At 33.8% G+C, this 119,655-nt stretch overlaps 9 protein-coding genes and 1 non-coding gene across 10 annotated transcripts; 5 read left to right on the top strand and 5 right to left on the bottom strand.

Moving 5' to 3' along the window:
• Positions 1-7,679: 7,679 nt before the first annotated feature.
• LOC134238029 (leucine-rich repeat protein SHOC-2-like) lies at positions 7,680-22,551 on the bottom strand. The gene is made up of 17 exons (XM_062720166.1): positions 21,431-22,551; positions 19,043-19,159; positions 18,524-18,592; positions 18,217-18,246; positions 17,840-18,025; positions 17,559-17,654; positions 17,029-17,149; positions 16,413-16,521; positions 15,776-15,869; positions 15,371-15,475; positions 15,132-15,246; positions 14,701-14,825; positions 14,427-14,514; positions 14,050-14,119; positions 13,617-13,684; positions 9,314-9,483; positions 7,680-9,044 (listed from the first exon to the last, which is right to left on the bottom strand). The coding sequence occupies exons 1-17, from the start codon at positions 21,626-21,628 to the stop codon at positions 9,009-9,011; spliced, it is 1,797 nt and encodes a 598-aa protein (XP_062576150.1). The 5' UTR covers positions 21,629-22,551; the 3' UTR covers positions 7,680-9,008.
• A 1,820-nt stretch (positions 22,552-24,371) lies between these two features.
• LOC134238040 (large ribosomal subunit protein eL32-like) lies at positions 24,372-27,462 on the top strand. The gene is made up of 3 exons (XM_062720175.1): positions 24,372-24,489; positions 24,647-24,799; positions 27,280-27,462. Exons 1-3 carry the CDS (start codon positions 24,397-24,399, stop codon positions 27,436-27,438), a joined length of 405 nt encoding a protein of 134 aa, XP_062576159.1. The 5' UTR covers positions 24,372-24,396; the 3' UTR covers positions 27,439-27,462.
• A 3,605-nt stretch (positions 27,463-31,067) lies between these two features.
• On the bottom strand, positions 31,068-47,004 carry LOC134238025 (syntaxin-7-like). Its single transcript, XM_062720158.1, has 11 exons — positions 46,905-47,004; positions 46,476-46,562; positions 46,018-46,089; positions 43,796-43,865; positions 42,371-42,458; positions 41,654-41,728; positions 41,269-41,349; positions 40,953-41,081; positions 34,863-34,935; positions 34,307-34,389; positions 31,068-33,495 (listed from the first exon to the last, which is right to left on the bottom strand). The coding sequence occupies exons 2-11, from the start codon at positions 46,540-46,542 to the stop codon at positions 33,400-33,402; spliced, it is 834 nt and encodes a 277-aa protein (XP_062576142.1). The 5' UTR covers positions 46,543-46,562; positions 46,905-47,004; the 3' UTR covers positions 31,068-33,399.
• A 184-nt stretch (positions 47,005-47,188) lies between these two features.
• LOC134238030 (lipopolysaccharide-induced tumor necrosis factor-alpha factor homolog) lies at positions 47,189-51,069 on the top strand. Its single transcript, XM_062720167.1, has 4 exons — positions 47,189-47,334; positions 47,615-47,763; positions 47,868-48,060; positions 49,586-51,069. Exons 2-4 carry the CDS (start codon positions 47,625-47,627, stop codon positions 49,692-49,694), a joined length of 441 nt encoding a protein of 146 aa, XP_062576151.1. The 5' UTR covers positions 47,189-47,334; positions 47,615-47,624; the 3' UTR covers positions 49,695-51,069.
• A 958-nt stretch (positions 51,070-52,027) lies between these two features.
• LOC134238045 (trafficking protein particle complex subunit 9-like) lies at positions 52,028-70,895 on the bottom strand. Its single transcript, XM_062720179.1, has 23 exons — positions 70,680-70,895; positions 65,350-65,463; positions 63,620-64,526; positions 63,158-63,303; positions 62,671-62,939; positions 62,440-62,508; positions 62,011-62,082; positions 61,321-61,522; positions 61,006-61,099; positions 60,572-60,748; positions 60,114-60,259; positions 59,767-59,852; positions 59,432-59,558; positions 58,933-59,143; positions 58,484-58,530; positions 58,241-58,392; positions 57,752-57,894; positions 57,429-57,539; positions 57,155-57,293; positions 56,866-56,959; positions 56,610-56,774; positions 53,210-53,229; positions 52,028-52,904 (listed from the first exon to the last, which is right to left on the bottom strand). Exons 1-23 carry the CDS (start codon positions 70,726-70,728, stop codon positions 52,746-52,748), a joined length of 3,699 nt encoding a protein of 1,232 aa, XP_062576163.1. The 5' UTR covers positions 70,729-70,895; the 3' UTR covers positions 52,028-52,745.
• On the top strand, positions 65,062-65,133 carry Trnam-cau (transfer RNA methionine (anticodon CAU)). Its single transcript has one exon. It is a non-coding gene; the product is annotated as a tRNA-Met (tRNA).
• A 7,579-nt stretch (positions 70,896-78,474) lies between the features above and the next one.
• Positions 78,475-97,302, bottom strand: LOC134238024 (alpha-tocopherol transfer protein-like). Its single transcript, XM_062720157.1, has 8 exons — positions 97,224-97,302; positions 87,680-87,838; positions 87,150-87,383; positions 86,883-86,959; positions 82,616-82,732; positions 82,129-82,239; positions 81,718-81,819; positions 78,475-81,100 (listed from the first exon to the last, which is right to left on the bottom strand). The coding sequence occupies exons 2-8, from the start codon at positions 87,831-87,833 to the stop codon at positions 80,951-80,953; spliced, it is 945 nt and encodes a 314-aa protein (XP_062576141.1). The 5' UTR covers positions 87,834-87,838; positions 97,224-97,302; the 3' UTR covers positions 78,475-80,950.
• Positions 97,303-97,468: 166 nt separating this feature from the next.
• LOC134238023 (clavesin-2-like) lies at positions 97,469-106,873 on the top strand. The gene is made up of 6 exons (XM_062720156.1): positions 97,469-97,551; positions 98,090-98,239; positions 98,550-98,980; positions 99,407-99,517; positions 102,628-102,812; positions 104,389-106,873. The coding sequence occupies exons 2-6, from the start codon at positions 98,107-98,109 to the stop codon at positions 104,498-104,500; spliced, it is 972 nt and encodes a 323-aa protein (XP_062576140.1). The 5' UTR covers positions 97,469-97,551; positions 98,090-98,106; the 3' UTR covers positions 104,501-106,873.
• An 84-nt stretch (positions 106,874-106,957) lies between these two features.
• LOC134238039 (uncharacterized) lies at positions 106,958-108,116 on the bottom strand. The gene is made up of 3 exons (XM_062720174.1): positions 108,028-108,116; positions 107,601-107,665; positions 106,958-107,512 (listed from the first exon to the last, which is right to left on the bottom strand). The coding sequence occupies exons 1-3, from the start codon at positions 108,083-108,085 to the stop codon at positions 107,297-107,299; spliced, it is 339 nt and encodes a 112-aa protein (XP_062576158.1). The 5' UTR covers positions 108,086-108,116; the 3' UTR covers positions 106,958-107,296.
• Positions 108,117-110,387: 2,271 nt separating this feature from the next.
• Positions 110,388-116,581, top strand: LOC134238028 (uncharacterized). The gene is made up of 5 exons (XM_062720165.1): positions 110,388-110,582; positions 110,718-111,445; positions 111,548-111,749; positions 112,749-112,976; positions 115,293-116,581. Exons 2-5 carry the CDS (start codon positions 110,720-110,722, stop codon positions 115,982-115,984), a joined length of 1,848 nt encoding a protein of 615 aa, XP_062576149.1. The 5' UTR covers positions 110,388-110,582; positions 110,718-110,719; the 3' UTR covers positions 115,985-116,581.
• The last annotated feature ends 3,074 nt before the right edge of the window (positions 116,582-119,655 follow it).

Genomic DNA, 119,655 nt, shown 5'->3' with positions numbered 1-119,655 from the left:
CGTTTTCAAAAACTTCTAACATCAAATTGATTTGTCTAATACACATGGCAGTCTACTGAGGGTATTTCAACCCAACCCTTATTAGAATTTATGGTATGGTTCTGCTTCTCAGAGGTAAGCCTTATTTGCGTTTGTTTTTATTATTTTATAAAGTTGTAAATATCTTAAAACACCCAGACACGGAATTTCTAACATATGCAACTTTAAGCTATTCCATTTCATATTTTTAAGTTATTTATAGTTACATTGTATTCGAAACGGTTTGAGTCTTAATTGTACGGTGGATTGTTTGTGTCTTTATTTGTCGATTCGATGTTCTGTAATAACTGTTGTGAAGTATAGCAATTATTGCATTGTACATATTGCACTGTACCATTTCACAGCGTAAATTATATGTCTATATTATTCTGTGTATGCTATTTAACAGGTCTCATAGATCATTCCTGTAAAGTTGTGTATCAATAGATTTTCCCGTCTATTTTTAGATCACATCTCATAGTCTTGAACGCAAGACGGACGTGTAACCTCCTCGGCACAGGAGAGGGGGAGTGTAATCTCGTCGCACTGGAGAGGGGTGTCTGAGCCTCCTTAGCGGCAAGAGACAGTAGTGTATCCCAAACACCGTTTGGAACCATAGTACCGACTTTCAAGGGACACGGACGACCACACACCAAAGCAGTTTATGTTGTATAATATTTTGTTAATTAAAATGTAAAGTTTAAACGTAGAAAAGATTTTCTGTTATTTATCAAAGAGGAGTTTGGATCACTATTCTCTACGCAAGGTCATTATTTGACAACTGGAGTAGTAAATTAACATTTTAATTTTTTGAATTAACTTGAATCTATAAGCTTTGTTCGTCCATGTTTTTTTTGTGTATGAATAACTCTTCAAGACAATAGATTAAATTTAATAAAATAGACCAAGATTGTTATAAGCTCATTTTTCCACTATGTTCTCCCGAGATCTTATACAATTATTGCTGTTTTTTGAGGTCAATACAATGATTTAGCCATCTGAGGAGTACAATATTCACCAAACCCGAAGGGCGGGGTGAATATTGTACTTCGAAGATGGCTAAATCATTGTATTGACCTCAAAAACAGCAATAACTGTTTTACTATATGATTCACTGATAAAATTATACAGCTCCTTACTTGTTTGCATTTAATTAAGTCCTAGCCAAATACAAGTGAGAAGTCGAATTAAAATGTAAATAAACCTTACCAGTCGTATCAATTTAAAATGTTTTTTTATCAATTTTAGTTGCCATGAAAAAAAAATATATAATGCCAGTCTTTTTTTATAGGATAGATTTTGAAAGGAAAGTAAAAATTGTTGTTCAGTAAAAGTGTTGGAGGGGGGTCCCTGCATCCCCTCTTACCACCCTCACCCGAAAATATATATTCGCTTATGTTTTGTTCACATGAAAAAAGTCATAGTCGTTTAAATAGCCTTCCAAAACAATTTGTATCAATTTAGATTTTCCCGATCTATTTTTAGATCAATGTACAGGAAATAAATCCTTGTATTCACCTGGAACGTCACGTGCAGGTCAATACAACGTAGTATTTTTCTAATATACTCCAAGTAGTTGGATCTCAGCCAATCTGAGAGATGGAAATTATTTAATCATATAATAGAATAAGTTAGTATTCCGATGCAGTTAAATTGCAAAACATCACAGTAGCGCAGTCAATAGGAATGGCACTGAGTATCGAGTAAAGTCCCTCACAAATATATATGCGTGGAACATTCCCGAACGGGACATAAAACAACATTTTACAATCAATCAATCAATTGTTGCCCGCGTGGTTGGAGCGTCTGCTGTTATGTAGAGTCGCAGAGTGAGGAGTTGATCCTTATGTTGCAGTTTGGAATCCCACTAAGGGACGCGGAGACTGGTCCATATAATTATATAAACCTTGGTCTCGTGTTGCAGTAGATGCTGATACGAAAAAAAAAAACACTGCTCAGGGGCCACAAGTGTCGGATGCAGGTCTAAATTTGTAATCCTCCACAATAGGTGTCTCAATATGAATGATACAAGTTCTCGGAAGGACGTTAAAAAACCAAATCAACTTCAAACCAAACCCTTACGGTAACAATACAAAAGGCAGGGGATAGTTATGAGGCAGAAAGTCCAAAACCAGACCAAATATGCATGAAAATGTTTTAAAACACAAAATAGCAATTAAACGTAAACCAAGTACAGAACTATCAATGTCGTTTTTGAATTGTCAGTAAAAACCTAAATCATAAAGTGCAAGTCTTCAGAAAATGTTTAACTATCGTGAGAATTAACTCTTACCATCAAAAACTAATAAATTTCTATGGCCAATATTGGTTCCTATGTTTATTTACGATCGAATAAAGAGTATTCTCTTTACTTTATTCTTTAGACAAATATGCAAAATAACACTCACGCCTTGCTATATCCCCTCCAATTCCATTGCGAGGGGATAAGGAAAGTGCTTGACGTATGGTCAGGTGATTGTTATCAAAAGACCAAAACTCACACCGTCGATCTGTCAATCAAACCAGTACTTTGATTGTTCTAGTGTGATTGACAAGCCGTAAATCATTCCTCTTGACGAAGGTAGACTATAAGGAAGTTGACGTACGATAAGGAAGTAAACGCTGAATTTCATTGAATCTATCAAAAATTACTACTTTATATAATTCATTAGCTTTTGTAATCTTGAAGTATAGATTTTAAGTTACACAAGAAGCATTCAGCTATCTACTAAAGAGCAATTATCTTTACAAACTGAAAGCACAAAGAACTGTTTCATAGATTTTGTGTCCTTTGGTTAGGAAAAATAAAGAGGATAAAGGAAAACTAGAGAAATATACATGCAGATGGAGAGAGAAACAAGACTCTAACAGAAACAAGATGTGTTTGTGAAACACTGATGCCCCCGTATGGCACCATAGCAAAGATTAAACTTTTCTTAAATGCAAATTTAATACATTGGTGCCAAAAGTAGGGTATTCTCCCTGGAAATACAATTGTGAAATATGAAAGTAGGCCAAGGTTAAAGTTTTTTCATAAGCACAAAAATCTCCAAGACCAAGGTCATTGGTATCCAATGAAAGGTCTTGCCAAAAAAAACACATATGTAAAGTATGGAAGCCCTAGCCCGAACGGTTCAGAAGTTATGGTCAAAGTTAATTTTTTTCAAAAAGTAGGTCAAATTCCAAGGTCAAGATTAAAAAGGTCTTGCTATCAAATAAAAGGTCTTGTCACAAGGATTAAATATGTAAAGTATGAAAGCACTAATCCTAACCTTTAAAAGTAATGGTCAAGGTTTGCTTTTTAAAAGTAGGTCAAGCTTCAAGGTCAAGGTCAAAGATCTTGGTATCCAATGAAGGGTTACAAAAGTATGAAAGCACTAGCCCTTGTCGTTCAAAAGTTATGGCCAAGGTTAACGTTTTTTCATAAGTACTACAAGCAAATTCAAAGAATTGTGGTCCCCACTTTTGGTGTCTTTGTGGGTGAGATGTTATTTTTTTTTATGACATATTGTGTCTAATATGAACACCCTATCATATGTCATTTATTTAGAAATTATCATTGAATTTGAATTTTTTTTTAATACGGTCAATCATGAAAGTCAAGGTCAAGAGGTAAGAAATCGTAGCATGCTCGGAATTATCTTGTCACAGGTAATGCACAAGTCAAATATGAAAGCCCTATCTCTTCTCAATATAAGGAACAAGATGTGTTAGTGAAATACTGATGACCCCGTATGGCAAAATAACAAAGATTATACTTTTCTTAAATGCAAATTAAATATATTATTACCCAAAGTAGGGTTTTTCTCACAAGAAATACGATTGTGAAATACAAAATCCCTAGCATCACCTGTTCAAAAGTTATAAGTGAGGATAAATTTTTGAAAGGTAGGTAAAACTCCAAGGGTGAAAGGGTCTGAGTTGTTGGTTTCTGAAGAAAGGTCTTGTCACAAGTAATACATATGTGAACGATGAAAACCCTAACTCTAACCATTTAAAAGTTATGGCCAAGGTTAAAGTTTTTTAAAAGTAGGTCAACTCCAAAGTCAAGGTCAAAGGGTTAAAGTTCTTGGTATCCAATGAAAGGTCTTCTCACAAGGATTACATATGTGAAGTATAAAAGCCCTAGCCCTTACCATTCAAAAGTTATCGTCAAGGTTAAAGTTTTTTAATAAGTATGTAAATCTTCAAGGTCAAAAGGTCAAAGTTGTTGGTATTCAATGAAAGGTCTTGCTACAAAGAATATATATGTGAAATAAGAAAGTCCTAGTATTTACCATTCAAAAGTTGTGGCCAAGGTCAAAGTTTTTGTAAAGAAGGTTAAACTCCGAGGTCAAGGTCAAAGTTCTTGATATCCAATGAAAGGTCTTCTCATAAGAATTACATATGTGAAGTACCAAAGCCCTAGCCCTTACCGTTCAAAAGTTATGGGCAAGTTTCAAGTTTTTTCATAAGTACGTTAATCTCAAAGGTCAAAAGGTCAAGTTGTTAGTATCCAATGAAAGGTCTTGCCTCAAAGAATACATGTGTTAAATATGAAGTCCTGGTATCAACCGTTGAAAAGTTGTGACCAAGGTTAAAGTTTTCAAAAAGTAGTTAAAACTCCAAGGTCAAGGTCAAACGGTCAAAGTTCTTGATATCCAATGAAAGGTCTTTTCACAAGGATCACATACGTGAAGTATGAAAGCCCTATCCCTTAGCATTCAAAAGTTTTGGTCAAGGTTAAAGTTTTTTCCTAAGTACATAAATCTCAAAGGTCAAGGTCAAAGTTGTTGGCATCCAATTAAAGGTTTTGCTACAAAAAATACATGTGTGAAATATGAAAGTCCTAGTACCTACCATTCAAAAGTTATGGCCAAAGTAAAAGTTTGGAATTTTTGTGTAAAAGAGGGTCAAACTCCAAGGTCAAGGTCAAATTTGGTGGTACCCAAAGAAAGGTCTAGTCACAAAGAATACACATGTGAAATATGAAAGTCATAGCTCCACTAAATCAAAAGTTATGGGCAAGGTTTTTGTGACGGACGGACAGCTAGACAGACTGATGGAAAGACGGACAGACAAATGAGATTTAATGTCCCCTCGCTTTCATGAAAGTGGGGGACAAAAATCTCTAGGGTCAAGGTAATTGGTATCCAATGAAAGGTCTTGCCACATAGAATACATATGTAAAGTATGGATCCCTAGCCCTAACTGTTCAAAAGTTACAGCCAAGGTTAAAAATTTTAAAAAGAGGCAAAACTCCAAAGTCATGGTCAAAGGGTCAAAGGTCTTGCTATCAAATGAAAGGTCTTGTCACAAGGATTGCGTATCTTAAGCCCTAACCCTTTTAAAGTTATGACAAAACTATATACCCCCGAAACTTCATTTACGGAGGCATATTTAAACTAAAATTATCTCCCGAATACTACCGGGTATATAAGAAATGTACATTTCTGACCTCCACCTTTAACATTTTGACCTCAAAGTGAGTATTTTTATTAGCATATGAATCTATTTAATTCTTTTGCAAAATCCCAAACTTTAGTAACTCAAACAGAACATAAAGATAGGCTATGACCCCTTTTTTTGCCCTCCTGATTTGTGGTGTCTTTTAGAACGATGCAACACTTTATCAATAAAAACCTGTTGTCATCCCTGCCACAAAATGAGTATTGGTTCTAAGTTTTGGAATACACAGATGTCTCAGAGAAGTCAGAAAATAGGTCAATTTTCAAATAGTCTTTCTTTTATGTAAATTTTCATCTATTTTACAGCACATTTGCCCCTAAATTTATATATTTTTTACATTAGTACAGATGCAGTTTATGTGTAAAAATCTCAGATAGGCAAGCTTGTACTCTATATTTCCCGAAGAGAAAAGTATCACAATTATGAAATTCAACCAGAGTTGAAGAAATTCAGGAAAATGTCCTACTTCTGCACCCTCTAGTGACCTCCATGTAAGCCTTGAATCCAAATCATTGCTGGTTTTAAAGGAAGCATCATTTAAAGTTCTTAACTACAAACTATCACAATTTTACCAGTGTTCTGATTTTTAGTCATCAAATGAGGGGCCAAATTTGGCTGTTACCCTACCTTGTCCTTTCATATAAAATTCTAACCTTTGACCTAAAGATCAAAAGGGGTCTTTTTATGTCAAAGGGAGTTAAAATATTAAATTTTATTAGAACAAGATGTGCTTGTAAAAATGGATGACCTTCTGTTGCAGCATAGGGTGAAGGTTATGGTTTCTCAAATGCAAGTCAAACTCCAATGTGAAAGTCAAAAGATCAAAATTTTTGTTACCCCAAGAAATGTCTCAATGAATATGCCTGTGAAATACCTGTATAATATGAAAGCCCATGCATCAACCGTTCAAAAGTTACCGGGTATGACCAAAATTAAAGGTTTTAAAAGGAGGTCAAACAGTACCTCTAGTTTTAAGCTGGTGTGAATGTGATAGTAAGCATTCTATGATGCATCATTCATGAAAGTTTAGTAAGAATTAACTTGCCCCAAAAACCACTGTAGTGTATGAACAGTTACGAAGAGTTCCATTTATGGCAGTTTTCTCCCTTTTTGTGGACTTAAATCATCCCATTTCCACTGCCTCAATATTCATGAAATACTCTCAATACATTGCCTCAATTTTTACGGATTATCACTTGGCAGTAGAGGATTAAAATTTAGACCAATTTTAAAGAATTACTCTCAACACTGCCTCAATTTTAAAACACCCCCAAAATGCTATTACTCTTAACACAGTCTCAATTTTTAAGGATTACCGGTAACCCAGAGAGGCACCAATTTCTAAGAATTACTCTGAATATTGCCTCAATTTAATGTCATTTCAGAGATTCAAAAAGGAATAAGACTAAATGTGGACAGGCAAGTTTTTTTTTTTTAAACAAATCACATACAACATTTCCATATAACCGCATCAAGTAAGCTTTCCCAAAAAAATCAAGCTCAAGGTTTCAAAAAGGTTTATATTAAGACTGTGAGGAAAGAACACATTTTTCTTAGCAACAGAATTATAACCAAATGCTATTTGTATCATTTGAAGGCTTTGTTGACATGATATACACTTAAATAAACAACCAGTCTTCAAGGTGGGCTTATATAAGAATTTTCTACTTCTTTGGAGATTATTAAAAAATGTAGATAAAATGCACCAAATTCAGCCCAATTTCCTTTTTTTGTTGCACATAAGCAGTATTTATATTCAGTTCTAAACATACTACACTCATACAACTTCATCTAAGCACAGAGAATTCACACCAATACAATGTTTAGACAGACATCTTAAATTAAAACTGAAATGAAAAGGTAAATATATAGATATAATTACATCATGGACAAGACTATACTGCATATGAAAAAAATCTGAGTCCTTTGCAGATCCTAATTCACATTCTTTCCATACATTTCCTAAACTAATCTTGACTTCAAATATTGAAGATAAGACAAAGGTAGATAACTCTCTCTTAACGTCTTTTAAAAAAAAAAACATAAAAAAAGGAACATAAAACAGTTTAATGTATACATGAAGTGACAAATCTGAAAGAACTTTAGTTTTTCTAAGAGGACCTATGCCCTCACCCTCCCATCTCTTTGCAGGGTATTAGAATGTCAGCTTTGAAATCCTGCAAGGAAGAAAGCATAGTGATGAGCAGTTTTGAATTATTATTATTGTAATGCATCAGGAGCACATCAAGAAGATCAGGTTTAAAAGATACTTAAATGAGTTAATTTCCAAAAGCCTTCAACAACAATCTATCATACATGAACTACACAATTTTTGTTACATTTTCAACATTTTAGAAAATAGTTGGTATTGCTGCAACCTCAGGATGAAAACGACAGATCTCAAGGATATTTTTTAATCAATCAAGCATTAAATGTAAATAAAATTAAAGGTACAATTCACATCCCAATCAAACATGACTGACAACCAAAATAAGCTTCTTTGTTAAGGCTTCTGGGAAAATACAGATATTCCTACAACATTTTCTTTTTTGGACTGCCATTTGCAAACAACTTAAATCTTCTTTGACAAGTTTTGGGTGCAAATAATCCAGTCCCGGAATAAATGTGTATATCTGAAATTTTCAAATTATTTATCAATCATTTAGTTTAATCAGAATCACTGAAACATAGATGTTAGGTCAAATTCTGAAGCCACTCTAGATAATACACTATATGTGCAAGTTTGGTTTAAAGATAAGCTGGGGAAAAAATACAGACAGATTGATGGTCATGAACTAAGAGCCCTGGTGATTCCAGAATACCCAAAATACAACTTTGTTGTGGGGGGTACATGTCTTAAAATAGGAAGAAGTTACTGCTATGTATGACATTCTTCATGATCTTGTCTAAAGAACATAAACTTTGAATGACTAAATCTGTAAAATATTCAAATACAATGTATTCAGTGACACAAGCTACAGACAAGAATATAAACTTGTAATGTTCTCCTTTAACATAGCTTAATTTATCACAGTAATATGAACATGATTCTAGAACACACACTAAAAAACATTCTGTAGTGACAAAAATTAATATATAGATATATATATATATATGTCCAATGGCATTCAATGTGTACAAAAATTTATTATGCCTAAACAAACAAAATGACATAAAATTGTAAGGAAATGCTGAATTGCTCTTGTATTGACATGGAATCAGGCAAAAATGATTTGATTACTTCTATACTGGGTATGCCAGAATGACTTGGAAGCATTCTCATATGAATCAAAAGCAAGAACAAAAACCAGTCAATTGAATTTTTCCTGTACATCTCCACTGACATATTTGTCTTTTTAACACTTCGGTCATTAAGCGGAAACATCTCAAAAGAATTGACATCCGTCGTGATTGTCAGCTGGATTTCCATCGTCAACACGTGACTAAAACGACCAATCTCCCACTTCCGTCCCCATGAAGATGAAGCCGACACCTCCTGTTTATTACTGAATGATGACAAAACAAGGGACATGTCTCGGTCGTCATATTGGACAAAATGGACTTTGAATTCGTAAATACTGAAATTAAATAATAGCATATCAAGATTCAAATCCTTTGTGGCATTAACAAAGTAAAAAAATATTCGTAGTTGCCAACCAAAAAAAAATCTGAAAATATTTTCCCCTAAAAATATATAAGATTAATGTTTGAAAATTTTATTTCCTTTGACTGGGAAGCATTATTGGAATCTTATAATTTAAATATAATTGACCATTAACATGAACGTTGTGGTGGTAATGGATTTTCTTGAAAGAGATTATTAGCTAAATAGATATAAGATGGTCACCTGGATAACAAGAGAGGGTCCTTTGGCGACAATTTCTGGTGGAATCTGACTAAGAGGGCAGTTTTCTATGCTCATGATCTGTAAGTTGCTGCAGAGAACCAGTTCATAGGGAAGGCTGTGGAGCTCCTGATTGTCGTTGATGTACAGAGATTCCAGATTCTCCAACGTCCCTAAAACAGTATTGTACAGTCAATACATATACAGTACAGAGACTCCAGATTCTCCAACATCCCTAAAACATAGTATTGTACAATCAATACAAATATTGTACAGAGATTCCAGATTCTCCAATGTCCCTAAAACATGGTATTGTACAGTCAATACATATACAGTACAGAGATTCCAGATTCTCTAGCATCCCTAAAACATAGTACAGTCAATACATATACAGTACAGAGATTCCAGATTCTCCAACGTCCCTAAAACAGTATTGTACAGTCAATACATATACAGTACAGAGACTCCAGATTCTCCAACGTCCCTAAAACATGGTATTGTACAGTCAATACATATACAGTACAGAGATTCCAGATTCTCTAGCATCCCTAAAACATAGTATTGTACAGTCAATACATATACAGTACAGAGACTCCAGATTCTCCAACGTCCCTAAAACATAGTATTGTACAGTCAATGCATATACAGTACAGAGATTCCAGATTCTCCAACGTCCCTAAAACATAGTATTGTACGGTCAATGCATATACAGTACAGAGATTCCAGATTCTCCAACGTCCCTAAAACATAGTATTGTACAGTCAATACATATACAGTACAGAGACTCCAGATACTCCAACGTCCCTAAAACATAGTATTGTACAGTCAATGCATATACAGTACAGAGATTCCAGATTCTCCAACGTCCCTAAAACATAGTATTGTACAGAGATTCCAGATTCTCCAATGTTTCTAAAACACAGAGTATTACAAACAAGAGGCCCAAGGGCCTTGAATCGCTCTTCTCATAAATTGTACAATCTATCACTTCTATTAGAAGCCTTCAACTCTATTAGTATCATAAGACCCAAAATGCATCAACTTACAAAGTATGATAATATTTAGCCAGTTAAGACTGAAGATATCATAATATAATTATAAAATACCATAAGTAGGTCACAGTGACCTACCTTTTGATTGGAATTTTCTGAGGACTCGAGATACATTAATTGACAAAGTTTGATGATTCAAAGATTCAAACCCAATATGTACCTGAGATTCCAAAGAAGGTCACTATGACCTACTTTTTGGTCAACATTCTCTGAAAACCCAAGCTGCATCTACTGACAAAGTTTGACAATTCTAAGCCAATTAGTTCCAGAGATAATTAAATATAGCCATCAAATGTCAAAAGTAGGTCACGGTGACGTACTTTTTGGTCGATGTTATCCAAACACCCAAGATGCCTAAACTGAGAAAATTTGCTGATTCTAAGCCAATAAGTACCTGAGATATTTAAATATAGCGATATTTCAAAAGTAGGTCACTGTGACCTACTTCTTGTTGGACATTCAATGAAACCGTAAGATGCCTCAACTGACAAAGTTTGATGATTCCGAGCCAATAAGTACCAGATATAATTAAATAAAGCCATAAAATGTCAAAAGTAGGTCACAGTGACCTACTTTTTGGTTGACGTTCTCCGAAAACCCAAGGTGCCTAAACTGACAAAGTTTGATTATTCTAAGCTAATACGTACCTGAGATATTCAAAAGTAGGTCACTGTGACCTACTTTTTGGTCGAATTCTCCGAAAACCCAAGATGCATCAACTGACAAAGTTTGATGATTTTAGGTCAATAAGTACAAGAGATACTTAATTATAGCCACAAAATGTAAAAGTAGGTCACCATGACCTACTTTTTGGTTCACTCTCCGCCCAAGATGCATCAACTCACAAAGTTTGATGATTCTAAGCCAATAAGTACCGGAGATACTTAAATAAAGCCATAAAATGTCAAAAGTACGTCACCATGACCTACTTTTTGGTCGTCACTCTCCGAAAACTAAATATGCATCCACTCACAAAGTTTGATGATTCTAAGCCAATAAATACCTAAGATACTGAAATATAGCCATAAAATGTCGAAAGTAGGTCATCGTGACCTACATTTTGGTCGACATTTTTCAATTAATGCATCTACTGACCAAGTTTGATGATCGTAGGTCTGAAGGTAATCAAAATATGCATTTTAAACAATTTGAAAATAAATGTTGGCAAAATTCAAAAAGTAGGTCACAGTGACCTACTTTTTCATAAATATGTTTTAAGGTTCCTAGATGCATCAAAGTACAAGATTTGATGATTCTAAACCTCCCGGTGTCTGAAATAATGGGATTTAATGTTTTTAAATGGATAAGTCATAAAGTTCAAAAAGTAGGTCACGGTGACCTACTTTTAAGTTGTCATTGTTCAAGGACCCAAGATGCATCAACTGACAAAGTTTGATGATCATAGGCCTTAAAGTGTCCAAAATATGCCTTCAAATCAATTTGAAAACAAATCCCCACAAAATTTAAAAAGTAGGTCACTGTGACCTACTTTTGAGTTAACATGATGTGAAGTCGTAAGATGTATCAACTTACAAGATTTGATGATCCTAGTCCTTATAGTAAGAAAAATATACACGTTTTTATTAATTGTAAATTTAGGTCAACTTTGAAGTGACCTTGAGACCACGCCCTTTGCCCCAGGGTCATGCCTTGAACAATTTTTAATCTTCAACATATCCTAATCCTTGTATGTAAGTTTGGTAAAAATCTGCCGGGTGGTTCTGGAGAAGAAGATTTTTTAGCAACCAGTACTTTTGGTTTTGTTTTCCTGATTATCTCCCCTTGTTTTAGGGTTCCAACCCTTATTTTAGTATAAAGGGTAGCCCTTGGGCCAAGGATACCCTGTGACAAATTTGGTACTGTTTGGCCAAGGGGTGTGAGTTATGGCCCATATTCTAAAAAGTTAACGCACACCGCACACCGCACAAATGGCCATAGCATTAGCTCTTTGAGCCTTTGGCTCAGAAGAGCTAAAAATAGATGGACTGTATAGAGATTCCAGGTTCTCCAACGTCCCTAAAACATAGTATTGTACAATCAATACAAATATTGTACAGAGATTTCAGATTCTCTAGCATCTCTAAAACATAGTATTGTACAGTCAATACATATACAGTACAGAGATTCCAGATTCTCCAACGTCCCTAAAACATAGTATTGTACAGTCAATACATATACAGTACAGAGATTCCAGATTCTCCAACGTCCCTAAAACATAGTATTGTACAGTCAATGCATATACAGTACAGAGATTCCAGATTCTCTAGCGTCCCTAAAACATAGTATTGTACAGTCAATACATATACAGTACAGAGATTCCAGATTCTCTAGCATCCCTAAAACATAGTATTGTACAGTCAATACATATACAGTACAGAGATTCCAGATTCTCTAGCGTCCCTAAAACATAGTAATGTACAGTCAATACATATACAGTACAGAGACTCCAGATTCTCCAACGTCCCTAAAACATAGTATTGTACAGTTAATACATATACAGTTCAGAGATTCCAGATTCTCTAGCATCCCTAAAACATAGTATTGTACAGTCAATACATATACAGTACAGAGATTCCAGATTCTCTAGCGTCCCTAAAACATAGTAATGTACAGTCAATACATATACAGTACAGAGATTCCAGATTCTCCAACGTCCCTAAAACATAGTATTGTACAGTCAATACATATACAGTACAGAGATTCCAGATTCTCCAACATCCCTAAAAATCAATATATGTATTGTACAGAGATCCAAAATTCTCCAACGTCCCTAAAACATAGTATGGTACAGTCAATGCATATACAGTACAGAGATTCCAGATTCTCCGTCCCTAAAACATAGTATTGTACAGTCAATACATATACAGTACAGAGATTCCAGATTCTCCAACGTCCCTAAAACATAGTATTGTACAATCAATACAAATATTGTACAGAGATTCCAGATTCTCCAACGTCCATAAAACATAGTATTGTACAGTCAATGCATATACAGTACAGAGATTCCAGATTCTCCAACGTCCATAAAACATAGAACACAAACTGTATAGAGACGCTCCTTCAAAATAATGATCATACAACTAGAGTGTGAAGATGCCTGGACTTCAATTCTACTTATTCTAGCACTGAACTCATTTATAACATAATCTTCAATCACTTGGTCAAACAAATAATTGTCAGGATATCAATTAAGATTTTCAATCATCTTCAAATGAGTACAGTAGAGTTACAAGTATATATAAAACAATGTATACCTATTTCAGCAGGAAGAGATGTCAAGTTATTTTCCCCAGCACCAAGGTATTCTAGTTTGGACAGGCATCTAAAATATTTCATGAGAAATATTCATCTAAATGAACATGTGTCATACATTTCTTTATCGAAATCACACCAAAACATACAGATTAATAAATAAATTAGAAAAAAATAAAATTATTTGCAGAGTGTATCTTGACAAGTTGAACACATCAACCAGGATTTTCTTGAAATAATAATAGAATTCTTGGATGGTTATTAAGTATAAAAAAACTTCAATGTTGATTAAGTATAGAAGACAATGCTGAAACGTTTATCAAGTATAGAATAAAAAAACTTCAATGTTGAGTAAGTATGGAAGACAATGCTGAAATGTTTATCAAGTATAGAATAAAAACACATCAATGTTGAGTAAGTAAAGAAGAGTGTTACCCGATGGCACGAGGCAGACTGGTCAGCTGATTAGACTGGACAACAAGTCGTGTCAGCTCCTGTAACTGTCCTGTAAATAAACAGAACATACAGAGTAGATGTCAGATTTTGAAGTACATGTTCACTGTAAACCAACTATTTGTTGCTTTTTTTTTATTCGCAAATTATCACTTTGAAATCAACCCATGATGATTTATTTTCAAAATTGAGGAAATGTTCTCTACAAATACAAAGCAAAATAAATGGTTCGCGGAGATTAACATTTAGCAGGTGAGGTAGGTCGAAACTAGCAGACCCTTCATAGATGAATAAAAGTTGGTTTACAGTATTTCTGCAACTTGAGTATCTCAGATATTCATGTGTAGTTGAGAAATTACCTATTTCTTGAGGTAGTGATTCTAGTTTGTTTTCTTCCAAATCAAGAACTCGAAGTTTCTTTAGATTACCAATGCTGGATGGTAGACGCTGCAGAAATCAAGTATACAAATTAAAGACAAGCACCAACGTATCACTGCATGACGGGGGTCACAGTGTGTGATCTGTATTAAATGTTGATTGTTCATGCAGTATTTAATTCAGTAATTAATTCGTATGTCGAAAAAAACAAAGCAATAAAATAATATAGATGTATTTGTTCACATGTCTACATACCTTTAATAAGTTATTACTAAGAATAAGGACCTCTAATTTTTCTAAATTTTGTATATCTTCTGGAACTCTAGTCAGCTGATTTGTTCCCAAGTTTAATTCTGTCATATTGGACCAGCTACCAATATCTGTTTATAAAACACCCAAAAGTCAACTATGAGAAATTACTTTCAAATTAGATTTAGAATAATCAATAATTAAATTTAGAATATCTTAATGTGTATTCCATGATCATACCCTGCATCACAAATGTTTCATAATATTTGTCACTTGAAACCAATGTAAAAAGAAGATATCAAAACCACATAAAAGAGAAACCATTATCTGAAAAGTTACGTTGAACCTCTGACACAAGAGTATAACTATAAATATTAATTCTTACTTTTAAAATATTGCCACAAAAACTGAATGACCTTATAATTTGTGTGACTTACCTAATGGCAAGAATGTCAGCTGATTATCTTTCATGTTAAGCTTTGTCAGACTCGAAGCTCGGGAGAAGATCCCCAGTGGAATTTTATTGATCTGATTGTGTTCCATGTTGAGATTCTACATAATAAAAAAAAAATAGCCATATAATCAATCATCATTAAATTATCTGTTTGTTCATGTGAGGTTATATAATAATCAAACCCATTATTTCTGTATATATAATAGTACATGTATATCTTACATAAACAGAACAGAATTGTGCTGGGCCTCCACTTGGGTACGACTGAAATGCATTTCTGGACAGTGTAATGTAGCGTAGGCCAGTCAAACTCGATAAGAGTCCCTCCTATAACAGGAAAACAGAGACCGATATACATATATTCAAATATAATGAATTACGTTAAATTGTATTGCTTGCAATTACTATTATTATTTCATTAATTTATAAAGCGCAAAATCACATATAGTTTCTATACGTTACGATATTTCTTTTTTTTTTGTTGTCTGTCACTTTTGATTTCTTATTATGACTGAATACCAACATGGTGATGTCAATAAATTGAATTTAACTGAAGTAAATGTACTTTTCTATCATATGACACTCCAAAATTTTGGTGAATAAAATGTATTACAATCCTGTACTTACGGGAAGTTGTCCAATATTATTTCCCTCCACGTTGAACTCCTCCATGATGACACAGTTAGCCAGGCTCTTTGGGATGCTTGTTAACCTGTTATACCTGTCAACGGAGTGCCGTTTTTAGTACCATGTTTAAAACACAGAAATCTCTGACAACAGAATGCTAACTTAAAACATATCACAGAGGATAAACTATTGTGCATGTACCTACTAATAGTATTATCTTTTAGCCATTTCAATAAAAATAGAAAAAAAATACACTTATTACATATAACACTCATACTGGGTGATCTACTTCATTTTCTTTGGCCAGTATTGTCAATAGAAAAAGCATGCCACTTTTATAATGAGGTCTTGATACAATCATAAATTGTTCAATATGATTCAGGGGTTTCGAAAAAACTGAAAATTTTAAAGTTAACAGGCAATGGACTTTGTGTCATTACATGCAAATTGGCATTAACAGCTTGAATGTCTGTCAGAGATTGTATACTCCTGGCCCTGGGATCATGAAACATCTAAGCTTAAAGTCAAAAATCTTTATGTTGTACTCTGATTTTGTTGAAGTCAAGCAAATCAAAAGTGAAAGTCTAAATCTGCTTCATGATCCTGGGGTCTGTACTTAGTTATTTTCGTCTCCTACCTCAGCCCCAGTCTGGAGAGTGACTTGAGATTGCCAATAGATTCTGGTATGTCTAAGAGTTCATTGTGCTGTAGATCTAAGGAATTAAGCATCACACAGTTTCCAATCTCTGGAAAAAAAAACATTCAATGGTCATCAATGATCATACTCCACTTATTTAACAAACTAAATTACCAAGTACACAAGACTTAAAACACACTAACTCACAAATCATTAAGTATATACGACTTAAGGACAGATGATAAGACCAAAAAATATACATGCTTGTATTGGTTTATATTTTTTTTTTTATCTATTTTGGTTGTAAATGGTGTGACATATATTTCAAAAGATATTGAGAATGTTTAAACTTTCTGTGATGTTCAAAATTCAACCTTTCTGCAAAAATTCATATTAATCTATTCCATTTTAATGTCACTTAAAACTCCATTATTGTGAAACTTTGAATGAAAAATCAAAATTTATACAGTTAAATGTATTCATATTACTCATATAGCCAAGGTTGTAATTTGCAGAATTTTTGATAAAAGTTATCATCTGTCCTTAACACACACAAAAAAAATCTGAAATTAGAACATCTTTATTTCAGAAGCAATTTTTTTTTTAAATGTCTAACCTTCAGGTAAGTGCTCCAGATGATTGTGGGAAATGTCGAACGTGAGCAAATTCACCAGCTGGCCGATACCTTGTGGCAGTTTAGATATCTTATTTTCTCGCAAGCTAAATATGGTAAGTTTCTACAAAATTCATGAAAATAATTTTTTGTAAAAAAAAAAATCATCTTCCTTTGTTCTTTCAATAAACGTTCAAAACTTGTCCAGATGCAAACAATGATTAAGTTTTCAAAAAAACTTTTTCAACAGGGTTCCTTTAAATAATAATTTTTCCCTTTTATTCAAATTCATTTTTATTTATCTATTAAATTATTAATTTATTAATTCATCAAATTATTAATATAATTTGCTACAGCTGTCCAATACTTACATGTATGATTTTTTTTTTTTTAATACAAAATGATTTGGATTTTTACAAGGTTTTAAAATTTCTTTTGTGTCAATCTTTACATATACCAATTTTTTAAGCCAATATGTTTCCTGACAATTCATTTCAGATGAAGAATGAATTGAAACTTGCAGAATAACTTACTGTTAAATTTCTAATAGCTTCTTCCACATGCTTGATTCGATTAAATCGAAGGAAAAGTGTTGTTAAGGATCTAAGATTATACACCACTTCTGGAATCTGTGAGAAATTCATCCATGAAAAAAAATTCAATTTTTTTAAATAAATAATATTATAAAGAGAGCAATTTTATAAAATTTGCTTAAAATGCACATATGGTTTGTTCAAACCATTATTTCACACAATAGTTTTTTGAGATCTTTTTTTCATTTCAAAAAGTTATTAATACAAATGGAAAATCTGACCTCATTGAGTCTGTTGTGTCGTAAGTCTAGCACGCGGAGATGCTTGAGACATTGAAGAGATTCTGGAAGGGTCGTTAAGGAGTTTTCACTTAGTCCCAGCTTCGTCAAGTTTGTCAAAGCTCCAATCTCCGGGGGCAATGTGGCCAGCTTATTCCCATACAGGTAAAATTCTTGTAACTGTGACAACTACAGGTTATACAGAAAAAAAGATCATTTAATGCAAGCACATAGTATGAATGCATGGATATAACAATTCATTTGAATGAACAAATAGCTTATCTTCACTTTTGAATTCTGTTTAGTATTATGAAGAATTGTGATACGAGGGCCATTTAATGAAAACTTTATTTTTTACTTAAAGGAAATAAGTCACTCACGTCTTTAACTGTATTTGGTATCACAGTAATCTAAAAGAAAAAATTTCGTACTAGATTTATTGAAGTACATACAGTAAAACACACTTAGAGCGAACACGCTTAAAATGAATTAATGCTTACAGCTAAGAAATTTTCATTCCCAATGACTAATATATAACTAATTAACTGACAGAGTTGTAAATATCAAACATTAGCAGTATATGTGATTTGAAAATATTTCATTAGATTACAAAAACATAAATGATTTGGCAGCAGGTATTGCCTAAATAAACCCTCTTTATTATTATCTTTATATATAAAATGTTACCTGGGATTTGCTAAGATCCAAACGAGTTGCTTCCTCTTCTTTGCACTTTTTGAATTCTTTAGCCACATCCTACAATATATTAAACAGTTGGTCACTGAATCCTATAAGCCTTGCCTACATTTCCCTTCTTGGTGTCAAAAGTTTCTAACAGTGAATCTCTAGTATGGTTGAGAAATCCATTGTAGTAAAACTTGGTAAGGCCATCCTTAAAAAAAAATTGTGTGCCCTCTCCCTACCGACTAAAATTTGCCCGTTTTATAACTTTTTTCACCACCAGAAAACAATTCTTTATGTTTAATTTATTTATAAGTATTTAGCTTCACATTTGCAGGTGATTTTAAATACAAAAAAATTAGACCCAACCTATATTCCCATGCTTTATCCTCAATCAGGCAACATGGCCTTAATGTATATTACTTTTCATTTGTGACAACTTTATTTCTCATTTTCTGGGTAATTAGGTGAGACTGCTTGCTCATGGTAATTAAATTCTCCAGATTAAAGTGGTGTACCACTCACCAGTTCCGGTTTGTGTTGGCGTTGTTTGGGTTTGCGGGGCTTGTGTTGTTCCCCCTTGTCCTGGATTACCACCCCTTTCCTCTGATCTGCAATCATTGCAGTACTACCTTTCTTTTCCTGAAATAGAACACAAACAACATATAGTTAAAAATTAGGACATGCTGAACAAATGGGATATGTTATGTCACTCAACTAAACACTTGTATTTTAGCTATTTAAGTAAATTATCATTAAAACAGCTTAAACTCACACACACACAAACACACAATTACATTGTTACAATGAAAAAAATCTTCCATGGATTATGATGGATAAAGAGACACAGTAGTAATGATGATATTTTGAATTTTTGGGGAGGATCCAAAGTGTCAGACCCCCTGTAAATTACAAATCACATAAATGTGATGCAACCTTCTTGTCTCTGCAATATGTTATAAATTATATCATGACTTATCTCCAATGTTCTAGTTTCATGATAATTGACCAATATTTCAGGCTACATTTCAATAATTCTAATAGAGGACAGCATCTGGTCTACACTTTACTGACATACATATAAATATTATTATATTGGTTGACTGATTGTGATGTCTGTTAAACATTCCCCTCTCTCAGATCAAGGGCTAATAGCTTAGTCAATAAGTGCACTCAAATAAACATGTTTTCAATAAAATTAAATTTCAATGTGAATTTAAAAGCCTCAAAGTAGAGAATCATTTCAAATCTATTTTCCCACACAGTTCCTTGTTATGATGTCATGTTATATCATTGTGATATGTTTGTATTGTTATGACAAACAAAATGCAAGATTTTATGAGGGCTTACATTAGAAAAACAACTAGCGATTGTATATATATATCTTTTTTTTTTTTCACATATCGGACCACTGCCTTACTTTTTCAGGGTTTTCGGTCTGTCAGACTCTGTCCACCTTTACTTTGGTTTTCTGTCAAAGTTTTTTTTTGTACTACATTTCATAACTTTGGACCTTTAAGCTTCAAGTATTTTTAATTGAAGCATTGCTTAATAAAACATAATCATTTTAATAATTTGTAGTATATGACACCTAAATTAATCTCAAAGTTCAAGGTCATTAAACTGGAGGTTAGGAAAAACATCTGTTTTGATCCAAAAATTAATAATAAGTAAAATATCATGAATTAAATCTAGTTGTTGCTTCAAATTGACATATATATATTTCAACATACTGGTAGTGTATAACGTTTATGATATTCTCATTTAAAAAATTCAATTACGAAATTGAGAATTTTTGTAGACTTTTTTTTTTCCATGTTACAAAGTAACCCATGCATTCCAATCATCCACAAATCTTATTGAGTTTTTTTTTTTAACTTTTCAACATTTAACAACTACATATTTCCTTAAATAAAAAAAAGCCATGATTCAAAGTTTCTTCCTCAAGACACAAAAATTTGACTCCACAAGACGTTTTCTGTCAATAATGAAAGTAATGCATTTTATAATTAAAAAAAAAATATTGTAGTAAAACTGAAGAATGCACATGTGTGTAGTTCCTATTGTACTTCTAATGAAAGTGCCTTTTACACTGGATGTATAAAATATTTCCTACATGACACAACAAAGCACTTATATTTTTAATCACTGCAAGTAATACAAGTATCTGGTTTGGTTGTAGCAAAGCACAATTGTGAAGTGATTTTAATAGTCAACATAGTCACACGTTAAACAAGAAATCAAAGAATACAAAGCTCACCTCAAAAAATGTTACCTATATAAGTAAGGCGAAGTCTTTTAATTTAACTAAATGTACAATTATAAAACATTTTCAATAACAAATTTCACTTAAACTAGATGATAACACACATTTTATGTTTGTGTCATACTTTCATATAGGATGGTCAAAGATAAACATATGCCATACTTTTCAACTGCTAAAAAGTTGCCGGTGTGGGGCAGTGGTGACCATGTGACCATGAATAAAAATAGTTATTAAATTGAACTTTGGTATGTTTGGTGTCTCTAATACTATGAATATGTCAAACTCAAAGGAAGTCTCAATTCAAATACTTTATATCCTTGGAATATTTGATCTCCTTTTGGTCCCATGGAGTTTTAGACAGTGAGGTTTGACATTAGTCTATCTATTCTCAGAGTATATTATCATAAATATGTTTCAAACTAAGATTTTATTTTCAATTGTAAATTATATACACACATCACAATACGCATACCAAGAAGTGAGAATGAAGATTGCATAACTCAATTTTAATCAACAAACCTCCAAAATTTTCACTTAGTCTTATGGATTATTTATATCGAGTCATTCGAGAGTCAAGAATTTCAAAGGATTAACTGGCAACATTTTCTAATTTCTGAGAAAGATGATAAAACTGATAAAATACTCACATGCTTGCTTCCCTCTTTTGGATCACTTAATGAAACATTGTCATCAATACAAGTCTCTAGCATGTTTCCCGCCAAAAAGTCATCTGATTCAACATTTGTAGCACCCCCTGCTCCTAAATATGGAGGATTTTCCATTAAATCATGATTTGCCATTCTTGCTGCAGCTGAAGAGTTCCCTTGTTTTGGTCTACGCGACATACTTTATCCCAAAACTTTGAGAGAGTGTACATCTACACATTAACAGTTTGTGTTTCTCAATCCATGCAACCAGAGTAAAAAGAACCATTTTAGTCTCTTGTCAATGTTACTTATAGATAAGTATATGGTGCAATAGGCTGAGCCGGTCTATTAATTCATGTCACAAGAAACTTCGCAAATATGACATTTGTCCTCCTTGTGTAGCTTGGGGAACTAAATAGTCAGGAAATTCCCAAGGATTTTGTTGCTGTTTTTTTTTTCAAAATAGTAAAAATTGCAGTTTTTCTATGCTAAAAATTCACAAAATTCTTGACAAAACATTAATTCATGCTAGTGACATTGCTATGCTTTCTCTGACATACAGGAATCAACAGATTTCAACAATCAAATGATATAAGTGATTTGTCATTATCATCAACTCTAACTTTTCATCTTCACAGTTTTGTCTTCATCATCAAGATGATGATCAGAGGAACTGGTTTTTCTCTCTTTTGATCGTTCTGTAAATGATGTGTTTGTAATAAGGCAATGTTTGACTCGATTGTCAAAATCGCTGAAATAAATCAGTTCCGTTATAATGAGAACAATTATCAGGTGGAATTCCAAACAAAACAATTATTTCCTGAAAAACTGCACATGATCTCTTCTTATATGAAGTCATCCATTGATAACGAAAGCGAGGCTTGACACACTTTCGTCTTGGCTGACAGAAAATGAAAACAGAAATGTTATATATTGTTATGAAAGCTTATTCCGTGCTTATGCAGTCGTCTTTAGAATTGAGCAAATGTAAATAAGCTTGTTGGTGTTCGGCAAATAAAACTCTCCTTGCATATAGTGCATTATAAATTAATACTTCTCATAATTACGAATAGATTTTAGACCCTTGTTTGTAGCAGCAAAAACAGTACACAGTTCCAGATGCGCGAAGCAGGTGCGCGGAAATTGAAGTGAGAGCACTAAGTAATGGGATGGAATATTTTTATCCGTCTTTACAAAATCATGAAAATCTACGCACTGTTTCATGAAAGTTTATACCCAATACTAATGTCTGTGAATATATTGCAAATTTGAAAATAAATTTCTTACTTGTCTGACATCTTTTACCAGGGGGATTTTTAATTGTTATTATTATGACAAGTTTTCAACATTTTTAGAGACTTGAATTTATGGAGTTTATAAGCTTAAATTGATAAAATGCAATTTTGTTTAAAAATATATTTTAAGTATTCAGTTTAGATATACAAAATCAAGATAAGCTTTGAGATTTATATTTCCAAACCCCAAACTAATTATCTTTCTCTCTTTCCAGTAACTAGCCTTACCTTCGAAACTTCCTTTTTCCGGTCAAATCTCATAGCGAAGGTGCATATTTATTTATGTTTTATAAATCCTCAATAATCCCCACATTGATGTATAAGCACCGCATAACATTTACACATTAATAACGAGAATAGCAAGTAAACTTCAAAAATCGAAGATATTGATAATCATCATCTCTGTTGATCTGTTTTACCTCGTTGACAGTAGGAAGTAGGTAGAACGAGATCATCCCTTTAGGTACAATTCAAACAAGAATTATTTACATTGAAAATAGCTGTTGTTGTTGCTAACATGCATATTGTTACAGTATATCTATCAGGATCCCTGAATTAAACAGGCCTGCCAAAATATGAAGTCTTATTGTAAGTAAAACTCGTGGTTGAAATTGGAGAAAATTCGGGTTATTGTTTTCATAGTTTGTAATGAAAATATTGTCATTGCTATACAATGTGCGCTTCATTATATGATAAGCTACTGTTATTGGAGTGACAAAGACTACAGTATTTGGAAGGTTCACTTGCCATAACAAATAATTTAAACGTTTTTAAACATCCGTACAGAAAAAGGGGGGGAGGGGCTTGGTACAGAATCAAAAGTCTGGAGTCAAAAATGTTTTCACTTATTTGGAGTCCCAAGTAAATGTATGTTGATACAAAGCGTCAAGTCAGCTGCAATTTTTTCACATGCTGATCATGATAATTTAGGGGTACAATGTAAACCACAATTGGTGAAAACAACACTTCAAAAATTAGCAAAGTGTTCCAAAGGCCTTGTTCTGGATTTAGCATGTCTCTTCTAGGCCTGGGTATTGCAAGCTACCTAACGAAACGATACATATAACAATATGGTCATGCGATACAACATGTCTAATCATGATACAGCCGTCAACAATTAAATTAACTGATATCTTTACATATTCTTGCTTGCTAAACTGTACAGTTGTTGAAAATATAAAAAGAATGTCTTGAGATCCCTAACCGAAGTTATTTATAGGTGGACTTATAGACTGATCATTATATTTTTTCATGGCTACCTTGTTTTTAATTTTGTAACATTAAAATTTCTTAGTTTGCATGTAGAATTTTCAAATAGACAACAAAAATTAAAATGTACTGTATTACGATACATACATGGCGATATGATATGTGTATTATGAGACCTTGCAATCAATGTAATCGATGTATTGCTGTATTGTTATACCTCTAGTCTCTTTCATGTCAGCAAACTGAAATTTACCCAAACTATCTGTAAAAGCTGTGATGCAAGGTCATTTGCCTCTGGAGAGAAAAGCAACAAAATAAGTTTGGACAATTCATAGTATTGGCCCTTTGATTTTATCCCTAAATTAAAAAAATGGCTATATGATAAAGTTTGAAGTATTTCTCTTTGAGCTTGTTTACTAATACCCTGACAATGTATTCATTTTCTATTTCAGGTAGTCAAAAATGGCTATCCGACCCCTTGTAAAACAGACATGTGTCAAGAAGAGGACAAAGAAATTTATCAGGCATCAGTCTGATAGATACCTCAGAGTAAAGGTGTGTATATCTGCTCCCAATGATCAAGCCATCTTTGGTTATTAACAGGTTTTCCAAAAGATCTGCAACTCTCTAGTTTGTCTCTGGTAAGAGAGGTTCAGTTCTGCAGCTGATCCCTCAGTAGACTGGAGTCATTTAACTTTCAATTGATTTTCAGCCAAGCTGGAGGAAACCCAAGGGTATTGACAACAGAGTCCGCCGCAGGTTTAAGGGCCAGTACAAGATGCCCAACATTGGTTATGGATCCAACAAAAAGACCAGACACGTCATGCCAGACGGATTCAAGAAATTCCTCATTCATAATGTTAAGGTATGATTTAATAGAATATTTTATTGTTATGCCCCCCTTTAAAGAAGGGAGGGCCTATTGCTTTGCTGCTGTCAGTTTGTCGGTCTGTTATTCGGTCAACCATCAGTTTCCATTCATTTTCTTTGCAGGGGTTGCACATATTGAAATGAAATTTGGTATACAGATTACTCATAAAAATATGTAGGGCAGGTTTTGCTTTGGGTACGATCGAACCATTCTGAACAGAGTTATGCCCCTTGGACTTAGAAAAATTTCAATTATTTTCAGTTTCCATTCATTTTCTTTGTAGAGGTTGTACATATTGGAATGAAATTTGATATAGCGATTTATCATAACACTATCTAGGTCAAGTTCTGTTTTGGGTACGATCAGAACACTTTGGACAGAGTTATGCCCCTTGGACTCAATAAAATTCCAATTATTTGCAATTTCAGTTCATTTTCTTTGCAGAGGTTGCACATATTGAAATGAAATTTGGTATAGAGATTTATCAAATGAACATCTTAGTCAAGTTCTGTTCTGGGTACGACCGAGCCATTTTTGACATAGTAATGTCCCTTGGACTTAGTAAAATTCCCTTTATTTGAGGGAGGGGGGCATAAGTGTTTTACAAAATCTCTTGTTACATTTGATGTTTTTAGCTCACCTCAACAAAGGTAGGGGGAGCTTATGTAATACCCTTGATATCAGCGTCCCAGGTTAAAATATTTTAGTGAGCTCAGTGCTCACAGTACCTCAAGGGTTTTTTGAGCATTCATTATCACTTGGTAATTCATCTATTTCCAAGTGATATTAATCGCTTCCTTCAATAAATTTGCATGACTGATTCATCTAGGGATGAAAGCTATCAGTCTTGCTTCAGATTTTGAGCTGACCTTCATTTTCTGGATTAGTAACCAGGTTGAGGTTTTTAGACAAGGTTCATTCCAAGATTTTTTTAAGACCAAACTTCCTTGGATCATGTGGATGATGCATCAAGGAATGTACACTACCAGACTTAGTTTGGATGCCGAATCTTACTTTCATTTTCCCATGTTTGAACAGAATTGTTTTGGAAGCAAGTCCATTCTTAAGGAAGGCCCACACTTTTACGGATCCGGTTCTAATTTTACACATATAAAATAAAATATAAAAAAAATTATGATTTTCACTTTTCTATTGATATAAATCTTTTTGATTGATTGAGAATGATTTAGCAAGTAAATATTTGTTTATTATAGTGTTATTGTGCATATGAAGCATATAATATACATTATTTATGGAAATTAAAACTTTTCATTTGCAGAGGTTGCATATGTCATTTAGAAATTATCCAGACACAAAATTCTTAATTGCTTTTAAAGACCTAAATCTTTTTAATTTTCTTTTAAGCAAACTAACCTGAGATCTATTTTTATTGATTAAGAGCCTATATCATCCATTTAATTTTTATTATTTAAAAATTTTACATTGAATAATTGAAAAAATTGATATTTCAAAAATGGGGGGTTTATCAAAAGACTGTTTTGTTAAAATTCTCTGGTCAATCATAATAAAGTAGATGTTTTTGTTAACATTAGATATAATTCTCAATAGTTTTAAAGAAAAAATGGCATCTAAACATATTGGATTTTAAGAATTATAAAAAATAAAGATATTTTGAGATTTTTTTCTGAAAGGCATGGACAGATTCAACACCGATTTGTTAATGTTTTGCAGTAAAAATTTCAAATTTTCTGACATAGGTAAATGAATATTTTTGATCTTCATAAGTTTTAACATAAATTTGATGTGATTTGGTGCATAACTGAGAAATATGATATCACACTTTTTTATGTGCAATTTTGGCTGTTGAGTTTTTAGAGGTATGTGTGCTGAGACATGTTGTATGAAAATCAATCTGCAAAGATATGTCTTTTAAGGGTGTTTTAGTGAGTTTAAGACTTGTTCAAAGTATTCAAATTGAAAAACTATCAGTTTGACAGAAAATTCTGAAAGTACGGACCTACCTTAAGTAACAAAATCTTCCTAGACCAATCTGTTATGTGTGGCTTACATAAAGATAAAATTTGTTAAGCTTTGATTACCCAATATTTATTGAATTGAGCTTTGTAAGCTTTGATAAGCAAGATTCATGATTCCAATAGATGTACAGTGGACCTTCAGATATCCGGACGCCAGATATCCGGATGCTTCAGTATCCGGACAACTTTTTATTGGAACAGAATTTTAAAACGTAATATCTTGTTTATCTGGTGATTCAGGTACACAAAGACGCTTTGTTACATATCCGGACAAATTGACTGGGAACCAAAGCGTCCGGATAAATGAGGGTCCACTGTACATGTATGTGGGCTTGAATTGCTAGTGAATCTTGCATACATTTAACACCAAATTATCTATACTGTAAATGATATTGACATATAGGTAAAAATTTTACCCAAAGAAAAAATTCAAGAAATAATGCACCAAAAATTAAATGTCATATATTTTATTTCCAGGAACTTGAAGTACTTCTGATGCAGAACAGAACTTTTGCTGCAGAAATTGCACACAACGTTTCCAGCAAGAAAAGGAAAGACATTGTGGAACGTGCCCAGCAGCTCTCCATAAAGTTAACTAATCCTAATGCCCGTTTACGCTCTGAAGATGATGAATAGGCATAAATAAAGGGGAAAAGCAAATATTGTGTTTTCTGTTTTGATTTTTAGGCTTAGGTTTTCTTACACCTTGCAGTGTGGTCTTGTGAAGATGTACCGATATGAGTTGTAGAATGAGACTTCTCTGCTAAGGGAGACTCCTGCTCAAGCCCCCCCCCCCCCCCCCCCCAAGGAAGAAGACAAAATCTAAAAAAAAAACACCCCTACTTTCCTACATGTACAGAGCCACTTCCTCCAGGTGCCAACTCCCTCCTCCTATGATAAATGCTCTAAGGTGTGGACTGCATTAAGAGGGAACTGGGTTCACTATAGATCGAAGAGGAGAGTCCTCTAAAACAAAAAAAAATGTGCTTCTCACTTTTGAAGATAACAAAAATCCTGTCCCACTCATGAAATACTACAAAAATATTCAAATTTTCTGTTTATGTTTTGATTTTCACTGTCTTTTTGCAACAGTGACATAACCAGTGATGTTTAGACATCATAGCTTTAATAGCAATTGGCAAATGCAAGGTTGAAAACATAAACATTTTGACAACATATTTGGAGATTGAAGAGGAAACTCCCTTGTTCAATAGAGTAAATAAACCATGACTGAAAGTGCCAGTCTCGCAATTGCTACCCACTTTAATTGTCTCAACCACTCGGTTAAGAAATCACAGGCTCTGACACTGTGACAAAAAGACAGAGGCAAAGTGAAAAGGATGTAAGGAAAATCTTGTAACCTGAGGATGGGTTATGACCTTAGCCTTGCAAATTAGTACAGTGGAGAAAATGTTAGAAATTCCTATCCTGTTCATACTTCATAACTAGTCAGAAAAGAAAAAAAGGTTAATTCATATCCATTCAAATTCTTAACTAGTCAAATATTTGATGTTGATAATTCATAGATCACTTTAACTAGATATAGGATATGTCATAAATTAAGTCCATCTAAGCAAGTTCTTGGTCACTTGAAGAAAAAGTAAAACCCGGTACACGTATTTATGTCATAATTTTCTAATGGAGAAATATTGAAGTGCAAACTTCACACACACACAAATTATACTTGTGATTAAAGAATTTATCAAGGTCATCTGGGCAAGTTCAAGGTAACTTGGAGGATAGAGTTCTTGCACATTGTAATTACTTGGTAAATTCAAGCATGGGCTGCATTTTTTTAGGTCACCTGAGTAACTCAGGTGACCTATTGCTATTTTTCGTCCGTCGTGCGTCGTGTGTTAACATTCGAACATTTTCAGCTTCTTCTCTAAAACCACTGAACCAATTTCAACCAAATTTGGTATACAGCATCTATGGGTGAAGGGGAACAAAAATTGTGAATTTCATGGTCCCCGCCCCCAGGGGCCTGAGGGGTGGGGCCAAAACCACTAAAATTAATGAAAACTTTAAAAATCTTCTTCTTTACTCCTGGACATCAAGCAGGCAAACTGTTGGCATGAATGTAATGAGCATTGAGTCCTCTACCAAAATTGTGAAATTCATGGCCCCAGGGTCAGGGGTTCTAGTGCTAGGGCGGGGCTCTATAGATTATATAGTGAAAATGCATTATTTCTTTGAAAATCTTCTTCTCTGCTCCTAGATATTAAATAAACCAACTAAGTACATAGTTATGATGAGCAAGAGTGCTTCTGCCAAAATTGTGAATTTTATGGCCCCAGGGTGAGGGGTTCTGGTGTTAGGGCGGGGCTCTATTGATTAAATAGTGAAAATACATTAATTCTTTGAAAATCTTCTTCTCTGCTCCTGGGTATTGAATAAACCAACTAAGTACATAGTTATGATGAGCAAAATTGTGTATTTTATGGCCCCAGGGTCAGGGGTTCTTGTTTTAGGGTAGGGCTCTATTTGATTATATAGTGAAATGCATGAATTCTTTGAACATATTATCCTTTGCTCCTGGTTAACATGCTAATGATCTAATTACATATTTAAGGTCAGGATTTATTTTATTTTCTGTTTTACAAACCCTCCGCTCAAGGTTTTGAATTTTCAGAAAAAAATTTTAAAAAAATTCTTTCCGATGTCAAACTTGAGTCGGGATCAAGATTTCAAATTTATGAACTCGCACTTCCGGTTTTACGATGAAACGGCGGGTAAATAAAGCTAGATCTGAGAAGATAGCTTGGTTTAGTGTAAAATTCATCGATAAGAGTGCCATTCAAAACGTTTCACCCGTTCAAAGGACAAATAAAATGCTGAAGACTTTGTTGCACAATGACATGCTGGTGAGATAATTATGTATTCGTTTCAAAAGTTATTTTCCTCCCCCAGGCTTTAAACTGCCCGTGGTAGCTATTGCATATTGCCAGCGACATTGTTTAGGTCTCTGTTATAGCTTACAGTCTAAGCATCATTCTTCAGAAAAGGGTTGCTTATGCATCAGATGTAATGAATAAAACTATGGGAGAAGTTAAGTCCATTTGAGGAAGAAATAAACAATAACCTGAAGAAATAAAAAAAAATTCAACTATTAAAAGGCAAGAATATACAAATATATACAGGCATGTAGTATCATTTGTATCAGCCAGAAAAATTATTTCACACTTAATTGAAAAAATTTTCACCCTATTCCCCAATATATGTCTGTTTTATGATAGGAATTATAATTTTAGGCATCAAGTAAATTTTAGAGCAATGTCTACACATTCACCTAACACATATTAAAAAAATGAAGATAATTGAAAGACTTAAAGAATTGATTTTTTTAAAATATATTTTGATCAACATCACAAAATTTATATAACTGGCCCAAACTTAGTTAGAATAATCTAACTGTGTCTCGGTACAAGCCCTCACACGTTAAACCGGGTCCGTAGGACAATATCATTTTAACGATAGAACATTCTATCTAGCCCAAACTGGCAGATGATGAAATAAGCAATTAAATGTTCTACTTTCCTGTTTGTAAGCATTATGTGTCCAGTGGTAAGGAGCCTATTAGGATAGCATAAAAAAAGAATGTACAAATGTTAATAATTGATTTATCAATTTTTTTTTTTTATTTCCTTCTCCTTCGGGACTTTTTTATTCTCTTGTTCATAACTAAACCTAAACATAAAAAAAATGCTGGCCTTACAATGAAGAAAGGGGCCTCTTTTAAAATAGATAATTTCAGGGCCGCTGGGTCAGGGGTACCAGGGGGGTACTTTGACTAGAAATAAATTAATGCTTTGAAATATGCCCTTTGATAAGCAATGGTGCAAAATTTGTGAATTTCATGGCTTTTGGATTAAAACAGGAACCAAATACAATAGCTGGAAAGTTGTTACGATACTCAGGTGACCTATAAGGCCCGTGGGCCTCTTGTTTTTATTGTTTCCGAGTTTTTCACAGTACGTCATAGATTACAAATATGCAAGTACCAAAAGCATCACATGTTCATTTCAAATGTCTTGGTTAATTGATTTTGCACTTCTTCCACATATTTTTTTTCTAATTTAGTGTTGCACATAACGCCATATTCACATTCACCAAATTGGACATTAAAATGTTCGATTAATGGTACAGTGACGCATGCAAAACAGTACATGTATTTCAAATCACTCCAAATAGTCATCCTCATTTCCCCACTGTACATCTGCATATACGGTTGTTCAGTTTCAAAACGATAAAAAGAACTACAAATATGTATTTTAATTTTTATTGCACAGAAATCTTGAAGGAATGTCAACAAAAAATTATTTTTTTCCCACAAATTTTAAAACCTCCTCATACCAATACAAAGACTTGATAAAAACCTCTGTTTGTTCAGAAAAACTGTGTACAAGAATTTGGTTAAGTAATACGTACCTATACAAGTTTATCACATAACACTTTTTTTTTAATTAAAAAAAAAGCATCTGAATATAACTATTCAACTGTACATAGAGTAAAACTCATTTAGTACGAACACAGATATTGCGAATTCACGGATATAGCGAAGTTATCATGGATCCCCAGCTATATAATTTTAACTAATTTCTTATACGGATACACGTATTACGAAGTAATTTCATTAGTCCCAGTGACTTCACTATAACCGAGTTTTACTGAAAAAGGTACCAAGATAATTAAACATGGCATAAACTGGTTTAAAAGAGTAATAGGAATTTATAATAATTCATCTGGGCATCTTAAATTAAATTCAAAGGTTGCAAAACAAAAATTGATGAAGTTTAATGCCATTAGCAGAACAGATCTAAGGATAATTATTAAAAGATACCGGTATTGTGAGAAAAAATTTGTATACATGTATACAATGCTGAATTGTTTCAAGTGTATGATCATCATTTAATATTATAGTTTTACTACAAATATTACCTCACGGTGGTGAGCTAGAGACAACAAGTACTGAACAACAAGCCAGATGGTAAATTGTTAGCAGAGGCATGTTTGATATTTTCAAAGTTTGAGATTATTGGAATTTTATACAGGAATTACAATAATGGAATTTCATCAAGGAAGGAAATGTCATGGGTCATGGAAAAACAGACTGAATAATTTGAAAATAGTTTTCAATTTTTCCAAATAATATTGAACTAAGCTCATTTTTAAAATCATTTAAAAAGCATTTACAGCTTGTACCTTGATTAATCAAATGATTATCAAATCTGGATGGTATGATGAAATTAAGCAAGATGGGAGTCATTTTCAGGATACTTGCAATAAGGACAAATTAGATTTTTGTACAGATATACGTGTGAAAACCATTGGATGTCTATTGTTAGACCATAAAAAATTAATCAGTAGCATATAAATTTAGCATCTGTGCTCTTCCATAGCATACATGTAACTGTTATAATCTACAAGAGACAGAAGAATAGTTCACCAAAAGGAAAGATAACTCCCTCAATCATGGTTAGTGAATCCATTGACCATTTGACATAAATAATATGTGTACATATTATTGTACATCATAACATTTTATTCATGAACAGGCTAGAACTTTAATATGTCAGCTCTTTCAAAGCACTGAAAAAGCCCAACAGGTAAATTAGATTAGACTATGAAGGGATTGATCATTCTATCTATATACATGTAATATTTAGTTGTGTGTTACATACATGCTGTTCATATGTTTCTGTTACAGACAACATATCCATTGTAAATATTTCTTTAATGTGTTTCAATCTCCAATATACAATATCTAACATCTCTTGAGACCTAATTCTCATCCCATTAGACTATATGAATGATCTGCCATGGTAATCTACATTTTATGACGATGCTTGACCCACTAGACAATTCAAAACCCACTAATTCTTTGAATAATTTTGTTTGCAAATATACATGCTTGTGTAAAAGTCTTAACCCCCAGTTGTGGATCAAAAAATAAAAAAAAAAATTCCATGGGTATAAAAGACTGATTGATTGTCTAACTAACAGCATCAAATATGTAGCCCTAGTGCCTGCCTGTCTGTCTGTCTAGTACCAATGATTTTTCAAAAAGATGTTAATTTCTCCTACATCAAGTGTAAAACTGGAACCCTATCAATTGCCTGTCTTGGCCTAGGGACCAAGATTTAAACAGTTTTGAGTCATCACATGAAGGAATTCACCAGTCAATTCTTGACATTGGTTATAGAGAAGACCACATATCATATATGACATTATCTTCCATATTTCTTGATTTTCTCCCTTTGCACTGTGACATTTTCCTAATTCTAAACAATCTAGGAACATCCTCCTTATGCCCAATGCGTTGCATATTTGGTCATTTTTGCCCCATAACTTTAAATTAAGAATTTAAAATGTTCAAAATTAATGCATATGATAAGCAGACAGAGACATAGCAGGGAATGGACATTTGACTGATCTGGATGACCTTAAATTACCTTGTACATCCTGAATATTAAAAATAAAAATTATAACAAAATAAAGTTCATGAAAAGTAACTTTTTTCACTGCCTGAAATACCACTTGGTTCATCATCAATCACTTCATTGCTATCCTTTAATTGTCTAACATTGTAAAAAATCTTCAGGATTTCACAGATGCCACGATTATTATAGTCACAACCGCTGCTATAATCACCAAGATCACTACTAAAATACACATCTTCTTCCGAGACTTTCTCTGAAAAACAAAAACATTCACCGTTTGCAAAGAACGTTAGAAATAACTAGAAGAATCAAAGGCAACAATGTTCATCACATAAACTTCATTGTGCGGTATAATCAAGCAATATAGCAACTCTTAACTATAGTTAATGATTGTAAATTATAGTTTAAAGATGTGAATCTATGTTTATCAACAAAATCTATTGTTAACGTTTTATTCCAGACAGATAAACGTAGACTAGAATTCGTAAACTACAATTAACAACCATTAAATATAGTTTCACAGATGAAAACTATAGTTAACGAATTGTTAACTATAGTTCACGATTTGTAGACAATAGTTTACAGACGATAAATCTAGTTTATCGACTGTGAAACTATGTTTAGCTAATGTTTGTGAATTTGGCGTGCCATATGTACTGTATTTTCTGCATTTAAACAATATTAATTTTGAACTCTGAAAAAGATTGGACAATAAGATTGGACAAGAAGATGTATAGCTACCTATTGAAGTCTCTTTTACATTTTCAATGTACAGTTTATTTTCAACTTACTCCAATTCTGGAGTTAATCCTTAGAGAAATATGAATCTCATAATTCTCATAGGGAAATAATTGTGGTATATCTAAATAGTTTGTCTCAAAGCTGTCCCAAGGGTAAGCACTATTAAATGATCTACTGCATTTTAACTTTTCTGCTCCCCACCCTGTGCTGAACCCTAACATATCCTTTGGATTATAAAATCAAAGACTCACTCAGCCAAGCAAGAACCAGCTACACATGTGTACCATAAAAATTTAGAAAAACCCTTCTCAAAGCTGACTTACTTGGTATTCAGCTGCTTTAGAGAGTTGTGAGGTTCCCGACTCAACATTTGTGTAGGCTTTGTCGACATTAGCTTCTATGGAATCTGTAAAGAAGGTTAAAGTCATTATTACATTTGTGTATTACTTTAAAATAACTAGTTTAAAATTTTTTAATTAGTTACTTTTCCACGTATAGAGCATGTTCATTCTGCCCTCGGGCTGATACAGGATGTGATATATAAGAAGGGTATTATCATTCTTTATGTTCTTGTAATTGAGTGATTCATTTTCTTTTAAGCTTGTGGAGCAAAATCTGTGATGCCTTTAAATTTAAAGAAAACAAGCAAATTCATACATGTAAATATAGTTCCTTGAAATGAAAATGTCACAATTGAAATGATATGAAACATAAAATACTTGTTTCTCTCATTCTAGATTTACAACCAATTAAGGTTAAAGATTTGTGAACACTGACAGAATAATGAAAAAGATTAATGTCCCCATGTTTTTTTTTCAAAATCAGGGGATAAAGGTACAATTTTACCATATTTAAAAGTAGAGGTAATGAATACTTTACCTATAGTTTCTCCTTGTTCATTGACCAGTGTGGCTAAATCCTTGAATATCTCATTAACATCCAGAATGTCCGACTAAAAGAGGCAAAAACAACCTATTTTTATTAATGCATGTACCACAAACACTTATGTTACTTTAATACTTATATTTATAAAGATTAAACTAAGTTGGTTAAATTAAAAAAAAAAAAAAAAAAGGATTTAGGTTGCAAAAATAACTGATAACAACTGCCATTCACTTTGTAGGATTTTTAAAAATATTATACATTCCAAAATATTTATAACAAAGCCATGCAAACACACAGAATGACATCAATCATATTTGGCATCAGCTGTGGACAGATTCAACTTCTAATACAGTTATAAAATACTCTACTCTTTGAATCAGCAGCAATAATTTCAGGAGTAGTATGTACCAGGGTTGTCCGTAAATTTCGTGGACAAGCAAAGAATTTAATAAAAGTTGTGTTAATGATATTTATTATTAGCATATTCCTAATCCTTTACTAAATATGAATTGAAAAATGTTAAAATTTTATTCAATTTCAAATGTTTAATTACAATTATGACTTCATAATTAGACTTGGAATGGAGACCCGAACACTGCAAAATTTTAATTAAAAAATTATTTATCACTTTATAAATTTCATTTGTATTTTATAAAATTCTGCGGAAATCTGGATGACGTTTACATTATAAATTTGACAGAAGTTATCACATCAAACCTGCAAAATTTGAACGTTCAAAGTTGTAAAATGGCTGAGCAATCAAAGTTAGAACATATTAAGACGGATCGGAATTGTTAAAAAAAGGGATGTTTTGGGAATAGGTGGTGCAGTGAGCAGTGATAAAATTCTGCGCAGACATTGGATAAACACCTACAGAGACCAATACATTTGTATTTCTGTAAACAATCATGAAAACATAGTTAAAGAAGCCGTTCATTAGTATTTAAGTCACATATAATATTTTTCGGACGGAAGGAACAGTTTACAGGATGACGTGTGAAGGAAAACCATTATTTCGAGATTGCAGTGCTGTAAAAAATGAATTTTGTAAACCTGACTTTTCCATATTTCTGTAAATAAAATCGTTTTTACACGGACAGAGGTTGAATGATTACAGGATATGAGACAGGTACTGTTAAATATTATTTTAGGTATGAAACCTGAACGTTTTGTGCACATTTTTACAATGTATGACTGATTAAAGTGACATGAGAAATGTATTAAGTTAAACGATGGCTATGTTGAGAAAAGTTACATGTACTCGTATTAAGCTTTTAATGTCAGGTAGTGTCAAAAATTTTCGTTTTAGCGCTCCGGGTATAGGTGTGTGTCTTTTTTGTATCTGATAAAAATTTAACTATATGTGCTTTGTGTAATGTTCATATCTTAAAATAGTCATTCAGATTTAATGTTTTCCCACGTTTAGGAATTTGCTATACCAGCAGAATGTTATATGTTAAATACAAATTCAGTAATTGATGTTGACAGTTTCAGCCACGCCGATTTGTGTAATCATTTAGTTATGTAGTTTAGAATTAAAGCGTTAAAGCGAACAGACGTGTTTCTGTTATAAGTGTCTAGAACACGGACAGTACATTGGCGACGAGGAAAAACAATAATGGCAAAGGCATTGCAGTTACCTGCACTTAATCCCTTTGATGTAAATGGTGACCAGACAAGCGTTTCCCAAAGGTGGGATAAGTGGAAGAAAACTTTTGAATTTTACATAAATAACGGATAAAGCACAAAAAAGGGCTTTGTTTCTACATTCCGCGGGAAGTGAAGTCCAAGAAATATTTGATACCCTTGGGGAGTCTGGAGATGACTTGGACGGTGCCAAAAAGAAATTAGATGAGTACTTCCAACCAAAACGGAACATAGCATTTGAGCGCCATTTGTTCAGGAATGCGGCACAAGGTGAAACAGAAAAAATTGACAGTTTTGTGACTAGGCTGCGTAAACTGGCCGTAACCTGTGAATTTGAGAAGCCAGACGACAACATTCGAGATCAAATTGTTGAAAAGTGTAGATCGTCAAAATTAAGAAAAAGACTCCTAAAGGAAAAGGAATTAACTTTAAAAAGTGCAATGGATATAGCCCGAGCTGGCGAAATTGTAAACGAGCAAGCAGACAGATTCAAGGGCAGTGAAACATTTTCAAGCACCGATGTAAACACTGTTAGGCCGTCGGTAAGTCACAGGAAACAATATGTGTCTGAGAAAAGTTCGCAGAAAGATGCCACGTGTTTTCGGTGCGGGCGGAAGGGCCACATTGCAAGGAACTGTACAATTACTAAGGACAAAACGTGTAATAAGTGCGGGAAAAAGGGCCATTTCGCAAAAGTGTGTAAGACTAAATCGGATACCCCGCGCACTAGACCAGGTAAGGACCGCAGTACAAAGCATGTTCATTTAGTGCAGAGCGAGTCCTCAGATGACGAGTTCGCATTTGCTGTCTACAAAAAAGATACAAATGGCATGATAGACGTTAGCGTGGGCGGAGCTAAGATACAGATGCTAATCGACTCTGGCGCAAGCTGCAATATCGTGAACCACAATGTATGGAGCGCCATTAGCGCTAACGATGAAACAATGTCCCTATCGAGAAGCACAAAAAGATTGTTTTCTTACGGATCAAAGGAACCATTACAAATACTAGGAACATTTCGGGCAGTCACCAAGCATGGACTGCGTGAAACATATGCAGAGTTTGCTGTCGTTGAAGGCGATTATATTTCCTTACTAGGAAAAGACACAGCGGTAGAGCTAGGAGTTTTACGCATAGGGACCGATGAGCCGAACCTATGCTCCGTTAGAAATGAACTTGATAGGATTATTGCCTCAAGAAATTCTGTTTTCAATGGAGTAGGGAAACTGGAAAATTTTCAACTGAAAATTCATATCGACATGACCCCTGTAGCACAACCGTTACGTTACCATTTAATGTGAGGAAAAGCGTGAACAAAAAGCTTGGAGAAGATGGACATAATTGAGAAGGTAAACAGCCCAACGGCCTGGGTGTCGCCACTTGTCGTTGTGCCTAAGAAAAACGGGGAAATTCGAATCTGTGTCGATATGAGACGGGTCAACACTGCTGTTCAACGCGAGCGATACCCGATCCCGACAGTGGATGAAATGCTAGAGGATATGAACGGCAGCACAGTGTTCTCAAAACTTGATTTACGTTGGGGATACCACCAAATAGAGCTAGACGAGGAATTAACCACATTTGTGACACACGAGGGCCTTTATCGCTATAAGCGCCTCATGTTCGGAATTTCCTCAGCATCTGAGATCTACCAAAGAGTAATTGGACAAGTTATTCAAGGTATCAAAGGAGTGAGGAATTTGTCTGATGACATCATAGTTTACGGGACGGACCAGGCGGATCATAACAAGAAACTTACGAAAGTGCTTGACAGACTAGCTGAGAAAGGGCTTACCCTTAACAGAGAAAAATGCGAATTCGGTCTATCTAAAATTGTTTTCCTCGGACATGTGATTTCATCAGAGGGGGTTAAACCTGACCAGGAAAAGATCAAAGCAGTATCGGAGACCAGGACGCCGAGCAACAGTTCCGAAATAAGGAGCTTCCTGGGGCTAGCAAATTACTGCGGCCGTTTTATACCGAATTTTTCAACGATAGCTGCCCCTTTACGAGAGCTTACAAGGAAGAACACACACTGGAGTTGGACGAAAAGACACCAGGATGCGTTTGACATGCTAAAAAGAGCGCTCGTAAGTGCCGAAGCACTAGCATACTACAATCCAAAAGCCGAGACCAGGATAATCGTGGATGCGAGTCCCGTTGGACTTGGGGCCATTCTAGCACAGAAACAACCGGACGGATTGTTTAAACCAATTGCATATTCAAGTCGAACTCTAACCGACGTTGAGCAAAGATACTCGCAGACCGAGCGCGAGGCTTTAGGTGTCGTGTTTGGTTGTGAAAAGTTTCACATGTATATATACGGGCTGGAGTTCGAAATCTGGACGGATCATAAGCCGTTGACCTACATATTCTCTCCAAAGTCGAAACCACCAGCTAGAATCGAGCGATGGATGTTGCGACTTCAACCGTATAAGTATAAGATTGCCTATATACCTGGACCAAAGAATGCTGCTGATGCTCTATCCAGATTGAGTCAGAATCAGGCTTGCCGAATACGCCACATTGCAGACGAGTATGCGCATTTCATTGCAGATAATGCTGTACCGAAAGCACTCACTATTCAAGAAGTTCGTCAAAAACATCGGAGGACCGAGAACTCGTCGAGATTATGAGGAGGATCGAAACAGGGCATGGCCGTCTGGATCCTAAAATTCGTACTGTGGAAACGGAACTTTCAGTCGTCGACGGAATAGTATTACGTGGATCGCGCATCATACTGCCTAAATGCCTGAGGAGACAAACAATACAGCTGGCCCACGAAGGACACCAGGGCATTGTCCGCACGAAACAAAGACTAAGAGAAAAGGTATGGTGGCCAGGCATAGATACAGAAGCTGAGCGATTTGTTAAACATGTCAACAATGCCAACTTTTGTCGAACAACAATAGGCCCGAACCAGTTCGAACAACGGTATTACCCGACGGGCCATGGCAGGATCTGGCTATAGATCTTATGGGACCGTTTCCTTCTGGGGAATATCTACTAGTCGTTATAGACTATTTTTCCCGATTTCAAGAAGTAGCCATTATGAAAAAGATAACCAGTGAGAAGATCATTCTTCAACTTGAGAGTATGTTCGCGAGGCACGGCTTACCTTACAGTATGCGAAGCGACAACGGACCACAGTTTGTGTCAGAGGAGTTTAAGGGATACCTGAATTCAAATGGTATCAAACACATTCGGACTACACCATACTGGCCACAAGGAAATGGGGAGGTAGAAAGGCAAAACCGAACACTACTCAAAGCCATTAAAGCAGCAAACGCAGAAGGCAAGGATTGGAGACAAGAACTACCCAAGTTCTTACTTGCGTACCGTGCGACCCCACATTCTACAACCGGAAAAAGCCCTGCAGAGTTATTATATAATCGGAAAATTCATACCAAGTTACCAGAGATCAGTGCAAGAATCGATCGCAAAGAAGTAAGAGAAACGGACGCAAGACGGAAAGAGGATTTTAAAATAAGAGCGGATGAGAAGCGCCGCGCCGTACCGTGTGAAATTGAGATCGGTGACACTGTTGTACAACGTTAAGCGCGATAAGTTATCAACCGAGTTCGCGCCTGATTCATCGTGAGGGAGAAATGCAAAAATGCAGCGACTCTCGAGGATGAAAATGGATCGTTGATTAAGCGAAACTGCGCAGCTATAAAGAAATTTATATCGAGCGACGAAAACGAAACAGAATCGCATGACCCCGAAATTAGCGCAGATGAAACAGGAGACGAATCGGACAAGAACCGTTCTGTCACAGATACCGGTAGACCAACCCGGGAACGTAAACCACCCGCCTATCTAAAAGACTATGTGACCACCTGAGAAAAAAAAAAAGGATTGACTTTTTTGTTATTTGACTGTAACTTTATTCTCTATTTGTACAAAGATTAGTTATTGGCATTACAGGCTGTCATTTCAGAAATTATGTAAAGATTGTTTTTTCTGTCTAAGGTGAAGAGGGATGTAATGTTCATATCTTAAAATAGTCATTCAGATTTAATGTTTTCCCACGTTTAGGAATTTGCTATACCAGCAGAATGTTATATGTTAAATACAAATTCAGTAATTGATGTTGACAGTTTCAGCCACGCCGATTTGTGTAATCATTTAGTTATGTAGTTTAGAATTAAAGCGTTAAAGCGAACAGACGTGTTTCTGTTATAAGTGTCTAGAACACGGACAGTACACTTTGTTTTTGTTGAAAACTTGCATATTAATGAAATGAAACATGAATTTAATGAAAATATTAGTTTCATATATTTTATCAATGTTTGTCAGTAATTATCAATGTTGTCCACGAACTTAATGGACAACCCTCGTATGGTATAATTGAAGGCATAAAAATCTTTCTCCCTTCACTGTGGGTAATCACATGAATATACACTTCAGTATCAAGACAAAGTAAACATTAATTACCTCTAATTGTCGGATCCTCTCCTCACGATCTCTGATCAGAGCTAGATCATCTTCAATAATTTGGTCCTGTATTTGTTGTTCTTCTCTTTTCCTTTCTTGTTCCAGGAATTTAACTTCATCATCCTCATCCTAACACAGAGATAAAATATAACTGGTGTTTGAGATAACCAAATTTCATTGTACTTCTCAGAAGAACAAATCCTTATTATTTTTTTTAAAAATATGAACAGCATTATTAAAAGTCTATCACAACATTCGTATTTTAAATAATACCACGCAACATGTAGACTGGTGTGTGTCATAAAATACTACTCACATCCATCCAACCTCCACTAGACTTTGGTTTGGGTTTCTGACTTGATAACTTAACTGTTTTCTTTACTTGTTCTGCAGCTCTCTGAAAAGCCAAGTCAAAATGAAATTGCATAGATCTATTCTCTAATCCTAGATACATGTAGGTGTGAGAAATCATTGAAAAAATCTGTGACAGGTGTATGAAATTAATTTCTATCTTCTATTAAATTGATTCTCCAATAATCACTATTTCCTATCCAGCAATTTTAATCAGTACATGTACCTTAAACTATTTACAAATACACTTATATTGTTATAAATGCATTCCAAAGAAAAAATGTCTTTTCTAGTTCATTTTCTATTGATTGAATTTAATGCTACCTGTATACAGCCAGCAAAGAAAGTACCTTTTGTAAAGAAGTGAATCTTGTGACGGAGTCCTGGAAATCATTCTTTAATCGATCAACTTGAAACTTTTGTTGCTGAAAGTAAATTTTGAAAATTGCATTTAAAATAAATGATACTGTCTTTCACTTAACAAAGTTTAAATCATTTCTAGATTAGATTATGCTCTTTTAATAGAAAGAGAAAAACAGTAAGAAGCCAAAGTTTATCTAAATCATATTTTTATAATTTTCTAACAGATGAAAATTGTTTGAAGCTCGCCCTAAACTCAACCAAAGGTAGTGATATAAAGAAGAAGCCCATGTGCCAAAATGATCACTTGAATCTCTATGGATCCCTTTTGTTCTCCATCAGCAGATCTGACGTGTGATGCTTATTAAAGATGAAAATTTTTGAAAGATACTTAATTATTTCCCCCTGAAAGAGTGTAGCCCATAATTTCAACAAACTTCAATCTCTTATTCACAACAAATACTTTGTCAGACAAACAGTTTTGGAGAGAAAAAAATAGAAATGTGAAAAGTTAATAGACAAACAGTTGACAAACTTTGAACAGAAAAGCTCACTAGAACCTTCAGCTTATGTGAGAAATATTGATGTTACATACATGAGCATTGAACATGAATATATCCATGTAGGCAAAGCAATAAACATTCGTACGTCCTTCAGACGAACTTTGAAAAGTGTATCATCTCAATTCTTTGTCGAGTATGACTTACCCTTTCTAGTCCCGTCATTGCAGCAATGGTTCTCATTTGCCTTGTTGTTTCTTGAACTATCTTGTTTGTCTTTGTTGAAACTTCATGGCTACATAATAAAGGGGTTTCAATGAATTGCTCTTTCCTAATTTTCATTCACTAAACTGATAAATGTGGATCCATTAAGTTGCACCCTTCCATCCATATGTTCATCTCTAAGAATTTTGTCCTCAAACTTTCCTTTTTAAACAATATCTCTGAGATACATTGTTATACATAAAAGTTTTTTTAAATTGAAAGGACAACCATTAATTTTTTTTTAAGGTGGCCTGGATTTTTCTCTCTATTATTGGGAGAAGTAAGTCTCATAAACTTTTCAAAAATGACAGACATCCTTAAATATAATTAGGTCTTTCCACCTTTCCGTGGAAAGACCTATTGAAATTGTTCTGTTTATTATTATTTTTCTTTATTATTTTTCCGCCAAATGGTTTTTTGTTTCACAAGTTATCGAAAAAATTTATAGTTTATAAGAATGTACTCCTTTAATGATTTTTTCGTTTGAATATGAACTCCCCCTTTGGTTATCGCTGCTTGTTATCGCTACTCCTCCGAAACCGTAAAACGTAGAGGAATGAAACCTTCACCAATATCTTTAACTAATTGAGAGAACCTTAAATCCTTCTTTGCAAAAATATTCATGACCCCTTCAATAAGTTACTGCCCCTGAAAGTTCTTGAATTTTACAAATAATTAAAAATTTTCAAAACAACAAGTCGTAATTTAATATTTATTGACCTTTGACCTTAAAATTCATATAAAGGTCAAAGGTCAAGGTCATTCCAAAACTGAGAAATTTACCATTTTTTATCTCTCTTTTGTCTTGGAACATATACTTAATGTCTATGCATCATTAATATGTACTCTTAAAACTGTTTCAAAGATTTCATTCTTGTCCCCTAACATTAACCCTTTTAAAAGTTATTGCCCCTTGTGCTAAAAACCTTGTTATTGCTACTCTTCCGAAACCGTAGACCGTAGAGACACCAAACTTTCACTAATGTCTTCAGGGTCTTTAGGCCTAATTCCACTGCATAGTTGTAAAAGGATCTGATGACCCCTTATATGAGTTATTGCCCTTTAACTTCTTTGTACTTAATATTAAACCTTATAACTTGTATTCTATAAGTCGTAGAAGCATGGGGTCAATTGCATTGTGACCCTTGACCTTTGACCTTGAATATTTTTTTAAGGTCAAAGGTCAAGGTCATTCTTTTTTGTTTTTTAATTTCATTTTTTCCCATGCTTTAAGAGAGTTTTGGTTTCTTTTTCATGGAATTTAATTTTAAGGAGTCAGATATAAAACAAATTTGAAATTCAAAGAAGGTGGAAAGACCTCTTATTGTTCTGTGAACAATAAGTCTCCTAGTTTTCTTTGGTTCTTACATTCTGTCTCTTGTTTCCAGACTGTCTCTGTCTGTTCCAATAATTTTCATTAATTTGTCCACTGAGTTTGCTGAAAAAATTTAAAACAAAGTAAGCTTTAGTTTCTAGGAAATGATTGTTATTTTGCAAGTTAAAATTACAGCAGAATACAATTAAAATCACATTCTAATGGGAATGTTGTTGAACAAATTCTTTGGTATTGATACACCATTGGAAAATCAAAACTTAGAAGCTCATGTCATAACCCACAATTAACTCCTATTCTGTCTGTGTTTACTGCAATAACATAGCCTCTCGGATATACGTGTATTTTTATCTGATGTTTTCTCTCATTTCTCGACATTATGTCAACTAGATACACATTTTCTTTATTCATACTTCTTCATGTATTAATTTTTGTTGATTGATTTGGGAATTCCAATCACAATGTTCTTTAAATATACTCACCGTCAATAGAAACGCAACACCCAATTTAAGGGGTGAACATTCTGTACGGGATATAACTATGTACCAAAAAAGTTAGGACATCTTTTACTTTGCCAAATCAGTTATTTAACGGTTGAATGATTTTCATTCCATTACTGGAAGTTGTTTTTTAGCCCCCTGACCAAAAATAAAAAATTAGCATTTTTAATAAAATTATTGACAATATTTTGGGTTTTCAAGGTTTTGTACCTGTTAATCATAAGTCTTGTACTAAAATTCCGTAAAAAATATCCTTCTTTCTTTTCCGGATGTGATGCCTGTATTTCCTCAAAGTAACTGAAAGCACGCATTTTCATTGCTAATGTTGGAAATTCTCATAGATATAGATGCAAATATACATTACATAACGACTTTTCGGGCTCATGTGTTTCAAAAGTATGAATGACAGTTCCTTGACCGGAAGTCCAAGGGTTACTACACTACGCCAAGTTACGACCTAGTATCTGAAAAACAGGTATTTAAAGATGCACAAGAATATTTATTTTGCTCAGGTTATATAAACCTACTGCATGGTAGAATTCGGGCTGTGTTTGTTGTACATGGCGGACTAGGACGTTTTAATTGAATGGTAGGATGGGGGGATGTTTTAAAAGCTATGTGTTACTTTCTAAGGTCTAAAGATAACACTTAAATGAAGTATCATTGTTTTGTAAATTTACTTTTTACATTTATGTATTCATTCTTAATCTTATCTTTAAACCTTATAAAGAAACACATAACTCTAAAACATCCCCCCCCTTCTGACCATTCAATCAAAACGCGCTAGTCCGCCATGTACAACATAAGCAGCCCGAATTCTACCATGCATTAAGTTTATCAATGTCTTAATCTGAGCGAAATAAATATTCTTGTCCGTTTTTAAATGCCTGTTTTTCAGATACTGTGAATTTTCTCTAACTTGGCGTAGTGTAGTAACCCTTGGACTTCCGATCAAGGAACTGTCATTCATGCTTTTGAAACATGAGCCCGAAAATTCGTTATGTAATGTATATTTGCATCTATAGCTCTCTCTTTTCTCTGTTTTGAGAATTTCCAATATTAAAAATGAAAATGCGTGCTTTCAGTTACTTTGAGGAAATACAGGCATCACATCCGGAAAAGAAAGAAGGATATTTTTTTTCCGGAGTTTTAGTACAAGACTTATGATTAACAGGTACAAAACCTTGAAAACCCAAAATATTGTCAATAATTTTATTAAAAATGCTAATTTTTTATTTTTGGTCAGAGGGCTAAAAATAACAACTTCCGGTAATGGAATGAAAATCATTCAACCGTTAAATAACTGATTTGGCAAAGTAAAAGATGTCCTAACTTTTTTGGTACATAATTATATCCCGTACATAATTTTTACCCCTTAAATTAGGGTGTTGCGTTTCTATTGACGGTGAGTATATTTTACCCTTGATACATATCCAGTGCGAGACTATACTGTGAATTAGAATATGTAACAAATCCTACATTTTCATGATGATACAACTTGTGGTATTGCACTTCTCCATGTCAGACCTAATTACTAAGTCATATTACGTTATACATCTATAATATTCAATTGTATTCAGTGTAATCATATTGAAATAAATTGTTCATGCCCCCTGAGGGCCCTTGATTGGTGAATAAACATATTATTATATCTTGAATCTTGAGATATATCTTATCATTCTTTCTTGGTTCCACTGAGCTTGAGATAACAAAGTTTGATTGTAGATGTAAATCATTTCTATTAAAAAATAACTTACCACCGACATTTATGTTGGAGATATTAGCCTTGATCTCATTGCATATCTTGGAGAATTTCATGTTAGCTGATCCTGAAAACAAAGTTTAAAATACATGTATATGTATAATGTTCAATATCATCAAAGGATATGTAGATCAAATATCATCTTGCTAATCCAAAATCTTTGACTGAATCAATATACTACCACCATCTGCTTTTTTTCTCCTTCTAAATTTTAGTTTTCCTGAGTTAGTTTCTGACTCTTCAGACTTGCAAACAAATTTGCCCCATTCATCAAGACATGTTGACTTTGTCCAGAAATTATGCTGCTTTTCTTGAAATTGTCCCAATTTTAATTAACCCATTTACAAGAAAGTTGAAAGATGCAAAAATAAGGGGGGGGTCTCTCTTTACTATATAACTCAATTCTTCTTCACACTAGTTTACAGAAATCGGTATCATTCAATTCAAACTCACCATGATATGGATCATCATGGTACTCTCGCACTGCCCCATATTCAGGAAATTCTGATCGTCTTGCCATTCTTATTTTTAATGCCAGATCTATAAGAAAAAGTAAAGACAACCTGAACATTTGAACCTATATGAAACTGTGTTCAATCATGTTTTGATAACATTCTTTATCATAAATTCAACTATAATTGCAAAAATACTCCATGGAACAAAGGAAACAAGAGAATTTTTTTCAAATCTTCAATGATAAGGAAAATCGTTTGAGTAAATCATTCGCACTGCCTTTTTTGCAGTGTTACAAAATTTCTAAATATAAGATTTGGCAGTTAATGAATGAGTTATGGAAGGATGATCATCCACACATGAAAATCTACAGTCGTTGTGTCTCATTCGTTATGTCTTATAGCAGTTTCATTCTAATGTTTCTTTTACCTTGAAAAGGATCATTGATTTAGTAAGACATCACCGGAATGGATCTTGTATTGTTGATGTTTTCCTCCAGTCATGTGACAGTCATAGAGTTATCCTCCCTGAACAACGCGGAATAATTTGGATTTTCAATGTTTAATTATTCTCCCTGTAAAAAAGATTTTATTTATATATTTGAATTTATTTTCTTATAAATATTTCTAAATATTAATCTTAAAAGATTCAGATAACAATAAAAACCTCTACGATCAATTTTGCTTCGGATTATACTCTGCTACTCTTCGCCGGATGTAAACTTGTCAAATCGAAAGTTGACGTCAGAGTCGTGTGACATCCTTGCTAATTTACAGGTGTTGAATTGTTCAGGAAAAACCCGTAAAACGTAGGGATTAGCGTTGTTTGGCCTATTTTTAAAAGGTGTATTTCCGTAAAAGTAAGTCAGTATTTAATCAAAGTGATGTCATAGCTGGTAACTTGTAGAATAAAGTACAAAAAATAAGAAACTTGATTATCTTGGCAAGAAGATGTACAGAAATTTTTGACAGGATGTTATCTTACTAATTGTCATGCCATGATTTATTCATCAAGAATATTTTGTGAAATTGTTTGAAAATGATATTCCTTTAATTTGTGGCAATTCTGTTACGACTTTTTCTTTGGTATAATCTAAAAGTCTAACTGGAATACAATTATCTATTTTTTTTATTTTCTAGACAGAAGAGAATGGAGACTAAACTAAATCCCTCTAATGACCCACCAGCTTATCAAACTTTTCCCCAGCCCGGACAACAGGCTCCAGCTGGATCCTACCCCGCAGAAGCCCCACCTAAGTATGAACCTGGGCCTACAGCATATCAACAGAGTAAGACCAGTAAATAAATTGTAGTGCAGAGCAGAAGAAATTTAATGTTAGTCTAGGCTGGTCTATGTCATGTATATTCTCCATTTTTGCTTTTCTAAATATAGACCCAGCTGGTTCATACCAACAGGGGACTACAGTGATAACTTCACAGCCAGTTGTGTATCTTCAGGACCAATCTTTTAACACCTTCAGTAAGCCAATGGTGTGTCCATATTGTAACAGCCAGATTTCCACTTCAGTGGAATATGAGGCAGGTGCTCTTACCTGGCTTTCAGCAGGCATACTCTGTATCTTTGGGTAAGTTCACTGAAGGTTTACTCTGTATCTTTGGGTAAGTTCTCTCGGTTTACTTTGTATCTTTGGATAGTTTTCTGTATGCATACTTTGTATTTTTAGGTAAGTTTTCTATCGGTATACAATACTTTGTATGCCAAAATTTGTAAGGGATCAAAGTATTAAAGCAATATGAACTGCACTTTTGAGAATTTTATTTTGCTGTTAAAATGTGCTATTACAATAAATTTGTATGTAATTTAAACTTTTATGATGAGTTAGACTAAAAGAAAGTGTTAAATTGAGGTAAAAAAATAATATCTGTGCAGTGGAGTGTATAGTTTTATATAAGAAATAAATATTGTACAGGACGACAATAATGTAGTTTTGCTTCAATCTAAGCACATAAATAGTTCTTCTATCGCAAATATGCAAGACAGAAGTTTATAAATGTTCTTATTTTCTATTACTAAAATAGTTTATAACAATTTTTCAACAAAAATTTCCAACATCAAGGTTGCAGCTCATATTGCTTTAAGCTTCATGTTTACTTCTTCTAAATTGAGTCTGAAAAAAAAAAAAATGTTAAAAATCTTCTCAAAACAGCACTGTTAGGAGGTTGCTCAGGTGAGCTTTGCTGCTCATGTGTCTTATTTAAAATGCTGCTCCAGCAATTGATATAACATTCTGCTTCTTGTGTGTGTTTTAAATGAAAAGTGTCGGTTGATTTTGAATCATTTTTTAGGCTATTTGTAGTCTAAGCCAGTAGAGCTACAGTCTTTGTTGAGGTACCTGGTTAATAGCAAAGCCATAGGTTGTGTTAGGTGCACATACTTTTTTTTTTATTACTTCAGAAAATAATTCTTATATATCAATATTTTTGTTAAAAACTTGCTTTATGAGGAATGTTGTTATTATAATTCAATTTAATTATCAAATTTGATAATTTATGGTTATGTAAAAAGAGTTTACATTGTGGCCCAGCCTGGAGTGTTTGTATATATGACCCCGTCATGATTTTCCGGATAACAATGATGAGGTAATACGCATAGCGATAAAATTTTTAGAAGATTTTCAACTACCAGTAAAAGTTATTCTACATTTGCTCTACATGTACATCTTCAAACGACACAAAGATATTTTTTTTTACATTTTGCACCACGGATTGCAGCATATGTAGCCTACTCTGCATGCAGAAATACATTGTATGTCATGTGAAAATGGTATCACCACGTGGTTCATTTTGACAGGCCAACATCTTCGTTATATCAATAATTTCTTGTCATTCATCTGTGTGTATTTTTTTACATCGATCAAATTTATTGCGGTAAAAATAATTATCTATTTACATGTATTTAATTCTTTAAATTTTTTTTTCATTTTTTTTTTTTTTTTTTTTTGCTTTGAAGACAGTCTAAAATAACCTTTGAATATCTTGACGTGCTTTCCTTGCATGTGAAAGGATTTATTTTAAATGCTAAATTTTGTTTGCGGCCGATTTGATGCTTTGCATCAATTTTACTTGTAGTAATACTGTTGTACATTTTAGATGCTGGCTTGGATGCTGTTTGATCCCGTTCTGTATGCCGGATCTACAGGATGCCAAACACACTTGTCCTAACTGCAGCAAAGTTGTTGGTGTTTACCGGAGGATCTGAATACTATGGTGGAATGGGTACAGTCCTTGTTCAATTTTTTTTTCAGAATTTCAATTATGGTGAAGTGTTTTTGATACATTGTTAAGAGTATAAACAGTAATTTTGGAGAGAAGAATTTAATTTGTTGAGTTTTGCTTAATTTTCTAAAGATCATCATGGATTTTGTCAGATTTTGTTAACCATGGCTGACAGGCTCTAATTTTATACTTTGGCAAGCATTAGGAGTAAACTGAAATCATTGATGGAGGAGTTTTGGTTTACTGTAAAAAAAAAAAAGAATTATTTCATCATATTAAATTTCTTTTTTTATGTGCCTTTAATGAAAAAAAAAAACAAACAACAAAAATGTTTTAGTAAATTTAAGAAAAGGGAGAAAACAATTACTGATATGTAGATGTAATTACTGGAGGTTGTACTGTACTTGTAATGATATTTTTTAAAAAAAAATTGTAAATACAGTTGAGCATTGTTAATCCATACATTTGTGTTTCTGTGCAATTGCCTAGTTAATGATTAAGAAGAATCCAGAATACTGAAACTCACTTGTTAATTATAAATTGTTCCTTGCAAATTTCACCCTGAAGCTGAAGAGTTCAGATTATTAACATCCAGATTAACTAGGCTACACTGTATTTCTGATATTAAAACTACACATACCAGTATATATTGCAACTTAATTACAAATTCTAGACATTTAGTGGTAACCAGACACAAGCTGATTTACAGGTAATTTTAAGGTCCATGTATAAATAGGAAATGTTGCATTTTAAAAAAAATTGTTGCAGTTTATTGTGAGTGTATTCGTTTACCTGTATTTATTAATGTCTTTGACAAGTCTTCTTTTTCAACACTTTTAGTAATTTGTGCCTCATTGTTGTTATACTGATGTAAAACAGTTGTTATCTGTTTCCTTTGTTTTAATATTTTACAGAGTATATTCTTATGTTATTTGTTGTATGAATCACTTACATCTATAAATGCTTTTCATCTTTCAAACAATTGCACAATACAGTGTAAATTTATATCCAAGAGCGTAGATATTCCATCACTGTTGAAATTGTTATTTGATACTGTTGAACTTTGGTATCTCGAACATGGATGTCTCAAATACTGGGAGTATTTTGAAGTGAATTGGAAGTTCCTACCAATATTTATTAAAGTACATGTATTTTACCCTCAATATCCTGAGGCATTGGGTATCAATTCATGAATTTTTTTAAGTCCCTTCAAGTTCAAGATAACAAAGTTTGACTGACCAAAGGCTCGAGTGCTTTTTCTGCTCTAATTCTGTTATAATCAAAAAATGCATAATAAAAAATTCCTTTCTTGATATATTTTTTTCCAGCTTTAAAACAATAAAATAATATAATAATTAGTCTCTGTTCATGTTTTATATACACATGATTGGCCAAAGTCATGTGGAAGGTTTTTTTTTTTCAATTTGGATTTTTGGAGCAAAGTTATTATTGTTGAGAGGATTGATATCCAACAAAACTTTTTTGTGGAAAATTTCTCAGCAAAAGCTACTCTATTGTTTAAAAAAAAATAGTCTAACAGTTTTCCTAGGGATTTGAAACTAAGCAAATAAAAGCAAGTACAATTTAACCCAGCCCTCTTCTTCATTTAGTTTATACCTTTAAATCTTGTTCCTGATATGACTCTGGACTTCAAATGCTGTATAGAGGTAAATTTTATTCTGTTGTAATTTTGCCCTTATCACACTGGTCTCAAGAGGGCAAAGGTCAGAGATGGAATCAGGTGCCAAGGAGGAGTAAGTAACCCCTGTTGAATGGTCATACCCGACATGAGCCCTTTGTGTTGTTCAGGTAGATGGAACTTCCCTTAGTCAGTTTAGTGTAAAAACAAAAGGCCTAACAATTGGTATGAAACAAATCAGTCAAAATACAACCCAATGACAGGGTGTATTTGCTAACAAGGTCATTATAAAGATGTTTACATAAAATTTACAAAATGCCAACATTAAACAAGGTTGTTGATATCCCTGTAAAATCAACTTGTATGTGAGTAGCATGCCTCTCATTGAATATTGATTGTACTCCGAGAAAGCTCTAGAGTAGCAAATAAGTTGGGAGAGATAAACACCATTAACAGGTGATTAGTGGATATTACTTCATAAGGAAAGTTTGCCATCCCAGGTGTTTGTTTTACAGTACATGACTTTCTACACATGTATACATGCTGCTTGCTCAGCCTTAACTAAAATGGAACCAACTCTCTCTAAAAGCATCATTGTTAATGGATATACTTTCCCTTATAAATTTTTCTAGAATCCTTGGAACATAAAACATTTACAAAACAAGCCAAAATATATGTTTTGGTGTATTATTTATTAGATAAATAACAAGCAATAATTGCTAAATATAACAACACATTTGCATGACTGAGGATAAAATGCCTTTTATAATCACAGCCAACTGTAAAACATTGCCCACAATTAAAGTGAAAAAATGAGCTTACAATAATGATTTAAAAATGTTTGAGCACCAAATTATGAAAAAAAAATGAAATATCCAGTACTGTCTCAAATGAATTAACTTGCCAATGTCAGTGATCAATTCATGGCATAATGCTTAAAAAACCAAGTCTCTGGAGAAACTGTTGCTCTATTGACTAGAGGATGCAGTCAGATTTGTGATGCATATGTTTTTCTTCTCTGAAAACATTTTAAGTTTTAGGCTTAATTTACAAAAAATCAGCAATGATATCATAGTTTTCTTAAATAGAAATGAAGATTTTTTTTTAGACAAGTCGTGAAATCACATTACCATTTAAGAAAGAGTAACATTCATAAAAAATTATTACAGAGAGACAGACTGGCAATATTGAAAGGACAGCAAACATTTTACCAATGAATATTGCTCTTCTAGTATTGGACTTGTAGAGCTAAAACAACAAATTCAATTAAAATTAATTTTACATCTGTTGAAAATACTAACCTCTCACAACATTCTTGGTTTAATAATTTTCCTGAGAGAAATTTTAAATAAACCCTCTGAATTAAATAATGAATGAAATCATATTTTGGAATATTCAAGGTGTCACATCAAGTTGTACTGGATGATAATGAAATGTTTGTTCTGGGTTTTCCTCAGCAGATGATATCACTATACATTTAATGTCTACTGTGTATTTTCCTTCACAGTGAATAAGGAAAGAGGGATTAATCAACAAGTCTTGGCCGTCCTTCACCTAAGTAAATGTAAAAAAGCAAATAGATTATCGATTATACAGTAAATTTAAAAAAAATAATTTTAAAAGGTATTGCTGTGTCTGCAGATTTTCTAGAAGCATGTTGAAATGAGGCCCATGGGTCTTATTAGTCACTTGAGTGCAATGAACCAAACTTTTTGACACTCATCTTCTTTGCCCTTGGCCTGAGGCAACATTTTCAATTTCAGGTCAAACATATTGTATGTTGCCCTCATACCCAGTCAATAACTGTGTGTTTTGAGATATTACATGAAGGTTTAAGGCCCCTTAAACATAATATTTACCGTTTCATAGAAGGCAATGCCTATGTACTCCCTCCACAGTAACATTGGTCACAGATCAAATTAGTGGGACATAATACATAACATTCTGTTATAATCAATAAAATTATAATGAAAAATAAAATTTTACAATCAAAAATCAATATTATTATTCAAAAAAATGACAACCCCCTAACATGCATAACATTTACCTGAGTCTAATACAAATATTTGAAAAAAAAATTATGCATTTAATAGAATATTTAATATAAGGCCATATAAAATTAATCTTTAGAAATGTGTCCACTCAAAATGACTGTCCCGCCCCGATGTTTTTTATTTTGATTTTTGGGTATTTTCATGTATTTTAGACTGTAATGTTACCATTTGTACAGTACTGTCTCGTAAATCCAGGGGAACAATTTATTCAGTAAGAATTTGGGTCAAACTGTCACTATATGCCATACATTTATATTAAGTATGCGTGTCGCTATTTATAGCAAAAACGCCATGTGAAGACATTGCGAAAAATAAATAACAGCAGTTTAAATGTGTAAAAAAGATAATTTGTCAGTATATTAATAATGCAACAAAAAATAATTTGTATGAAACACATATAGAATACCATCACTGCCAAAAGTGATGCAGAGAGATTCCTTACTATAAGTATGTAAAACATAAGACGAAAAATTATGACAAATGGTTTCAAGTGATATATAACGAATTACACTGTGTGATTTGATAAATTGAGGTCAATCTCAAATCGTAGACAGGTCAAGAGAAGGTAAAAAATTTTCAGTAGAATAATTATTAGAACATTTTTATAGATTCTGCAAAATAAGAAGTCACGCATACACAATTTATTGTGATCCCCACCTCAAAGTTCAAAGTGTGCCGTAAATGTGTACTTGATAATTTGTTAATTAACAATAAATATCTAACTTTTAAAGCAAAAATTTTCTTTAAATATTTAAAAGAATTTGATAAGAAGTAAATCTAGGTCATATTTGCATTAAGGTAATGAAAAATGTTGATGCAGTTGAACTGCTTCATCATTGTTTTGCATATGAAATACTTAGGCCTATATATAAATTAACAATTATAAAAAAGGTCAGACATGTTGATGCATTTTTTAGCAAATTAGCTCTCGATTAATTTTACCTGGCCTAACAGTGTCCCTAATTTAGTCTTTTAGAAGATTTAATAAATTCTTGTACATATGAAAATATTTTACAATTTGTTTGATAAGGTCAAAGGAAAGATCAAGGTCAAAATTGTTGATTTTTTTACCAATATGTTCTCTTTCAACATTATCACATATGGGCAGTTGATAAAATAATGTTGAAGGGTATCTTTAAAACTGAAATCCACACTTTTGACAAGTGATTGAATATCTGATAAAAAATGATTTTTTAAATGTCTCTTAAGATGTATCAGCATTGTTTCAACTGACAATGCAAGGTATCTTTAAAACTGAGCTAAACAAAGTTAAAGAAAAGGTTTATTAGGTCAAGGCAAAGGCTTTAAAGATCAAGGTCAAAAATGGAGAGTTTTTTAGCTCTCATCAGTATGTATCAACATGTTAAGTTTGATAAAACTATCTTGAATTGTTTTACAAACTGGTATACACTAATTTATTAAAAGTGAGGTCAAGGTCAAAGGTGAACAGGAAAACAAGGTTGAAAAAATCATACAAATAATCAGGTGCAGAACCATTAATCATTTTATACATCAATTGAAGTTTGTGTTTTTCTCTTGGATAGTTTCTTTCCCACTGAGCTTCACCAGACAAACACAAAGTGTGAAGGAAGGACAACGGAAGCCCAGTAAAATTCTGGAAGACGGACATGACAAACACTATATGCCTCGGCCATATTCATGGCGGGGCATACAACATCAGGATATTCTCAAATTGATTTATAAAGGCAAAATAAATTTTTATTAAGAAGCCCAAGATACACAATGTTTACTTCAGTCACTATAGCCCTGTTACTATTCTGAAGATTTTTAAAAGATATACTTTCACCTTTTTATTCCTAAAATTTTTTGAACTTATTCTAGTCCCATCCCATTTCCAGAGGCCAAGATTTGAACAAACCTGAATTTGCCAAAACTTAATTAAGATGCTTTGATGAATACAAAAAGGGTTTCCAATGAAAATTTTCATAACTCTTTCATTGTTATAAACTTTGCATCACTTCTATGCATAAATTTGAGAGAGATACAGGTATAAATCAATGTACAGGTAAACTTCGGTATCTCGACATCGACGGGACAGTCGGAAAATGTCGAGATATTACGAGATATATCTTGAGACTACGTATCATTTATATATAACAAAACCAAAGACCTAAATTGAACGGACGTGTACCTACAGGTGCCTATAACTATGTCTTCAATTAGACTGTAGCTCGTTTGTTTCAGCTATCCCTCTACATTTATTAGAAAATCTAAGAAGTTATTCACAAATGTTATGAAATGCTTTCATTTTTATCCATACCCTGTCAAAAGCTTCTCATTTCACTAAATATAAAGTTATATCCTGCCTCATGTCAAGGTGCCATAAATTTAGCCATATATTTCAACTAATTGGTTAACAGAAATGCGCGTTGTAAACTCCGAACCGGAACGGTGCAAAGTCGACTTCCGAGATACGGAAAAAAATTAATGCATATATTTTTTAAATTATTTCAATTTACATCTTTTTTATTTCATAATCATTCATCATTAATTTTTAATTCATTTTCAAACCAAAATTTAGATGAAATTGGGCATTTTTAAAACAAACGTAACCTATGCATCCATATTACGGCTGATGCAATAGTCGTGCATGTCGTAAGTTTGATTGATTCATGTTGAATGCATTTTTACCACAATTTTTAAGTTAAATTGAATCCAATGTGTATATTATTTATTGTCATTCAGTTACCTTATTTTAAATAAAATGTTTAAGTTTTGTTATAGATTCCTCTGAAAAATAAACGGTTTAAAATTTCACAAAAAAATAATTCATTTACCATTCAAATTACCCAAGCTGAACATTAAACAATTAACATTCACCCGAGTCTAACAATGATTTGCTCTGCCATAATATTATGTTATATGAGGTATGCATAAAAATTGAAAAAGGTGTGAATTTCGGCACACGTAAACTGGAAAATAAGAAGACGTACACAATGCTTCCTCCGACCAGCATACAAACAACTAGGTTAATGTTCAGAAAAATTGCACCGATGTTTTCTCCATATAATCTTAAATTTTTTTGGGGCTGTGAAATACGTCCCATCCCATTTTCAGAGGCCAAGATTTGAACAAACCTGAATTTTCCCACACTTAAGATGCTTTGATGAATACAAAATGAGTTTCCAATGAAAATTTTCATAACTCTTTCATTGTTATAAACTTTGCATCACTATTGCATCACTTCTATGAATAAATTTGAGAGAGATACAGGTATAAGTCAATGTATTAATTATGAAGTATAACATACCTTCGTTAATGGTTACTCTTGCCACCACATCAAGGCAATCCATCACAGACAAATCTAATGACTCCTTCAGCGGGAAAAATGCACCATTTAGCTTTACTTCTGCAATAAATGAGTCACACAGTAATTACACATTTAATTAACCAGAACAAATAATTTTATTGATTATATTCATTGTACTTGGAAAACTTACCCCATACAATTGGTGAAATCTGAATTTGATTCAGTTGCTCCTCAGACCATTCTATATGATCTATAGAAACCTTGCCACCGGTTTTTAAAGAAGGCTATGTAGCAGTTAAAGAAAAATGTTGCTAGTTCATCGCACAAAAAAGGACAAATTTCTTGTAAAAATGAGGATACTGATTATAAACATTCACAACTTAATACCAAATTGAATTCATCAAGAAGAAAATTAATTAAGAGTTTGTTTGAGAATGAATTTCTCCCTTTCTTCTAAAGTGTGTTGTTGAAAAGGATACCATTTGCCATCGGATGTCAACAAACTGGTTTAAATAAGTACTATAATGATTGGCTATTGGGCCTTGTCTAACATGGTTTCTAAGATGAACGTTGTCCGGTAATGATGGAAATTCACATCTCTCTATTTCAACAGCAATTCTACAACAATATAAATTTAAAACAAATACATTAAAATTCACTTTATACAAACATGTTTAGACAGACAAATGAAATATAATGTCTCTGTGCCTACAAGAAACCCGAGCACAATTAACAAATGATAAAGACCTGTACCTTTCTGTGTGTCCTGGCAAGATATGAGTAGATGACTGTGTGGAATGTTGAACAGAGAGATCAGTGTCTGAGGCATTCAGCAGGTCAAAGACTAGATAACAGTGGTCAGGCCTACAAACAATGATGGGCACCAACAATATTAACTACGACGTGAAAAACAACATATTCTGTCTTACAACAGTTAAAAAAAACATTTTAAAAACAGGAACATCTTTTCCGAGTATAAGATGAAGAAAGCATAAAACTTCTGTACACTGTACATGTAATTACAAGAACTGCCTTATCCCTAATTAAATGCATAATAAAATGTAACTGAATGTTACCTTTCTGCTGGAATTGCATCCCAAGCTTGTATTATCACAGATGGACAAATATCTACAGACAAATTGACGGCACACTGTCGACAGTAACTGTCCTGTAATCCTGGGCCTCCACTATACTCAATCCGTAACAAGCACTCCACACACTGCAAAATCATAATATTTTATAAATATACACAGGACAATAAAAATAAGAAATTACATGTTTTACACTGCATAATAATTCTCAATTCTTAAAAAAAGGACCACTATTCAATTTGCCAGTCTTTGGCCTAATGTAATAAGAAATTTCTTGTAATACTGTATATAGAAGTACTTTCACATGATAATTATTCATATTTTTTTCTATATTTTCTGTGTACATAATTGTGTATCAAATTATATGTGATTAATTATCATATTTTTTGAGCGATTTGACATTTTTCATGTGAATTACTAAAAATAAGGAATTTACAGATAGATAGGTGGACAGCTAGACAGTGACATGGTTACCTGTGGCTCAGCAGTTTCATGGTTTGCAGTGTGAGACATGAAATCAGACACTCCATTTATGCACAATGTGAAACACATGACACTGTTGGGTTGTAATGGAAGCTGAGATTGGATGTTTTCCATACTCCACTCAAACATTTGGGTTAAAAATTCTGCAAAAAATATTAAAGTCATGTTTTTTGAATTTCCAAAACAAATACATGTATGTATCACGGCAAGATACAATTCATGTATTCAATTCACCTGTATTTGATGGCTTTCTTGGTAACAAATCTTTTAAGTCTATAGACCTGGCATAGGGTGTCATTAAAAAATCAACAGTTTCTTTGTCAATTGAATCCTTATGATATTACAATTCTTGAACACAAGATTATTTCACCTCTCTATATTTTTATTTTACAATTTTTTTCTAAATAATTACTTGCAGCTTAATCATATAATATTAATTCAATGTCATAATAAAATACGTTTTTTGTACCATAGATATTTGTTGCAGAGTGGGGGGGGGGGGGATTTTAGTCTTAGTCAAAACTAATCAAATTACATGTATACAGGTATATCTTAAACTTTCAAATTGCATGCAAGTTTCTCAAAACTTTCATAAAACACCAAGTGTTAAATTTTCCTACTATGTTCATGAATATTCATTAGCTCAACTTTTCATCAAACAAAAGATTACTGATTTTTCATACCTCTGTCCAGCAAACAGGGTTGTTGTTCCACTGGTAACAACGTATTCGCTGTCATTCCCAGACAGGAAGTTGTCTGCCTTGGGTAGCGATGTTGTCAGTTGGACCTGAGGCAGTTGAGGAATCACTTTGACCGTGATTTTCTCCAAATTGATTTGTGGCAAGTCTTTCAGTTTACAATGACTTTTTACTCCCATGACACTAGTAAAGTAACCTGTCAAACAAGTAAAATGTAAGCACAAATATAAAATACTTAATTGTTTGTTTGAACTTTTTCAGTATTATAATAATGGTACAACAAATTTTAAAATATTTTGACATACTATAAATCACCCAATTATTTGGAAAACTCCATTTTAATAACAGTAAATCCACTCAAAATTTTTTGTGATGACTCATTTTTATCAAGAAAGCCATTTGCATCTTTAATTCCATACACAAACTTCAAAACCATTATACCTTTTGTGGCTATACAAGTGCATAGAGATTCCTAGATACTTACCTGTAATGTCCAGATCTCCTGCAGTCTTGGGCCTCCATAATAACTTGACTAGATAAGGCCCCGTCTCCGCGGGTATGGAGGGATTACAGGGGTAAGGCTCGATTTCTACTCCTTCTACCATTAAACCCTGACAAAGATAACACAACAATTTATAAAATTCAGCCTCTTTAGCTTCACAGTGTGTTTTTTTTTCAATACACATTCTACATACCCTTCAAAAAAAGTTTTTAAAGATAAGTTTACTTTGTAATTTTAACTGATATCACAATTTTTTATAATAAACTCATTTTGCAAATTTCATCTCTTATGAATGTTGATTTGAACTCAATACTTGCCATTTGATTCACTTTCAATTCATCTGGTAAAGGGTTGTAAACTTGTAATTGCACTTCACACAAATCACGGGCCACCAGACAAAAATCTAAAAGGAATTCATTGTACCCACAGAGTTAACAAACACCAAACAATTAAAAAAATTGCTGTACAGACTTACAAAAGAAGAAAATTAAGTGTTTATAACATAATGCTTCCACTTTTAGCCCCCACTTTATTATTTTGGAGGGAGGGGTTGGGGTTGGAAATGTGTGGGGAAAACTTGATAGTCATCATGTATCTTATAAAACTTGATAAGCATATGCTGGCAGAGACATGCATATACTTTATATGGTTCACTAGTAATTACCCATCATTCCCTCATCTTCTGTATCTCTCTGTTTTCCTAGATTTAAAGGTGTAAATATAAATGGCCCTGTATTTGAAGCTGATTCTCCCAGTTTCTTTAATTTGACTGGTTCCAGGTGAGGCCGCAATCTTATAAGTTTGAAAGACCTGAAAAAAGGATGGCAATGAAACTTCTATCAACACAGGTGTTATATCTTGAATAATTTTTGAGGTGTTATGTTTTTGTGTACATCAATAGCAAATTCAAAATTCACATGTTACACATGAACCAGTCAGCACAACAATTTTCATTTTGCAGGCAACCAATATCTGTGATTTTCAAGAGAGGAGAAATTGCAAAAGTTTGGCAAAATTCATAAGTAATTCACTCCTTTTCCTCAAAAGACAAGAAAAACACTGAAAACTGAGAAAGGAAAATGTGTATCACAGTGTACTTGTGAGTTTGATAAAACCACTTACTTTACGTAGGGTATACTGGTGAATGGTACAGGGGGGAGGATCATGCCATTGTCCAGAGCCAGTGACTGACAATTCCCGTCCGACTGAGCGGTCAGCTGCTCCAGAGTCCGGCAGATGTCCTTCCTCTCAGAGAGTGACAGGAACTGGTGTAATGACTGTATCATAAAGGTGGTGTGTCTGAAATACAAAATTGATAACTACACTGTATATTACACTCATGTAATGTATGATTTAGTGCTGTAAAGCATAACTGTTTAATAGCTATTTCTGAGTAAAACATTTCATGATGTATGTCAAACATTTCAAATTAGCTTCATGTATATATATCTCAGTTCCAGATGAGTTCAAGAAAAGAAATTTCTAACTGTTAATGTAAATCAAATCAAAATTTTATATAAGAAAATTAATATATTTTAATACTGAAATCAACCAACCTGATTGCAAGTGGTATTTTACCCATCTTACGAGCAGAAAAAATGAGTTCATTGAGCACTCTTGACTGCAGTACAGGCCACCCGGTGTCAGAACCTGCAATATAAACAGAACAAAACTGTCATCATATTCAATCCATTTTTACAGAAGTTTACACATTTAGTAAATCTTTTTTTCCTTATTTTCCAAGAACTATTTCTTTGTAATTAAAGCATTAAACATATAAAAAATTCAAAGAAACAAATGTCAAGTCATCTTAATAAATCTGACATGTCAAAAAGAGTCTGAGAACAAATTTTCCACGACAGCTTACTTACCAATATGTTTGTCTTTTGGACTGTGGTGTATATTGTACCCCTCCAGGACTTGGACTAGGAGGTTATAACACTGACCCCAGTTCTGCTGTGTGGCCTGAGGGGAAGACACACACTGCATGGCAGCTATCCGCTTGAAGAATGCCGCTTTTCGATGAAATCCAATATCGGAATACAGCTCGGAAAGAGTGCAATACCTAAGTATCTGTAAATAAAAGTTTATGAGAATGAATTTGATACTTTGGAAGTACATGTACAATGAATTTAATTTACACCATTTTAAAAATTTTCGTTCAACTTAATAAATTTTTAGATGTAATTTTTTTTTTACTCAGTAACATAGCTACAAGTTTCTGTAAGTAAACATTCAATTACCTTGAGAAGTAAATTGTTATGCTTATCTAATTAATACCGTATAAGTGGAAATTTTAGCGAGAGGCAAATTTAGTGATTTGTCCTTAAAAACTGGTATTTTATTTTTAGCGAGATTTAATTTTAGCGATTTTAAAATGTTCACTAAAGAACCTATTACAAATAAAACGCAATAAATTTTTAGCGATATGTAATTTTAGCGATCCTCGCTAAAATTTCTACTTAAAATTTCTACTTGTATGGTAATAGATTTACCATTCACAGAATTTTTTGTAGAAAATGTATCTCTAAATATGTCTAATGCATGAGTACAACATTTACCTTATCCTCTTCGCTGACATTGTAGTTGATGTAGATGACATTCTGCAGGAAAGAGGAAGCTTGCAGATGTTTCTGAAAAGAAATACCATTCTGACTATTAACAAATAGCGAGTTCTTTCCAAACATAATGCATAAACAATACATCACTGGGCCACAACAAACCTCTGTCATATTGCTCTGTCTGAGAAATGAAAATCATTTAACTGACATGATTTTGTTATGTTTAGCAAGTATGATGGAATTAATTATGGTTCTGAAAAAACTAACATTACACTAAAATACACACAAAAGACAAATTTTGATAAGAAGAGTAATCAAACTTTTGCTCAAATAATATCTACATATACATGTACAAGTATAGGTAATTATATTTAAATTTTGATATTTTTTTCTTGCTTTCCTGTGACTTTACACAAAATTTTCTCTTACCCCTTGCATGGTCAGGACTCTACAGGCTTTCAAGCTGAGTTCTATTTCAATCACCGCTGCACCTTTGAACTTTCAAAAGATGAGGGAAAAAAGTAATTGATATCACTGTTCAACAAGTTCTGCATTAAAATCAAAACAAATATATCTATTATTATCACTCTATTATGTCAGCAATAAAGATAAAGTCAGTTATTTAAATGACTGTCTCTGAAAAAATTCCATAAAACTCACTTTGCTATAATTAATCAGAGCTTCCCTGTATTTTTCTATGATGTCAGTCGGGTCAGGTGCTACTTTAGACAAATTCTCAGGCACACTCTCTGTTCCATAACTTCCGTTGGTTTTGTTGTTTAAACTACCAGTCCTCAGTTTGGCTTCATTCAGCATGGAAGAGCCCCTCTTTGCCGAGAGTGAATAGACATTTCTACGTAGTCCAGAAAGTGCCACTGATTTCGGGTAGTTAATGACTACTGCAGCCGATGCAAGACCCTCGTAACAAGCTAAAATTTAAATAAATACAAAAAACATCACATTTTTCATCACAAAATTTTTCTCCAAAAGGTTTCTTTCAATGAGACCAATTTGAAAATTTCAGTTTTATTCAGAACATCTGATGATTCTCCTTTAAAATATTAAATTGTTCCACAAACTTTTACTTTTTTGAACTACGTAAAAACAGCTACAAAGAATGATGTAAACACATCAACCATGAACAAACCTCCTATCCACAGTGTATCATTGACTGGACGTAAAATATCTATGGCAGTTTCATAATGGAGGATTGCTTCCCCTGGAATTCCAGCTTGTAAACACAAATCAGCAAGGTGCTTCCGTAATCTTCCTTGACACTTCTTTCTAAAAGACCTGACAATAACCAAAACAAAGAAGATAAAATTACATTTAAAGCATTTGGTCCATAAAAGTCTATTAATTTCTAAACAGTTTTTCTCTTGTTAACAGTTTACAAAGCAAGTTTGTTCATTTATAAAGTAAAGGTATCCTTACACTGTGACTATAAATATTGTACTTTAATATTTCTCAAAAAAATGAAAATGTAAAAAAAAAAATTTAGCTTAGAATGTGTTATATAAAATGTGTGTTGAATATTATCAAATATAAAATGTGTTAGACAAAATGTTAATATTTTTGATAAGTAGAAAAATTTGAAAACTAAGCATACTTAGTGTCTGTATCTAATCCAATGTAGTCCTTCCTTTCAAATGGTGCACATAAGAGCTGAATTCTGTCATGGCGTTCAAATGACCGATCCAGACGTTTACCCTCTAACACAAAGAATAAAGACACAACAAATTCTTTTAACTTTTCTTCTAAGTCCTGACTATCAAGAATACTAGGAAAGAATATGACTTCTGCACCAGTGCTGTCTTTAGTGAAACTATTACTGTGTGGTCTACGGAAGACAGGGGTTCCAGGTGGAGTTGAAATTGGAGAACTTTGGAAAAGTGGACTGCTTTCTTGTTTTTTCACTGGTTTCTTACTCATAAAAGTGATTTTGCCTTCACTGTTTTTTGTACTTGAGCTTGAGGGATCACTCTTAGTCTCTGTGAGGGCAGGCTTGTAGGGCTCTGTGACATTCTCTGAGGGACTGATATCTGACGTGACCCCGCTGTCTTCACTATCCGCCCTCCCTGGAGATACCCGGTCTGACTTCGTTTCATCGTCCTCTGTTTCTTCACTCAGAGGAGTCCCATTTCTATTCATGCCAAATACAATGAGGCGAGAATTAAACAATGTATTTGCGTAGTCTTCTTTGACATTTCTATAACTCTCAAATAATTCTTCAAACTCCTCATTTGTACTACACTCTCCGACTGAGATCAGTCCTAATGCCTTCCTGTGAGCTTGATAATCACCCCAATCATTGTTCTCCTTAGGGTAGTTCTGTTTGTATCGAACCCAGGCATTTCGTTTCTGTCCTGGAATGCCCACAGAACTTAATTTTTGGATCCTCTCCCATATTTTCCTGAACTTTTGTTGAGATAATGTCAGTCCTGTGTGTTTCACCAAAACCAGCAAACTCTGGTGGTCTTCTGCTGTCTGTCCATAATCAATCACACTCATAGCTCCTGTAACAGATATAAATTATGAGATGATAGCTTTCATATATTTCAATACATGTCAACACCCCTTTCATATTTCTCACTCCTGTTCACAGACTAAATAAATCACCTTTATTCAACTGTAATATCTTTATGCTTTAAAACTTTCAGAATTATTTACAATTATTTGATATTTTATGCGATTATAAATACCCAAGAACAGGTTCACAACTGATGTAGAAAACATGTACACGAATGCGAGATAATTCGAAATGACAGTAATGGCAAAGTGTAAACATTCCTACTACAAATACGTTCATTTTAATCAAGTTACCTTTCACAAATCAATTAAATACAGTAATTCCTTCACAGGAAATGTTTCAAATTGATTAGATGTTGATAAAATATGCTTTTTAAGGCAGAATACGACATTATTATGATACTTTTACATCCTCTAAGTGGGCCTCAGCGTAAAATGAAATGAATGAAGTCTCGTGACTTCTCGCAAGAATGGCTTCCGGGTTATGAATATGTACATATTAGAATACATCGTTTTTCATGTAGCAGAGTGGCGCAGTGGAAGCGTGCTGGGCCCATAACCCAGAGGTCCGTGGATCGAAACCACGCTCTGCTAAATCTTTTTTTTCTCCGTGTATTTTTTTTATATCACAGATACCATGAACAAGCAACACGTAATACTGAAAAGCATTTATAATTTCAAAATATTTTTTTAAATATATTTTAAAATCTCAAATTCCATGAACAAGCAACATTTTATGCTAAAAAGCACTACCAAGGACCTATATACTCATATATAATAGTATAGGGGTCCCTAGCTGGCATTACTTACTGTGTTTTTGAATCTCATATTTTTCATGAAAGTATCCTTTCTGCGACTGTAGAGCTGGCATAAGTAGTTTTATCAAGGCTACATGGTCGTACACGTACTCGCTCCTATAGCCCACTAAAATTACAACCAAAAAAAAAGAATAGATAAAACATAACATAATCACAGGATCACATAACGCTGACATTAAATTACCTTTTTAAAATTAATATATGTGGTATGTAAGAATATCGGGGATGGGGATGGGATTGGGTGCTGGGAGAATGCAATTTAATAATTTTGTTTCGTGGAATACCCACTCGGCTTCTCAGTCGATATGCTTTTCCAAAAAAAAAGAATCGGTTTTAGTGATATTTTCTCAATAAATATCAAACAATTGTGTCACTTTATATTCTATAAATCACATACTGTACATGTTAACATTCGGTCAGTAACGATATTGCTAGAACTTGTTGTTTTTTATACAGAAAAAATTAAGGGCGAAGAAAACTAGGACAATTGTTTATTTCTTTAATATATTTGAATAACTAGACAGCTGGAATGTATACTTTGTATATATTTATGCCACATGACACAAATATTTTTTCTTAAAAATTAATCCCGTATATAGTTCGTTACTTGTGCATGCACATATTTACATTTTATTCAACTGCGAACGTGACGAGAAATTACATGGGGAAACTACCAAAATCATACAGAACATGTCTAATATGAAAGACTTAACTAAACTTTTTTTTTATTTTTCCGACCTTAGCCTAAATCTAGGCTTTGCACAACATGAACATTTTCAATTAGAACTGAAAATATTTAGTAGCTATAAAAAGGACTGAAAACAAGTTCTAACCACTTAAAAGATTCTTTCCTGTGAAAATTGTAAAATTCGTAGTGCTTACAAAGTTTTCATTTGGAAATATTTAGAATTCAGGGACTTGGCATCGGGGGGAGGGGTGCAGGGTGTCTGCCCGATTTTATTTGCACACATAAAATTTTACTATTGAAAATGTACATTGAAAGGCTGCCCCCCCCCCATTTTTTTCTTGCAGAGTAGTCAAATAAGGGTAATGTATAGTAATAAAGTTTACCCACAACCCCCCTCCCCACCCCACGAAATAGGATTTTCGAATTTAGACAAGTCTCTCTCTCTTTATTTTGCTTGCTTGTATTTTTTTTTCAGGTAAGTTGAAATTTGTTATAAATGCCACAGTCTCTGCATTTACCCTTAAAATTTTAGAGCATTATACTTGATTTTTCTATTCAAGAGACAAAACCAACGTGTTTCACATATTAATTTCCTGCATAAAAAGGCATGATTTCTGACCTTTGATCAAGACAGTGACTTTCTTTGCAAATTCTCCATCTATATCTAGTAAATATTAGCTGCAGAACTGTAGCTCTCCGAAAAAAAAATATTGACAGACTGGAGAGCTACAGTGCCACCCATTGAAAAAACTGTACATGTATATTTATTGCGCACAAAAATTTGCGCTGTTTCTCCATTTATTTCTCCATGTTTTTTAAACCGTCATCTCAAAATATTACTAACCATGTGTTCCTAACATATTCTTTCACTGTTTCCACAACAAAACATTTCTTATAATTGATGTTAGTAGCCCTCTAGCTGCAGGTCTGTAGCTCTCCGAAAAAATATATTGATAGACCGGTCTATCAATATATTTTTTTTTCGGAGAGCTACAGATCTGCAGCTAAGTAGCCCTCCTGGCCCTGAAATTGAGATCATCGAAAATTTCATCTATTTATACTGCCATTTTTTGGTTTGCAAGATATTTCAGTCTAAAGTGCTTCGTGCAGTTGTAAACTATGAGAGTACTTGATAGAGAAGTAAGGAATTGTTTGAAATCCAACTATTTTGCAATTGAGTAAAGAATTTGGAATAATTAATACAGATCCAAGCGCAAATTTTTGTGCGCAATAAATATGCAGTTTTTTCAGTGGGTGGCACAGTAGCTCTCAGGTCTGTCAAAATATTTTTCGGAGAGCTACAGTTCTGCAGCTAAGTAAATATATGACATGATGATTTAATGATTATAAAAATATTACAGCACTAGTGTCAATTCTCTGCACGACCTTCACCTTTGATCAAATGCTTTCAAAAGCTTCAAATGTCTTCTTCTACATCCCTCCTGCCATGCATCCATTCATATAGAAATAAACATTTTCTTAGCTTATGAAAATCTAAGTTATATACTGCATCAAAGAAATTTGTTATGTTTTATAAAATTTCTTAATATTCGACCTTGACCTTTGTTCAAATGACCAAAAAAGGTAGGCGTCCTCCACCTACATACATGTACGTTCTTGCATGTATATATGCAACGAATAATGCAGGCCGTCAGTAAAGCTTGGGAAGTACTTTTTATATTGATGTTGTCGCTACACATGTATATAAACAGAAGACATGACGAATAGTCCGTTTCTTTGTTATAGATTTAATTGCTGTTTATGTTGGTTAGTCCATGTAATACATATATAATACCCAAAGTGAAAAATATACATTTAACTCCACGCATTCCAGGGAGATCCAGACAACCCCTTTCCCGTTCTAGATCCGTGTATGTCAGCAGTAATTGGGCAAAGGGCACATATGTATACTCTTTTCAATAATTACATGTATTAATATTGACAAGTTTATCAATAATCATGATTTTAGAATTTATACTCCATTACATGCAGAGAGAGAGAGAGAGAGAGAGAGAGAGAGAGAGAGAGAGAGAGAGAGAGAGAGAGAGAGAGAGAGAGAGAGAGAGAGAGAGAGAGAGAGAGAGAGAGAGAGAGTTAATAAATAAATACAAGTATAAAATGTATTATATATCAATTCATATTTCTAAATTAGATATCATGTCAAAACTTCAAAGACAGTTAATCTATTTAATAATTTTGGAAAAGTACGTTCATTTAAATTAATTCTTTTGTGTTAGGATATTATTTTTCATCATGAATGTTAAAATCTGACAGATGTTCTGCTAAATTAACATATAAATGTTGTCTATTTTTATATACATGTATTTTTTATTGTGTTCATGGGGCTTTGACAAAGCATTCAAAAATGTGTGCTCAAATATATAATTCCTGATTAATATTCTTCGTTCACATTTAACAACCTGATCAGAAATGTAAGCTGTGATAGAAAACAATGGGGGAGAGGTCTTTATGGGGGTTGGAGGGGGGGGGGGGAGGGGGAGAAACGCAGGACGGTACACACTGAGAGTTACACTAAAGGGATACAGAAATACCACCGTAAACATGTAAGATCAACTCCATGGCACGATATAAAACAGTTATTCTGTTAATATCAGCTAAATTGATGGCCGAATCGTCAAATACCACTAATAAATGACTACTAGTATGTTACATACCTGTATACATTTCCATCTACACAACTTAAACCAAAAAGGCAATCTGTGGCTCGTCACCACAGAGTGTGTTAACATGCTTTGGTTAATGACACCAAAAGTGAGAGGAAATAAAACAATGATTGAAAATCCCATTACGTTTAAATGACCGGAGTGTCCCCCATAAGACTTCATGATATAGACTTCAACAAAAAAATTGATAAAATAGATAAAATTATGCATTATATGAAAAAAACTGCAAAGTTTAAGAATTTTCAAATCAAAACTTAAAACCCCTACGGTATTTTGAATCATTACCATATGCGTATAAAATTTATGTACAGTAAGCGTTAAAGTAGAGTTAAGGTACTACAATCCTCAGCCAGAAAGGATAACTCTTTAATTTATAATTTGATTTAAAAAGTATCTAAAGGAATAAAAGTATTTTAAAATTATTTAATCTTTAAATATAAATCTATGCAATAATTTTTATTGCCAAAATATGAAATTAGAAGTGATTAAAGGTGTTTTGCAATGATAGGAAATTTTTCATACACTATGCATTGTAAAATGATCAAAGTAAATACCTTAGTAGAAGAAACTAATCATACGTATAAAAATTGTGCAATTTCTTCAAAAGCCTGGATAACAATGCTTTTTATTTCTAAAATGTGTTTGTTGATCAAATTTGAATTGGAAAATGCATAGTAGATGTTTTCATTTGCATTTCCTGGATGTTTACCCCATATAAAGTATTTAAAAATGACATATTTAAAGAACATTGAGAGTTTAGTGACATTTTTGTTAGCATCAATATAAATTTTCAGAACCTAAACCAAAAAATAGATATATACATGTACATTGTTTATTACCAAAGTGATTGTTGAGAAAATGAGAATCACTTCCTCTGGTGAGCTAAATTATTCAAGGTTCAGTATAAGTGTGACATCAAAGGAGATGTACGGATCATATGAACAAGGCTTCATGACTTTTAGTTCATCAGTAATGAACCACATTTAGTTCATTGGTAATTTTAAACACGTATTCTAGACTTTAAAACCACAAGTTTATAATACTAAAGAATGGCCTTATTGCATGAAAGAAAACATACTTTTCATGTAACCGAAAAAAATTACAAACTGTGTACTATTATAGATTTATTACATTTTCCATGTTTACACTTCGTTTGAAATAATGAGCCTGAAGGCTAAAATTCAATCAAGTTGCATCTCGTATATCAGACTAATTATTTTGCCTTTTAATCTTGAAATTTGACCTGATGAACTCTAAGGTGCAGACAGACGGATTGGTTATAAATTAAATCATAAAATCAGTTAGCTAGATATTTTCTCAATAAATGCGCTGTCATTAGTCGGGAGTATTGCTGTCATGAAAAAAAATGCATAGTGCATTATCGGTCATATTTCATATTCTTTCTTGGCACTTAATGACAGTTGCGACAAGTAACAGCGAACAGTCATATATGCAAAAACATTCAAGAGCACACCTGAAGTTAATAAGGACTTTTCAGGCAAAAAAAAAAAATGAATGGCAAGACATTGTTTTTGTTTTAAACATATACATGTGTATGCAACTGCATGGTAAGAAGCAAGCCAAATCAAAACGAAAAAGAATTTCTGAATATTGTTTTTTGTTATTCAGTGAATGATATTACAATCATTGGAGAAATAAATTCAAATTAACTCTTTACGCTGGTTACTGCATGTATATGTATTTTCTGCAAAGCTACAACCGTATCCTCATAAACATAGTTTTTGTTGTTAAAAAACATAACTATAATGGAGAATTAGTTCATCCCTATGTTAAACGTTTACTTTCTTTCATTTTTATTTCTACCTGTATATTAATTACACGTTTCTTTCTTTAAGAAAATACGAACATATCTATGGAGAATCTAAAACTTAATAATAATCATATTACCAATAATTTACTTCATAAATTAAAAGAAAAAATAAAATATACCTGTTGATCTTTTTAATAAGTTGTATTCCGATACAAAATCACAAGTCATTGTCAAATTCGGTTATCATTGGTCCTGTGTGCAGAAAATCAGTATCTAGATTGATTACATTAATTACTAGTATATGAATTATTAGCTCCAACTGTATTGCAGTGTGTACTTGCATTATACTGAACGATAATGTACTACATTACTAATATAGAAACATCAAATCATACGGTCACGTGCAAGCACAAGAATAGCACCCTCTCATAGATTGTCAGAACGTTAGAATTACTTATTAGAATTTTAAATCTTGTTTTATTTACATTTTTATAAGTTAAACATCCTTTGCTTGTCAAAGTTATATTTCATTTTGATAGGCTGCGTAATTCGATTATATAATAATTAGTTGAGGAAATGTGCAATCAAATTCTGTAATATTCATGTAAACGATTAATTATTATGCATAAGAGTGAAAGATTTGTATCCAATATACATGCATTTAATTTAGAGAAAAAAAGTAATCGTTCCACACACAAAAACTACCAGCCCACTTGACATGCCCCCCACCACTGGGTCATATTGTTATGACAACTAGCATTTTACATAATTTGTTAGGCCTTTGTTTTTATACTTTTATGTACGGTATATACCTTCTTCCTTATCAATATATAGGACTCATGGAGGACGTAACAGGTCGACAGGGGTCGCTTACTTCTCCTGGACACCTAATGCCACCCTTGGAGTTTCCAGTCAGAGGGTATGCCCAGCTCACAAATCTTTTTTTGGTTGCCTATTTTGTGATATCGTGTCTACAGTTGTTCATGCTTGTGGATTTTTTGACTAGATTCAGTTCTAGTTCTTTAGTTGTCTGAATCGTTTCCTGACTTGGTCCATACTTTTTTGTAGTACGTGTTGTTACTGACTTTGTTCATAGATGATTTTGCTTGTGTAATTTTGGACTATGTGCAGATTTTCCTGTATAAGTTGTATTTAGTCTAGGTTCAGATAGCTGTTCTTGCCTCTGTTGTATTTTTACATTGTTTATAATCGTTTTACCTATATTTTTATTTTCATGACTAAGTTCATAGTTATTCTTCCTTATGTTGGTTCTTGCTTTGGTTGGTACTGGGTAGTTCTCATTCGCTGTATTGGGTCCGGACTAGGTTCACAGTTGTTCTTGCCTTTGTTGGTCGTTGGCTCAGTTCAAGGTTGTCCTTGACTGTGTTGGGTCTTGACTTTTTGCCTGTATTGTTTTTTTTTTCTGCACTTGGTTCAAAGTTGTTGTCTATATGGTTCATATTTTTGTATGTATTCTGTTTTGATTTTAGTCATATTTATTCTTGCTTGTATTGTTTTTCGACTTGTCTGAATTCAAGGACATTCTTACAATATCTTATGACAGTAATTATAAACAAATCACGTGTAAATTGATAGACTTTTTATTCAACCATTTAATTGATTTTTTTTGCATATTTAATTGCTTTTGATCATCAACTTTATTGCTTATTAATTGCTCATTATAATAAGTTACAGAAATACATCGTTTATGTGGAAGTCCTAATGTCTATAAGACATAAAAGGAGAATAAGTTTTATTGCATGTGGCCCAGTCGTACATTCAAGTCTTAAAAAACTAAAAAGGCTTTTCCCCCCCAAAAGTCAAAAATAACTATTTTCGTAATATCCCTAGGGCAGTACTTTAAAGAGCGGAAAACCTGTCAGGATGTGGAATTCAAAATGTCTGTTTTGCTGTTTATTATTCAGGATCGCCGAAAATTTAAACAAAAACTAAATAAATTTCTCCATTTAATTAAATACGTTCTTTCCATAAACAACCACTAATTTAATTCTGCTTGGTGTATTTTCTTTTACTGACAATTTATATAAAACACTTTTTTTCATTTCAATATCGTGTAATAAGAACTGATATTTATGAATAAAACCCTCAAGGCCAATGTTAACATGACCAGTTTATGACATTGTTGGTTAATTATTCTTTAAATTATTCCCTTAACGTGCCCTATATAGTATTTAACTTGCAGCATAATATGATATATGCACTAATTAGCTTACCTTATTTAATTTAATAGATAGTGTAGGCATTTGTTTAACAGTCTGACAAATTCTCTTGCTATTTCCGTTTTGACGAACTGCGTAATTTTGATTCACTTTTTGAAGCACACAGTAATTGTAAACCTTTATATGATATTGAGTATGAGGGTGTACCTACTCATTTGATGACCTTGAACTTTGAGTTAGGAATCAAATTACTCTCAATGTAGGAGCTTGACCTTTGACCTAAGAATCAAGTTACTGGTGTAAGAAAATATACTCTAGAGAATTTTTATGCCCTTAAGCATAGATTCGAGGGTATATAGTTTTTGTCGTGTCCGTCCTCCTGTTTGTCTGTTTGTCCGCAAAAACAATTTATAACATTACGCATTACATGTATTTTGATTTAGTGGAACTATATATGACTTTCTATAATTCACACATGTATTCCTTGTGACAATACCTTTCTTTAGGTACCACCAAATTTGACCGTTTACCTTGGAGTTTGACACACTTTTACAAAAAATTTTTTAACTCTTTCTTTGGCCATAGCTTTTGAACGGTAGATACTGGAACTTTCATACTTTGCATATGTATTTTTTGTGACATGACCCTTTCAATGAATAATAATAATTATGATACTTTGACCTTGACCTTTGAGTTTGACCTAGGTACTTTAAACAGAACTTTAACCTCGGCCATACTTTACATATGTTTTCCTTGAGAGAAGAACTTTCATTGGATACCAAGAAATGTACCTTTGTCCTTGATCGTGGAGATTAACTTACTATTGACCATAACTTTTGAAGGGTTAAAACTATGGTTTTCACACTTCACATATTTAATCCTTGTGAAAAGACCTTTCATTGGATTTGGATACCAAGAACTTTAACCCTTTGACCTTGGAATTTAACCTAATTTTTAAAAACTTTAACCATGGCCATAACTTTTGAAAGGTTAAGGCTAGGTCTTTCATACTTCACATATGTAATCCTTGTGACAAGACTTCTCGTTAAAAACCAACAACCTTGACCCTTTGACCCTTAAGTTTGACCTTTCTTTCTAAAACTTATCCTTGGCCATAACTTTTGAACAGGTTATGCTAGGGCTTTCATATTTCACAATTGTATTTTTATAAAGAAGACCTTACTTTGGGTACCAACATATTTAATTTACATTTAAGAAAATTTTATCTTCGCTATGTTGTCATACGGGGGCATCAGTGTTTCAAAAACACATCTTTTTTATGCCCCCGTAAACGAAGTTTCAGGGGTATATAGTTTTTGTCGTGTCCGTCTGTCTGTCTAGCTGTTTGTATGTCTGTTTGTCAGCAAAAAAACCCTTTAACCTTGACTGTGTTTCTAGCTGTCTGTCTTTCAGTATGTCTGTTTGTGTCCTAGTGAAAGTTACAAAAAAATTTACCCTTTAACCTTGTCCATAACTTTTGATTTAGTGGAGCTATGACTTTCATATTTCACATGTGTGTTCCTTGTGACAAGACTTTTCTTTGGGTACCACCAAATTTGACCTTTTGTCCCTGACCTTGGAGTTTGACCCACTTTTACAGAAAAGTTCCAACTTTTACTTCGGCCATATCTTTTGAACATTAGACACCAGGATTTTATACTTCAAATATATATTTTTTGTTGCAAGACCTTCCACTGAGTACCAACAACTTTGATCTTTTGACCTTGACCTCGGAGATTTCCTTATCAACAACCTTGACCCTTTGACCTTGAACCGGAGTTTGTCCTACCTTTGAAACGCTAACCTTGGTCATAGCCTTTTGATATTTCTCATTTGTATTTCTTGTGAAAAAGCCTTACTTTAGGTACCAACATATTTGATCTGCATTTGAGAAAGCTTAACCTTCGCTATGTTGCCATACGGGGGCATCAGTGTTTCACAAACACATCTTATTTTTATTCGAAATCTTGGTTTTCTTGATCCCAGACCATATCTTCTTTGGGTTAAGTTAACTTCAAGATTTTTTGACCGTTTAAAAAAAAATCATAATAGTTCCTAGTTTTTCTAAATTTAGATAAAAAATCATATACATGTATCTCAACATTTTAACTTAAGTCACGTTTCAAATTGTTCTAAATCAAACGTTTGTCGTCTTTTTCGAAGGTTAAAAGCATAGTCAGTATATTCTCTGCACATTAGATCGTTTTTGATTATCCCATTAAATGCTCATTATTTATTTTCATGAGGACACCAGACTTATCTTTATAAATCATGGTTGGTTTGACAGTCCTATTATTAATTGACAACAAGTTAATGTGTGCAGACCTGGAAATAATTGTGAAAAACACCCGTTTATTGTCACATCGTTAAATTTAGAAACATATCATCATACATTAATGATCAGCAAACGATGAGTTTTCTATTGCCCCCCCCCCCCCCCCCCCCCCCCCCCCCCCCCCCCCCCCCCCCCCCCCCCCCCCCAATAAAATAAATAATAAAAATTAAAAAAAAAAATTCCAAAAACGTGACAAGCCTTTTCCGCTCAGAAGAAATTTTAAAATATGCTTCATGAATGCAACAAGCAAAATTTGATTTTTCTTTTTCTACCTTTTCATTTCCTTTGTATGTGCTCTATTCATGCAAGGATCTAGGAAAGGGACCGGGGAAGATTCTTGACCCCCTCTAATAAAAGTTATTTAATTTACAGAGTAAAGTTCCTCACCCCACACCACCCCCTAACTTCTGAAACTCCCTTCCTAGCAAACTCGGAAAATGACGAAATGACATTTGTAACATGTACGAGAATGTATTTAATTGCAATGAAATATGAAGAAAACAAACAGAAAAATTAAGCTCAAAAGTCGAAACAAAAGTTGAAACAACTTCGCAAACATGGACTTCTACATAATTATCACAGGTGGGATCGTGTGCCACGGAGGAGTAAGCATCCCATGTCGATCAGTCTCACACAGCTACTTGTTCTACTCCTTCTTCTTCCCATCCAGACCAAAAAGTTTGTTTCGGGTTTGGAAATGTTGTTTATCTTTTATTATAAAACATAAACATTTCTGTTTTGTAGTTTTGTAGTTTTCTAGAGGTACCTTGAGCAATGAGCTCACTAAATGATACCCCCCGCCTCCCATATGAATAAAATGGCAGTGTCCATGTTTTGCTCTGGAAAATCCAAAATATATGTCAGATCAAAAAGTAAAATAGGAGGTGCACAATGGCAATATGTGATAAAGATTCTGTGAAAGTTTCATTAAATTTCATTCAGTGGTATGAGAGGAGTTGCATCAAACCCCAAAGCGTAACAGACGGACGGACGGACGGACAGACGTACAGAATTAACGATTACTATATACCCTCTCGCTTTTCAAGCGGGGGGTATAATGAGCTAAAACAAACTGCACAAAAACATCAAATGGCAGCATTATAATCCCGTTTATGAGTTAAAGTGACATACATGTTTATCATTTTAATTATGTAATTCCGCGTCACAAGATCTCATAAATCTTAAAAACTTTCAAGGGCAATGTTAACATGACTAGAATGACATTGTTGACTAATTATCCATTTATTCGTGCTTGATCTGCCAATTAATTTTCACATGTTATAATACGATCTCTGCTCATTATACCACCATCTGAAGTATTTACACATTTTGAAATAGTAGAAAATATTTCGATTTGAAGCAAATTATTTCTATGAGATTTTTTAAACGGTTTTCCTTGGAAGAAGGGAGACAATCATGTTTCAACCTGTTTTCACGACACTGTGGCCGCAATTCAAAATTTTGAAACCAAGTTCTTGTTCATATGCATGGACTATGACAAGGAGCCCATGAGGCATATTGCTCACCTAGGCACATTGGCTGGGAAAAAGCACAAATCAGTCTAATATTGAAAAGTTTAGGGGGGGGGGTGAATTTTATATTTCTAGAGGATGCCTCCATACTGATATAGCAAATAACTTGGTTGTTCTTGAGATTTTTTCTTACATATTACGTTGTAAAAATTTGATCCCAAATTGTGATCCCACCCTACCCCTACAGACATTGATTTGAACAAATTTGAATCTACAAGAGGATTGCATCCCCTTTACCCAAGGATACTCTGTGCCAAGTTTGGTTGAAATTTGCCCCATGATTCTTGAGAAAAAGATGAAAATGTGAAAAGTTTTAGCCTGACCCTCAGACCCAAGGGGCAGGGATCGTAAAAATTTGATCCCAAATTGTGACCCCACCCTTCCCCTAAGGATCTTGATTTGAGCAAATTTGAATCTATGAGAGGTTTGAATTCCCTTTACCCAAGGATACTCTGTGCCGAGTTTGGTTGAAATTTGCCCAGTGGTTCTTGAGAAAAAGATGAAAATGCAGTTTTAGCCTCACCCTCAGGCCCAAGTTGCAGGGACCATAAAATTCATATTTTTGGTTCCCCTATGGATGCTTTATGCTGAAATTGGCTGAAAATGATTCAGAAAAGAAGCTGAAAATGTTTAAATGTTAACAAATGACAGAAAATAAAAGACATCAAAAGGGCACCAGATGCAGAATAAACCTGACCCGCAGGTTTATTAATTTTTTTTTGAGAGCTACAGTTATGCAGCTAATAACTAAACATCCTCAAGTATCATTCATATTTAAAACAGAGAGTATCAACAAACTTCATTTCATTTTATTTGTCAACCAACATTTATTTTCTAAGCCTGAGAATTAAATTGGGACATCCTTTTTACAAAAAAGTACACATTCCCTCTATAAAAGAGTTACTCTACATACATTAGATCTGTGATAACTCATTACATATATATTATGCCTGCTTATTAACAGAAACATTTGCATAATTTAGCTACATGTCAGGGGACATAACCAGATATACACAAGCACCTGATTCATTCAAATTAAGTTCATATTGAAAAAAAAATCTTTACAATGGTCAGTGTATATGTAACATTATTTCTAAGAAAATTTAGAACTTTTATATATTTTTATAGATATTACAAGTAAAACAAAAACAACTTTTATAATAATTCAATTAAAAAAGAAAGGAAAACAGGTAGTCCAAATGAAGATAGGAGCAATAATATTAAATCTACATGATGTAATTATTACACATACTATTTAAAGATTTCATGAAGCTTCAACAGCTACCTCCCTAGGAGTTGACAGTATTATTGTTATCCAGGTGCAATCAAGGGCGTACTGGAATTTACCCTGGGTTTTATTCCATGTACCCTGACATCGAAGGCCAAAAGGTTATGGAATACAACCCTGGGTAAATCCGAAATCCAGTCAAAGCGCCCCCTAATAAAACCGTCCCGGTCAAAGCGGGGAGCCAGTCAAAGCGCCCCCTAATAAAAACGTCCCGGTCAAAGCGTTCCCTAATTTTAGTCAAAGCGTCCCCTGATTTTAATCAAAGCGCCCCCTGATTTTGGTCAAAGCGCCCCCTAACATTTTTATAGAAAAAATACCGCCCCCAAATATTGGTCAAAGCGTCCCCTGATTTTAGTCAAAGCGCCCCTGATTTTGGTCAAAGCGCCCCCCTAACATATTTTTAGAGAAAAAATACCGCCCCCAAATATTGGTCAAAGCGTCCCTTGATTTTAGTCAAAGCGCCCCTAATTTTGGTCAAAGCGCCCCCAACATATTTTTATAGAAAAAATTCCGCCCCCAAATATTGGTCAAAGCGTCCCCCTGATATTAGAAATTTTTTGGTCAACGCCACACAATATATTTTTATAAAAAAAAACCCGTTTTATTCCGTAAGCATGTTTGTAAAAATATATTTTGGTCAAAGCACCCCCTTATAGAAATTTTTCAAGTAACTGCCACACAATGATAATATTATAAATACAAAACAGTTTTATTCCGTAATATGTTTGTAAAAATATATTAGGGGCGCTTTGACCAAAATCATGGGACGCTTTGACCAATATTTGGGGGCGGTTTTGTAACATCATTTTATTGTAAAATTCTATAAGGGGCGCTTTGACCAAAATCAGGGGACATTTTGACTAAAATCAGGGGACGCTTTGACCAATATTTGGGGGCGGTTTTGTAACATCATTATACCGTAAAATTCTTTAAGGGGCGCTTTGACCAAAATCAGGGCGTGCTTTGACTAAAATCAGGGGACGCTTTGACCAATATTTGGGGGCGGTATTTTCTATAAAAATATGTTAGGGGGCGCTTTGACCAAAATCAGGGGGCGCTTTGACTAAAATCAGGGGACGCTTTGACCGGGACGTTTTTATTAGGGGGCATTTTGTCTGGCTCCCAGTAAATCCCTGTACACCCTTGATTGAACCTGGATAAAGAATTTACTTCCTATGTACCCAAATAATTTATTTTGTACACAAGTCCAATCAACTGTGTTTCAAGCAATCATTAAGATTTTCTACATCCTGCAGTGCATCGTGACATCATGTTATTTATCACAGAGAAGTAATGCATTGTGACGTCACATTTTTTTAAACCCATGGCTCAAGTTGGGTGTACGGAAATTTACACTCGACTTTGTAACCAATCAAAACTCGTTTTACAAGCTACATAGGAAATAAAATAAATGAACCCTGGAAATGCCGGCCCTGCATATAATATATAATATACATACATGAAGTTTAAAATTTTCATACATGCAAATAATCTTATCAAACATAGAGATCAGAAGCCAGTAATTGAAAGTAATGTTTTCTTAAAATCTTGTTCCTTAATTTTAGTGATTTCAAGTGACAATCAGAAGTTTTCATACCTCTTCAAAATAAAAGTAAGATTGTGAAAAACCAGTTTATAACTTGCACTTGTTATGGAACCTTTATTTCCAAAAGAGTTTCAACACTGAATGGATCAACTTTTTGTATGTCTGCTATGAAGGTATTTTCCTCTTTTCCCTCCATTTTTTTTGCAAGCTACCGCCCAAATCATCAATACATCTACATGGCGTATGGAAGCAAATGTAGTCGAAATATCTGGGAAGCTGAGGAAAAACATTTGAATCTGTTTTATAAATACAGGGAGAGACCTTTAGAAAATTAATTTTAAGAATCTACGCATAAACAAAGTAATGACTTCTTTCAAGAATCCATAAATTACTATGGGGTTGTTATAAGATTTTTGGGGTACGTTTCACACTGATAAATAATGAAAACCTCAATAAACTGTATGTCAGCCTATATTGCATATAGGATTTTTTTAAAATAAATAAAAAAAGAATAGAAAAATAATATGCATTATACATGGATATGTTTCAAAAGCTTATTTTTAAAATGAAGATGAGATACACAATGTACCGGTACATGATTATGGCTGGAAAACAATTCACCAATATACAAAAATTTCTATCACAGATCTTATACAATAAAACTATAACAAAATAAGAAAGGAAAAAATAATAAATGTTAATCTTTTCTAGTTTCTATTCCTACAGTATTCTGAATACAGGTAACAGATTTTTAGATGCTTGTCTGATTTCCACAGAATAATGTACAAGCATATACAGTACTGCAGCAATTTAAATATCAGAGAATAAAAGTCATGGACTGTTTACAATACAATTTAAAATACTTTCACAATTAGAATTAAGATTGTCAAAATCTTCAAAAAGAATACATTTACAGTGCACTTGTATAGATTCGAATTTGGCATTAATCATGAATTTGTGCTGCAATGACTACAATGAAATGAATCCTGTTTAATTAAGTACACATGCAGTATAATAGCAGCCTGATCTACAAAGAAACAAACAAAACAAAACAAAAACAATCAAAAATAGAAAGAAAGAAAGTCTCCAATAATCTTAATGTATATACATGTATTGACTGATTACATGTAATTTTAGCTTAAGTATTATGATAGGAAAAATAAACTGAATGATAGAATTCAATTAGAATAAAAAAACAAAATATTTCAAAAATAAGAAAAAAAGACATAAAAACTGGTAACTATTTAATCTTAATTACAATCAACAAAAAAGTATTTGACAATCAAAATTGATAGCAAATCAAGGATGCAAAAATGAAAAGAATTCTTGCAAAGTGAATTATAGTGAAAATAATGCACCCACTCCCAACTGTTTATATACCTACCCCCATTCACTATAGTCCAGCAAATTAAATTACACATTTACACATAAATTTTAGATGCATTTTAACAATTGTATAAAATTAACCCAGTAATTAAAACAGAATCTACACACCCAACAACTTCAAATAAATAAATAACTGTATGTGCATATCACACTGATTACATCCTAGGATGTGGAATGGTAACTTTAATCAACACTGAGTTTCCTATAACTTCCCATTACACACTCCATGGCATCTTGTCCGGGTTTCTGGTTTATCGTAGAGCCCGAAACGAACCCGTATTTGGCCTCTTCATCAAATTCTGCATCACATTTTAAGAGTTCTTCCATCCAGTCCTACAACAATGTGACAGAGTTAAGTACCATTTTCTCTCACCCTGGTGATTTAACTTACTGAGGATACAAGTTTTATGCAATTTATGAGTAAAATAACCTATTTGGGAGCAAGCAAGTAATTACTTGCATAGGAGGCATTGAGACCTTCCTTAGAATGTTGTTTTTATACTAAAATTGACTACGAATTTAAGTTTTACAACTACTTGATCAATACATAAGCTTCAAAGTGGGTGTGACCAGTAGACAGGGGATTTTTATTCCTTCTGGGCACCTACTTCTCATATTTCAAAAGGACTTTGTTTTTGCCCTATTCATATTTTATTTTGCTTACTGTATTAATGGGTTAACCACAGTGTATCTTCATCTTTATACAGCCTAAACAAACTGCACTTTTGATTAAGATTTTTAAAAAGCCAATCTGTTAATCAAGTGCTTTATAAAAAATACGCTTGTGTGCAGAGTCTTTGACAGGTTATACATTTATATCAACAAGAAAATAATACATGTACATGTATTTATTATTATAAATTGTACAACCTTTTCCCCATACTTGCTACAGTTTTGTAACAAACTTTTAATATTGAGTTTTTAAATTATTTTTCAGATAAATAACTCACCTTATTTGAATATGGAGGTGCTTTTCCACCATACTCCTCAGGAAGGTATTCAGCATCAATAAAATCTGTCAATTCTTGTACATTTTTTCCGTGGAAATGAAGCTGTAAAAAGCAATACAAACAAAATGAAAAGCTGAGAAGTTTAAAAGAAAGGAGAAACCAATTAACAGCTCACCCGAATCAATTGAAATCTAAGGACATGTGATAAACAGTAATAATACCATAAACTTGTGTCCTATTTTTCAAAACAATTTATGAGTTCTTTCCTGAAGAATATAAAGTAAAATCATACGACACATTTAAGATGCTCAAATTATAAGCCTCATGCCAAAATCATTAGAGTTGACAGTCCTGAGAAGTTATTTATGGTGTGCAATGTTTCTGAATTTCTAATTTATTCATTTTTCTTACTCGATTGACTGTTTTTTCTTTCATAAACTGCTTCACTATTGCAAATATGTAATCAAATACTGCTGGTTCATTTAGGTAATGAATTCCTTTGAATCTTGCAGGAAAGGCATCCTGAAAATAGAAAGTAATTGAAATTTAGCAATTAAGTTATACATGTATTGATTATCATCAGAATATGAAAGGAAAGAAAATTAAGTTCTTGTTTCTTAAAGCACTAGTGTTCCTGCTAAATATCTCAATGCTCTCAGCATTCAGATTCTTTAACAAGTACAGAAATTTCCTCTTCTACATTAATATTACAGCATGGGACTGCTCCAGCATTATCTATTAAATGTCCATACTAGACAAACAAGAAACAACAAGGAACAAACATTAATTCATCGTCTCAAGCCATGGTTTGTAGTCCGCAAATATACATGTAGCTCTCCCAGAATGGGAGAGGATTGTACATTTTGGTCGTGGTTTGCGATGATGACATTAGTCATACCTGCAGCAGAGACATGACACGTTTTGCATAAAATGGAGAAATATTTTTAGCATGTCCCCATCCAACACCATTCAAATCCATAACCATGATTATTCCATTCACTTGGGTTGCTTCATCCTGTGAATAAATGCAACCAAACTCAGTCATACAGCTAAAAACTCTGGACAGATTTTTCTGTGTATTAAGAACATTTACTGTATATCTTTACTTTAATAACTAAGAATTTTGTAGGAATCACAAAAGCTTTCATAGATTTGAATTCCCTTTAAGATATGGCCAAGGTTAGCAACTTTAAAAAGAAGGTCTAACTCCAAGGTCGAGGTCAAAGGGTCATAATTCTTGATATCACATGAAAGGTCTTATCACAAGGATTAAATATGACAAGAGGCCCATGGGCCACATCGCTCACCTGAGTACTGCAGCTAAGAAAAAGTAGAAATTGGTTTATTATTAAAAAGTTTAAATCCAAAAGTATTCCCATGACCAATCATGGATTTGCTATTCTTTAAAGAATTTTCCTATATATTTCTATGCAAACCTTGGTCGGCCATTGTGGTCCCACCCTACCTCCGGGGGTCATGATTTGAACAATTTGAATCTACCCTACCTGAGGATGCTTCCATATAAATATGATGAATTATGGTTTTGCTATTCTTGAAAAGAAGATTTTTAAAGAATTTTCCCATTCATTTCTATGTAAAACTAGAGACGGCCATTTTGGCCCCACCTTACCCCCAAGGGGTCATGATTTGAACAAATTTGAATCTACACTACCTGAGGATGCTTCATATAAATATGATGAATTATGGCATTGCTATTCTTGAGAAGATTTTTAAAGAATTTTCCTATATATTTCTATGTAAAACTAGAGACGGCCACTTTGGCCCCACCTTACCCCCAAGGGGTCATGACTTGATCAAATTTGAATCTACACTACCTGAGGATGCTTCCATATAAATATGATGAATTATGGCATTGTCATTCTTGAGAAGAAGATTTTTAAAGAATTTTCCTATATATTTCTATGTAAAACTTTGGTCGGCCATTTTGGCCCCGCCCTACCCCCGGGGGTCTTTATTTGAAGAAACTTAAATCTAAACTACTTGAGGATGCTTCCATATAAATATGATGAATTATGACTTTGCTATTCTTGAGAAGATTTTTTAAAGAATTTTCCTATATATTTCTATGTAAAACTTTGGTCGGCCATTTTGGCCCCGCCCTACCCCAGGGGGTCATGATTTGGACAAACTTGAATCTACACTACCTGAGGATGCTTCCATATAAATATGATGAATTATGGCTTTGTCATTCTTGAGAAGAAGATTTTTAAAGAATTTTCCTATATATTTCTATGTAAAACTTTGGTCGGCCATTTTGGCCCCGCCCTACCCCCGGTGGTCATGATTTGAACAAACTTGAATCTACACTACCTGAGGATGCTTCCATATAAATATGATGAATTATGGCATTGTCATTCTTGAGAAGAAGATTTTTAAAGAATTTTCCTATATATTTCTATGTAAAACTTTGGTCGGCCATTTTGGCCCCGCCCTACCCCCGGGGGTCATGATTTGAACAAATTTGAATCTACACTACCTGAGGATGCTTCCATATAAATATGATGAATTATGGCATTGTCATTCTTGAGAAGAAGATTTTTAAAGAATTTTCCTATATATTTCTATGTAAAACTTTGGTCGGCCATTTTGGCCCCGCCCTACCCCCGGGGGTCATTATTTGAAGAAACTTAAATCTAAACTACTTGAGGATGCTTCCATATAAATATGATGAATTATGACTTTGCTATTCTTGAGAAGAAGATTTTTTAAAGAATTTTCCTATATATTTCTATGTAAAACTTTGGTCGGCCATTTTGGCCCCGCCCTACCCCAGGGGGTCATGATTTGGACAAACTTGAATCTACACTATCTGAGGATGCTTCCATATAAATATGATGAATTATGGCATTGTCATTCTTGAGAAGAAGATTTTTAAAGAATTTTCCTATATATTTCTATGTAAAACTTTGGTCGGCCATTTTGGCCCCGCCCTACCCCCGGGGGTCATGATTTGGACAAACTTAAATCTACACTACCTGAGGATGCTTCCATATAAATATGATGAATTATGGCATTGTCATTCTTGAGAAGAAGATTTTTAAAGAATTTTCCTATATATTTCTATGTAAAACTTTGGTCGGCCATTTTGGCCCCGCCCTACCCCCGGGGGTCATGATTTGAACAAATTTGAATCTACACTACCTGAGGATGCTTCCATATAAATATGATGAATTATGGCATTGTCATTCTTGAGAAGAAGATTTTTAAAGAATTTTCCTATATATTTCTATGTAAAACTTTGGTCGGCCATTTTGGCCCCGCCCTACCCCCGGGGGTCATTATTTGAAGAAACTTAAATCTAAACTACTTGAGGATGCTTCCATATAAATATGATGAATTATGACTTTGCTATTCTTGAGAAGAAGATTTTTTAAAGAATTTTCCTATATATTTCTATGTAAAACTTTGGTCGGCCATTTTGGCCCCGCCCTACCCCCGGGGGGTCATGATTTGAACAAATTTGAATCTACACTACCTGAGGATGCTTCAATATAAATATGATGAATTATGGCATTGTCATTCTTGAGAAGAAGATTTTTAAAGAATTTTCCTATATATTTCTATGTTAAACTTTGGTCGGCCATTTTGGCCCCGCCCTACCCCCGGGGGTCATCATTTGAACAAATTTGAATCTACACTACCTGAGGATGTTACCCCATAAGTTTCATCTTTCCTGGCACAGTGGTTCTTCTTCAGAAGATTTTTAAAACATGCCAGCAAATTTTCATTAATTCCCAATTATCTCCCCTTGAATGAGGGCGTGGCCCTTCATTTGATCAAACTTGAATCCCCTTCACCCAAGGCTGCTTTGTGGCAAGTTTGGTTGAAATTGGCCCAGCGGTTCTTGAAAAGAAGTCGAAAATGTGAAAAGTTTACAGACAGACAGACAGACAGATGGACAGACAGACGGACGCCGGACAAAATGTGATCAGAAAAGCTCACTTGAGCCGTCGGCTCAGGTGAGCTAAAAAGTGTGAAAGCATTAGCCTTAACCCTTTCAAATGTTATGATCAAGGTGTGTTTTTTTAAAAAATGTCAAACTCCAAGGACAAGGTCAAGGTCAAGGGTCAAATTTCTTGGTATCCAATGAAGGGTCTTCTCAAAGGATTACATAAGTGAAGTATGAGAGCACTAGCCCTTAGCGTTCAAAAGTTTCTTTCATAAGTACGGAAATCTCCAATGTCAAGGTCAAAAGGTCAAGGTTATTGTTTTGAACATATTTTATTGACAATATGTCAAAGGGATTGGATACAAGTTCCAAAAACTTAGATACTCCTCTCCCATACATAAAATCTGGATAGCCATACAACATTTACAAAGTTTTACAATATATACTTGTACATAGAAGAACAAAAACAATTGTTTTATGAATAAGGAAATAATATCAATTAATAATAATGGTGATAATAAATACAGTGTTGATATTATAAAAATATCATAATTTCAATAGAGATAATACAAAAAAATACATATGTGAAGTATAAATGTCCTGGTATCTACTGTTCAAAAGATATGGCCAAAGTAAAAGTTTGGAAATTTTGTCTAAAGTGGGTCAAACTCCAAGGTCAAGGTCAAAATGTCAAATTTGGTGGTACCCAAAGAAAGGTCTTGTCACAAGGAATACACATGTGAAATATGAAAGTCATTGCTCCACTAAATCAAAAGTTATGGGCAAGGTTAAAATTTTTGCTGACAAACAGCTAGACAGACGGACAGACACAACAAAAACTATATACCCCCAAAACTTCATTTACGAGGGTATAACAATCTCAGCTTTAATATGTAAACTAGCAGTATGATAATATGTTTTTTTGGAATGGATAGGAGTGTTTTTAGAACTTTAAAATGTTAAAAAACAAATCAATATTAAGATTATTGAGATGAAATTTATTTACAACTTTTTACTTTTAATTTAAAATTGTCTCAAAATTCCCAGTAGAGGTAAAGTTTGACTTCTTGGGTATTCCATTGTATATTAATTCACTTCCTGTGTATAGGGATTTTGAGAAAAATGACCACAGGTAGATTGCTAGTCCCTGAGGCATTCACACCTGTACAAAATAAGTCCCTCCCTTACCTAGAATTTAAAGCCCCCACCCCCACCCCCGGTAAAATATCTCTGCCTTTAAGGGGTGTAAGGTTACCTGTATAATCTTTGATATTGTCAAAAAGTTTGTCCGAAATACATCATCCACAGGACATCGACTTGGATCCCATTTACCTGGAAAACACTGAACAATTCAATTAACTTGAAATATTAAAAAGATAAATATTAATTATCATCTTTGTGACAAAGTGAGGACCATTCATACGTCTTTAAATACCTAATAAGCAGCTTTATTTTGGAAAATAAGCCAAAATGTTAAACAGACAGACCTCTGTGTGGGTGTGGATATCAATAATTTTCGTACCAGGTCTAAATATAATAACACGTCTCCCCTCCTTGTCTCGGTGAGGCAGCACCCCTGTAACTCCTGCCTCTAAAACATGTTTGACTGCTGAGGGTCGCAGATTTTCAAACAACTTTGGATTTTCCTTCTTCATTTGGAAATGTGTGAGGATAAGATTATATGCTCTGTCATAGTCAAACTTCTTGGCTCTCAGAAAGCGTAGCAAGAAAACATCGTCTGTTCGAATTTGAAGCTCTAAAGAACAGAACACAATACAATCTTTCATAAATATAAAATATTATGTATGTAGTTTAACTCCAGGGCTGTATCTCATACACTGATATCTAGAATACAATGAAAATATCAAAGCAAATCTGAAGTCCCAATTATTTTTTCTCTAAGTATTTTTTATCTGCCATTTTGAAGCCATATTTTATTCTCAATTTTCCCCCTATTTTTAGAGTTTTTGCATGAACCAAAATTGCAACACCACAGCTTTTAAAAATCCATAAATGTATACAGTGGTATATGAATTCTATATTTTTCTTCACCTTTATTTTTATTCACCATGTCCCTGAGAGCCTGAATATCTCGGTTCCTCCATTCTGCCTTCTCGTTTAGCTCCTTTTCTGCCTTCTGTATTAGGTCTGGGGACAGTGTACACTGGTAGCCTGTGGAAGCCGAATTGTTCCCTTCCTCTGCCATTATGTCTAAAAATAGAGCAAGTTAAAGTTAGTAGTTACATTAAAACCTGTGGTACGCCCTCAAAATAGACAGTGTTATATACGTGATCATAAAGTCAAGCAGGGTGACAACCACTTTCTATTTATAAGATATTGATCAGAATTTACATTCTTAGAATTTCTGGGGGGTCTTATGGACAACTTTTTACTTGCATGTTTGTAAACCGAAGTTCACCCTATGCACTGTGTCTGCAATAAATGACAATTTATTAGGTAGTCCCGAATAAACTTGCAATGTTTGATAGTAAATACACAGAGCATATAAAGTACCAGAGAGACTATTGTGCAAATATTAATATTTGATATGTTGACATTTTGTTCCATGCATCATAAATCTGAAGCCAGGGGTGTCGAGTTCACATGATTGCAAGAAACATCTATTCAAATACGGCAGGTATAAGTTTGGGTTTTAACATAATTTATTGTGTACCTGGTAACTAAATATACACAAAGGGATTGAAACACTTGGGTTTCAAATTTCTCTGCATATTATTAAGTCTCAAAAGCATAAAGTCTTTTACAACAGGCTGTCAATGAAAAAAATCTTCTTCATATTGGTTCTTGGAAAATTCAATTCTTTGACTAAACAAAAGGAGCAGATGTATTATGTACCTCTGTTATATCTAATCTTATAAATATTTCACAATACAAATTCTATAGGTAAAAGACTCGAAAGAAATTTAATGTCTATGGAAGAGAACAAATAATTTTGATATTTGTCAACTCGATCCAGCTTAGATACCATCAGTAGTCCAACTTCAAGATTGTCTTTCCCCCTTATGTCACAACTAATTATAAGTTGTTTGTTTTGGCAGGCATGACACCAGAGGCTGTTCAACAGAGAAAACTTTCGGGAGCACTCGCAAAAAATTCCTTATACTTCCAACAGAAATGTTTGGGAGCACAGGCTCTGTTGAACAGGCCTCTGAAGTGAATACACTACCAGGTAGTTTTCCTTTCTGACATAGTAAGATGGCAGCCTGATTTGTCAATCAACATAATATGTATGCACATATTGCACATGTGGCTAGGATATAACAATTAACCACTGAAATATACTTTACATGAATTAATAAATAAATAAATAATGTTATTTCTGAAATTCAATCCATGTAAAAAATATAAATTTGTAATTTGCTCTTTTCACATGAATGGGTCCTATGAAACTGACATGGAGCAATTTGTGCACAATGTTTATTTTTTCTGTCTTTATTTGACCACCTATTGTAGTTGTGCAGTAATTAGTAGAGTGACTGCTCTACTCTTGAGTCGTGGCGTAAAGCGCTGATCCTTTCATCACTGGTTCGAATCCCAATGTGGGAGAGGAGACCAGTCCTTTGAATTAGACCATATAAAAAATTTAAAATCACTGTTGTCTTATGTAAATAATGGCCCCAGAAAAATTGTTACATTCCCTATATTGTCACAAATTATGCCAACTTGTTTGTAGCATATGACTGTATCATGCATAAGGCCTAAAATAAAATATTATTTGTTTGCAGTTGCCTACCGACCCACTGAAAATGCACCCGACCAAAGTTTTTTTTTAGCCATTTTGTAATATTATTTTTTTTTCAAAATTTTCAGGATATTGAAAGTGTTTCATTGTCAATTTTTCTCTTTATCAATCAGTGATTTATAACAAGAGTGGAGCTTATTCATGTTTAGTTGGCCTATGAAAACTTTTTTCCAAAAAAAAAAAAAAAAAGAATGCCTACCTACCTACTCAGTCTAAAAATTATAGGTCGACAACTGCAAACAAAGAATTTTTTAAGCTTGGCCTAATTATACAAAAGGGTATACATGGACAAGGGAATAAAAACTCATGATTTGATTCTATTCAACAAATTTTTTAAAATCTTTTTAATTTAACAAACAGCAACATAATGACTAGCTTAAAGTAGTTTCCTGTAGTAAAATGATTATATAAAACCAAATGATTCAAATCACATAATAATGGAACTGAACCCAATTCCAGAAAAAACATAACCATATCCGACTCAAATTACCCGGTAATTGTTCCGCAGTTCTCAGTCATTTCAGTTACCTGTGACAATGCTAGCCCTGTGGTTCTTGGGAAGAAGATGAAAATAAGAAAAATAAGATGACAACAATGATGACAGACAATGAACAAATTTTGATCAAAAAGCTCACCTGAGCCTTCTAAACCCTTGTATCCATTCCTTACAGAGTTGTAACCTGCTGTACCCAAGTGTACCCTGTGTACCTGTGATATAATGAAATCTATTTCTATATGTATTTATTCGTTTTTATTTATTTTTTCATATCGTTTTGAGAAATAAAATCTTAAAATTTGATTAACTAAAAGTTCTATTGCGCACCTGGATTGAGTTGCCTGAGTAAAGTTTTATTCTATGATTTCATTGGCTCTTTCATTTGATTGGTTATTTCCTATTTTTTCATCCAATAATACATTTTCATTATAAGTATAAATTTACCGCGCTTTACCTTGTATATCAGAGCAGTATTACGTTTTGATGAAATAAGTATATTTTAAATCCAGTGTCCATCATACGCATCTTATGGTATGTAACTTGTATATTTAATTATGTGTTTCGTTGCCATATAAAGATTTGATTTACGTTATTATTTTGATTGCAAACGTTTTACTTTATTGTATTTTTGCATTCAAAGTTGTAAATGAAATAAGTCTGTAAGGTTTCAATTTGAATTGTTTACAGAACACATTTTTTCATAGAGTTCATTTTTCTTAAACGTATACTGTAAGGTAAATTATCTCATATGTTATTTTCTCAATTTTTGTAATTTTGACTTTTTATGTACTTTGTTTATTTGAGATCAATGCCTTTATTTCCTGAATAAATTATGGAAACATAACATCTGCCTTACTGCTCGGTTACATCATGGCGCTGCAAGAAACAACACCAAGGCATTGATTAGGGAACTTATATTCCACTGATGCGTGTGTATGGTGACTTCTACTCATCGACAGAGTGTTCGATTTACCTGGGTTTTGTATTGTGAACTGTTTTCATTGGAACGGTAAATGTTAATCGTGAACTTAGAATCTGAAATCTGAAAATGAATAAAAGAGATCTTCAAAACCGTATCCATGAATTGGAACAAGAACTTTTAGAAGAAAAACTTTCCAAGCCAAAAGTTGTTGAAAAACATACATTTATTCCTGAAAGTCGCAAGATTAAAACATTTTCTGGTCGACCTAAAACTGAAAATGATTTGTCAATTGATGACTGGATTGACGATCTAGAAGTAGCGTTTGCAGCTCGTGAAAGGACCGATGCACAGAAAGTAGATCTCATATTCACGCATTTGGAAGGCCAGGCCAAGGACGAAGTGAAATACAGAGAAGATATTCGTCATGACCCCTATGCACTATTGGATTGTTTACGGGCAGCATTCGGAAATCCGGAAAGTGTTATTACGTTACAACAACGTTTCTTTGAGCGACACCAGAAAGAAAGTGAAAAAATCCGTGAATATTCATATGTGCTATTGGATCTTTTTCAGAAAGTGATTAAGAAAGACAGTAGTGTTTTTCCAGAAAAAGAGCGCACCCTATGTGAACGATTCGCTAACGGCTTGTGTGATCCATTCATACGCAAGGAAGCGAAACGACTTGTTAGAAGCAAATACGGACCCAATGATTTCTACACGCTACGAGATGAAATAATTCTATTCAGTGAAGAAGAAACAACGCAACACCATTCAAACACGCAGTCAAAGCTTCCAGATAGTAAACCGGTCGAGAAGATCAGCGATCAGCCAAATTTAAATGTCCCAACACCGGAATCGTCTACAGCGGATCAGCTATTGAAAATCATCCAAGCACAACAAAAGCAGATCGACTCACTAACCAGCCTGATGAAAGATCGCGAAGGCAGTGAACATTCTACGGAACGCCCTTATAGCAACCGTCCTCAGTGTTACAAGTGTGGAAAGCTGGGCCATATACAGAGATTTTGTCGTGTGAAAGTGAATGATTCGGAAAACAAGTAACATCTATTGACACGAGTCCGACAATAGATGACGGTCAACAGGACTCACCGTTTATGCAACGCTTTATAGGGAAGTGTCCTGTGATGGATATTACTGTGTTAAATGTGAAAATCCCCTGCTTAGTCGACACAGGTTCCATGGTTTCAACACTGACAGAAAGCTTTTACAAACAGTTTATTCAGCCATTAGGAACAACCATCATACACGACAATCTAATACGACTTAAAGCTGCGAATGGACTAACCATCCCATATATAGGATATGTAGAACTTGATATCCAGTACCTAGGAAAAACTATTCCTCAACGTGGTTTTCTTATAGTCAAAGACTCCGTAGATAGTGAAACGAGGAAGCGTAAAGAAGCTCTACCAGGTCTCATCGGTATGAATATTCTCAGTGTTTGCAAAGATATCTTATCTACTTATAACATTCCAACAAGTGCACATTTACAGGAAGATTTTACTGAAAGCAACGTGTTCGATCATAGGATTGTTAGTGGATTTGCACGAGTGAGCGGGTCAATTCCTATTCGTATACCAGCAAATACTGCCATTGTTATAGAGTGCACTGGACCGCATATTGACAGTGACGTTATTGTTAATCCTTTGATTAATGGATCACATCTACACAGAAATTTCCGAACTGTAGATACGTGTGCTACCATAATCAGTGGGAAACTGTGGGTTCGTGTAGCCAATATCGGAGATGAGGATATTTCAGTTAAACCACGTACAAGGATAGGAACTGTGTCTAGATGTGAAGTTGATACCAATAGATCAAATATTGGATTTAATAGAGTCGGCAGTGTTGAGGAAATATTTATTCAGAATTGTGACGTCTCAGAGGTAACTACCCTTGATGAAAAATTCACGTTACCTGAGGACATTTACCATCTCGACTGTAGCAAAGAAGAAAAAGCATTAATAACTTCACTTTTCCAGAAATATAGTGACATTTTCTCCAAGAATGATGACGACATCGGAAGTACAGATACTGTTCAACATCGCATTCGCCTCACTGATGATAAACCCATTTCTCAACAGTACCGCCGTATACCACCATCTCAGTTTGAGGAAGTGAAACAGCACATTAGAAAGTTATTGGATAACGGTGTAATTAGGGAGAGTACCAGCCCTTTTGCTTCACCTATTGTACTTGTTCGCAAGAAAGACAATACTCTACGACTTTGTGTGGACTATCGGAAACTTAACGAGAAGACGATTAAAGACAAATTTCCGTTACCCAGAGTTGAAGAAACTTTTGATGTGTTACACGGTTCCGTTATGTTTTCTACCATGGATTTAACTTCCGGTTACAACCAAATAGCAGTAGCAGAAGAGGATATAGAGAAAACAGCTTTCACAACACCCTTTGGACTTTATGAATTTATGCGCATGCCCTTCGGACTTACCAACGCGCCAGCTACGTTCCAGCGTTTAATGCAGCACTGTTTCCGGGAAGAAGTATTCAACATAATGTTAGTTTTCCTAGACGACATCATTGTTTATTCAAAGTCTTTAAGTGAACATATTGAGCGTCTTGACAAAGTGTTTTCTATTCTACGTCAACATGGTCTTAAACTGAAGATGCGGAAGTGTAAATTTTTCCAACCATCTGTGCAATATCTGGGACATATTGTGAGTAAAGACGGCATCAGCACTGATAGTGAGAAGATCAAATGCATAGTTAACTGGAAAATACCTGAAAATGTGAAAGAAGTGAAATCATTCTTGGGATTTGCGGGCTACTATCGCCGTTTTATTCGACATTTCTCACAGATAGCGGAACCATTACTTGAAATTGCCAAACTTAATATAAAACATCCAAAGACAAAATTTGGTGATAAGTGGACTAAAAGTTGTCAGGATTCGTTTGAACAGCTGAAAACACAGTTATCTAGTGCTCCTTTACTTGGATACGCTGACTTCACATTACCATTCATTGTCGAAACTGATGCAAGTGCACATGGACTAGGAGCCGTTATTTCTCAAGTGCAGAATGGACGTACTGTCGTTATTGCATACGCCAGCAGAACTCTTCGACCTAATGAACGCTCCGCAAAGACCATGAGTAGCCTGAAGCTTGAACTTTTAGCACTGAAGTGGAGTGTGACGGAGAAATTCAGAGACTATCTACTAGGAAACAAGTTTGTGGTACTTACAGACAACAACCCGTTGAAATACCTTTCGTCAGCTAAACTTGGTGCTTATGAACAGAAATGGGCTTCACAACTAGCAGATTTTGATTTTGAGATAAAGTACCGACCGGGAAAACAGAATAGCAACGCAGACGCATTGTCAAGACTTCCCATGAAAAGTGTTGAAGTTCTCAGTGAATGCATACATGGATCTATTGTTCCTTTGGATATTAAAACTGCGCATTCCTCAGTGTTATTCATTGAATCAGCTACTGTCACTCATGCAGAAACTTTTCCTGGATATTCAAAGGATGAGATCAGTGAATTACAAAGAAAAGACGCAGTGATTTCAAAGTGTACGAATTTCCTGGAGACAAACACTGTTCCTAAACCAAGTTTTTCGAGGAAACAGAACAAGAAAGTGCAAGTTTTGTTAAGGCAGTTAAAGTCCTTATATATTTCTGATGGTGTTATTCTCAGGAAGATTAAAGATCCAAAATTAGGAGAGCTCACGCAGATTCTACTTCCGGAGTGTATGAAGGACTTAGTGTTAGAGTGTCTCCATGATCAGAATGGTCATCAAGGGATTGAAAGAACATTCAACCTGATTCGACAGCGGTGTTATTGGCCAAAAATGTTTTTGGATATTAAAAACTACTGTGAAAAATGTGACCGTTGTGCAATATCCAAGATTCCACCACCCAAAGTGCATACTAGTATGGGACACCTTACAGCATCCGAACCACTGGAGTGTTTAGCGATAGATTTTTCTGTGTTGGAAAAAGCGCAAGGATTTGAAAATGTGTTAGTAATCACAGATGTTTTCTCAAAGTGGACTATAGCCGTTCCGACACGAGATCAGACAGCCCAAACGGTAGCCAGAGTGTTAGTGAACGAGTTTTTCTTTAAGTTTGGAGTTTGCAAACGTATACATTCAGACCAAGGAAAGTGTTTTGAAGCGGAGATTATACAGCAGCTGTGTACTCTTTATCGCATTAAAAAGACAAGAACGACAGCGTACCACCCTCAAGGAAACGGACAGTGCGAGCGCTTCAACAGAACGCTACATGATTTACTTCGATCTTTACCCCCAGCGAGGAAGCGGAAATGGCCGGAATACATCAAGGAGCTTGTGTTTTCGTACAACGTGACACCCCATTCATCAACTGGATATTCACCTTATTACCTCATGTACGGACGCGACCCATACCTGCCGATAGATTTCCTAATAGGACGGAACACTAATCCTCCAACCGACGACATCAGTCTAGACCGGTGGATTGAACTTCATTCGGATAAGTTACAATTCGCGTACAACAAAGCAAAGGAAGAGATACAGCGTAACGAAGATGACCGGAAACAGAGACACAATGCAGGAAAAGTGAATGATGAGTTGCAGATCGGTGACCGTGTATACGTAAGAAACAGAGGGATCAAAGGGCGTGATAAGATTCAAGACAAGTGGAGACCAGAAGTGTTCACCATTGTTGGAAAACCGTTTCCATCCGTTTACAGTGTGCGTTTGGAAAACGACGATTCTAAGACCAGAAACGTGAACAGACAGGAGTTGAAGCCAATTCGTCAGTGATTGTGGTTGTGAATATGTGTGATAAGAAAGTTATTTCTTGTTCTGTGAAATGGAGGAATTCATTGATTCGTGTTTATATCTATATGTATTTATTATTATGTGAATTTGATATTATTATAATCTGAGGACAGATTAACAATTTTCCAGGGGAGTATGTGATATAATGAAATCTATTTCTATATGTATTTATTCGTTTTTATTTATTTTTTCATATCGTTTTGAGAAATAAAATCTTAAAATTTGATTAACTAAAAGTTCTATTGCGCACCTGGATTGAGTTGCCTGAGTAAAGTTTTATTCTATGATTTCATTGGCTCTTTCATTTGATTGGTTATTTCCTATTTTTTCATCATATAATACATTTTCATTATAAGTATAAATTTACCGCGCTTTACCTTGTATATCAGAGCAGTATTACGTTTTGATGAAATAAGTATATTTTAAATCCAGTGTCCATCATACGCATCTTATGGTATGTAACTTGTATATTTAATTATGTGTTTCGTTGCCATATAAAGATTTGATTTACGTTATTATTTTGATTGCAAACGTTTTACTTTATTGTATTTTTGCATTCAAAGTTGTAAATGAAATAAGTCTGTAAGGTTTCAATTTGAATTGTTTACAGAACACATTTTTTCATAGAGTTCATTTTTCTTAAACGTATACTGTAAGGTAAATTATCTCATATGTTATTTTCTCAATTTTTGTAATTTTGACTTATTATGTACTTTGTTTATTTTAGATCAATGCCTTTATTTCCTGAATAAATTATGAAAACATAACATCTGCCTTACTGCTCGGTTACATACCTACTGTACCCTGAGCATTGGCTCCATTATTTTTAATTTTATCTTAGAAAATTTCAGCCTTCTAAACCCTTGTATCCATTCCTTACAGTGTTGTTACCTGCTGTACCCAAGTGTACCCTGTGTACCCGCTGTACCCTGAGCACCTGCTCCATTATTTTTAATTTTAACTCAGATGATACAGTCTTCCTACTACTGTGGAGCATCTACTTTTGGTTTCAGTAGGAATAGTGTACCCTTTTTGTAACCTTTTCTCCATACATTTAATAAGGGTGTACCCTAGGGTACAAAAGTATCACCTAAAAACGCAGTACCAGTTTCTTGCCATATCTACTCAGGTGAGCTAAAAAGCTGGGAAAACATGAAATATTTCGTATTCAGAACTCAAGGATGGGTCAGGATCTCAATGAAAGAAATTAATCTAAACAGTACATGGACTCAGTCTCAGTTAGAGGTTTTGACACAGATCTGTACACACAGGCACCCTTTCCGATAGTCTTTGCTGGAAAACCACTAGCAAGAAGAACAGGGTGATATGATCAGAATGTCAACAGACACTGAGTCCACTGATAAGCTAGTTTTATTAATTTGTGTTGATTCTGAAAATTTTACATCGTAAGTTTCCAGTAACAAACTTTCGGATGTCGCAGTCGTTTTCACCAGATAACTGAGAAAATTCGGTTTCCAATCAAGTTTGCATAAGAAATTTACTATAGATGGCTTTCATGAAAAAGCACAAAAAGAAATTGCCCAAGGGAATATTTTACCAATTCCTTAATTTTTCACAGCAAAAATGTGTCTGTATCTCCCTTGACCTACCTTTACAGCCGCTTCGAAGAAGTTTTCACGTTCTGCTTTCGTTACAACTCGACAAACCAAAAGCGGATGTTGTTTACAAGGTCAAGGAGAAACGTGATGATCTTATTTTTAATGATAAAAATATTATTTAAAAAATAATTTTGAAAAATATTTTTAAAAATAAGTATACTGTACATCAAAATTTAAAAAATATGAATTCAATTTCTTTTTTGTATCAGCTTCTGTCGAAGTTAAAATTTGTGCATCACGTGGTCAAAGATGCTGAGGCTGAAGAGACTGGGAAAACGTGCAAAAGACTGAAGCAAAACACTCACAGTCACTCGGGATGGTATTTATGTTGAAAAAATCCCTTTTTCATGATTATGTGGTGTTTGTACACATATTCTTCATAAGATAACTTTGCATTAACAATATCAATAACATCTATAAAGTCATTTTGAGCAAGTGAAATCTGAGGTGAATCAAATGTTGTAAAGTACGTAAATCAAAAACATATTGCTTATCAGTGACGTAGCATCGTTTTTGAAAGTGGGGGAGGGGGGGGGGGCAACCTGAAGAAATTTTTAAACTTGACAAGCAAAAAAAAAAAAAAAAAGAAAAATTGTCCGAACTCGAAAATAAATCCCATTTCATGGTGTGGGGATGGGGCTAATTATTTATTCAAACTCTGCATTACCCTTATATTACTCTTATTGGAAATACTGCAACTAAACGTGGGGGCCAACCAAACTTTCAATGAACCTAGCTTTCCTATAGAAAAACTTAATGCCTGGGAAAAAAGTGGGGCCAGCAAATTGGGTAGGGACTTGACAGATCAGGAGAGCAATAATCTTTCCAGAGACCTTTGATTTATATTTTTTTTCAAGGTGATGTACTGAAAGACATGGCTGAGTTTGGTTGGGGTCTGTCAGAAGACTTGGTGCAGAAATCTCAGCATGAACTAGGGGAAGATCAAGCACGCCGATTTGATGACTTATCTGATGTCAGGGAGCAGATTGAAACTCGACCAGATATAAGTAAATTTTTGTCAATCAGTCCAAGATTTTTAGATGCCTTTTAATATTTTATAATTGTACCTGTAAAACTTTGTTAATATGCTAATTGCTTGTAATTGATGGGGTTTAACAGGGCTTAACTGGTTTCTGTAAAATTAACACACCTGGTATTTTACATTTTTACTGAGTACCAAAATACAGTGGCACAGTGTTTATCCTATCACACAAAGACAAAGAAATTTCATTTGAAAACTTAAGGAACATGTTATGATGTACATACATACATGTTTATAATTGTGATCTAGGTAAAAGTTTTTCATCTCTTTTTCAGCATTTTTGAGAACAGACGATGCATTCCTTCTGAGATTTTTAAGAGCTAGAAAATTTGACACAGTGGAAGCTTTCAAGTTATTTGCAAGATACTTTGAGTTTCGTCAAAACAATCCAAGTCTTTTCAAGAACTTCAATGCCTCTGAGCCCGGTATCAAAGCCTCGCTATATGACGGCATTCCCAGTGTGTTACCGAACTGTGACCCCCAAGGGAGGCGAATCATTGTGGTCTTTGCTGCTAACTGGGACAGTGGTAGATACCAGCTACCCTCAGTTTACAGGGCAATACTGCTAACGTTAGAGAAGTTAATTGACGATGAGGCATGTCAGATTAATGGATTTGTCATTGTGGTGGATTGGAGTCAGTTTACATTTGGCCAATCTAGGTCATTGAATCCAAAAGTTTTAAAGCAAATGGTGGAGGGACTTCAAGTGAGAGCTGCATGGCTTTGCTTTAAAATGAAAATTTTTGTTTTCTGTTTCTTTCTTTTACTCTCTTTACAAACTTAACAGTAAATGAAAATTATCAATTATTCATGAAAGCTATTGACATTTAGGTACATAAAGGCATGTAATGCATGTATTTTAAATGAAATTTTAGATCACCTATAGGTTAGGAGGTTTTTCTAATATGTAGTAGCATTACTTGAACTCTAACATGAAATTAAGTGATTTTAATGAGATTTTAATGACAGCATAAAATGCTAAAACATCAACTCATAAAGGGACTGTTACAGAAGTGTTAAGCGTTAAGGAAGCATGATCCCTCGAATAAAGTTTTAAAACTTTGCCATATTCCAGCTTTACTTATATTTTGAAACAAAAAAAATCTGTGTACATTGAACTCTTGTTTGACAGGACTGCTTCCCTGCAAGATTTGGTTCCATTCACTTTGTAAATCAACCCTGGTACATTGAAGCTATCTGCAAGATCATCTTGCCATTCCTGAAAGAAAAGAGTAGAAGAAAGGTCTACTACATGGTTTCATTCCATATTGTAGTTCTATTTGTTACTTGTCTTAATCTATAATGAGGTTAAAATATGTGAAATGTGAAAGAGCCTAGGTTTCAAGACACTGATATTTGAGATTTTGATAACAATATTTTGTTTTCAATCACAATATATATTTAAATGTTTTCAAATGAGAAACAATATTGTCACATAGATAAATTTAAGCATTACATATTATTATCTGAACAAGATGTGTTTGTGAAACACTGATATGGCAACATAGCGAAGGTTAAGCTTTCTCAAATGCAGATCAAATTTTTGGTACCTAAAGTAAGGCCTGTTCAAAAGAAATACAGATCTAAAACATTAGCACCATCTGTTCAAGGGTTATGACCAAGGTTAACATTTTTAAAGGTAGGACAAACTCCAGGTCAAGGTCAAAGGGTCAAGGTTGTTGGTTTCTAAAGAAAGGCCTTGTCTCAGAGATTACATATGGGAAGTATGATAGCGCTGGTCCTTACCGTTCAAAAGTTATTGCCAAGGTTTAAACTTGTAAAAAGTAGGTCAAACTCCAAGGTCAAAGGGTCAAGGTTCTTGATATCCAATGAAAGGTTTTGTTACAAGAATTACATATGTGAAATATGAAAGTTCTAGCTCCTACTGTTCCTATTGTTATGGCCAAGGTTAAATTTTGTAAAAAGTAGGTCAAACTCCAAGGTCAAAGTCAAAGGGTCAAGGTTCTTGATATCAAATGAAAGGTCTTGTCACAAGGATTAAATATGTGAAGTATGAAAGCCCTAGTCCTAACTCTTCAAAAATTATGGTCAAGGTTGTATTTTTAAAGTAGATCAAAGTCTAAGGTCAAGATCAAAGGGTCAAGATTCTTGGTATCCAATAAATGGACTTCTCACAAGGATTGCATACGTGAAGTATGAAAGCCCTAGCACTTAACATTCAAAAGTAATAGCCAAGGTTAAAGATTTTTTATAAGTGCAAAAATCTCCAAGGTCAAGGTCAAAAGGTCAAGGTTGTTGGTATTCAATGAAAGGTTGCCACAAAGAATAAATATGTCAAGTATAAATGTCCTGGTATCTATTGTTCAAAAGACATAGCCAAAGTAAAAGCTCAAAATTTTTGTGTAAAAGTGGGTCAAACTCCAAGGTCAAGGTCAAAAGGTCAAATTTGGTGGTACCAAAAGAAAGGTCTTGTCACAATGAATACACATGTGAAATATGAATGTCATAGCTCCACTAAATCGAAAGTTATGGGCAAGGTTAAAGTTTTTGCGAACAAACGGACAAACAAACAGCTAGACAGACGCTAGACGGACGGACCTGACAAAAACTATATACCCACGAAACTTCGTTTACCAGGGCATAATTACTGGAAAATATGTTGTTATATGATGTCTCAATCTTTTCACATGTATCTTTGTTTTGGATCTCTTGCCCTCTCAATTGTTTTATTGTCCCCCGCGAAAGCGAGGGGACATTAAATCTCATTCGTCTGTCCGTCAGTCTCAGTCTGTCCATCTGTCCGTCCATAACAAAAACTTTAACCTTGCCCATAACTTTTGAAGAAGTGGAGCTATGACTTTCAAATTTTACATGTGTATTCCTTGTGACAAGACCTTTCTTTGGGTACCACTACATTAGACCTTTTGACCTTGACCTTGGAGTTTGACCCACTTTTACACAAAAATTCCGAACTTTTACTTTGACCATAACTTTTGAATGGTAGATACTAGGACTTTCATATTTCACATATGTATTCTTTGTGGCAAGGCCTTTTGTTGGATACCAACAACCTTGACGTATTGACCTTGACCTTGGAGATTTTTGTACTTGTGAAAAAACTTTAACCTTGGCCATAAGTTTTGAGCGGTAAGGGATAGGGCTTTCATACTTCACATTTGTAATCCTTGTGAGAAGACTGTTCATTGGATACAAAGAACTTTGACCCTTTGATCTTGACCTAGAAGTGTAACTTACTTTTAAATCAAAGTACTCAGAAGTACAGAAAGCCAGGCTCATATACAGAGTAAAATGAATTTCTTAAATGAATCGTACATTTATATTGTATTAACAGGTAAATAACAAGAATATCAGATTAAAAATTCTGATGAAATTTTTTTTTAAAACTAGTAATATAAATTATAAGACACTGACAGTGAGTTTTCGATCCAAATACCACGGTCCGATTTTGTCAGAATCAAAATTAATCTGGTACTTCGGCTGAATGTAAACAAACAGGCCAGTCTGGTTCCCTCTCCTGTGTTTCCTCGTTAGTGTAGAGAACTACGATAACACTGATTATCAGAAATCCTTACGCTGATAAACTGTGTTCTTTGACTTAAGACTGAAGTGTTAAAAGTCATTACTACTAATGTTTATTTATTTAGATAAAATTTCGTTTTATTTATGTTGCTTTATTTAGCGTTTGTATTATCTCAGAAGCGGTTGAGAGTAAGAACCATATTTTTTACACGTAACTTTGAAATGGCGACTATGGGGTTGACATCCTGTCTTGAAGGATGACATAAGCCGGCAATTGCTCTTTGAGCAATAAGCCCGGCTAAAAACAAACCTTGACCATAACTTTTAAAGGATTTGGGCAAAGGCTTTCATGTTTCACATATTTAATCCTTGTGACAGGACCTTTCATTGGATATCAAGAATGACCTTGACCTTAGAGTTAATAAAAAAAATTTTGGGTAATATATAATATTTAATTTGCATTTAAGAAAAGTTTAACCTTCGCTGTGTTGCCACATCTTGAGAAGAGCTATGGCTTTCATATTTTTTGACATGTGTATTACCTGTGACAAGATATTTCTAAGCATGCAATGATTTGTGACCAGTTTACCTTGACCTTCATGATTGACCTTATTTTAAAGAAAAAAACCCTACTTCAATGATAATTTCTAAATGACATATGAAAGGGCATTCATATTTGAGACAATATGTCATAGAAAATGACATCACTCCCACAAAGACACCGAAAGCGGGGGACCACAATTCTTTGAATTTGCTTGTTTTCCTATTTATATTCAAGATGTTGTTCTGATGTGCTCTTAATGGGACCAAAATTGGAAAATAAAGAAATTACATGTACTTATATACTTCTAGATACACATGCATGGGATCAATTTGGGAACTCTCCACAATTTTATCCACAAGGAAGCCTTACCTGCTGAGCTTGGAGGAACGTTGCCTGAACACAATATCATGAACTGGGCTGCTGAGCTTATAGGAGATGAAAGCTTCAGTTTTGGTGATAAACACATATACTGGCCAGAGCATTGTTTTATTAAGTAAGTCAAGTATTAAGTGACCTACTAATTTGTGTCTTTCTCAAAGTGTAACATTTAAATGCTTAATAATACTGCACTTTTTAAACGAGAAAATCAAAATTTTCCCCTCAGTCCTCTCCTGGGGTAGTGTACATTTTAAAATGTTCAAATCTTGGCCCCCAGGACTAGGATGGGACCAAAACAGGGAAACAAAGTTCTACATTTAAATATATAGAAAAAAAAAAGTTATCAGTCTTCTTCTCAAGAACCACTGGGACAGAAATGCTGAAACTTATCTGGAAGCCTCCTGGGATAGTGTAGATTCTAAATTGTTGAAAGTATTGCCTTGCCCCTGTTTCAGGGGTTTTGCCATTTGTTGTAGGTGGGGGGGCTCTTTTGATTATTTGGTGAAAATACATTAATTCTTTGAAAATCTTTTACTTTGCTCCCGTGTATTATGCCAATGATCCAAGTATACTGTAAATCACTAAATTTTTGCGACACCTCATTTTCTCGAGATAGTCATTGACTCTTGATTAGCGAGACAAAATTTTCATGAATTATGGTTATTGCTCTATATAATCTTAAGGAATACTATTATACGCGAGAAATAAATTTTCGCGAGCACACTGTCTCGCGTAATTATGCGAAAATAAAGTTCTCGCGAATAAAAAGTGATTTACAGTATATATTCATGATGAAGAAAGGTGCATCTAGCAAAATGGTTAATTTCATGCCCCCTGCTCTTTGGTATTAATCAACCATTTATAATGAAATAAAATTTATGATAAAATTTCCAGAATTTTGAAATATGTGGCCCCAGGGTCAGTGGGTCCTTTGGGGTGGGGTGCACAACTGGTTATAGAGTGGAAGTGCATTTTCTCTTTGTTACTCTGATCTACCTCTGGGTATAAAGTAATCAAAGTAAGCAAGCAAAGTGTATAGTTATGATAAGCAATGGTGCCTCTTTCAAAATTGTGAATTTCATGGCCTCTGGTTTAAAACACGAACCGAATTCAATTGTTGATACTCAGGTGATCTATAAGGCCCCTGGGCCCCTTGTTGAAATCATGGCCGTGAGGGTAGGATTTGGTCGCATATATTTGGGAAACTCAACCTGATGAACAGCAGGGCCAAAGTTATTCAGGTGAGAGTTGTGGCCAACGGGCCTCTTGTTTATTATTCTCACAACTAAAGTTGCAAGAGGATACAGAAAAATGTTTTAAGTTGAGGGAAAGGAAACTTGGATTTGAGGGAGTCACTTCAAGGTCAGGGGGTTCAAGGTCATCATTAAGAGTACATTAATGGGCATTTTCAGATTACCTCTCAAGATTTTTGTAGAATTATCATACCATTCTGGCGTTATCCTCATCTCCATCAAATTTTAGGGCTGATGTAATGTGTTTCATACTGTTATCCACATGATCAAACATTGTCTTAGTCAAGTACATTCTCCAGACATCATATCATTTATCTTTGGGGAGTTAATCCAGTGTTTTGGAAATAGTGTGCAGTTAAAATAAAACAAAATTCTGAAGTTACAGCTATTTTAGCCAAAGTACAAGTTTGTATGTTACTATGTGTATGTTTATTACAGGAAAAGGTCAGACACATTCCCTTCCGCTTTCCATTTGAAACAGAAATGGGACCAAAATAGAGATTTTACAAGAAACACCACTCTGGATGAAGATTTCTTCCTTATAGACTGATTAATTTGTAAACGTATGGAGAGTCGACTGAGAAATCTTCATTTTTTAAGTACATGTACATTTAAAGTACTCAGCTGTGTGCACTGCAAAGGTCTTAATTTTGCATAGTACTTTTTGAGTATCAATAGATTTGTTTGCTATATACATGTATACATACATTTGATATTATCCAGATATTTCCTTGTGCAATATTATTCATGCAGCTGTAAGAATATGCCAGTTCACTTGTTGAAGAATTTGAGAAAATACTCTTTGGTTTTGTTTTATGTGTCTGCTCATAATCCCTGCCAACAGTGTTGGAGGCATTTTATGTTTTTATGCGCCCGGATCAATAAATCCAAGGCGTATATTGTTTTCGTCCTGTCTGTTAGTCTGTTTGTTTTCAACTTTAACCTTTGCCATAACTTTTGAAACATGAGAGATAGAGACTTCTTATTAGATATGCATACTCTACAAAAAAAGTTCTTTCAAATGACATCAAGGTCAATGACCTTGACTGTGACCTATATGCTAAAAATAGCTTTATCGAACTTTTGCAATAACTATTGAACCATGAAAGATATAGACTTCATATTTGGTATTCTTACTCCACTAATGAAGCTCTTTCAATTGACACCAAGGTCATTGACCTTGTGGCCTTGACTGTCACCTATATGCTAAAAATAACTTTCGAAATTTGGCCATAACTTTTGAACCATGAGAGATAAAGACCTCATATTTGGTATGCATCCAATACTAATTAAACTCTTTCAAATGACACCAAGGCCATTGACCATGTGACCTTGACTGTGACCTATATGCTAAAAATAGTTTTTTGGAACTTTGTTGCCACGGGGCACATAGTGTTTCACAAACACATCTTGTTTTTTCCGTTTTGTTTGTTTATAATTGCTAGATTAATCAAAAAAGGATTTTAGTTAATGATCATATATTTAAGCCAGAAGGTTGAGTTTGTTTCCTGATTGATTTTTTTTTAAATTTTGATTTATGCAAAGCTGTTGTTAATTGTAATTCTAGAAGTTTACTCCTACAAAATTACTAAAGAAATACATTTTGAGTTTATAATCATTTTTTTTTTCCAAAACAAAAAAAGAAACAAGGAATTTTTAGAACAAAGTATGACCAAAGGTTTTATGGATGAAATTACAAAATTATTCATGAAAATAATTCATGATTTATTTAAAGTATACATGTATTCATTATGTTATTTTTTTATTGACTCATGGATTTTGATTTTACATGTACATGTATTATGGAAAGTATTATCAACAATGATATAAAAGTAAACTGTAGTCCTTACTAGTGTCACTAGCTGTCTCCACAGAGTACAGATAATTGTTTACAGCATAGTACAAGTACTTCAAAACAAATACAAATTACACAATGTACATTGAAATGATCTGAAGGGTTTTGTGCAATATAGTTTGACTGTGGTCATAAAGATTAGTGTGGGCTAGAGACCCGGACTGAAAAACTTCTGCAGTGTATTTGTTCAACTGTAATGTTATAATTGTTTCTCCTACTCCTTAGCCATTTGAATGAATGTTGGTTTATTAAGACTACTGTACAGATCGATGTCTAGATACATACACATATATTTTAAAAGAAATCAATTGAAATAAAACAGAAAAAAGTGACGGAGGAAAAAAAGAGATTAACCCAACAAAACAACATGCATGTGCACCATTTTCACAAAAGCTATCTACTTAAAAAAAATTGTTTGACTGCTTGTTGTTTTTTTTTCTGTAATTTAATGTCTGAAATTTGATTTCCATCTGTGTACAATGTTGGAATAAAAAACAATACAAATTCTTAATATCAAGTGCCAATTTCTGTATGGGACAATAAAATGTGCATTATCATAAATTACTTTCAAAATTTTTTTTTTTCAAAAAATGCATCCATGTATTGACTATATACAGTTGTAAGCTATACATGTAATTGTATGCAAATTTTACACTTGGTTTGTTATGCAGTTATTGCAATAAGTTCACATGCACTTTCATACTGAATGTAAGCCAGTGTAAAGTTTGAATTTCAAAGTATTTTATACTTGTTTGGGATTTGTAGATCTATTGTGCTCTACAACTAGGTGTTCCTGTCATTTACTTAGAAGAACATTTATTGCCATTTCTTGTGTAAATGCAACTTAAAATGATAATTTGATTTAACAGTACAACAGATAGTGACAGTCACTGCTATTTCTAAGATTTAAAAAATGCATTTTCAATGAAATTTATGAAGCTATACTTTCTAGACAATTTCAATATTTCTTTCCTTGTGTAAATTTTGCTACATGCATGTGTGGTTCATTGATTTTGAAATAATTGAATTGTTATGAATTTTGTTTTCAGTATTGTCTGAATAAATATTAAACGTAATTAAACAGTCTTTTTGTTGGTTAAATCACCTAATTAATCTTCCAAAAAAAAAAAAATCGACTAAAGTTGCTTTTCATTATATTTTATTGAACTTCACAATACATGTATAAACCAAGTCAGCCTGTTTTCCAATCAACTTCGTAATAAGACATGTTTGATTGAAAATATACTTTTTTCTTAATTAGTGAAAGTTCTCTTCGTGAATAAACATTGCAATTTACAATCTTCCCTATTCATATATCAGATTCTTACTCCTACATGTAGCTTCTCTTGAAACGAACACTTGGCTACCAAAATGACATGACATGGAGGTCGTGAAAATAAAATCACTATTCAGAAATGAAGTGGTGCTCAAAACGGCACTGTAGACTTTCAAAGTTCGTTTTGACCGATAATTAAAACTGCAATCCAATTATTAATTTCTCTCCTTTGTGAAGTGGGTGGGGATGCAGTCCATGCTTTGGTTCAGTTTCATCAAAATATTGTCGAAACTGTCCACACCCAGGTAGTCTATCTCCCCCATTTCCCAGCTGCGTCTTCTTCTCTCTGATTCGGATTCATTCTTGATTGGGATTTCCGCTTCTCTTAAGGTTTCTTCCTGACAATCACCTGCAGCTATGAACTGGTCAGTCTGAAAGAGAAGACATTACAATATTTACCATATTCTACTTTTCAGGAATGTGGAAGCCCCGCCCCCGAAAAACACAATATGCACTGACCAATGTCGCGTTCTTTGTTTTTTCCTCTGTTTTCTCTATAAGGACGACTGAGCATCTTTGTTGTGCTGAAAAATATCAATAAGTTAGAAATCCTTTGAATCTTTATACTGTTTAGAATATTGACAAGTAATAGGAAGTTACAATTAAAACAAGTGAATATCTTAAAATTGACAGTATTTTCTAGTTGATATTATATAAATCGGTCATTATTATTATTACTTTTTTTTGGGGGGGGGGGGCGAAGTCAGTTTAAAAAATCACAGCATTTTTAAAACTCATCATACATGCATAAAATTAGATCTACATGTATATCATTGGACGGTTTCAATCATTGTGGAAAAAAATCGAGTAAAAAAAATACCATGATAATGTTACACTAGAGGTATATAAAAACAAGAAAACAAATACAATACTTAATTTTCCTTACCTCTTTCTCTGTGCCGTTCCATGCAAAAGGATACTAATCCCAGAAGTGTCAGAAACATTTTGATTTTTGGTTGATTCTGTAACTATCAAATGGTATACTATGACGTCATAAACAATGTTGATGTTTTACGTCACAATGATCTAGGTCAAAGTTCCCTACATGAAACTGACCAATCACTCTTGCAGATTTTGTTTCTCTTATAGATATGTATTCATGAGCCGATGGTAGAGAGTGGAAAAGTTGAAAGGGGTGGTAGGGTTTGGGGTTATGTTCCAATTTCTCTAAATACCAGATTCTTTTACTCAAATATACATGTACCTGGTACTACATTACCCTTAGCTGACTATGCTGCAACATAAAAGGAGGGCTTTAACTGAACATTTTCTTCATGGAAAAAAGAGGGGGAAACGGTAGGGCACCCCCCCCCCTTTTGCTTCGTGCCAGCTTCACATTTAACTTTAATTAGAACCTCTTCTTTCCATGGCAAAATCAACAAACAAGAGGCCCGTGGTCATAATGCTCACATCAGCTCCCCGGTTTAATACTAGTATTTCTATTCTTTGACACAATAAAAGTTTGTGAAACCCTGATGCATGCCATTGTATGACAGCTGAAGGTCAACGTTAAAGTTTTTCAAACTCCAAGGTCAAGGGTGCAAAAAATGTTGATGTCCAAAGAAAAGTTTAATCAAACTTAGGAATACATAGGCAAAAGCATTGAAGCAAATGTCCCAACCATTCAGAAAATATGGCCAATGTAACTTTTTTTTTAAACATTTAAACAAAATTTACGGTTTCTTTTCAAATCTTTTTGTAAGTCATATTCAAGGTCAGTGTCAAGGGATAAAAGTATATTAGGGTTTTCATTTTTCACAGACGTGTGCCCTGTGACAAGACCTTATTAACTTTGACCTTGACTTTTGTATTTTGACATATTTTTGAAAAAAAAAAATACAACCAAGGGCATAACTTTGAGCAGTTGATGCTAGGATTTTAACTCTATATTTCACGTGTATATTTCTTATGAAAAGGCTTTTCCCTGGGTATCTTTATCTTGACCCCTTTGACCTTGACCTTAGAGATTTACCCATTTTTAGAAGAATAATATCCTAAGACATAACTTTTAATTAAGTGGTTGGTAATTTACAGATATTTTTGTTGAAACAATTTCTTTCTATGGGAAGCAATTTTTTGGTATCTTGACCTTTGACTTTGCATGTGAGAAACTTTAATTTTTTCCATAAGCTGTCATACGGGGACATCAATGTTTTACTGACATATTTTCTTTATTTATTCAAGTTGCAATTGCGATTTTTAAAGGAGGGTGCAAATATTCTGCCATGCATCATTGATATACAAATTTGAGATGTCCAATTGCTTGAAAATATTAATCAATATACTATATATATATAATTCAGCAAATTAAAGGAATATGTCGAATAAGTCATCGCTGTACATAGCTACCGAGGAGGGATTTCCAATACATGCTACTGATAGATATACAATTTAAAACAAAGTTATTTTACGAATAAACCGTGTACCTATAGAATGCCCACCCAAGCTGACTGAACACCCCCACCCCCAAAAAATAGAAGAAAAATGAAATTGCTTCCTGGTATAGACCTGTACTCATTAGTAAGCTTCTTACTGCAACTGTCCCTCCTCGTACTTAGTGAAAAACCAAGTCTTGATTATGAGGGCCACATCAGGGAAAAAAGGATGTACTACACAATGTACTTGTCCCGATCCTTCTTAGTCATTTCTACACAAGAAGAGCTTAAGAGCTTTATCACTCTTTATCATCCTGTGAAGTTTTTATAATAAAAATAAAGATGATGACAGAGAATTTTGTATCCAGGACCTCCGACTTTGTGGTGATGCGGGGAATAGATAATTAGTGATTACATATGCCTTTATGAAAGATTTGAACTCATCAATTTTTCGAAAATGACCTTATTGGGGGTGGTGGTGGTGGTGGTGGTGTTGCACCCACTTTTATTTTAAACTACACGCGTATACTTTATACTGGTGAAGTGATTGGGAGTGCCCCATCCCATCAGACCTTGAATATAGATTTTGATGCAAGACATTTAAAAACTTTTTTCGTTTTTGTTTTGTTACCTGCACTTTTTTGTTGATATATGTGGAGTTTGTTTTTTTTTTAAATTGGGTTATTAAAAATTATTTTATCAGCGGAGTTATTAAAAAAAATTCTCTTAATAATAAAAGAAAATTTTATTTTTGCCTAATCCATGAATTTATTCTGTGATTCTGTGCAGCAATGAAAAAGAACGGGAGAAAATAATTTAAAGGATTGTTATCGTCCTGCTTCATAATTTATTTATAGTTGGGTTCGGCATACGTGCAAAGTACCGGAAGTAAATACTGTGTGTTTTCATGGAATTATGATTATCATATCATGATGAAAGTCGTCAACAAAGAATGAGGACTGTATATCAGTTAAACACTCATGACATGCTAATGTAGAATGAAAGTTGTAAATATTTTGTTTACTTTCATTCATCTGATAAGTGAGTGAAGGATTCAGAGGGTAAGGTGAGTGTTTTCCAATATTGAGGAAAACATTGATCATGGCTAAAAATAGACAGATAGTTACGGATTTAAAAATAGTTAAAATTGTACATCACTATTTATATGAAACTTATCATATGATTTTATTATAATATGTAGACATGGCATCCTCAGAGAAGGTGATGGAAGATAAAGAGGATGAACTTCCTGAAGAGGCGTTTATGGCGGAGGAGGTTGAAGAATCAAGCCCTGACTTAGACTTATTCCTGGAGAACATTTTATTCGACTATCTGGCTGATTCTGATGACTTTGAGGAGGATGAGATTATCCCAATAGTTCCAGTAGATTTACTACTTCCCTTCGGAAATGTTAACGGATCGGACGAATGTGAAATATGTCTGTCCAAAGAAAGTAAAGTCCGCAATCGTTCATGCTGCCGAATACCTGTTTGTGATGACTGCATGGAGAAATATTTTGTTACTCAAATAGAATCTGGTTTTAGAAGGATGCAGTGCATTGCGTCTGACTGCGAGGAATATGTTCATGTTGACGAGATTATGTGCCGATTACCAGTTGATTTAAAAGACAAATTTTACAAATATCTTGTAGATACTAATAACGATCCTCATGTTAAAACTTGTCCTAACTGTAGTTATGTACAACGAGTCACAAAAGAGGAATTGAACATTCCAAAAAAGAAAAGAAAATATGGTATTCATATAGTTTGTAAAGACTGTCATTTGGAATGGTGCTTTATTTGCCATGCACCTTGGCATCGAGAAGGCATAACATGTAAAGATTATCAGAAAGGTGACAAGCTAGTTAAAAACTGGGCCAAAGAGTTTCATTATGGAAACAAAAATGCAGAACGTTGCCCAAAATGCAAGGTAACTTAATGGCTGAAAAAATTCTGGTTATTTGAAAAAATTCTGCATAGTTCATATTTTTTTTTACTCAGGATCTTTTTTATTTTTAATTTTTGCTTGTAGGTTTTTATAGAGAGAACCTCTGGGTGCGACCACATGACCTGTAAGAATTGTGATACAGTGTTCTGCTACAAGTGTGGAGAGAAGTACATTAAAATCAGATTTATTGGGGATCACTATGGCAGATTCAGTCCACTGGGATGTAAACACAAACTGTTTCCAGATAAACCAGTTCTACGAAAAGTCATACGTGGATCAGCACTTGGTAAATCATTCACTGATTTGGATATTGAAATCCCTAAAGACACTTACTTAATTCATGATAATTGTGACAAAAATCTTTAAATACTACCTTCATAAGAGAAAAAAAAAGCTTCATATTTTCATACATAAATATTTAATTTTTGACTATCATTTCCTGGTTGTGGAAATTCAATCCCTGAAGTCATGACTCCACAAGTGAAGACTTCTTTTTTTAAAAGTATAATTTCTCATATGAAGATACAAATATTTATATATATAATGTATGTACACGACTAACATTATATTCAAGCACACACAGCTTTAGCTTAGTGTGGGGCACAGTAAGGGGTTTCTGTATTTTTGTATTAATTTAAGTTTAAATGGTTTGAAATTGAGTATTGTGATTTAGCTGAATTTTGTGCCATGTGGGCCTTTGATATTTAAATGCATATTTATGAGTGTCTTGTTTTAGATAAAGAAGAAAGATATATATCTACATTTTGAAGTGACAAAAAACCCTGTAAAGTTACTTTCAGTTTTGATATACACAATACTTTGATAAGGCCAAGGTAAATAAATAGTGTGTTTTCTATTCCAACCTGAGAAAAAATAGGGTAGGTAGGTAGGTAAAACATTTTATTTAATTTAAATATTTTATTAGCAAGAGCACTGTCATTTTTACCATGGAAATAAATGTCAAAACATTTCTGCTTAATGTGTATAGGATATGCATTTTCTCATACACAGAAGTGATTGAAATTAATATTTCTAAAAGCAAAACAGGATTTATTTACTTACAGAAAGATATTGGTGATAAAATTTTTAGGGTCAGCTCATATATTTTAGGGTGGGGAACAGGAAACACACAATTTATTTATCTAAGCCTAATTAAGATTTAGTTATTACTCAGCCATGTCAGGTCACTTTTTCACCATAGAGATTGAACAAAAATAATATGTTTAGTGATAAAAACTAGTATAATTTATTTTTGATGTAATTTCCCTTGACATTTTCCCTACAGGTGCTAAGTTATTTGGAGGAATACTCCTTGGGGGGTTGGCCATAGGAGGAGCAGTCATCTTTGTTGCAGTCAGTCCCATTGTAGTGCCTGCATACTTCGGTCACAAGTTCAGGATGCGAAGACGTTGGAGGCGCACAAGACGCAGGCTAAGAAAGCAAGAGGACCTGAGGATGCAGAATGATGCTCACTTTCTAGAGGCCATGCAACTCAGCCTTGAGGAGGCACTACGTATGTCAATAAAGCTTACATAGTCACATTAGCCAGGGCTCTCGATTCTCTAAAACTGGGGCCGATATTCGGCCCCGTTCCCAATGCAAAAAAGGTACTTTTTTCCCAAAAGAAAGATGTAAATTTCCCAATTTCCATAGCAAAATATAAATTAAAAAATAAAGTCCATGAAACTTCATCTCTAAAACAAAACACGCTTGCAAATGAAAGTTAAACAAACCAATTCTTTGTATGACTATTTATTAGTTCGCGCCAAATGCATTCGTAAACTGGTTCAGGGAACCAGGTTAGTGTTATTACAGAAATGTGTAATAATGAGTGCATAGTATTTTGTCAAGAAAATCCACAAAAATTCATTATATTGGTAAGACATTTCATTTAAACATTAGTAAGCTGCACCTAGAAACACACTTCAGCATGTTCAGTCGCGCACTGAATTGGTACAATGTAAGCAACGATGACCATGTGATCGAGGAAATTCGGGATGATGTGACTAACGACTTTCACTCAGAAAGACAAATAATCGCAATATCAACACCCAAAGATAGTTATGAGCAAAGCTAATGTACTTTCATAAATAGCCTAGGTTACCATGTTTGTTCTGTTTAATTGTTTATTCAAAACCAGAGTTAAATTGGTGACTTCTAGAAATGCAAAATTTGAGGATTTTTTTAAAATGAATGTTGGTCATCCAGATTTTCCCAAAATGACGATAGTTTTCCCAATTTGAACGGCCCCGGCCACAGTCCCAAGAAGTGGTGTGAGAGCCCTGTTAGCATGCATTCAAGTTACAGATTGGTTTTTTCATTCTCTTGGAAATTATTAACTTTCAGATATTTTTCATGGCTTTTACAAAATTATTAGGCCAAGGTTTCTTCATGCTTTAGGATTTTAATTTTTTTTTTTAAATATACTGTAAACCAATTTTTATTACGTGCGAGAAATAATCATGAGTTTCGCGATCTACTTTAAGTTGCGAATATTAATTGCTGCGAACCATTTATTTTGCTTTGTTTTTGTAGAAAATGTTTCCTTATTTGTGAAAATTAATCGTCGCAGATTGATTTCAAACTGACGAATCCCAAATAAAAGATGATGCGAATAATAGTTAGTTAACAGTATTTAATGGATTTTACAAAATTATTAAGCCATTTTATTTCTTAACCAGTTGAAAGGGGATGCTTACTCCTCCTAGGCACCTGATCCCACCTCTGGAATTTAAGGGGCCCATCATTTATCCCCTCTACACAGATTTATATTGTTTTAAGATTTTTTGAGATTGATCAGCATTTGTTATCTTCACATTTTTAATTTTAACCTCTTTGGTGGAAAACATGTATGTTTTAAAAAATCTTTAGGTTAACTTGATTAAGGAGATTCAAATCTGTTCAAGTGTAATGACAGAGTCTATCAGAGGAAGAAAGATTGAAAAATAAATAAAAAAACCTAGATAATTATCACTTATTAACTAAGATTTTTATTACATGTAGTATATAGTGATATGATTATATAAAATGTCTTTGGCATGTTATAATGTTAGAACAAACTAAATGCAAAATAATTGTTAAGCAGAATATAAAAAAGAGTTTGAGAAGGTAGGGATACTAGGGTTAGCTATTGATCATTGTACTCTCTACACCTGACATAAGGAAATAAATTTTTTTTCCTCATGTGAAATTATGAAGTACATGAATTCACATTGTCTGGACATATTAGTTTTAAGTTAAATGCATTGTTGTATTTTTGTGTAAAGCAAAGAATGTACTACAGCTGTATAATACAATAAATGACCTTGCATATTTATAAATATTTACATTTCCAATAAATTTCCACTATGATTCTTTACAAAATAAAATGCAGTTCATTTTCTCATGAACTATATTACATATGTACCAGGAATAAGCATGAATATCTCCATTGTTACATCATAATACTGCACTTGACGTAAAAAATATAATGCACACTGTTTTGCTTTAAAAATGACAGTTGAATGGCATAAATTTATGGCAAGTCATTAGAAAAGTAATGTATATAAGAAATGAATTTAATTTTTGAAGATTCATGAGGTATATGAACTACAATGCTTCACGCCGGCATATTTATCATGAAGCGCTAACGCACTTCATGAAATAAGCGGGCGTGAAGCGTCGTAGTTCATAACCTCATGAATCTTCAAAAATTAAATTAATTTCTTAAATATATTTTAAAGGCAAGATTTGTTACAGTGATTATAATTTTAAATTACTTTTATCACTCAAAATATTTCTTAAGTTGTAATTAGTATTTGATTCATCATAAAATATTTTGATTTTGTAGAAGCACAAATTCAGGATATTGTAATTCATGGTGATCAGAGTACACAAACTACATTACAAGGCACTGAGGATGATGATGGAAGTACACTTTCATCTAAAGAGGATGAGGAAGAGGCCAGTGAAGGAAGGGAAGATGAGGAAGCAGGAAAGAATGAAAATGTGAAAGTTATCATCCATAACCAAGATGATGATGATAAGAATTCATCCACCATTTTGGAGGTTGAGGAAGAAAGCCAAGTCCTTGTGACAGGTGGACATGGAGAAGGTCACATGACCACAGCTGACCTAGAAACGCAGTCAGATGGACAGGTGGTACTGCATGTAAAAACCACACCGAAATCCTCAGAAGACGAGAAAAAATTAAACCAGTTGGAAGAGGGTGACTTCACAGTCAAGGAAAATGAAGATTCAATCAGCAATGGAGGATGTTTAATCAAAATTCTAAAGAGATTACCCTCTGTTTGGGAGAAAGAGAAGGATGGAGAGAAAATCCAGAAATCGGAGAGCACTGAGGACTCTAAAAGCATTAAAGAAATCTATTCTCCAAGTGAGCAGAGTGAGGGGGACATTAGCCCTGGTTCTTTGAAGTTCAGCGAGACTTTAGAATGCCTGAAGCAATTGCAAGTAGAGAGTGAACTGAAAGATTCGTATTATGGCTTAGTGTCTACCACTGATGAGATTACTTATCTGTGATATCGTATAGGTTTGGTTTCTTTTCTTAGCTACTCCACATTGTTTGTGTGCTCACTGAAGTTTTATCCACATACCATAGAGTTTCTTTTATGGTTTGAGTTCCTTTGGTCAAAAAACCCTAGGAGATTACACATGGGGCTAAGGATTCATTGTTTGTACATTTATGAAATTAAGCTTCTTCTTCACATTTTTCATCATTGATTTTCATAAAGCAGTGAAGATTGCAACAATACACTGTATAATGTATAAAACTTCAGAAAATGAAAATATGATGAATTATTTGTTTGGAGCAAAACTGTACATGTGGATATACATTTATTAATTTTATTTCAAAACAAACTTACATTATACATTGTAATATCTACCCAGTTCAAGGAAAGAAAACAATGTACAAATTTTAGTGTAATTTTGAAAATAATTCATTTTTTAATACATGTACAGGGCATTTGCAAATGCTACCATATCGTCTTTTGAAATAATTCCTAAAATTAATGATTTGCAAAAACATATATGTGCACTGTGGAAACATTTAAATTTCATGGTGGCCCAATATTCATTGAATTTTTGGGTACCCGGCATCCACAAATTTATATCCTCAACAAAATGCATTTTCCTTATGTAGACACGAGTTAATGCACGAAATAATGTCCTGTTGAACTTGTAAAAAATTAGACAATCCACAAAAATTGGCCCCAATGAATTTTGTTAATTCCACAGTAATATCTAAGATGAGATTGCAAGGTTTTCCCCATCCCCTACATTGTAAACAGTATCTAACTTCAAAGTAATATAGGAATTCAAATAGAAAACATACCCTCATATAGCATCTTAATACTTCTACTGATGAAATAAATAGCTTAAGCACCTCCTCTAATGTTCAACAATATAAATTATCAATGTTTGATAAATCAGCGGAAGTTATGAACTTATAAATTCATATTCAGTGCCTGTCAATATCTGTGTATAGACGCTTTAATTACCGTAATATGGCAGGAAGGCCTCAGCAGCTTCCAAAAGCTTCAAACTGGGCTAAGGGGGCCCAAAGTCAAGACCTGCCTTTGCATTCACATCAGATAACCCTTAGCTACACCCTTAATATTACTAGAGGTCTTGTATGATGTGTATAAAATCCTTTAAAAAAATATGTTCTTGCTGTGAGCACGCTTTTGAGAAAACTTGATGCTAGCACTCAAGAAATATTCTCTAACAAGGTTTTACTACTTAATATGAACACAATTTTACTAGTCATTTTTTTACCTTTAATTTAGACAATAATATTTAAATCACTTTTTTTTTTTTACATTTTGAAAAAAGTGCTTAATTTAAGAGGTAACATATATATGTTTCAAGTTTAGAGTTGACAAGTATTTTCACTTACTTTTTGCAATCATGAAAAATTGTACATGTATTACACATCTAAACACAGTCATTTATTTGTACAATGATGTTGGTAGAACTACTACAGGGGCATCATACATGTATCCTCTCAGTTCTCTATGAAATACACAAGGCTTAAATGTGTAACAGTAATTACATGTAATAGAGAACAGAGCGGATAAAATGCCCCTGTGGCAGAACTCATATTATTCTTGATTGATGCATATTATTGTATAAATACTATCTTAAAGAAACCTACAGTATTCATTCATACATGCTTGCAAACCTATGACAATGAAAAATCATGTCATCCACTTTATATTAATAAAAAGCCTGTGATAATAAGCGGAATATCAAATAAATATTTTTTTTTGAAAACCATTTATCATTTAAGTGTTTATTTTGGTTATATAATTATGTAGTTATACAAACAAATTAATAATATACAGTTCAATTTCTGTAGCTTGAACCTCCATATCTTGAATATCATTGATATATTGAAGTGATTTAGAAGTCCCAACCAATTTTTATTGATGCATTTTAACCCAGATATCTTGAATCCTCTGATATCTGAATTTTTTTCTAAATAATTTTTTGACTATACTGTTAATAAAATGGAAGCATTGTATACTTTATTTTCAGAGAGAAAGGAATGATTATAATAAGAAATTTTGAATTATGTTGGTTTGCTTTACTTTCACTAAAAAAATGGAGAAAAAGGGTGAGATTTTTGATTTTGTTGAAGTGCAATAGTTTACACTTTATGTAGATTACATAAATGTGCATTTGTTATTTACTCTTTTAATCAATATTTCTTGGCATGTGCTTTTTGTTGTATTTTAGCTTAATTGTTGTTTTTCTACTGTCTTCTAATTCTACAGATTAAAAAAAGTTTTCTTTTGTTTCTGTTGTTGTTCTGTATTTTAAACAATACATCTAGTGCTTAAATATGATGTCACAGACTCACATTTAATGAATAAAACATTAAAAAAGCATCCCAATTTTTGCCTTCTTTTCCCCTTTATCCCACTGTGGGACTTGGCGATCGGTCCTTCGGATGAGACCGTATAAACCGAGCTCCCGTGTCGCAGTAGGAGCTGACACGAAAAAGATCCCTCACTGCTCAATGGCCATAAGTGCCGAGTATAGGACAAAATTTGCAGTTCTCCACCGGCAAGTGGTGGCGTCTCCATATGAGTGGAAATTTCGATCGATCAAGAAAGAGAGAGAGAGGGGGTGGAGAGACGTTAAACAACATACAATCAATCAATCTTTTTTCTTCTGCATGCCGCCGAAATTCAGTTAAGATTGGACGGTAAGTGAATTTTTTTATACTGACGTGACGACGTGACGACCCATATGTTGTTCAATTCAAAAAGATATAGATTGACTTTTGGTGAAATATAATCTCAGTCTGAATGAATTTACGTTGCAGGACACCATATTATCCTCTTGATAGTATAGTTCATGTTTTTTGTCCAGGGTTTTCTCAGAGATGGCTGGGACAATCTTCCTGAAACTGGTTGTAGTTGTGCCATGTGGTCATTCAAGTTCAAAATGGCTACCGTTGCCATGGAAACCTGCAAAAAGCGTCGAATTTTGACTTTTGTCCGCGAAATATGAAACTTTGTTGTTGTAATGGTTAGTATATGTAATTGTGCGATTTGCATTTAAAAATTGCAAATTGTCTGTTGCCAAAACAGGGACAAAGTGAATTCTAACTTTGATTTTAAATCAAAGCAAAGTACTGAAAGGACTGACTTGATGGTTTTCCAAGCTTAGCTATAATGGGTTTTGATATAATGATGACAAAAAATGAAAGTTATCCTAAGCTATGTCAATAGCAACCTTTCTAGTTTTTTTAATGTTCTTCCCTTATACAAATTTTCAAAACAGTTTTGATCTGATTTCAACAAGACTTTGTACACAAGTACACTATATATAACTAAGACATAATACTGTTAATATTGACGGCTAGTGTTGCCACGTTTACTTCAATGAGGAATTTCTGAAATACTTTCAAAACACCACCCCTCCTACTGTTTTGGTCCAATTTCAGTGTATGACTTCGTACACAGTACACACATGGATTAGTCTAAGAAACGTAATAGTGTATCATTTTCATTGGATATAGATAAGCATTGTTGTAATGCTTACTCAGCCCGGGTAATATTGGAATTCGTCCTAAACAGTAATTTTTCTATCTAATAATATTATATATCTAAGTATACTAAACCAGAGTTCATGATTCTTATTTATTAGAGTTGTTACTGCAGATGTTGATATGTACAATT

This window comes from Saccostrea cucullata, unplaced genomic scaffold (assembly GCF_032062105.1).
Source record: "Saccostrea cucullata isolate Sc308-1 unplaced genomic scaffold, CSIRO_AGI_Scuc_v1 ctg40, whole genome shotgun sequence".
NCBI lineage: Eukaryota > Metazoa > Mollusca > Bivalvia > Ostreida > Ostreidae > Saccostrea > Saccostrea cuccullata.
Note: the sequence above shows the minus strand (reverse complement) of the source record. Positions and strands in the feature narration are given on the sequence as shown.

Coding starts and splice junctions, on each gene's coding strand:
- LOC134238029 (XM_062720166.1), bottom strand. CDS start 21,628: ATGTCGCGTAGACCAAAACAAGGGAACTCTTCAGCTGCAGCAAGAATG. Junction 18,026..18,216: donor TACCAAATACAGTTAAAGAC/GTGAGTGACTTA, acceptor TATAACCTGTAG/TTGTCACAGTTACAAGAATT. Junction 9,484..13,616: donor ATCTCTTCCTGCTGAAATAG/GTATACATTGTT, acceptor ATACTGTTTTAG/GGACGTTGGAGAATCTGGAA.
- LOC134238040 (XM_062720175.1), top strand. CDS start 24,397: ATGGCTATCCGACCCCTTGTAAAACAGACATGTGTCAAGAAGAGGACA. Junction 24,490..24,646: donor ATAGATACCTCAGAGTAAAG/GTGTGTATATCT, acceptor ATTGATTTTCAG/CCAAGCTGGAGGAAACCCAA. Junction 24,800..27,279: donor TCCTCATTCATAATGTTAAG/GTATGATTTAAT, acceptor TTTTATTTCCAG/GAACTTGAAGTACTTCTGAT.
- LOC134238025 (XM_062720158.1), bottom strand. CDS start 46,542: ATGGCAAGACGATCAGAATTTCCTGAATATGGGGCAGTGCGAGAGTAC. Junction 41,729..42,370: donor CAATGACGGGACTAGAAAGG/GTAAGTCATACT, acceptor ATTTACTTTCAG/CAACAAAAGTTTCAAGTTGA. Junction 41,082..41,268: donor CTAGTGGAGGTTGGATGGAT/GTGAGTAGTATT, acceptor TCTCTGTGTTAG/GATGAGGATGATGAAGTTAA.
- LOC134238030 (XM_062720167.1), top strand. CDS start 47,625: ATGGAGACTAAACTAAATCCCTCTAATGACCCACCAGCTTATCAAACT. Junction 47,764..47,867: donor GCCTACAGCATATCAACAGA/GTAAGACCAGTA, acceptor TTCTAAATATAG/ACCCAGCTGGTTCATACCAA. Junction 48,061..49,585: donor GGCATACTCTGTATCTTTGG/GTAAGTTCACTG, acceptor TGTACATTTTAG/ATGCTGGCTTGGATGCTGTT.
- LOC134238045 (XM_062720179.1), bottom strand. CDS start 70,728: ATGACTTGTGATTTTGTATCGGAATACAACTTATTAAAAAGATCAACA. Junction 62,940..63,157: donor TGATACACTGTGGATAGGAG/GTTTGTTCATGG, acceptor TTTAAATTTTAG/CTTGTTACGAGGGTCTTGCA. Junction 58,393..58,483: donor AAGAAAGCCATCAAATACAG/GTGAATTGAATA, acceptor TATTTTTTGCAG/AATTTTTAACCCAAATGTTT.
- LOC134238024 (XM_062720157.1), bottom strand. CDS start 87,833: ATGGCAGAGGAAGGGAACAATTCGGCTTCCACAGGCTACCAGTGTACA. Junction 87,384..87,679: donor CATGGTGAATAAAAATAAAG/GTGAAGAAAAAT, acceptor TCTGTTCTTTAG/AGCTTCAAATTCGAACAGAC. Junction 82,733..86,882: donor CAATATCAAAGATTATACAG/GTAACCTTACAC, acceptor ATTTATTCACAG/GATGAAGCAACCCAAGTGAA.
- LOC134238023 (XM_062720156.1), top strand. CDS start 98,107: ATGGCTGAGTTTGGTTGGGGTCTGTCAGAAGACTTGGTGCAGAAATCT. Junction 98,240..98,549: donor TGAAACTCGACCAGATATAA/GTAAATTTTTGT, acceptor TCTCTTTTTCAG/CATTTTTGAGAACAGACGAT. Junction 99,518..102,627: donor AAGAAAAGAGTAGAAGAAAG/GTCTACTACATG, acceptor ATATACTTCTAG/ATACACATGCATGGGATCAA.
- LOC134238039 (XM_062720174.1), bottom strand. CDS start 108,085: ATGTTTCTGACACTTCTGGGATTAGTATCCTTTTGCATGGAACGGCAC. Junction 107,666..108,027: donor GGAACGGCACAGAGAAAGAG/GTAAGGAAAATT, acceptor GATATTTTTCAG/CACAACAAAGATGCTCAGTC. Junction 107,513..107,600: donor AAACAAAGAACGCGACATTG/GTCAGTGCATAT, acceptor CTTCTCTTTCAG/ACTGACCAGTTCATAGCTGC.
- LOC134238028 (XM_062720165.1), top strand. CDS start 110,720: ATGGCATCCTCAGAGAAGGTGATGGAAGATAAAGAGGATGAACTTCCT. Junction 111,750..112,748: donor CATACGTGGATCAGCACTTG/GTAAATCATTCA, acceptor TTTTCCCTACAG/GTGCTAAGTTATTTGGAGGA. Junction 112,977..115,292: donor CAGCCTTGAGGAGGCACTAC/GTATGTCAATAA, acceptor TTGATTTTGTAG/AAGCACAAATTCAGGATATT.